The sequence below is a fragment of the Mytilus trossulus genome, chromosome 2 (assembly GCF_036588685.1).
Source record: "Mytilus trossulus isolate FHL-02 chromosome 2, PNRI_Mtr1.1.1.hap1, whole genome shotgun sequence".
NCBI classification, from domain to species: domain Eukaryota; kingdom Metazoa; phylum Mollusca; class Bivalvia; order Mytilida; family Mytilidae; genus Mytilus; species Mytilus trossulus.
The window spans coordinates 4,188,772-4,303,328 of record NC_086374.1 but is presented as its reverse complement, the minus strand read 5'-3'; the positions used below and the strand labels follow the sequence as shown (position 1 = coordinate 4,303,328).

The 114,557-nt window shown below is 32.7% G+C and overlaps 4 protein-coding genes across 11 annotated transcripts; 2 read left to right on the top strand and 2 right to left on the bottom strand.

Moving 5' to 3' along the window:
• Positions 1–14,518: 14,518 nt before the first annotated feature.
• Positions 14,519–53,874, bottom strand: LOC134706311 (melanopsin-B-like). Of its 8 annotated transcripts, XM_063565138.1 has the most exons (7): positions 53,637–53,874; positions 46,518–46,577; positions 37,799–39,091; positions 32,310–32,433; positions 17,941–17,976; positions 17,369–17,386; positions 14,519–15,573 (listed from the first exon to the last, which is right to left on the bottom strand). In XM_063565138.1, the coding sequence occupies exons 3-7, from the start codon at positions 38,687–38,689 to the stop codon at positions 14,576–14,578; spliced, it is 2,067 nt and encodes a 688-aa protein (XP_063421208.1). In that variant the 5' UTR covers positions 38,690–39,091; positions 46,518–46,577; positions 53,637–53,874; the 3' UTR covers positions 14,519–14,575. The 8 variants fall into 8 exon arrangements, with proteins under 8 accessions (XP_063421208.1, XP_063421212.1, XP_063421207.1 ...); XM_063565142.1 differs by lacking the exon at positions 17,369–17,386; XM_063565137.1 differs by lacking the exons at positions 17,369–17,386; positions 17,941–17,976 and adding an exon at positions 16,442–16,495 and having other exon boundaries at positions 53,637–53,873.
• Positions 53,875–74,776: 20,902 nt separating this feature from the next.
• Positions 74,777–78,074, bottom strand: LOC134706310 (E3 ubiquitin-protein ligase TRIM32-like). Its single transcript, XM_063565136.1, has 2 exons — positions 78,054–78,074; positions 74,777–77,103 (listed from the first exon to the last, which is right to left on the bottom strand). The coding sequence occupies exon 2, from the start codon at positions 77,087–77,089 to the stop codon at positions 75,227–75,229; it is 1,863 nt and encodes a 620-aa protein (XP_063421206.1). The 5' UTR covers positions 77,090–77,103; positions 78,054–78,074; the 3' UTR covers positions 74,777–75,226.
• A 7,032-nt stretch (positions 78,075–85,106) lies between these two features.
• Positions 85,107–89,068, top strand: LOC134706309 (beta,beta-carotene 15,15'-dioxygenase-like). The gene is made up of 2 exons (XM_063565135.1): positions 85,107–85,362; positions 87,333–89,068. Exons 1-2 carry the CDS (start codon positions 85,186–85,188, stop codon positions 88,725–88,727), a joined length of 1,572 nt encoding a protein of 523 aa, XP_063421205.1. The 5' UTR covers positions 85,107–85,185; the 3' UTR covers positions 88,728–89,068.
• Positions 89,069–94,804: 5,736 nt separating this feature from the next.
• LOC134704860 (uncharacterized) lies at positions 94,805–96,742 on the top strand. The gene is made up of 3 exons (XM_063563647.1): positions 94,805–94,889; positions 95,474–95,656; positions 96,546–96,742. Exons 1-3 carry the CDS (start codon positions 94,835–94,837, stop codon positions 96,713–96,715), a joined length of 408 nt encoding a protein of 135 aa, XP_063419717.1. The 5' UTR covers positions 94,805–94,834; the 3' UTR covers positions 96,716–96,742.
• Positions 96,743–114,557: the final 17,815 nt, after the last annotated feature.

Here is a 114,557-nt window from a genome sequence, read left to right as displayed (position 1 = left end):
CTAAAGAGAACTATTATTTTACTATTTCACTATCATTAATGAATAAACAAACAAAAAAACAAACATACTGTATAAATTATATATCTCGTAGCTAGTGTTACTTTCACAATTCATCGTCATATTTATGTCAACCAGAAAAAAAAAATAAAAAAATTCTTTAACCATCAATTGTACACTATTTATTGTCAACGAATGTTTAAGACACTTAAAATCTTTGTACCTGTTAAAACTGAGAAGCAATTTCTGAAAGATCTGTATTGCCAATTCGTTTAAAAGCTGAAGTAAAAAATAGGTTTTCTTAGATAAAAGTAAAAAAGAGTGACGAAAACTATTATACAGGAGTGCTTAAAATACTAATAATTGGCCACCAGATATATAGATAATTAACATTTGTAAATATCTTGAAAAAAAACAGGAGCATAAAGGACGCTTTAAAAACTATGTTAGCAGGTATGTAAAATGCAGCTGTTGTATGAATCAGCAGAAATTATGTCAAGTACAGTTCTATTTAACTTGGTGAAAATTCTTGGGGTAATATTTCAAAATTGAAATGTACGAATGCCTTCATCATTAAATTAATCATGTTAAAATATTTTTTTCGTCAAATTTAATAAACTGCAAATAACGAAAATCTTTAACAATTTGGGAAATGTATTTAAAAATTTATAAAATGCTTAGTTGCAGTTCTTTTGGATGGTGTGAAACAGAATGATTTTAAACATTTACGATTTTATGTTGTACCTTGGTAAATGTTCTACCTTTTAATGAAAACCTTAAGCATACGTCATTAAACATGTTATACCAACACATAAACCTCTGCAAACAGTTCGAAATATAAAGGCAAGTTCGATGTAAAATATTTTCGAATTCCATTATCAATAAAGCATCTCGATTTCTTCATCGTGGACACGACTAAGACATCAGCTTCTGGATAGTCGGTTTAATTTCAAACAAACAGAAAGCAAGTAATGATTGTATTTCTTGATGAACATTATAACCTTTCAGTTTTCACATTATACTGGTTATATTGTGTATTATTGTAATCAGATATATGAAGAATCTAACAATCGTGCCTTCTCACGATTAATGAATCATTTTATAATCACAACAACACCTTAATAAAAGTTCATCACGCAAAACCATAATCATATCTTCATCAAATAACCATTTTAGAAGTATATTTTTGGTATAAATACATTGTAAATTAAGGATTGAAAAAGAAAACTTGGGAAACCGAAGAAAAATATAACTGTTATATACTGTTATACAAAGAATTTTGTAATTTGATGCGACTGTCGTACAAATGAGAGGTTTAGCGCTATAAAACCAGGTTCAAGCCACCAATTTCGACAAATGAACATGCCTGTACCAAGGCAGCTATATGACCCTTGCCAGTCGTTGTCCATTAGTTTGATGTGTTTGAGCTTTTTATTTTGCCATTTGATTTGACTTTCCGTTTTGAATTTTTCTTTGAGTTCAGTATTTTTGTGATTTTACTTTTTACTACAAGCAGACTGCGCCATACCGATAGTAATTTAAATCCTGTCTTCTACAATTTGAACATGTTCAAGATCATCTGTCACACAGATATGTCATACTGACCAACCAAATTACGATGTTCGTAAATTTTCCCTTTTCAAAAAATAATCCTCATTTTGCAGCACTTCTCTGGAGACAAACACAAGATAACTGTATTCGACAATTGGAAACTACGATACCATATAGTTGCAATGACAAATTTGGTGGTATAGGTATTCTATCTATCTTCCTATAGGTTGCACTTTGTAAATACAACTGTATCTCAAACCACGCCTCTTTTGGGGAGATTAAGAATATTCATAGAAAATTAATTTGGTTTACATACTGGTTCCCAGTTATGCTCTCTCTGTTCCATCTCATAGAGACATAACTTGGGAATGATACCAGTAAATATACATGTGCATATTGTTTACATTGAAATCTGTGATAATCTTTCATTCAGGGTAGGGGTAGTTAAAAAAAATTGTGTTAGTTCAAACCTTTAAAAGTTCAGGGCATATAAACGTTGAAAATATGTCGTACATCCCTATATTTTGACCTTTGAAAAAAAATGTAGTACATTTGAACTTTCAATTCTAGAATAAGATCTTTTTCAAAACGTCATAGTCAAAGTGGTACAGTTTTAGCCATGAAAGGAGTACCTATGGGAAATTGCATTGTCAATATTCACATACATTCTCAACTGTACTTTTTGACATAGACGCATGCATGGCCATCATCATTATACATCAACTATTCTCGTTTAATGAATGTGATGGAACATTTTCAACTTTATCTCGACATAGACGGTCATCCATAACATGTTAATGACCTGTTTCAATTTATACAAAAGGCATTACTAGTAATCATCACATTCGCACAAAGCTTTATTCGTTTTTCCTTTCAAAAATTCATTCTCTGTACAACGTATGTTTGGAAACCACTATTACAAACCCTCATTCAAACAAAACAAACTTATAGCTATCGTTACGGATATTGCAGGTCACAGACTTTTCAAACTAGTTCGCAATGAAAGAGATAGAAAGGAGAAAAGATCGTTTCTTAATCCTAATTCTGTCTTATTTATTCTAATGTGACGTCATTTTTCATTTTTTGATGATCTTGTTTTACAAATTGAAATGACGTAATTTTTTCGTCATTTTTCACAGTTTCAAATATGACGTCACTTGGCGTTGAGGTTTAAACTTATTCTGATGTGTCTACTTTTGTGTTTCAAATGTCTAGTTATATAAATGTATTTTAGTTGTTTCCTGTAATAAGTTAGTACTTCAGTTTTATCATGTACATCTTGTGAGTAGTCATTTTATAAAATTTACTGTTTGCAAAAGTATAAATTATTTTAAATAATAGGGATGTTCTGGTAACTAACAGAAAACCCTTGCCGATTTTGGCACAACTTTTTTGATCTTTTGGTCCTCGATGCTGATCAACTTTGTTCTTGTTCGGCTTTCAAACTTTTGTATCTGGGCGTCACTAGTAGGTCTTGTGTGGACAAAATGCACTTCTGGCGTATTAAAATTTTGAACTTGTTGCCTTGTGTTGGCTGTTGTTCGTGTGATTCTTTGTCAATTGTGTTCTCCAAATAATTTATATTGTAGTCCTGTGGTGTTGTGTTGTCATTTTGATGTTATATTTCACATGGCCATAAAAGTTCGAGGTTTGGCATGCCACAAAACCAGGTTGAACCCACCATTTTTTCCTTTAAAAATGCACTGTACCAAGTCAGGAATATGGTCATTGTTATATTATAGTTCGTTTCTATGTGTATTACATTTTAACGTTGTGTCGTTTGTTTTCTCTTATTTTTGAGTGTAAATTCACATTGAGATAAAACGTGTCATGGTACTTGTCTATCCCAAATTCATGTATTGGTTTTGATGTTATATATATGTTATATTTGTTATTCTCGTGGGATTTTGTCTGATGCTCGGTCCGTTTCTATGTGTGTTACATTTTAGTGTTATGTCGTTGTTCTCCTCTTATATTTAATGCGTTTCCCTCGGTTTTAGTTTGTTATCCCGTTTTTTTTAAGAGTTTTGAACAGCGGTATACTACTGTTGCCTTTACTTTAACTTTCCTAAGTCATCATATTTGGTAAAACCCATTTTCAGTGTTGACATGAATATCAATTATGTGGTCATTTTTATAAATTTCCTGTTTACAAAACTTTGAATTTTTCGAAAAACTAAGGATTTTCTTATCCCAGGCATAGATTACCTTAGCCGTATTTGGCACAACTTTTTGGAATTTTGGATCCTCAATGCTCTTCATCTTTGTTTTTGTTTGGTTTATAACTATTTCGATATGAGCGTCACTGATGAGTCTTATGTAGACTAAACGCGCGTCTGGCGTACTTAATTATAATCCTGGTACCTTTGATAACTATTTCAAAGATTAGTCTTTACCCTCCTTTTTAACCCTAGAATATAGATTTATTGCACTAAAGAAAGCGTTTAACGATTACCTTATAGTTACAGCTGCACCTATCATTCTTATACCTATACCAAAACCAAATTCAGCTAAATTTTCAATTACAAACACGTGTTTTAGGATCTCAATATTTACGACTTCAAGTCTGAAGCTCCTGATTGCACCTTTTCATATACAGTACGACTGTTCACGTTATTACTGTCCATGGTGACCTGAACATGTTTGATAATACTTCTCTGCGAAATGTGTTATCCAAAGGTCCGAAATGTCATGATGCTTAATCCATCAATATGAAACACAACTTCATATACTGATGGATTTCGTTGAGGATTATGACAGGCAATGGGTTAAATGCGAAAAAGAAGACGGAGCTAATATTTCCGAATCGATTAAGGTTATGAGGTCGTTGATACAAATCAGAATTAAGAATATTTAAAGACTTAAATTTTGCAAAACACCTGTCCTACCTCCATGACACATATGTTATTGTCCCCGCAGATTAACTGTTTGATAAATGAGTTTGATATTGACAATTTACTTGGAAGGTCAACATATAACCCTAAGACACTTACCAAAGAGGAAATCATAAATAATCATCAGCCTGTTAAATGTTCATTTGGAATTTAAATCAAAGATAAATAAATGGATTCTCCATTGTATTGGATACATAAGTGTCATTATAACGTTATGATGGTGGGTCTCCCAAGTTCTCCACGAAAGCTCTTTCTAAAATATCAACAGCATTTTTTTTTAAGCAATTAAGGTCGGGTTTCAAAGTTACTGTGAAACTACCTAGTCTAGAGTCTAGAGGTGGCGTAAATCGGGTGAACATTCTATAAAAATTCCAAAGATCTTTTAGAGTTTATACAATATATGACTCTTAACAGTATTAAACATTTGACTTTTCTAAACTTTACACAAGTGTTCCCCATCCTAACTTAAAGACATATTGAAAAAGTTGGTCCAGCTTTGTTTAATACGAAGATACAAACATCTTGCCTTAGTGAGGGATACATCTTTCTGTGTAAAATATCACTCTAATTCAAACTAAACATTGTCTGAAACTGACATTATCAAGATAGTTGCTTTCTTCATTGACAAAACCAATCGGCCATCTTTTAGAACCATCATTGCCCAACTTATTGCCGACTTGGTGCTTTATTCATATGAGGCTAAATACTAAAGAAGAAATAAAATTTAGCAGCATAATTTAACTTTACGTTCAGCTATAAAAATGATACTCTCACCAATTAATTCAATGTTGAACGCATCTATACCATGCAACTTGAGATAAAGGATACAGTTAAGTCTCCCTTATATTTTGACTTACATACAGAAATTGACGAAGAAATTCGGTTGAAAACAAAACAAAATTTGACACAAAGATGATGTCAACTCTGGATTGTAAACTTTCCATTTCTATGTAGCAACATTCATACGACGCCTGCATACGGGGTATATATCTCCCAGTTAATATGATATTCCAAGGCTTGTATTTCCTATCATGATTTCCTTGATAAAGGGTTGATGCTCAAAATGAAGCTAGAATGAAATTCAAAACAGTGTGGCTGTGGCCATTGATTGACCAATTAAATTCTTTCATTGACTAAAACAATTTAGGTAAACGTTTGTATGTAACGACCACTGCTCACTTTGCACTTTTAAAAGACTCTTAAACTATGGGGTCACGAAAGGTTTTCAACATGTAAATAAAGTAATTCGAAAAATTAATCAGAAATAACACGATGTTTTGATTTATATCAATTATATAAATCAAAACATAAAGATTATTCCTGATTAATTTTTCGAATTATTTTATAATTAGGGGCGTTTAGAAACCTTTAGTGACCCCAGAGTTTAAATGTCTATCGTAGGTACGTCGTGAACAGTGGTCGTTACAGACAAACGTTCACATAAATTGTCCAAGTCAATGGGTGAATTTAATCTGTCAATCAATAGCCACAGCCACACTGTTTTGAATTTCATTCTATTAAACCAACGGTTCAAAGTAGTGAGGTTAGATATTTGTTTGTCTAACGAAGTATGATTTATCCCTTCCTTAACATTTGGAAAGAAGAATAGTATTGTAAAATGTAGAGAGTTGTAATGATTGTATACGAGGGGAAAAGTCTTAGATTGCATTTACTCTAACCTTTTAGATTCGCGTCGTCCCTAGACGAGGTTGTTTTGCAGTAGCTATTAAGACCGGTAATGATTGGTGAGAAAATAGATTTTAATTGTTTTGAAAGTGTTTTTGTAGAGCATTTGATAGACAAGGCATGCAATGTAATGTAGCTTGTAAGGACATTTACGTAATTTAGGGTATCCACTACATGGAAGGAAAATCCACTTATTCATATTTGGTTGAAACTCCAATGCAGGCGGGAATTCAAATGAGTTTGTTATATGTCACGACTAGAGGGGCTTAACAATAGGTTCTCTGACAAAGATATTCAAATCGCCTGAGAAATTTCTGTAAAACGAAAGAGCGATTTTAATAGCTGTTTGGGTAAAGGTTAGTGAATCTTTACACTTTATTAAGAGAATATCTAAACATTTTGCAGATCAAAAAAAATAAACGATGATTGGAAGGACTCGTGTGTAAATCATTTTTCTGGTCGTGAAATAAAGATTTGCTTGTGGTGGAAATGTCAGAGGAAAATACCATACGATTGTCGAAAATGTCATCATTAGTCATTGTTATTTTGAATACTTTGGATTTTAAAATGAATTATTTTAACACACTTTTTTTTTAGGAAAACAGATGTTGTACCTTGTTTAAGAAGATGGCAGAATATCTTTCAAAAACTTCGAAGTATTCCCGACATTTGGGTCGCAATGTTATTAATATGTTTTTCTGTATACTTTTTTTTCAACAAAGAATAAAATGTCTATAAACTTATATTATAATATCTTCGCTGAAAAAGCACATCTTAATTATGTACTATCTCTAGATTCGCATTCCGTGTCAAGTAACACTTCGACTATTGAAGTAATTTTTTTATATAGCGGATGTGGTCAAGTGGTCAGAGCGCTGGACATGAGTCTTAGTGATTGGTGATGTAGTGTATCAAAGTTGTGAGTTCGAATCCCGCTGATGAACGGACAAACATTTGTCAGCATAAAAATCTTATTGTAGTTAGTCACCACTTCAGTTTTATCATGTATATCTATTATATAGATATAGGAAGATGTGGTGTGAGTGCCAATGAGACAACTCTCCATCCAAATAACAATTTAAAAATTAAACCATAATAGGTTAAAGTACGTTTTATATAATTTACTGTTTGCAAAAGTATGAATTAATCTAAATAATAAGGATGTTCTAACCTAAACAGAAAACCCTAGCAATATTTGTCGAAACGTTTAGAAACTTTTTGTCCTCTGTGCTCTTCAACTTTGTACTTTTTCGAACTTTTTTCATCTGAGCGTCACTGGTTAATTTGTGTGGACGAAACGCACGTCTGGCGTATTAAATTTTAAATCTGGTACCTTTTGTTAGCTATTATTCGTGTGTTTCTCTGTCCTATATGTTCGCCCATTAATTTTTATTGTAGTCCTGTAATGTTGTAATGCTAATGTTATAATTAACATTGCCATAAAAGCGGGAGGTTTGGCATGTCACACAAACAAGTTCAACCCACCATGTTTTTTTCTTGAAATGTCCTGTACCAATAGTTATCAAAGGTACCATGATTATAATTTAGTACGCCAGACGTGTGTTTCGTCTACATAAGACTCATCAGTGACGCTCATATCAAAATAGTTATAAACCAAACAAATACCAAGTTGAAGAGCATTGAGGATCCAAAATTCCAGGAAGTTGTGCCAAATACGGCTAAGGTAATCTATGCCAAGTCAGGAAAATGGCCATTGTTATATTATAGTACGTTTTTGTTTGTGTTACAATTTAATGTTGTGTTTCTATTGTGTCGTAATTTTTGTATTTGCTACGTTTCCCTCAGTTTTAGTCTGCAACCCTGATTTGAGTTTTCTCTCAATCTTTTTATCAATAGCGAACATAATAATAATGTACAAAGCCATGTATCACCATCATTGCTGGTGATCCGATGGATAAATCTGTTGTAGAGTTGTCACTGACTCAGACGTACTTATAAATATAATTATTTTATGTGACTGTATCTTGCATTAATTAGTAGGATCCTTTACTATAGATAATTTAGCTGATCTTCAACAATAACATCTACATGCCTTATAAATCATGTACTGTATTACAACGTTAGATTAAAACTGAAGAGGAAAGGTAACACCCGGCCACCGAAGCTTTATTTTTGAATCCAATGTGGTCGTGTGGTCTAGTGCATCGGATACAGTGTAGGCGATTTGGTGTCACGATATCTCAGTCGCATGGGTTCGAATCCTGGCAAGGGAAGAACTAAAAATTTGCGAAAGAAAATTTACAGATCTAACATTGTAGGCTTGATGTTTAGACGAAGTGTATATACATAGTGTTCACAGCCATGTATCACCAGCATTGCTTGTTATCCGATGGATAAATCTGTTGTGTAGAGTTGTCACTGACTCAGACGTACTTATAAATATAATTATTTTCTGTTACTGGATCTTGCATTAATTTGTAGGATCCTTAATTATAGATAATTGAGCTGATCTGTAAGAATAACATCTCCATGCCTTATATATCATGTACTGTATTACGACGCTAGATTAAAACTGACGAGGAAAGGTAACACCCGGCTACCATAAGCTTTATTTTTGAAGTCAAGGTGGTCGTGTTGTCTAGCGCACCGGATACAGTGCAGCCGATTTGGTGTCACGATATCTCAGTCGCATGGGTTCGAATCCCGGCGAGGGAAGAACAAAAAATGTGCGAAAGAAAATTTACTGATCTAACATTGTTGGCTTGATGTTTAGACGAGTTGTAAATATGTGGTCATATTTTATAAATTTCCTGTTAACAAAAGTTTAAATTTTTCGAAAAACTAAGGATTTTCTTATTCCAGGCATAGATTTCTTTAGCCGTATTTGGCACAACTTTTTGGAATTTTGGATCTTCAATGCTCTTCAATTTTGTAAGTGTTTGGCTTTATAAATATTTTGATATGAGCGTCACTGATGAGTCTTATGTAGACGAAACGCGCGTCTGGTACTACTTAATTATAATCCTGGTACCTATGATATATTAGCAACATCCTTTAACTCTACTTTCCGCTATATAGATGACGTTCTTTCATTAAACAATTCAAAATTTGGTGACTATGTGGATCGCATCTATCCCATCGAATTGGAGATAAAGGATACTACAGATACAGTTAAGTCGGCTTCATATCTTGACTTACATCTAGAAATTGACAATGAGGGTCGGTTGAAGACAAAACTTTAAGACAAAAGAGATGATTTCAGCTTTCCAATTGTGAACTTTCCATTTCTAAGTAGCAACATTCCAGCAGCACCTGCATTCGGGGTATATATCTCCCAATTGATACGATATTCCCGTGCTTGCATTTCCTATCATGATTTTCTTGATAGAGGATTACTGCTCACAAAGAAGCTATTAAACCAAGAGTTTCAAATGGTGAAGTTGAAATCATCCCTTCGTAAATTTTACGGACGCCATCACCAGTTGGTTGACCGTTATGGAATAACCGTTTCAAAAATGATATCGGATATGTTCCTTACGTCGTAACTACAATCCCCTTCCCTTAATGAATTTGACCTACCGAATTAGACTATTTACCGGATTTGTAATCACATAAGCAACACGACGGGTGCCGCATGTGGAGCAGGATCTGCTTACCCTTCCGGAGCACCTGAGATCACCCCTGGTTTTTTGTGGGGTTCGTGTTGTTTATTCTTTAGTTTTCTATGTTGTGTCGTGTGTACTATTGTTTTTCTGTTTGTCTTTTTCATTTTTAACCATGGCGTTGTCAGTTTGTTTTAGAGTTTGACTGTCCCTTTGGTATTTTTCGTTCCTCTTTTGATAACTATATATATATTAAAAAAAATTAACATCTTCATGCCTTATATATCATGTACTGTAGTACGACGCTAGATTAAAACTGACGTGGAAAGGTAAAACTCTTCATTTTAAAGCCCAGGTGATCGTTTGTTCTAGCACACCGGATACAGTGCAGGCGATTTGGTGTCACGATATCTCAATAGCATGGTGAGGGAAGAACAAAAGGATTTTGCGAAAGCAAATTTACAGATCTTACATTGTTGGGTTTATGTTAAACGAGTTATATATATATATATATATATGATATTTTCAATTAAACCTGAACAAGAATGAGTTCAGAAATAGTATACAAAATGTATCTTATAATCTATTTATAAAAAAAGAAGATGTGGACAGATGAAGAATGAGACCAAAATGACACAGACGTTAACAGCTAAAGTTCACCCACGTATTTGTATTGATAAACTTCATGTGTAATACTTAAATTCAAAGATATGAAAAATGGGGAAATGTCAAAGATATTGTATCTAAAAAAAAATGATTAAAATAATCATTAGTCATGCTTATGATATAAAACAGTGATGTCTGTAACAATATTTTTAGTAAAGTAAATCATTGCAACCTTGACTATATCTATCCTGTTATTGGCATCTAATGTTTATTTATTCCTGAAATATTCCGGACTTTTAAATATTCATTGATTGTGACGTCTGATAATCAATATAGATGTGCTTTATCATATTCTCGTAGTTATACATATAACAGTGGATAAATAACTCTGGAATCTAACGACACATTAATGTCATTTTGACGTAAATCATTCGACGGTCTTCAAAAATGACATTTTATTTTTTAGAAATAATAAGTTTCCGATTAAGTCAATATGGAGCATGAAAAATTATGAACTTTCATTACACCAGTTTGAAAGATATAAAACAACAAACATTGACAAGAAAGCTAACTCTAATTACCACAGAGGGTTTTCAGCTTTCAGATAGTGAATTCTTCGTTTATTTCTATATAGCATCATTCCATCAGCGTCTGTATATGGATACATATCTTCCATTTAAGGGGGCTCGCGGGTCTAAATCATTTTTTTTTATTTATTATAAGATTTCGCTATATTTTTCTATAAATTAACTTTATCTTATACCTAATAGAAAAATGAAATAAAAAGATGGGGTCACCGTTCATTTACGCTCACAATCTGCCTTCGAAAAAAGCATACATTTTAGCTAATGTCCTTTTTTTCTGTTGAACTAAGAGGAGAAAAAGCGGTAATATAGAAATTAAAAAAGAACTAAATTACAGAAATGGCTAAAATTTTACAATTATTTAATTTATGTACAGCTTTTTCGAAAATAACAATAAAAAATATAGGTCACCGATGAGTTAAAAAAGATATTTAAATTTTAATGCCAAAATATGGCATTTTTGCACCCAAGGGAGATAATTTGGAGCTTTTTCAATGATATTATATACATTTAAAAAGTCACCTGGGGCCAACACGTATTGATTTTTTGGAATATTTTTTGTACCATATGATAAAGTAACAACTTCTTAAGGTAATTAATAAAATTTGAAATGAAAAATAAACGTTTGATTTTTTCCGGAAAATTTTTATACCCGCGAGCCTCCTTAAACTATATTTTATAGCTTCTATTTCATATCATTACTTACTTGATAGAAGGTTAATGTTAATAAGAAAGTTATTGAACCAACAGTTTCATGTGTAGAATTGCAGTAATCCCTTCGAAATTCTGATTAACGCCATCACGCGTTTTGTTTTCTGTTTGGGAATATCTGTGTTTCAGATTCACATATGTATGTCCAATTTGTAACTACGAACCAGTCCTTTTTACTCTCAATTTTGATATCACCGAATGAGACTAATTACAAAATTTAAACTTATCAAAAGCAACACGACGGGTGCCATATCACTAGAGGAGCAGGATCTGCATAATCTTACGGATCACCTGACTTTTTTTATGGGTTTAGCCTTGCTCAGTCCTTTTCCAGGTATTGCTTTATGAACTTGTATGTCTTTTTGTCGTCTTTCGTTATCTGTCATGATATTATAATTTTCTCTCGACTAGGAGTCTTTATTGTTCCATTCGTATCTTCTGCTTTTTTTGTTTTTTTTTAACCCAATCAATTAAAAAAATCAACCTTTGTAATGACTGTATTATAGATTTTTTTAATTTATCTTGAACGATTATACAGAAATTTCTCAAAGTATATAGAAATATCAAAATCATTCTAAATCATCCTATTAAAATAACAAGCCTAAAGTGGTGAAGTTGTATTGATCCCTTCGTTAATTTTACGGACGCCATCACGAGTTAATTAACCTTTATGTAATATCTGTTTTTATCCGTTTTACAGATGACAGCAGATGTGTACCAATTGTCGTAACTATAATCCCGCCCTTTTTTCTCCGAATGTGAATTAGACTTATGACCAGGTATTTACAAACATGAGCAAATGTGATAGATGCAACTTGTGGAACAGGATCTGCTTAACCTCCCGGCGCACCCGGGACCACCTCTAGTTATTGATGGGGTTCGCATTGCTCAGTCTTTTCTGTGTTGTGTTTTGTTTACTGCTGTTCGTCTGTTTTTCTGTTCTTCTGTTTTAGCTACGATGTTGTCAATTTATTTTTGCCGTATTATTCAGAATTTGAATGTCAATTTGGTATATTTCGCCACTTTGTCTTGAACGTACATGAAAGTGGAATTCTGACAAACATTTTTTTTATTTTCTGTTGAGAAATTTGCATTGCTGAGATGGGAAAGAGAAAAAAAATATATTAGTATAAAGATTTTGGATTTAATCATTTGTCCCTTTCTACGTTTGTTATTCCTTCTTTTACAAAAAATGTATAAAAAGAGACCCAATAGTGGACAAGTCTTGGTTTCGTTTATTTATTATAAATTTGTTTAAATTAAAGTTATAAATTATTGGAAAACATGGATATCGTCATTCATATTGCTTATTCAATTTAATTCTATTTTGAAGTTCTAAATAGACCCAGGTTAGTTTTTATCTATGATAGTTTTTAGGGTCATTCGTGGATTGAAAGGAAACTGCTAACCGTTTCCGAGCATCTTAATTGGTATGTCCTCGAATGATTATGTTTGTGATGTTCAATGTATAGTTATACTTTAAAAAACGTATACTTATTTGTTTCTTAATTTTCTATCACATTATTGCTCAACTTTTTACTGTTATATGCCTTTGTTTTACTACCAATGGACCATTACCTTTTTATTGCTCAGGTTAACAGATATGCTTGAAACTTATTTTCATTTGTTATATAACCTGTGTTTCTAAACAAAAACTTAGAGAGCTCCACATGAGGCACCCGTCGTGTTGCTCATGTTATTACACACCCGGGGAAAGTCTTATTCGGTAGGTCACATTCGTGAAAAGGAAGGAAGATACTAATGGAACAATAAATCCCCAACCTTTTTCCCGAATGTGACCTATCGAATCTGACGTATAACCGATTGTGTGAGCAAAACAGGAGTGCCACATACAGAAGGGAAATCCTTAACCTGGGCACCTGAGATCATCCCAAGTTGGTGGAGGGGTCGTGTTGCTCAGTCTTTGGTTTGTCATGTTGTGTTTTGTGTAACGCTATATGTCTGTTGGTCTTTTTCTGTTTTAGCAATGACGCTGTCAATTTGTTTTTTACTTATTAGTTTGACTGTACCTTTGGTATCTTTTGACTCTCTTTCATGAAAGTCGATTTTTGGCAAATTTAGTTTTTATTTTCTATTTGACATTTGCGTTGCGAGGGAAGAAGAAAATGATACTAGTTTAAAGATTGGTGATTAATAATGGGGTTTTTTTTTCGTTTTTTTTTTAAAGAATCATTTTTCCATTTCTAAAACAAGATATTGTATTTATCTTATTCCATCCTTTACAAGAAATGTTATGGCAGGACACAAGTAGTTGTTGTTTTTATAAATTGTTGTTGTTTGTGGAAAAACACGGAAATCGGTTTTCGTATTGCGTCTTTAGCTGCTTGATTTTACTGTCAGTTATTGTTTCGAAAGCCTTCCATTTTATGTTGTGTCTTGTGTACTTTTATTTGTATTGTTTGTCTGTTTGTCTTTTTCTTTTTTAGCCATTACGTTGTCAGTCTGTTTTCGATCTGTGAGTTTGACTGTCCTTTTGGTATCTTTTGTCCAGTTTACGTTTTATCTTCGATACTCTTTATGAGTTACTCGTTTATTGACTAAGCATCTCAATTGTATATTTGGTTGGAGGGGTACGTGCTATAAAATATCTAGTAATATTTTTAAAACGTCTATTTTCCCCTCATATTATTGTCTGTCTTTCAGCAACTTTTTACTGGTATATGCTTTTGTTTGACTTTCAATGTACCGATGACTTTTTAATTGATTTTACTCAACTGACTGTCATTGAAATTACTCTGTGATCATGACTGTCATATTTATTGTTTAATCCTTAAATATTACTTGACTTGCATATACAATATCACTCAGTTTTTATATTTGCTAACGTTTTTCTAATGCATTAAATTTGTGTTAATTTCATTTCTTAAAATGAAACTTAGACAGATCAATGATACATACCCTCTCATACATTTTATGCCATTTAATAATAAAAATTCACATATAATACTATAAAATCCTGTCGTTATTTCTTTGGACTACATCTGATATTCTCTTTACTTACAGTATACCTATGACGATACTGAGGTATAGCCTGTTTTGTCACATTTGGGTCACTAGAACTTGATTGTTCGTTAAGGTCACTAGAGCTTCTAAGAGATGATTCTAAATATGGAACATTATATATAATATTTGAGCTTTTAGACGTAGTGTTAAAAGTTGACATCGCTGCTGCATTGTGAAGTTTCATATTTGTTTCACTGCTTGCCCTTTTCATGTTATTTGTATATATTCTGTCATGGATTTTATTTATATAGTCTTGATGACTAGAAGGAAATGTGAAGCCATTTGTATTTTCCGGACTGGAATCATGATCAAAAATAGAAATTTGAATCCCACAATCTGATGTGTCTACAGTAATGTTATCGTCTGAATTAGATGTCACTCGCGCCATTCTTGTCAGTCGCTTCCGTGGAGAATTAGCTTTGTTACATTCTGGAATACTCGAATTGTTTTTCAAGTTATGATTTTTGTCAGGTGATGTTTCAATATGACTGACATGTCCATTCCCAGTAGTAATTTGTTGACTAGATTTGTCGTCGTTTAATAGAGGTTCAGTTTCAAAGCTCTCCTCTTTAACTTTGTTCAGAGCAGAATGATTGGAATGCGACATTTCCATTGAATGAAGAGTCGTTTCAGAAGGCGAAGGAAGAAATACATCGTCTGACATTCTAGAAAAAGAGGGATCTCGTCTCATTGATATAATTTTTCCATTTTTAATCATGATGATAGAACCGTCTCTTCTAATGAGAGAACTACCTTTTGCTGTTTTTGAAGTAAGTTGACGAATTAATTTATGAGAAGAAAGAGTTGTTGGTGATGCTACACTATTTCTGCCTAACCGTAACGAATGAATAGACTCGTCTGAGTTTCGTCTGGAACCATGACGCGACCCCCGGAATGAGGCATGGATCATCGTAGACAATCTTCTGAGGGGCCCCGGGGAGCTGTCATGAAGTGTATCTGAAATAGAAATAGTTAGTTGTGAGTTGTGAGAGATAAATGTAGATCAGACGCACAAATTGAATACAATAGTGTTTTATTGATCAAGCAAATGAAATTGCTACCACCTTTTAAAATTTATAAATAATGCAGTATTAACGATAAAGCATATATAGAGTACAGTTTTATTTTCAAGCAAAATCGTAAAATAAAATTATTGAATATTTTAGAAATTCAGAAAGTTTAACATGTAGGAAAAGTTAGTTATTAAAAAATCTACCAAGATTTCACTACAATCAAAAACAGAAAATGCATAATACAATAATCATAACAACAAAGACGTGCATTGAATAGCTGGTTAATTGAATTAATCAGTTTGAAAATTAATGCGTTACAAAACAACAAAGCAAATAATTCAGAAATAAAAAGGTATTAGTTAAACATGGAAAACATGCAAAAGTTATAAAAATCACATTTTATAATCAATTTTATTACAACTTCTTATTCAATACATTTATGAAATATCTATAAATATTTGACTAATATTTAGACGTTTACATGATATACATTATATATATATATATAGATATAGATACATGAGTCGGCTAAGAATAAAACGAAGCAAACCAACTGTCATTGTGAGAATCGGTATGTTCCAGACAATACAATATAATATGTGAAATTGCATGCTGATAATCCTAGAAGAAGAGACTACCTAACATGCATGCAACTGCCTATACTGTAGTCAAACAAGTCACTGACAGAAATTAAACCAGTTTGAGAATAAGTTTCCATAGTTTGAGCAATAATATATATATAGTTAATATATAGCTAGCCTAACATTGTATCGAGGAGAAGAATGAGGAGGTAGAGGATGTTACTGGTATACCTTTGAACATAAAACGGTATCCGTTTATTTCGTCATATAATACTTCAATGTTATCTGCATTGGAAATAATTTAATTTAAAAATAGTGTCAAGTTTTTAAAATATATACTAAATAATTCAAGATATAAACGAAATTAATACACAACTATTGTCGATATAAAATATTTTCAAGGAGTTTGTGGTCGACTATAAAAAAAAAGGTTAAGTATTTTGGACACAACTGCAAAACAGCAAATGACGAAACAACAACCAATCACCAAATATTCAATAAATATTCAATAAATAGGATTCTCCAGAATGGAGCAACATATACCAAACACAAAATCTGTGGTAACTTTGCACCCCTTCACTGTAAAAGTACAAACAAATACAGCTGACCAATTTTAATGTACCTGCATTGGTGTTAATAGGCATGAAATAATTCTCACTCGAATATATGTATGTACATGGCGCATTATGATTATGGCAGAATTTCATTGAATACAAGTCAATACACATTAAAACATATCAGACATCGCTATTGAAGGCAGATCTTTTGGTTTAATACATAATATGAAATGTGTATGTAGAACTCAAATACATCATAAAGCATTCAGTAATGAAAACAACCCGTCAGGTGTATTACAGGTAGGTCTTATATCATGTTAAAATGTCCCAAGTATAAACTCAAACAATGTTGATACAGTGCAAAATGTTTCTTTTTACCAATCTAAACGATGTGTTAATTGTAAGAGTTCATATATTCTTATCAAATAATTGGTACTGCATTAGCACCGTGTAACTACAGCAACCACCATGATGTGAATGTAAACACCAAGATATTATGAAATTTAATTGAATCAGGAACAAACTGTTAACTATTAAAGCATGCACACAAATATTACTGGCAACTTTCCTACCCACTTTTATTTAAAAACAAAAAACTTACTATCCCAAAAGACACGATCTAAAAGTGATTATAAATGATATACTTTGGTTATTGACAATATACAAGTTAATATAAATAACATATTTGTGTGAGTAACAGTAACTGGTAATGATTTGATTTGGGTTTTTTTAAAATTTTAATTGCAATAAAGCAATAATCACACGGGGTCCATTGCACAACTTACTTACAAACATCCATTGTAATCGAAAGGGATGAGGGAAACTAAATCATGCAAGTTTTATATACCAAAAAAGAAGGTTTGAATGTAGGTAGTATTCGACAGATGACATTATATTTCAGGTTTTAGTCATATACGTTTAGGTTTGGGAGAGGTTAAAGGTATATGTTGTGTTCACTATACAATCTTATTTTAAAATAAAATACACCCAAGGAGTTATGGTAAGGTTTGCCCTTTCGTATGTATTGTAAATAGAATAGTCGACGGGACGAAACGTCTGAATATACAATTTGTACTTCCCGACATTAATTTTAAAGCTTACAGATTCATATAGCGAACACATTCTTTGTACACCATCAATTTTGGAGAATAAACTCATGCGACTTATACATACACACAAGCATTTTAGGTAATTTCTCTTGTGGGTCATCTGAAGGAAAAACATCAAGTTCAAAGTAAATTATTCAAACTCAATAAAAACTAACATACTAACACAAAACGTTTTATTTGTTTCCTTACTAGTATAAATATTTAATAAAATAGTAGTGTGAATTCTGTCACCATGACAGTGGTATTAAAACATCTCAGAATTTCATCTCTTCTCTTTTAAAATTTAGGTCCAAAACCCAAACTTTTAATATCGTAACAAAAAAAAGACCTTTATTCTATTACCATTTTAGATGTTATAACTTTCTCTACATACACACGCTAATCTATTATTATGAAATACTGTAAACTTGAAATATTATTGTATAAAGATACACGAATCGATATCTATAACAAAATGAATTCATTTGAAAAAAAAGTCGCGTTTCTTCCAAGAAGTTTGAGTTTTGGTTAAGATTTTTTCGTTCTTGCTAATTTTTTGAAGAAAAAAAAACTGGACATTTGAAACAAAAAATTGAAAATCGTTTAAATAAACTTATTTAAAAACTTAACTCAGTAGAAAATGAGCAATGACGTGTGTTTGTATGTATAAATTTACTCCCTTAAGGTGTTGAGATAGAAAATGTGTGTTACATTTGTATCTGTGTTTATATAGGTTATTGAGATTGAAATTGTTTCAAAATGGTTTTAAAAAATACACAAATGGAAGTTGCTAATTATTTTCGTAAAAATGATAACTTTATTGAATCATTTTTAATGACTTGGCAAGCATATTTCTTGGATAATTGATTTTGAAACTTACATCCAATATGAGCAGACTGTGGAACAGTCTTTACATAGGGGCTAATGGGATAAAAATTAAGCTATTTTCTTCTTCAAAAAACTTCTCAAGGGTGTCTTGTTTCTTATAATAGACGATGATCGTTTCCCCGCTAAACTAACATTGTATGACAAAGTGAGCGTAAAAATATGAATAAATGTCCTGCATAGGAGCTCGATGTAAGATACACTTCATAATCAATTAAGTTAATTTAAAATAATTCAATTTTCGATTCTGGTAAAGTTTTGCATACAATCCTTTGAACTAATCATCTATCGTCTAACATTTAACAACGCTGTACTTCTAGTCGGGTAAAATCATTTTACTGTCATTTACGCCTTCAGTATGTGCAATAGTTGTTTTTATTGTAAAATGTTGCCAGCAAAATCTTTTCAAGATGGAGAAAAGCTTTGATCTACTTTCTTCTTTAATCATTTCTACATCAAGTCCCGTGTTACAGTAATGATATAATGTAGGCTAGATATAAATAAGTTAGTAATGCGCCTGTGTTTAAGCAGTACATGTATTGAAGAGTGCAGTTAACTTGCATTTAAAAGTTGGATTCAATTATAAATTGTTGTCGAACGGATATAGGATAAATGTTCAAGTGCATTCCAAACTTATGAAAAACAAGTCGCCCATCAAAATGCACGAAATATGCCTAGATGTTTTACTCGTAATGTAATTGGTGAATAAAACAATTTTATAAAATAGCCATAATTTTATCATCATAAGGATTTATTAATAAACAATAAATGTCTATAATTCCATGTGTCGTATTAATTTATTTACAACTATTAATATTGTAGTGCTTCATGTCCTCTTTATATTGTCCTATATTCACACAATTTAGAAATAACTACCCATGCAACCGTTTAGGTTGATGAAGATACATAAAGATTTTTTCTTATAATATAAAAGATTGAATTGCATTGTCCAATGTAATAATTTTTTCCCTGTGTATAGAATATAGGGCTACTAGGATTTTGGAATGATAACCTATCAAAGCCTTCTAAGGGAAGGTTTGAAGGCAGATGTACAATTTCACACCAAAATGGCCTTATGTAAACTCTTAAATTAAATAGTATTATGAAAATGTTCAAAACTAAGAGTTTAATTATAGACTAGACTTTTGGTTTTCCTTAAAAAGCTTTCAGTCTTCGGAATCGGAAGTGCAATACTAGCTAAAGAATCCGTCGGATGCCAATGCAGTATTTATGTATAATGACTTGTTGTGTTGGTTGTAAAAATCTTAATGGAGTGATAAATCAGACAGCAATTAATTTAGACAATAAAGACGGACTGACATGTATTCATATTTCAATAAAACATGTTTATTACAGTCCACAACGCATTACATGTATTATTTATATTGATTTCTTTATTCTCTTATAATTCTTTATAGAATGGCACTATTATTTTAATTTATAAAATTATCGTTTTATTCAATGTATATATTATGATGATTGAAATTTGTATTATATGTCTTACAAGTGGTGAGACTCAAATAAAATGTTGAATCTGAATCTGTATTATACAACGTATAAATCTGTGTTTTATTACTGTTGCAAATTATCAATAACATTACAGGAGTATCTTTTAAAGAGTCAAACAAGATTTACTTATAATATACCTTTAACCTTTATATGGATATCTCGCTATTCTTTCAAAACAGATCATGTTTATTCTTTTTTGTTCAATGTGTCTTTCAATGAAAATTAGAGGAAGTTCCCCGTTATTTGATAACATTTTATATATTATTTTTTTAAGAACTAATATTTTTCATCATACTAACATTTTCTTGGTTATAGTTTTCCTAATTGTATCATAAGTTTTCTTGATGAAAATTTGATGCATTATTTAGTTCATCAATAAGGTAGATGATCATGAAACTATTTGAATGCGAGGACACAATCTGACAACAGTGCCATCTCCAACAGCAATAATGGTAGATGGCAGTGTGAATTCATCCATACCGTACAGTAAACTACTTGAAAAACAGGAACAAATTCAAACTACAAAACGACGGATTAATTCAAAACAACACAACTTACGAAAAACAAATATAAAAGACATGAATCAACGAGAACCACTTAATAACGAGTTGTTAACTTGGAACAGGCACATACAACTTGTGGGGGCTAAACAGGTTCGTAAACGCCCAACCCTCACATTACCTGGGGCAGTTGTTTAACTGAGCAGAACAAAAGAACAAACTGATTAAAATCCGTTGAAAATGGTATATTTAAACGATAGATACGAAGCAACATCATTGTTGGCTTCAAATCTTGGTATATGATGAACAGATTGCAGGCACACATAGATACACAACAACCTTCTCTTTATATGAACACAATTATTGATGTTATAAAGAAAATATGTTTTGAATTAATGTGATATCTTGTCATCAGTCTCGTATATACTTTACACCTTGTGACCTTTAGGAGGTTTTACGCTTTCAATATTCTTGTAAATGTCTAATCCAGGAAACTCAATTCGAATCAACCAAATGTGTGCAGAACTTATAATTATATATAATTTAATGAGGGACACTGTTTGAATATTTCATACATTAATGTATGTAAAGTTTACTGAAACAAACAAATGTGTTCGGCCATATTCGAATACGTAAGTCTTGAATTTTATACTTAGTAATGTAGTGGAAATTATACTATCAAACGAGGCCTATTTCCCGAGGTGGCAATGTTCTGCTGTATCGTTCATATCTGTCGATTTCGAAGTGATTTCTTTTTATAGAAATACTTTCATTTCAATCATATGAAAAATCCTATGAAAGCAATCAACTACAGAATGATGAAAGAAAACGACAAATAAAAGAAATATAACCACAATTGGTTTACTTTCAAACTGATGGGTATTCGATCTAATGAGGGTTTTTTATTATCATATTATTTAATAAGTGTCATATTAATTTACAATATAAAACAAGGAGATATGGCATGATTGCTAATGTGATATTTATCCAACAGAGCAGATTGTAGCACCAATAGGTCACCATACGGCCTAACACCATATATTCAGCTATCAAAGGCACCGATCTGACAAAACGGCATTATACGTTTTGTTTTTCTTGCGTTGTTTTGATAAGAAAGCAGCAAATCTTAGCTATAAAATGTGTATTGTAAAATATTCTTATTGGTTTTCACTTACTTTCAATCTGTTTAAAAATAACACTTCCAGTTTATCCTTCAAAAAGGTCAATTCAGACTGAACTTATTTCATACTAACGCCATGTTAAAAAGCTCAATCTTCACAGTATAACTATTTTATGGGTAGACTTTGGGGTTCTCTAAAAGAGGGACGAAAGATACCAGAGGGACAGTCAAACTCATAAATGGAAAATAAACTGACAAACAAAATTATAAATGACACAACATAGAAAACTAAAAAATAAGCAACACAAACCCCACCAAAAACTAGGGGTATTCTCAGGTGCTTCGGAAGGGTAAGCAGATCCTGCTCCACATGTGGCACATCGTGGTGTATTTTTGGTTGGTTATTGATGATATAATTTGACTAGTTCCGAATAACTATCGCAAACATTAATGAGAAAAACTTTCTAAACTTAGCATAAAATTGTATTCGAAGTATTTTGAAGCTATGTGTTGTTTTTCTGAAGGTTTGGACAACTTTCATCTTATAACCTTGTGAGTTACACATTGGCCCTACCCGTATGACTGTTTGTTTATCTTTAAAAATATCCTCAATTACTATAAACACAACGTCAGCTCAAACGTATGTTATACTTCTATTTTAATACAGTAAGGCCATCTTTGTAATTATATATCGTCAGAAAAGGTGTATATTTATTATCAGTAGAAATATATATCCTTAGTACAAATAAAACTTTGTTTATTATTTTAAGAAAGGCAACGAAAGATTAATTACAGCTTACGCAACTTCAAAAAGCATTTGCAAGAAAAAAAGGTTCTTTGTTACATAATCATCAAAGCCAGTGTAAAATTATTAGAATGTCGATCTAGTATAATGTTATGTCTGTATCCCTGCATTTATATCTGAATCTGAATCTGACATTCCGACATACATTATACCTATTTATCCTGCCTTATTTATCACTGTATAAAGTTGATATTTAGTGCATATTTGTCTCATTTGCAATAACACGTTTATAATTCATTTAGTATCATTCATCAAAAATAATCCAGAAATTATATGTTTTAGCTTTAGCCCAACCTCCAAAAATAGTCAAAACTGAAAAAAAAAGATTCAGAAATCAAATTTCATTTAGATTTAATAAACTTAACATCTCTTGCGTAATGGCGCGTTTTCAAGTTTTATCGGAATGGTCACAAAAAACTTCGAAACTAACTTGACTATTATAATATAGTTAGCTTTATCTAAAATTAGATACATTAATGATTCACACAGCTAATACTCATTCATTATAAAGCACTTGATATAATTGGTGCTATCACTATCATAAAATTTCAATAATCCACTTTTTAGTTGCTTATTATGTCTGATAATCGCAAAATTATGCAATATTGTTGAAAGATTATATAAAATAATTTCATTATAATGATAACGTGTGAGCAACTGGTAAAACATTTTACCAGTTAAGATTTGGCAAAGCAAATATCTCAACATAACCTAAAATACATGACATACATCATGATTATTAAAAAATAATTTAATGTTTTTAGCTACTGAGAATGGTTTGCAGTAAGTCACTTAACTAACGGGAATGATCTCAATAAGGATAATTTTACTTAGAAAAAAACCCCTTAAAATCATAAGAATTCTTTTTAAAATGTTAGTCATAAGTCAGTCTTGGAGAACATGAGTTATTGTTTAGTTGTTGTTGGCTTTGAAATAACTTCTAGTAACGTCTAGTAAGCTAGTTCCAACGGAGTTTTACATTGTGCTGTTATACCACTGTACTAGGTAAGGGTAAAGTTCAGCATTCAAACATATTTTCCCCCATATTTTATACGATGCGATGCTAAGTTATGAGCCTGTAATTAAGTAGTTGTCGTTATTTGCTCCCTATCGTTTATTGCTTCAACATAAATAAGGCCGCTGCTATTTTTTATTGAATTATATCGCACTTTGTCATGTCTTGTCATTTTATCGTTATATGAAATTTTCGAAAGACATATTACCTCTGTATGATACTAAGAGCTTAACCGATGTGTTTTTCATATTCTGATAAACCATAGATATCTATTATAGTAACCACAGGACGTTAAGCAAACAACATACAATCAATCAATCTGGGTTTTTATAGATAAAACATGTGTGTTGCAATCGATTTTGACATGCATTTTAATGTAAATTGAGCTTTTGCCAAATGACAAAGATATGATTGACACAAGCTTATGAAACATTGGCATCACCAGGTAGACCGACAGATGGCTCGACTTAAAACACCAGCGACTGTCTCATGACTCTTCTGATTTTAGTGGAATATTACAAGTTCACATAGGTTCCTCTCATTTGTAACAAATTGGATTCAACAAACAATAAACGAGCCTCAGTGAAATAATATTACATAACTGAATTACTAATTTTAGTAGGTTGGGTTGGGGTCGGGTAATGAATTCATCGAGATGTTTTAGTTATAATGCCTGTAACATGACGGAGTATTGCCATCACATTGGTTACACTATATGTTTTAGTTATAATGCCTTTAACCTGACGATATACTGCATTGCTAAATAAAACATAAGTGTAAGACTTACTTATTTTTACTTTGCATGCAAAATCTATATGTACTAGAACACACCCGTGATATCGCGGGTCCGTGACTGAATTAAAGTATATAACTATGCGCAAGACTTACTTTTGTATTGTATTTGTATTAGTATTGTCATCTGATAAAGGCTTTCCGCCGGTTATAAGATAGTTATCACAGTTTTCTCTGCTTTCAAATCTTTCTGTTTGAACCCGTCTAACTTGAACTTATCAATTATTGGTAATGTTAATTATTTGGAAAACAAAAGGTCCTGGGATGGAGTATTTTTTTAATCAACAGCATTGTCCTATATTAGTTATAAATAAAGTTGAATTCTTTGATTCGCTGTTTTCATGACGTCATGCCCGCAAACAAATTAAAAACTGTACATATACGCCTTATTTTTAGTATTCGTATTGTTATCTTATAAAGTCTTACTGATTAAAATACTACAATAGGTAACAATTTGACAATTTAGTAGTGTCAACCCTGTGATTATGACCCGTGTATATAGCTTATCCTGCATACACCGTTTGGTGGTGCGCCTGCCAAATTCGGAACGTACAGATAAGGTAATAGGTAACAGATGAATATACTATTGGTATCGGTATCGGACTCGACCCGGAACTTCTTAATTATTGGCAATATTAATTACGTGGAAAACAAAAGGGCCTGGAGTGGTGTAATTTTTAATCTACACCTTTGTACTATATTAGTTATCTATAAAGTTGAATTCTTTGATTCGTGGTTTTTACGTGATGACGGCTGACAAATTAGACCTCGTAATTTTAGTATTATAGATATGCGTTAAGGACTTTCAGAACAGTAATGGTCAGAAAGAAAAAACAAATGTGTCAAAGTGACACGAATGGCCCGGTCCCAAAAATCTGTAATTTCAATATAAACACATGTGGACGAAAACATGATGGTAGCCTCGCATATCAAAAATCAGCCCAATATCTGAAGGCGTTTAGAAAACAGTCCGTATAACTCAGTGTGATTTTCAACAATTTATCAAAGTCTAAAGCCCGTAATTTCGGCAAAAACTAGTGGAGCGAAACAAAACTTAATCTTGATCTGTAACTCATCATGGTTAACTCACTTACCAAAAATCAGCCCAATATCTGAAGGTGTTTAGAAAAAAACTCCGTATAATGGTTTGTTGCGGAATGAAGAAATGACGGATTTACGGAAAGACGGAATTACGGAAAGCCGGAATTACGGACAAGGGTAAAACTATATGGCACCTACAACTTCGTTGCAAGGCCATAAAAAGATTGACTTTCGACTTTTTTGTTGTGATTGTTTAGAATGAAGATTAAATCATACCACGCCTTCTATCTTTAAACTGAACCCCCAAAAAATGCAGTGACACATTAGCTTGTTTTATTACTGAGGACATAACCACACTCCTGTTGCCCCAACTGAACTGGCTTGTTTCTACCTTTATGTTAGCTATTTAAATATATACTTAGATGGTGGAAAAGTAGTTAATACTAACGTTAATCAATTTTCGTTCTTTCCTCTTTCCGCCATTTATTTACAATACTGATGGATTAATGAAATTAACAATATTCAATTGCAATTCTACGCAAATCTACAATTACGTAAATTGTTTTATTTAATTGACATCAAAGTAAATAATGACAGATCTGCAATACCAATTATCCTGAATTATTGACTTTAATTCTCTAATTATTAATGTTTGTTTCCTTTAACAGGTAGCATGCATACCATACGTCAATTTAGTTTGAATTTGCAGAAAACTTATCAAAGAAGAATGAACTTATTAGTCACGATTCCTATGCCATATATAACAAACGTTTCTCTAATGATCTTCATAATGCAAAATATGTCATAACCAGATATATGAATGATTGGATATTTGAAGTATATGTTAACTAGGCTTGAAAACAGTCCAATGCAATAAAAAAACAAACAAAGAATATCTAGAGGTCAATATATAGTCCTAACTGGTGTCTTGTAGTTTATGTCCAAATACTGCATTTTTGCCAGTTCTGTTACCTAATCGAATTCAATGACTATAAGAAATATTGTAACTCTCATATGAGATAAAACACTATTTTAGTGTGCAAGATAGTTCTATTTGAGCATGCCATTATTTTGTAACGTCGTATGCAGAGTATACAGAAATCGTCATAGAAAAAAACAAAATGACTCTCAAAGGAACAAGGTGTAACATTTAAATAATATACTTACTACCACTATGAAAACAAGTAATATATTCTTGATCAATGGATTGTCAAGTTATATTTCTTATATCAATTCAGTGATTTATGTGTAAAAGATAACGTGTTTGCCAAACTCGAAACTAAAAGATAGTTGTAATAGATTTTATACACTCTAAAATTTATTTACTGCAACTATCTTGCAGACTATTTTAATCACACACAATGTATCGTGTAGAATCTATTTTTGATGCTATACATGCTTCCTATTCATTTTCCCGTACCACTAGATTTCTACACATCTCACTTATTATTAACACTCACTGGTTTCCACACGTTCAATGGGTAACCCTTTGATTTAAACATGCTTCTACTTAGCTATGATTGTTAAATATTATCCTAGGACAAGTCAAAAGATCCAAAGATTGTCATGCCAGTATTTACCCTAGTCAAGGTCCAGAACAATTTCGATTCCGTATTTCTTTACTTATCTCTGGTGTTGGTCTTCTTGTTCTGATATTAATTGTACCTAATGGACCTTCAAAAGATACACAGCTTTATTGTTCAACCTTTTAATGACACCCCATTCAGCCATAATATGAAAAATCGCTAGCTTATGCGAAGTCCAATATTCAGAGCTGTTGTGTAATAAAATGCATTTGTCATCAGCATGTATGCTCAGTGACTATATTAATCAATAACAAACCCATCTCTAGAACATATTTCTAGAGGTTTTACTTGTATTGTTCAAATGGCAAAACTGCAATGTACATATAATATAACTAGAATACGGACAATTGGGACTATTATATACTTCTTTCTATGCATCAACGCAAAATTTCCAATATACGAGCATGGCTTTGTTGAAAACTAATTAAAAACTGCAAAGTCGCACGATGGATAACAAAACATGTATAAAATAGAATTCCCTGTAGCATAGCTACATAGAACTTTCGAAGAATGATGTTGGAGATAATTTAATCTACCAGACAATTTATAAGAAACTACATAATTTATAAGTCTTTTTCCAAAGCAGATATTCTACTGAGATAAAATTACAATCCATCTTTATCAGTCTGAATGTGTTGTGTAAACGATGGAACCCCTGTTTTATGTTGGTTGTCATTTCGTATCTCTTTAACCGACTCATAGTTCGCAATTAGGGAACAATCGTTTAATTCTTACTGAAGGCAACGCATGAATTTTTAGTAAATTCACCTTGCGATTATCGATAAAAAATGAAGATTTTTTGTATAAAAAGATAAAATTGAAGATTAATTCTATTATGCCTGTAAGTCTTTCCGGATCTACTCTGAGTTCGTCTCATTTACAAATTTACATATAATTCAATAAATCTTCGATTAATTTTGTCAGTTTTTACACTTTTCCAAGACTTTTTACTACCCATAAAATATGTATAACATAATATGAAGCTCAAAGTTAACCTTTCTGGAAATAAGCATCAAACATCAATGATATTTTTTTTAATGGTGATCCCTGGACCTCCCGCCCGACAGTTAAATACTTGCTTAAGTAGGGCGTTCATTTGACTTTGAGGTGTGTATATACACGGAGTCTCGTACGGGATAATAATGCGGGATATTCATTTCGAATGCAATGTTGAGGGCGTTGGAATTGCGCGCGTAAACATGTATAGATGGAATGCTTCTGTCCTATAAAACATACACTTATTTTCAAATTGCATTCCACATTTCCCGCCCTTTTGAAGATATTTGGCAAATAAAATATGTTAAAATTAAGTTTCCCTCATTTCCTTCGTCCCAGTCGACCTACCTTGCAGGCCCTACCTATATTAATCATTTATTTGTTCTGTTCCTGTATATGAATGAAATAATTGCCACTGAGCGGTAAGCAAGTAACAATCAATCAATCAATGCTATTATCTAATAGTTATAGTTCTTTGTTAGGGATTTATCTTAATTATTTCATCGTTTCATTCCTGTTGTGATTTATTGCATTAATTGTTGAGGCCATGTCTCTAAATATAATTTCCATTATATCAGAAAATTGATTGCAAATTCATCAGGCCATAGTAATTGTTGTCAGATTTCCGATATGGTTAGCAATGGGTTGATTATGAAATGGAATATTACAATCCACCACCGTTCTTTATCTATTCCATAAAGGACTTTCGTGATTCCAAGCACGATTTCTCCGTTCCAAGCTTCATCAACGTGAACGGAATAATGTTATACAAATTAGACGAAGAAATTCCTAATTACAACCAAATGATATCTTGATCTTTGTTTCTCTATGAATAACTTAAAGAAATTGTACTTGATTTATTTTGGAACTCCTGACCAGTAATTGTATATATCATTTACTTGAAGCAGATAGCACACACATCTATTCAAATTTTAACGATTGGCTATTGTTGTTTAACGCCACTTTCAGCATACATGGCTATACCATGACGGTCAAATTTAATCGGTGGAGGAAACCAGAGAAGGAAAGAATCGCCTACCTACGACATTAAAACTGGAAAATGCAGTCAATAAATATTGTAGTGGATCTCACAACTAGCATTATGTAGGCAAAGATATTCCTTCTTATATTAACTTTAAGAGACCGGGAAACACGATTTTTTTAAAAAGAGTTATCATTTAAGATATAATACATGTTTTTGTTTCTCTCTGCATACATTAACAAAAATTTCAAGACAAGAAAGGAAATAACATAAAGATGCATAATGTGGGTCACAAAACATTTTTACACTCAATAAAATCATAAAAATACTACACACATATCTATTGAAGCATAACTTAAACCAATTCTATCACAATTCCGGCAAACTAAAATGGTAACAAGACTAAGAGCATATGACACATACTCTGAACATACAACGTAAATACCTCATACTCTCCATTAATATGAGATTTATCTGGTCTTCTGATGTAATGTCTGGTTACAGGGGCTTGGGACAGATTGGCTGAACAGAAAGCAATTGTAAGTTAACAATCATAGACATTTTTAGTTCATGTTTTTGTCGTGGGTAACATACAAGGAAGTGTTGTATATCTTTGCCCTAATATGTACATATTTGTTTTTTACTGATCAGGTCATAGGAAATATATACTTAATGTTTTATTGTTCGCATGTATGGTTCATTATCACACTTTTTTTCGTATCCGATTATCTTAACCAATGGTTTGTTTCTGTTAACTGGGATTTACAAATTATACAATGGTTATGTTCGTATTTTGAAGAGGGGTCGTTGTAAATAATCATGACTATGTGCATTATTTTCTCAAAACCATATAAAATAATTACTCTAGTTTAATATTTCTTAAAATAATGAATTCAAAGCACTTCTAAATATGACGAGGATGAAACAAGAAAAAGCAGAGCGTACGCATAAAACAAGAGTACAAACGGTACATTCGAATTTTCATTTGTTTTAGACTTGCCTAATTGGCCTGTACTTTAAAATAAAAGCAGGAAAACCATTAACCTCGAATATGACAATTTTCTATTTTTGTTCATACAGACAATTGAAAGTACACTTTTTGTATGCCTGCAAACCATATTACAGTTTTCGAAAGCTGCGTGTATTTGTTCTCTGCATAGTCAATTTAATTTTCTATTACTTTTCCAAACACATCAAATATTTGAACAAGAATGTAGGAGAAAGTGTAAATATTACTGAATGACCGAGTCATTCCTGGTTCTTATAATTATCATTCAAACATGGTGTAGTGAGAACGATAGCGACAAAGCAGTAATAGGGCAATGTGGACGTGATGCATTTTTTTTTATCTGACAATTAAAATTCATTAATTCGTTATTAGAATTTTAAGATCTAATACATCTTCAAATTCTATTGTGTGTTTTATTTACTATCTTGCTTTTCGTGTAACATGCAAACTTCCTTCATGACCTACTACTTGTATATAGTAATACACAAGCAATGGTCATAGTCATTTAAGGCAACCGAATGCTTTCAAAATATGAAAATAGGCTATTGACATTTGGCTTCAGGCTAATCTTTATATTATTTTATATAAGAATAGGAACGTTCTACGAAACAATGAATGTATGGGGTTCAGGTGAGATATGACCAAGCAAGATACTTCATTTAATGAATCAAAATATTATTGTATAAAGAAGGTGTTGAAAAGAACTTAATAATTTGCTTAAATCTACTTAGGTTAAGGACTACTCGGGAAGTAACTGCTTACACAATGATAACCTTACACTTTGATGAAGTATGTCAATAAACAGCAGCTAAAATATCTTATCTTTTATAGAAAAATAAAGCATATAAAACAACTATAAAAAGGAACCTAATGTATACACATCAGTGTTTCCCTTGCAATAATTTGAGTCTCTACGAATTCATGAAAACCCCTTTTAAGAGTTCTTTAAAATTAACCTGCATATAATAGGAACCTTCGTACACATAAGCTTTATGAACCGCTAAAAATCATTTATTATAAAACATGACGTTTTTCCTGTTATAATTATAATATTTGCTGAAATATTTGAATGCAAACTATGCAATAATGCTATAAATTTTAGAATCCATACAGACAGATTTAAAAGTACTCAGCCTTACCATACTAGTACAAGTATGGCAATCCTCATCTACGTATATACAGTGAAACATTAAAAGATATGTTAACTGCATTTTCTGCAAAGCAAAATGAAAACAATTCAAAAATCGAAAAGGTGTCAAGCAGGTTAAAACTATGTGTGTCCGTAGGAGAGCATACCCCACTCGCGCTAGAGCTATCCCATTTCTATGCCTAGAAATAGCGAAATATTTGTCAAAACTCTCAATGGCATATATTTTCAAATATTTACATAAATAAGGAATGTACTAAGTTTCAATTGGATTTTGTATCCCCTTCTTCATGATATGACACCCAAACCACAAACATAAAATAAACTGATACGTGACTGACGGATGCACGAACAGACAGACGAAAAGATAAAAAATAAATTAAGTACCCTATAAATATCGTTGGCAGGGCGTACGTGTAACGAATGGCATTAAAAGTTTACTATACGCATTTCACATTTTCAATGTTCTCGTTCAGAAACGTAAATAAAGCAAAGTACGACTCCAACATAGGATTGTTTTGCCACTACCATCTTTTCGGATTTTGAACTATTTTGCAGAATAATAATTACGGAGAATATATATTTTACAAATATTGTAGACGACGCACTTCAAGTGATGTCAAAAACTCACTGATGCTCTCTGTAATGGATGTTTTTGTGTTTTTTGACTTGATGATACAAGTTCTTGATTTGTATAAAAGTTAATACTTAAAGCCACTAAATAAAAAAAGAAAGTTTAAGAGATGAATATATATATGATAAAAGCAACAGATAATTGGAAGCAATCTGAATTGAGTAGACGAAATCAAAAGTTTTTTTCTAATAAAGTTTATTTACATTTGTCTAAATTGATCTTTACAATCTGTAACTTTGTTTCTTGATATAATACAGGAAAAGAAATCAACGAGTCATGTTTACATGATTATACAATAAAGTATTGACGAATTGCAATACATCTGTTACAAATAAACAATTAACTCAAGATCGCTGTAAGTGTATTCCCGTGTTTTTTTTTAATTGAGATACTTAACCAATGTAAAGTGATCACCAATATATGAGTGACTTACCGTCAGACACGACATAGGATGGTTCCTGGCATAAGATCTCCTTGTAACCCTCTCGAAAGGACGGACTACGCCAAGCATATATAATAGGATTACAGGCGGAATTCATATAACCAAAACAGTACGCCTGTTGAAAAAGATAAGAAAACAAATTCATTACAATATATAGCATTTATATACATAATTATATGTACAGAAAATCTTTCAAAACCAAAGGACCATGATTTAAACAACTACTAGTATAATAATAGGTCGTTGTATATGTGGCTTTCAACTATGAGCAAAATCCATACCAATTTGGTAATCTTTTGTTAAAAGGCCGTAAAAATCCGCGATGTTTAATATAACCTTTTATCGTTTTTTTGTGAATTTTTCCTTTAATCTTTTTTTTGTGATAATTTTTCATATAATGCTACTCGCTTGAAATGGAAAATTATCGATAGAAACTAAGCAGGCACGTGGCGTCGCAAACGAAATTGACATGAAATTGACAACGTCGTCATAGGTAAAATTGCGATAAATTGGTCATCTCAACTCGATTGCCTCTCTCGCTTTCGACATCCCGGCTCAAGCGAGAAAACCAATCTCGTTGAGATGATCTACGATAATCTATAAATATCGATAAATTCAAGCCAAACTGACTACTTCTAAAGAAATATTTCAAAATTCCGATCTGTTATACTTGACACAAGAATCATGTTTTGATCTTTTGTCTAAATCGTAGCTAATGTCCCTTTAAATAAATATAGTACCACGACCCGCTACTGCCACACAGACAATACTCGGATTCAAAGGTATCACTTCTCAGTCCGAAATATGAAACAAAGTAAAATTTACTTGACAAATATCCTTTTCGTATCCCACAAGAACATTCGACAGTAAGAGCACACACCCCTCCCCCCTTTCCCACCAACTTAAACAAAAATAATATGGAAACCCAAAACAATACAAACAATATAATAACAAAAAAACATTTTACACACAAATAGAGATTTCTTTAGTTTATGTTGTGTCATGTGTATTATTATTGGTCTGATTTATAAGTTTGATTGTGCCTATGGTATCTTTCGTCCCACTTCTTCAGAAAAGAATGAACAAATAAACAAATGAATCCAATAATTGTGTACCACAGCCAGTTGATTTTAAACCAATCTATTATGTAAACCATTAAATGCAACATAAATATTTAGTGGTGTCTAGAACATTTAAATTGTTTTACAATGTTATATTTATAAATGGAATTACATGTAATACTGTACAAACAACAGCAAATGAAACCAATTAAAGTAAACTAGCACCTAAGTTATGTTTAATAGACTTGAAATTATCCTTTCACAAATTACTGTAACTAAATTTGATCTGTAACAAGTACACCACTAGAATTATGTAATGTCTCCATCTGGGAGGGTTTTTGATGATTCAGCAAACTTTATGTTACTAAAGCGTATAATAAGACAGAATTTAGAAGACACTAACAGTACAATCAATAACAACAGGCAAAGAAACACAAACACCATTGCTAAAAATCAATAACAACAAGAGTAAAAACACAAACACTATTGCTTAAATCAAAAACAACAAGAGAAAAAACACAAACAAAGAGTGAAGGCACACAGAAACAATTGCTAAAATTAATAACAAGTGAAGGCAAAAACACACCATTGCTTAAATTAATGACAAAAAGTAAAGAAACACAGACAACACCATTGCCCAAATTAAAAACAATAAGTTCAGAAGAAACACAGACATCACCATTGCTCAAATCAAAAACAACAAGTGTAGAAACTCCGACCACACCATTTCTAAAATTAGTAACAACAAGTGAAGAAGAAACACATACACCACCATTGCTAAAATCAATTACAAAAAGTGTACAAGAAACACAGACACCACCATTGCTAAAATCAATAACAACAAGTGAGGAAGAAACACAGACACCACCAGTGCGAAAAATCAATTACAAAAAGTGTACAAGAAACACAGACACCACCATTGCGAAAATCAATTACAAAAAGTGTACAAGAAACACAGACACCACCATTGCGAAAATCAATAACAAAAAGTGTACAAGAAACACAGACACCACCATTGCTAAAATCAATAACAACAAGTGAGGAAGAAACACAGACACCACCATTGCTAAAATCAATAACAACAAGTGAGGAAGAAACACAGACACCACCAGTGCGAAAAATCAATTACAAAAAGTGTACAAGAAACACAGACACCACCATTGCGAAAATCAATTACAAAAAGTGTACAAGAAACACAGACACCACCATTGCGAAAATCAATAACAAAAAGTGTACAAGAAACACAGACACCACCATTGCTAAAATCAATAACAACAAGTGAGGAAGAAACACAGACAAACACCGTTGATATAATAATTAGCAACAAGTGAAGAAAATACACAGACAACACCTTTTTAACGTCCTTCCAATTATGAATGGTGACAAACAGTGGAGAGAATAGAACTATCGAATTAGTATATCAATTTTAGTGACAAAATCTTTTGAATTTATACGTATTCACATTTGTTTGATGTAATTTGAAGGGTACAACTCGTTGCAGTCTGGTATATGTGAATGTTTCCGTCAGAGAATGGTAATTGCAAATAATCTTGAAAAGAGATATGTTGGAACATTTGCGAAATCTAAATACCATTGCTTGTGGAATTAAAGTGTTGTTGTTCAATTGGTAAATGGCGGATATTTCCTAACTGTCGACCATTATATCATGAATTGACGAACTTCAAGGGATGACATCAACTTAAGCTGTAAACACCCTCGGTTACATAGATTTTATCTTAAAGGGCAACCCACTTGACACTATCACTATTTACTTGATCAGGTAAATTCCAAAAGAAAACCAAGCACTGGATTATCGTATTAACGTGGAGAAATATATACACCATATACATGTGATGCTGGAATGTTATTACACGACGTACATAAACAAGAGGCTCTCAAGAGCCTGAATCGCTCACCTAAATTTGTTTGGTTAAATCTCTCATCAATGATTATTTTGTCTTTTCAATTTATTTATATGTTCTTTGAATCGTCCTATTTTCTTCAAAAGCAAAAAAAAAAATCATTTTCTCCTATGTTCTATTTTAGCCATAGGAGCTATGTTTCTGACATACAAGGAAATGATATATAAAATTTATACTAGATACTCTGAAACTCATTTAGCCTAAGTTTGGCTGAAATTGATACAGCAGTTTCAAAGGAGAAGATTTTTTAAAGTAAGTCAACATGATGAACAAATTGTGAAAAAAAAGTCTTTAAAGGGAAATAACTCCTTATGGGGTCAATTGACGATTTTGGTCAAATTGACTTATTTGTAGATCTTACTTTGCTTAACATTTTTGCTATTAACAGTTTATCTGTATCTATAATAATATTCAAGATAATAACCAAAAACTGCAAAATTTCTTTAAAATCATCAATTTAGGGGCATTATACTTGAAAAAAACAGTTACCCAATTCGGCTGAAAATTTCAGGACAGGTAGACCTTGACCTAATAAATACTTTAACTTCTTGTCTTATTTGCTCTAAATGCTGGAGTTTTTGAGATATAAGCCAAAAACTGCATTTTACCCTGTGTTCTATTTTTAGCCATGACGGCCATGTTTTTTGACGAAATAAAAAATAAAGCATAAACTTTATTTTATACACCCTACTGATCATTCAGTTGAAGTTTGGTTGAATTTGGTTGAGTAGTTTTAGAGGAGAAGATTTTTTAAAGTTAGCAAATATGATGAACAAATTGTGAAATATTGTCATTAAAGGACAATAACCCCTTAAGGGGTCAATTGACAATTTTGGTCATATTAACTTATTTGTAGATCTTACTTTGCTGATCATTTTTGCTGTTTACAGTTTATCTTTATCTATAATAATATTCAAGTTAATGACCAAAAACTGCAAAATTTCCTTAAAATTACCAATTAAATGGCAGCAACCCAACAATGGGTTGTTTGATTCATCTGAAAATTTCAGGGCTGATAGATATTAACCTAATAAACATTATTACCCACTCAGATTTGCTCTAAATGCTTTCGTTTTTGAGATATAAGCCAAAAACTGCATTTGACCCCTATGTTCTATTTTAAGTAACGGCGGCCATGTTTTTTGACGGATCAAAAATCGAAGCACACACTTTGTGCAGGATAATCCAAGGAACAATCATGCTAAGTTTCATTCAAATCCATACAGTAGTTTCAGAGGAGAAGATGTTTGAAAAATTGTTAACGACGACAGACGACGACAACGACGACGACGACGACGGACGCCAAGTGATGAGAACAGCTCACATGGCCTTTTAGGCCAGGTGAGAAAATTAACTATTGGAAACTTTTAACCGTGGTATGTTTAGAATTATACACCCAGTGTAGTGTTTTATCCCAATTTGAGATGTCTACTCCTATACGGGCGTATAATACTAAATTTCTTTGCTTTTGTTCTTTGTTATATAATTAAATGTTTTTCTTGTACTGATTTTCTAGTAAGTTCTTGTATGAACCGTCGGTTCTTCGTGTTTATTGCAGATATTTGTTATTTATAACTTTTGATATATTGGTGAGTAAACAGTCTACTGTTGAAGACTGTATGATGACCTCCGGACGTATTCGTCTTTTTTATGTGATGCAGTAGTAATATCTGTTTTCAATGGTGTTTTTTTTTGTTGAAAGACATAAACACCGGTATTGTGTTATTTTGTTTTTCTTGCTGTTTCGCGAGTGATTGACGCAAATATGCTTAAAATATAATATCATGACATAATGTGTGTTGTTAAAAAATAAATTTCAAACAACAAAGAATTGAAAAAAAGCCAGTTTATTATCAGTTGAATGCCTTGAGACATTTTGACGAAAAAAGTTATCAATCAACTGAGTTCTGTGTCTTTAGAAATGATTCATGTATTGCTGGTTTTGAATTCTACATTGTTATATTCTAAAACTGCTGACGATATATTTTTTTTAATTTGAAAAATCTTAAAACGTGGCACTTTTCCAATATGTTTTTTTTCTGGCTGTGTTCGAAAATTAAGAAGAATTTGATTGCGTTTGTGGCTGATTATATATCTGTCTGTGATTTCACAAGCCAGGCTGTTGTCATATTTCAGTCAATCACTTACGACAGTTCGATTCTAGAAATAGCATTATATATGGAAAGATACGGTGCACAACCAAACCAATTCGAAATACAAATGTCCTAAAAGAACACACACACAAAAAAAAAGAAAATGCTTACGGTGCAAGAAAAATCTAATCACAGCAAGTTGGGGTACTGACAAGACAATCATTAGAATTAAAAGGGGACAACATTACAAACAAATGCCACTAACTGTTTTCTATCATGACTAAGATAATGCATATTAAAACAATACAAACATAAAAATTAAGAGTAAATATAGATAATTTCATTTTACAAGTATTAAGATAGTTTCATTTAAAGATGTGAATATAGAATAACTTTATACTTACAATAGCATTAGCATATCTTGGTATTGTTGACTTGTCTCGTACAAATGCTGCGTAGTTAGAGTAAACACAGTACGGTATCCAACATAATACAAAGCAAGATAGGACAATTAATAATGTGATGGTTACTCTCCTCTGTTGACTAAAAATCATATTACGGTCTAGTGCTGTATTCTCATCTAACCTCTGCATGTGCTGCTTTATCTCAGCAAACATGCGGACATAACACCCAATCATCAGAAAAAGCGGAAGAAATATGTTAGAGGCTTGAATAATGAAATGGAAAGTAAGCGATTTTGTAGAATATGTCGGGTATTTAGGTCCACATTGCATCGTTCCTTCTTTATATTTTGATGTACTCAGAATGAATGTTGTGAGTGATGCACATACAATAGCCCATCCCCATGCAGCACCAATCATAATTAAGATTTTACATTTTGTTATTTGAGTAAGCGGGCGAGTGATAGATAAATACTTGTGTATACTTATATACATTAAAGTCTGTATGGATGTTATAAGAAATGCTGCGTTGCAAAAACTGTTTATAAAGCATAAAATATCACCAAAAATCCAATCCTTCGCAATTAATGTTGTCAAAGAAAATGGTGCTAATAAAACTCCAACTAAAAAATCTGCAATTGCTAAATTCACTAAAAACATATTAGTTCTAGTCCGCATGCCTCTGTGTCGTATAACAACTGCTATGACCATCAGATTGCCAAAAATAGCAAACACCATTGAAATGGATATCCATGTTCCGAAAATTGCTGTTTCCACAAGGGAAAAATGCTTCCGTGATACATTTCCTAATGCTGTTGAATTTCCGTCGTCTTCGTATGGGAAAATCGGTGCAAGAATTTTACTTGCGGTGGTTTTATTCCACATATTTGCCATTGATAATGTTAAAAGTGTGTATAGGCCGTCGACTTAAAAAATTAAAATTGTTTGATTTTTAAAAACGCTAGTACACTATTCTTTAAAAATTTGTAAAAATAGCAATAAAATGTCTTACGTATTTCAGTAATTATGTTCTCACTCAACCATCCGCTGCTAATCACTCCGTCATGATGAAGTATATTGGCTCCACGTTTACACTTGTATCTATATTTCCAACATTTTGTGTTTGTAAACTTATGCTTAAAATAATCGAATATGTGATAGGATTTACACTCATTAATGAATTCTCATATTTTGTAGAAACAATGATAGCTTCATCGTGTTAGCTATACCGACCTATACTGACTAAACGAACTGTATTAACTGCGTGTTTTAATTATACCGTTCTTTATGTAGTTGCTGAAAGAGAAAAATTAATATTTATAAATCAGAACAAGCAAATAACCCTGAATTTTTCTATTAGATATATTCATTAACTTTATAATTACATAAAAGAAAAGCAAATAAACAACAGACATGAAAGTGGTATCATTTCAATGAAACTTTACAGTTCTAAACGAAAGTTCACAAATAACTATTACTAGATTCAGTGTATCTTTTATCGATATATTCATAATTTTGATTAAACCGAATATGATCTCCAGAGAGTCCCAATTAAATACATGGCATCCATATCAGTATTTACTATATCAATATACGGTTCTACAATTAAAGGGGAATTAATCGATTGCCATCAGGGTTATTAAATTGTTTGCTGAAAAAACAAAGACCTGTCTATTATGCGGCATATGGTCCTTCATATCATATATATATAAGGTCCCTTCCTAACATAACATAGAGACACGAACTATTCATTACATCATGCACACTCTGACTGCAAAGGCTTAAGCTCTAATATTCCCTTATAGGTCCCCAAGGGTATCACGAACTATCCATTACAGCATGCACACTCTGACTGCAAAGGCTTAAGCTCTAATATTCCCTTATAGGTCCCCAAGGGTATCTAATATTCCCTTATAGGTCCCCAAGGGTATCTAATATTCCCTTCTAGGTCCCCAAGGGTATCTAATATTCCCTTATAGGTCCCCAAGGGGTATCTAATATTCCCTTATAGGTCCCGAAGGGTATCTAATATTCCCTTATAGGTCCCCAAGGGTATCTAATATTCCCTTATGTGTCCCCAAGGGTATCTAATATTCCCTTCTAGGTCCCCAAGGGTATCTTATATTCCCTTATAGGTCCCCAAGGATATCTAATATTCCCTTCTAGGTCCCCAAAGGTATCTAATATTTCCTTATAGGTCCCCAAGGGTATCTAATATTCCCTTCTAGGTCCCCAAGGGTATCTAATATTCCCTTATAGGACCCAAAGGGTATCTAATATTTCCTTCTATGTCCCCAAGGGTACCTAATATTCCCTTATAGAGTCCCAAGGGTATCTAATATTCCATTCTAGGTCCCCAAGGGTATCTAATATTCCCTTATAGGTCCCCAAGGGTATCGAATATTTCCTTCTAGGTCCCCAAGGGTATCTAATATTGCCTTATAGGCCCCCAAGGGTATCTAATATTGCCTTATAGGTCCCCAAGGGTATCTAATATTCCCTTATAGGTCCCCAAGGGTATCTAATATTCCCTTATAGGTCCCCAAGGGTATCATCACCGCATTAGCTAGTCAATACTTCGATACTGACAAGATTTATAACAAACCTTTCAGAAACTGCCCGTTAACTTCATAAATTTAAAAATAGTTCCTCTTGAAAAGTCGACCTGAAAGGTTTAAGTCATAATCTAGGTACTTTTTTTTCATAAAGCTCCAACTGTTTCGGGTTTTCTTAAATATTATTGGCTTTTAAATATTCGATTTTGAGTGTTCCTGCTGAAGATCCAGAAATGTAGTGTGCTATCGGACGCATTTGCATTCATGTAGCCGTTAAATAGAACAGAAGGCTCCCATGAACCTGAACAGGTAACCTAGAAAATAGCATTTCCCATGAACCTGGACAGGTAACCTAGAAAATAGCATTATTGTTTACTGGAAATTAATTAATTCAGTTTATTTACAACTTTTTAGTCCATTAAAGCGAAATATGAGGAAAGACTAATAAACTTGATGTTTTCTTCAGTGCAAGGGTCACATTATTTGTTTATATAAAAATACAATACTGTTATCTTCATTATATTGCAACTGAACAAATACACCGCAAAATCATAATTTAAAATCAGTCACATGAAAGCAATTTCGGATAATCAATCATGGCTCGCCATGGTTTTCTTTTTGCGTTATTCAATCAAAATTAATATCACAAATATTGCTGCATTTGAAAAGATGGTGTTGTTGATAATGAATATCTTTTCGGTATTCATTATCAACAACCAATGAACTGATATTTAGATCTCAAATTGCTTGTTCATCAAATTTAAGGTTTAGGTTTTCAGAATATACATGTATACCATTTGCTATTCGCAGGAAGAACTTCAAATTCCAAATTAAATGGCAATAAACTGGATGCCGATTTGGGATACATGATAGGTATTTCTTAAGCTTCTTAAGATCCAAGCGTTTTTACCACTCATATTTCTTTATATTTACTTCAGTTTCCAAGATGTCAAACAATTACCTGTTTTCATTTCAGTGATGGCTGTCATGAAATTGAGAATGGAAATGGGGAGTGTGCCATAGAGCCACTAACCCGGCCAAAGACCAGAAAACAGTCGAAGGTCGCCAATGGGTCTTCAACACAGCGAGAAAGTCCCACACCCTGAATGATTCAGCTGGTTGGTTAAATATTGTCATTTGAGAGTGCAGTCAATTGATAGATTCGGTCATGTGACCACGGTATTGGTATTGTAAAGGACAACAATTCTATCATTATAGCCAGAGGGCATAAGCTCAGTGAATGTTTTGTCTTATAGTTCTAATTATGCCACAGATTTATAAAACTAATTGTTGATACATGTCTACGCTGAGAGATATAATTCCCTGTCTATGTTGAACACTTATTTACATTTTACCCATTTTGAAGATAGCAGCAACTTAAGTTTGTTGACAGAGACTCACACACCTGATACATGTACATGTACTAGATATCTTGGGGATCATTCAGGCTAATCGAAATTGCTAAAGTGGCTGGAGAACAAAGGTTGCATAACAAAAAGGCTGACAACGACAAACACATAGGAATGACAAAAACTCGCCAAGGCCTGTTTTGGTTGGATAAGCTAGTATAAAATTTAGCGTAAAACTCGGGTTTAAGAAAAACCCAATTAATGAGGGTTTTAAAATGACGTTTGAGTAGAGAATGAAATCGAAAGAACCGCATACATACGCACCGATTCACGTCTAAATGCATGAATCCATTTTTATTGATTAAAAAGGGTTTACAAGTATAATGTTCTTCTTTCAAAACACCGTACGATCAAAGAAAGCTCGCACCTAAAATTCCTTTAAAAAAAAAGAATGGTAGTTATCATTGTTTCGCGTTTTATTCCAGTTTCATTTTTGCAGTGCTATTTGAAAGTTTTGCTTGTCTGAATCAAGGTGGGAAACATTTAAAATCTTACCTGAATACATGTACATGTAAGGTGACAACATATCCTATCCAGGTAACTTAAGTATATTAGTATTGTAAATAATAGATAAATATTTACAAAGTGTTTTCCTTTGTACTTAACGTTTATTTAACACACATGAAATCAACATGAGGTATGGTGACCATTCATTCCATTTACTACATGGTCATCTTTACCGACACAGCTTATCTATACAAAAGTTAATCCTAATTTCCAAAAATCGGATGTAAATGTATTTTTGATATATTGAAACAAATGATTGTATATATTAGTAATCAATGAATTTCCTTAATAACTTAAGTGTCCACTTGAATAATCTGTACTATAAAAGCAAAAATGTAAACGGATAGACTGTTTCAATTGATTGATAACAATACAAATACTCCGTCACAAAGAGCACCGCATGCCCTTGCAAGCCCTCATAGTTTAAATTGTGTTTTCCTGCGTTGAAAATGGACATTTTTTTACCCTACAATATACTTCAATATTGAAGGTATGTATGTTAAAAAGGCTCGTGATGTCGATATTATAAATCCTATTGAATTCATCAGGGACCTTGATTATTGAAGTCATAAAAAACTGTATAAATTATTATCCTCTTTTCCTCACAGTGAAATACGGTATATATGAATTAAATGGCCGAAATAATTTTTCATTCGTGTTAAGGTTACTTGAAACCTTGGTATTATCTAGTTTCTTGTTCTTTGAACCTGAAAAGAACCTAAGAGGAATTATTTTTGTAAGTTGAGAACTTCACGACAACGGTAAATATCCACATGATGACTGACTTCTTACTTAGAAAATCTTGATGGGCCATTGGTAAATTATATATATTTTTTAAATATTTGCTGTTATATTAGGCCAGACGGTAGCACTATAAGTCGAATTGGGTTGACAGGAGATTTTCATCGAAATCCGTGACCTCACCTTGACCTTAACAACGAGAAATTCCAGGCGTTGTCGTGCTTAGTTAGCCTGGAATCCTGATCCAAACAAATACTTCCATTCTGTGTTGCTTAAGAAAGTATCTCAAGACAATATGACCTTTCTTTCGTGTTGATTTACAAGACATTCAAAAAGAACAACTGGCTCAAAATTATACAGTAAAAACCTCTTTGCAGGACCAGTTTGTGGTAGTGCTATTTTGTGTAAAATGTGCATTTTCATTTTGAACTGTTTAAAGAGTATTTTTTCTTAAATCAAAGACTTTTGAACTTTCACTGACAAACCGCCCGGTCATAAATGTCAATATTGTTAAACTCATTATTGTTTTATCATCATCATTTGATTTGAAATATTTGTACGTCAAAGTAATTTTATTAACATTTTTCTTCATAAAGCGTTTTGTGTTATAAGTAGCAATTACCTGTCAGTATATCTTCACAAATAAGAAAATGTGTTATAAGATAATACTTTTGATGAATAAAAGATAAAGTCACGGCTTTATATAATTCTTATGTTTCCTTACGTAAAGAATAATTGATCCTTTAGTCATTTCAATAACCGCTTCTTCAGCATAAAACTCAAACGACATATTTGTGGCGTCTTCTTTTGTTAATCCGTTAAGAGCTAATTGTTTTATTAAATTGCCTTTCAATAACCTCGTTCTCTTATGAGATTGTAACTTAGCAAAATTCTTAAACTCAAATATGTTTTTTGAAGTTCTCATGTCAGTGAGAGTCAGACGGTCATACTACTAAAATCCACCAATTTGTAAATTATTTGTGTATTCCATCCTAACTAAATCATTATAGTGGCTTATGTCTTAATCTACCAGTGGAGATAAAGCGAGCATGATCTGGCCCGTGAAAGTCATTTTCTATCATTGGCATCGCCAACCGCTGCAACCAGTCGTGTTGCAGAACGTTATCAAGTGTCAAAGCAGTAACCAGATAATGTTATAAAGACATAACGGCAAACTTTTGCAATTATCATGGAAGACAAAGCTAAATTTATCCTCTGTAAGTTTATAATGGTCCTACATAAAAGTGGGACGAAAGATACCAAAGGGACTGTCAAACTCATAAATCTAAAACAAACTGACAACGCCATGGCTAAAAATGAAAAAGACAAACAGAAAAACAATAGTACACATGACACAACATAGAAAACTAAAGAATAAACAACACGAACCCCACCAAAAACTAGGTGGGGTGATCTCAGGTGCTCCGGAAGGGTAAGCAGATCCTGCTCCACATGCGGTACCCGTCGTGTTGCTTATGTGATTACAAATCCGGTAAATAGTCTTAATTTGGTAGGTCAAATTCATGAAAGGGAAGGGGATTGTAGTTACAACGTAAGGAACATATCCGATATTTGTGAAACGGTTATTCCATAACGGTCAACCAACTCGTGATGGCGTCCGTAAAATTTACGAAGGGATGATTTCAACTTCACCATTTGGAACTCTTGGGTTAATAGCTTCCTTGTGAGCAGTAACCCTCTATCAAGAAAATCATGATAGGAAATGCAAGCACGGGAATATCGTATCAATTGGGAGATATATACCCCGTATGCAGGTGCTGCTGGAATGTTGCTACTTAGAAATGGAAAGTTCACAATTGGAAAGCTGAAATCATTTCTTTTGTCGTAAAGTTTTGTCTTCAACCGACCCTCATTGTCAATTTCTAGATGTAAGTCAAGATATGAAGCCGACTTAACTGTATCTGTAGTATCCTTTATCTCCAATTCGATGGGATAGATGCATTCCACATAGTCACCAAATTTTGAATTGTTTAGTGAAAGAACGTCATCTATATAGCGGAAAGTAGAGTTAAAGGATATTGCTAACTTCTTATCTTTCTTCCTAAGAAGTTCCTGCATGAAGTCAGCCTCATAATAATAAAGAAACAAGTCAGCAAGTAGAGGGGCACAGTTTGTTCCCATTGGGATGCCGACAGTCTGTTGAAAAACACGTCCTCCGAACGTAACAAATATGTTGTCAATCAAGAAATCAAGCATCTTGATAATATCGGTTTCAGAGAATTTTTTGTTTGAATCAGAGTGATTATTTACAAAGTAGGATTTATCCCTCCCTAAGACAAGATACTTGTATCTACGTTGGCCATTCTTTTTAATGGAGCAAAGTAATACCAGCTCTTTTAATTTGTCTTTTAGTTTGGAATGTGGAATACTTGTGTAAAGAGTAGAAAAGTCAAATGTTTTAATACTGTTACAAGATGAAAGCTTCCAATTGAACATTGAAGATATTGTCAAGTACATTCCAGAAGAAAACAGTTCTATGGATACATACATGATTTGTTTTTTTTATTTGTTGCTTTATACTTGTGTAGTTGCGAGTACTCTCAGATCTTTACTTTGTGTTATGTGTTTTACTTTTTGTTCGTTGTCTTTATTTTATGATTTGTATAAACTAATTTTATAGTTTGTACTGACGTTGTGTTGTTACGCCCTTGTTCCATGTTACAATTGGAGGGTGAGGGTCCGGCTAACACGTTTACTGACACCACGTCGTTATGTACATGTGCCTGTCCCTGTAATTGAGTGGTGGTCCTTTTCTGGTCCCAGGTATGCTTGTTTAAATCGTGTGTTGTATATATCTTCTAAGCAGCATCCCTGTTATAAGTTCGGGTTAGGCAAGGAAAAGTAATGTATAGGGCTGGGGTTTTCAGATTGTACGGATGCCGTTCATTTTCTATTTAACCTTTATTTTACATGTTTAAATTTCCTGGAAATCGTTTATACACTGTCATATGAATATTCATCGCGAATTCTGTGATAGTGTGTATAGAGTATCTTTTTTAAGTCTTTGTGTTGACTTCCATGTACTATGTTATAATAGTGCGATAGTCATTTTAGTTTATGAGATAGCCCCCACATACCCTGCATTTATCATGGTTTTCAATAACATTGGACAAATTGTTGAAAGAACCCTTCCTAAATGATTGGAAACACAGATCACATTAAGGGTCGTACATGTTTGCCCTATGAATCTCTTTGTTTTCTCTCAAATTCATTTTCTCATATTTCAATGAACTTGTATCCATAGGTTGGTGTGAATAGCCTCTTTGTTATAAATTAACCAAATTGCATCGATTTTTATTTTGCGTCTTTATACGATTTTTCTAACTTTAAAATTAAGTTAACTTGCTATTAGCATTTTCGTTACTCTTTTAATATATGTACTGTTCGTGTTTAAAGTTAATTCAGACGTTTAGTGTCAACATACCCTCTGAATTCAATACAGGACATCCCAACAAAGATTTAATTCTAAGTAGTGAAAATATCTCTTACCTTTTTCTTTAAGTCCTAAATTCCAAATAGTTATGCAGCCGTAGAATACAGGCCATGCACCTGTAACAAAATATTTCAGAAATTAACCTTCAAAGCCTCAATGTGAAAATCCCAAGAAAGAAAGTTTTTTTGGCAAGAATTTCTAAAGATAACAACTTGTTCTATATAACAAACTGAAACATATCCTTGGGGAATTTAGAGGATTTTGTATTTAATTGGCGTGAATATAAATAAATACTGAGATGAAATTTTAAATATGATTTACACAGCATCACGGTTCCTGCCTCATTTACTATTATATGATAAACAATTACATAAAATGTTCTAACATCTGCAGTGAGAAATGAGACAGCGTGAAATCTATGAGGCCATCTGCAGGTTTATAGCAGACAATACAAACATTGTGAGAAGAAAGACATGTTTTCACCTAATTTACACAAAACATATCTTCTATGTTCAAATCATGATTAATTTGTTAATTTGTAAGGTGCTAACGTGCCAAAAACTTACATGTAATAAGCACGAATACTTTGAAATGAAGAACAAATACTGAAAACAATATTTTAATTAACAAACGAACTATTACGACAAATCAAAAGCAACGAAGAAATTGTATTGATGAATGAGTATGCAAAGTCAGCGGTTACCCTGTTTTGAACTATACCAACACACTGAGCCGGATTTTCAAAAAGGTAGTGCACAGAGTAACAGTCCGTAAGAAGATGTTTCTTTCTATCCGGACACATTTTTCTGACGACTCCGAGGCAACAATTCTTTGTTCTTTTTCCTTCATGCAGCATGCACAAAGAAGAAGCAGCCCTAATGTAGCGCGCTTAAAGTAGAAGCAGACTTAATACAGCGCGCATATAGTAAAAGTAGCCAATGCCAATTTTAAAAGTCTTTGTATTAGCCGTGCTGCAAAACAATGAACTCTTGCACTCAAGACGATGCCACTTGGAATTAGAATTTGACTAACATCACTCAGTGTATGTATGTCTTATTTCGTTTATTTCTTCGATTTTAAATTTCATCTATAAAAAGTTTACTTCATACAACTGTCAAATGAATTTTTTAAAAGATTTTGAATTAAAAAAAAAAGCTTATCTCACTCTATAAAGCAATAATCTATTGTCATAATTACAAACCAAGATCACACAGTCTACACTCAACGGTTGTTATGACCTGAACAAGAGTTATCAAATTTGATGTAAGAAGGGCAACTGATCTCGAGTGATTGCGCTCATGTAAAGCAACAAAACAGACACGGCTCTTTTTAACTGGAAGAGACAAGAAAAAAAACATCAGGCCATGTACCACATCTATATCATGTATGAAATCATAGCTTTTACATATTCAGAAATTTTCAACTTGAATAATGGAGCTTCTGTTCTAACGAAATATTGTAACCACACTATATTATTGGTGAGGTGCCAAAACAAATAATACAGATGGGTTGTAATATTTTTTACCTAACGTAATGTTAACATTCTTTATATTATATTCTAAGTATTTTGATTAACCTAAGACCATCACAATCTCTTTAAAAATAAAAATTTCAAGGAAAATTTAAACGTATTGCATGTTTGCTATTTATGTAATAACATTGTTAATCGTTTGATTATCTCGTATTACACAAAGGAAAGGAGATTGTATACCATGTTGATAACTTTATATTTCGCCTGATGATAAACTTAACATTGAACAATGCAGTTACATATTTCATATTCATTGGATATGGCCCAGTGTGATATGACCACAAACCTAATTTTTCAAAGTCATCTTTAAATATAAAAGTTATTCAAATATAAGTTTCATACATCTCTCTAATATCAGTTTTCTAACAAACTTGATTCTTCATTCGGGATAAGGTCTATCCTATTATTTCGTGGGAATTGTTATTTTTTTGTATGCAGTCCCTGATGTTCCCCAACATGCAAGTTGATCCAGTTTCTCTGTATAACTTTGACTGAGTGGGCTGTACAAATACTCAGCCTCGTCCAGTCGGATTATTGACTAACGTCCTGTGGCATATATTTTATTCATATTCATATTTTTTTAAATAAAGCAATAATCAGATAGTTTCTTAATGGTTCGTCGACCGTGAATAAGAGCGGGAAATTCTTACTTAAACTGGAAATGAGGGCATGTTTGATGTACCGACCGTACAAGTGCTGTATAGGAATACAAGGTCGTTAAAAACTTATATTTGTTGTTTGATGGTGACAGACATTTTGTATTGAAACATGCTATACTGTCAGACAGAATGGGTCGTGAAAGAAGTCACCATGATATGATTACAAAAGTACTTCAACATCACTCCCATTAGCATCTACACTTTTCAAATGCCTTCTAAGAGAACTAAATTATCAACAAAGAAGCACGAGCATGCAGGGGATGTTTGTATGATGGTGTACAACGAAAGATATGTATGGGAGCTCTTCGTCTATTTTCTTAGACATTGCTAATTGGAAATGTTGGACACTTGAATCAGTGGTGTCATTAAACAAAATTATGAATATCAACAATTACTTTATCATTATACATGAAGCGTCAGAAAAACGTCCTTTTTATATAAAATATTGACGAGATTTTCGTATATTACCAGTACTGGAGAACAAATAGCGTAGGTTTATTCATTTATCGGTCTGGTTTCATCTAAAACTTGTATTAACTCAAGACGATGTAGAACTGGCCATCAAGACATTCTTTTGGTAAACGTGGACGTCTCATTTGATGTTTCCCTCTTCCTTTCTTTAATCATGTTAATAGAAAATTATGGTCTAGTCAGGAAGCTTAGTATTGTCTTAAATTTGAAACGTCCATAAAGTAGTTGGAATCAGCATTTTATAGTATGGAAATACATTATAGTAGCGACTGATGATTTGCTTTTGAACAACAACCTAATTATCAATCTGGACCGTATACGGATGTTAAGAACTTGATTATAACAGTAGCAGGTGCTTTATTTCATTTGATCAACACAGAACCATTTGTAAAGCATACAGAAAATAACCCGATTGAATTCTCGGCTATATGATTTGTTTATTTTCGCCTATATTATCCATCATAAATAACAGTTTTAGACAGTAAACAGAAATGTGTTTATTTTGGAAAATAAACCTGATTTATTTTATCATTTATCAACATTGATAAATAAAGTATTTTTTTCGAAAAAGGTAACCGTTTTATAGATTCATACGCTAGAGTGCAAGGGTAAAAACAACAACACCAGGTTTTTAGTATATAGTTGATATTGGGAAGGGTTAGTTGCGTGTTTCATTAACGTATGCAAACAACAAAAATGTAGGTCACAAACTTACTTCACATCAATGAGGTGTAAATAAACGTCACACAGTTATCTACTTTTTTTTTTATAGGAAGCTGATATACGTCATCCTTAAATAAAGTTATATAATTGAAACTTTACGTCACAATATCTGACCTTTATTGTTCATCTAGTATCATGATTTAATAACTTGAAATGAAAAAATATAAACCAATTACACCATTTTGACTCAGAAATGTTTAGGTTATTAGAAAATATTAAGAATATTGCAAAGAAGATTAAGATACCGGTGCCAAAGTATAAAAAGTAAAATCACTAAAATACATAACAAAGAAGCACAAATTGGCACATATATCAAGCATATTAGCAATAACTAAGGACAAGAATGCACAAAATGATCATAGTACAATAACACAATGACGGGATGTATGAGTGCAGAGCCACGTAATATATGTATCTAAGAAACATAAAAAGGCATTTAGACAAAGTATACATTAGCAAAAATGAAAGACAAGAATACGAGTATTTCATAGAACAATGCATGACGGGATGTACAAGTACCGAGCCACGGTAAATGTATCAAAGAAACACCAAAAGTCATTTAGACAAAACACGTCAGCAAATAAAAGACAAGACAAGAGAATTTCATAGAATAGGAATACTAAAATGTTTTGCAATAGCACAGTAACGGGATGTATAAGTACAGAGCCATGTCAGTTGTATTAAAGAAACACCAACAGGCATTTAGAAAAAGCACAGTAGCAAATGAAAGACAAGAATACGAGAATTTTATTTAACAAGGAATGACGGGATGTACAAGTACCGAGCCACGGAAAATTAATATCAATAAAACAGGCTAAACAGTAAAAGTAATATTCATAAAGACATATAACAGAATAGTATAACACGTTAATAAGATGATAAACAACGTCAGTGCCCAGAATCTATACTTCAAGACCATCGTGCATTATTTTTGAAGTTGATACTGAATATTTATCAACAAGGTACCTTTTGATAAACTTTTTGTTTTTGGAAAAAAGACAACACGTTCTTTCTCATACCCTGGTTCCTCAACTTTCTACTCAGACACTTGTGACGTTTTACAAAGTCTGAGTAGGATCTGCAAGCTCTTACATATCGAATAATTTGGGAAATGTATATTCCATATATATGCAGTGGAAGTTGGTATATTGCTACTAAGGTGGGGGAAATTAATAATTTCAAAATTAAAATCGTCTCGTTTGTCATAGATTCTGGTACTGAGATGACCGTGCAAGTCAAACTCGAGGTATAGGTCTAGATATGCAGTTTCATCAGTTACTGTTAATTCTTAACGTACCTGCAGTTTTCATGTCGAACATGTCGAAACTATGACAATGGAAGACATTTTTATTGACATGAACGATGAGTTTGATACTAAAAAGAACGAATGTATAGTAAAATTTATCGTTTCAATAAAAAGGAAACACGGTTGTTCGTGTTGCCTATTATTGCTATATCAACATCATTTGAACTATGGTGGATAGTGGACTCATTGGTAATGATATCCCATCTCCTTATTTTTTTATATGTGAAAAGTTATTCTAAAATTGTATTTTGATCTATTTTTATAGTCGGTTATAAGTTAGTCTTAGTGTTTGCTATGTGTACCCATATTCCGTGCTTAAAACTTTAATGTGTTCTTGTATGTGTGTTACTGACTTGTTTGTCTATGTCTTTTGATTGAAAAGGTTACCTATTCAAACACTGTAATAAGATCATTAAATATTGTTTTATTGTCATAAATATCTTTTCTATCTTTTCTTTTTTTACAACTAATTTTGATTTTGTTATCAGTAAATTAAAAGCTAACTAAATATTACTAGTATGTTATATACATATACATATTCATGGATCTACAATCTGTCGATACCTGAAACTTGGCATTGCACAAGGTCATGTTTTTCTCTGACTGTTTATGACGTCTTTACACTAAATCCATTGGATGTTGGATGTGTACGGATTGATGGTTTAGTCTTAGATGCATGATTTTTTTATTAGTTGTTAGTGGCTTTGAACTAGCTGTCAGATAACTGCAAATACTCTCAGATCTGTTCATTGTGTCTTTTTGTGTCGGGATGTATAAGTACCCGGCCACGTCCACTGGTATTATTTGTCCATCTGATGAGTTAAGCCTTTTTCAACTGATTGTTATAGTTTGTTCTTATGTTGTACTGTTATACCACTGTCACAGGTTAGGGGAAGGGTTGGGATCCCGCTAACATGTTTAACCCCGCCACATTATTTATGTATGTGCCTGTACCAAGTCAGGAGCCTGTAATTCAGTGGTTGTCGTTTGTTTATGTGTTACATATTTGTTTTTCGTTCATATATTTTTTTGCATAAATAAGGCCGTTAGTTTTCTCGTTTGAATTGTTTTACATTGTCTTATCGGGCCCTTTTATAGCTGATTATGCGGTATGGGATTTGCTCATTGTTGAAGGCCGTATGGTGACCTATAGTTGTTTATGTTTGTGTCATTTTGGTCTTTTGTGGATAGTTGTCTCATTGGCAATCATACCACATCTTCTTTTTTTATCATATTAAGCCATTTCAATTGATATTTTATCGTGTGTCTTTCTATGTTGTGATGTTCACTATTGTTTTGATCAGGTAAGGGTGTAGTCCGAGATTACTCTGACGTCCGACAGCTAATTTGCCAGACAAGCTGGGGCCGTGGGACGTCAGAGCTCGTCTCATATCAAAAAGTGGATATTTGCTGGTCAAAATGCTGAAATGGAGGGGTCACTATGAAAACTGTTAAAATATAGAAAAATAAAGGTTGGCAGGTAGGTGAAACTTACATAAATGAAAAGATAAATGAAAAATGAAGAGATTAATGCCCAATTTATAAAATTCCAAGGCCCCCAGTCCGCTCCAGAAGCGAGGAAGTAGCGCATCTATTTTGGGTGGGCAAATATCCGGTTTTTGATATCGGACGAGCCCTGACGACCCACGGCCCCAGCTTGTCTGGCAAATTAGCCGTCGAACGTCAGAGTAATCTCGGACTAGTAAGGGTGAAGGTTAGTACCTATTAAAACGTTTAAAACCGCTGTATTTGTTTGCACCTATCCAAAGTTCTGATGTTCAGTTGTTGTCGTTTGTTTGCTGTGGTTCACAACTATATCTCATTTCTCTCGTTTTATATAGATAGGTGTTCGGTGTAAGACAAGGCTCCGTGTTGAAGACAGTATTTTCACCTATATATCATGGTTTTCTTTTTCAAATTGCGACTTGGATAAAGAGTTGTCTCATTGACACTTATACCACATCTTCTCATACATTGTATCTATGTATTTGTATTTTATATGGCAGGAGAGGATATAAGTTACAATACCTACCACATGATTAATTGCAATAATACCTTAGTATAATACTAAACTAGCCAACACGTCATGTTGACAACTGTTCATCAAATGAGCAATATAAACAATACAAAATAGGGGAAATCTGTAATGAAATTTCCACTTCATTACCGTTATGATTCATACTACTTTTACTACGAATGTATTTGTTTATTTTATTATGTTTTGTGGATGGGAAGAGGGGTTGGTTGTAGAAAATGTATCCATCAGTTACCATTTTTAATTGTAATATTCACACTTGAGTTTCAAATCAGTCTACTGTGCTAAGCTTTGTACATCAAATTTCTGTTAATCAAAAACATAAATATTAAACGCGTGACCAGAATCTGGGTTTTAATTTTGTATTAAAATTATTAAATCTAAAAACATAGACATTTAAACGAGCTAATGACATGTGTGCTTCGTAACCACAAAAGTAAAACTACATACCTTACTTAATATATGTTCTTCCAAACTTTGCCCATGTTTACACATGATAGTATTTGTTAGTGCTAACTTCCGTTATTTTGTGTAGCTGGTACACTATTTAAAATGAATATTCACACGTTTCTACCTTTGTAAACAATTTTATGTAATATCACTCAGGTGAGGGTTCATTTAAAACATATGTCTGACGGAGTGGGGTGTAAGACGTTTATCTCTTCGTTTCTTTAGTAATTCTCCGCGTGTTATCATGTCTGTTTAACATTTAACCAAACAAACATAGATTCTTTTTATTTACTGACATGAAAATCATGATTAACAAATCAAACCATTCCAACAACATAGTTCATCAGAAACATTTAACTGCACTCTTCTTCTTCTGACTATCAACATGATCAAGATCAACTTCACCTAATACTTTTTATAATTTAACGTATTTTTGACATAATTGAAGTGAACTCATAGCACAAGATCCTTTTTTTTCTAAAAATTACATTTTGACACTAAATTCATTATTGATGTTTTCTGATTGATATTTTTGTCATCATATAAAAAAGAAGATGTGGTATGATTGCCAATGAGACAACTATCCACAAAAGACCAAAATGACACAAACATCATGATCGAGGTTTTTTTAATAGTGAATATTGGTTTTTAACTACCTTTTCTTTACTACAGAATTCTCCGACCATAATTTTGTTTTCTAAAAACTTTTTGTGAGGTTTGAAAGAGTGCTTTTGTGTCGATCTGACAAGGCAAACCTTTTCATCTAACTTTTATTTTCTGATCTTATTTTATGCTACTATTCCACAGTCCTATGCTGGATTAGGTGGGCACCAACAAAGCACCAACAAACATACATTCGTTATATAAAAAAATGTTCTTATTTTATATTTGTTTATCTTTTATTGCTTTGTACATTGTCATGTCGTTTACTTTCTAGTTTGAATTGTGTTACATTTGGGACTTTTATAGCTTACTATGCGGCAATTGTTTGTGCCATTGCTGAAGGTCGGATGGTGGTCTATTGTAGTTTTATGTCATTAGTTTTATTGTCAGTACTGTATACTAAAACAATCACATACAGTTTGTACTTTTTAAGACACGTTACTTTTGCTATTTGTTTCGGCCAGTGTGAAATAATCTTATTCAGGCCTGATATAGCTTATTAGATAGTGAAATAAAATACATGGAACAAAGAGATCAGCAATCCCGGAAGGCCTTTTTCGATTTTTTTTTATAGTTGTTGACATATAATTATTTTATGCAGTAAAGTAAAGTATATGATGTTTTTGGATATTTAAGTCAGAGATGACCACGGATATGTCTAAAAAAGTAAAATAACTAAAATACTGAAGTTGACTCCAAGGGAAATTCAAAACGGGGATTACCTTAACAAATGGCAAAACCAAACGCACAAACATATTATATATCAAATGAATGGAGGACAACTTTTAAGTTCCTGATTTGGTACAAACATTTACTTACATAGAAAATGCTAAATTTATATATAGCTAGCTAAACCTTTCACTTGAATGACAGTCGCGTTAAATTTCATTGCATTGATAACAATGTGTGAGTAAGACATTTGTTTGCAGATTTTAAAACTGTAAAAATAAGTATGGGATAAAGCTGTCAACAGATTTTATAGGCAAAACTGTAAAAATAAGTATGGGATAAAGCTGGCAACTTTCTTAGAGGATACTTGTGACGTTAGTCAAAATCCTGTCCACTTTTCTTTCAACATCGCTGAATGCGACGAATCAACAATTGTGTACTTGTTGTATTGCCACGAACTACACGATGGCTGTCAACAGTGGAACAGGGTCTGTTCACTCCTCCGTAGATTCTGAGATCACTCTGCTTTTTGAGCGGTTCGTGTTGCGCAGTCTAAGTTTTCTGTGAAGTGTTTTGTTGATTGTCTTTTTGTCATTTTCATTAGTCACCATGGTATTGTTGTCTGTTTTGTTTAATTCCCTCCCTGGTATCTACTGTCTCTAGCTTTGTCTTACACATGAATAAAATATGAAATTTATTTTGAATGATGTTGCAATACAAATTTAACAAAATACGTTTGATGTATGATTCAAAATTTGACTACATTACATTTAAACTACATTGAAAGCTACCGAGCTGTATAAATACATATAAATCACTTCGTATCAAATAACGTTAAATTATATAAGAGTAGAAACATGCTTATTGAATTGTGTGTAAATACCGATGATACGAAATAAAGAAAGAATATATATATAAAGAAAGTAACCACTCTCGAAACGAAAGCAACTTTTGATTGGATAGAGTAGGGGTAGAGCAAGTGTGCAATGCTATAAGGTATTGTCGAAGAAGTGAGAATCGAAAGACACAGGTTCGAGTCCTGGTCTGGGAGGAAGCATACTTATTTTCATTGTTAGGTAGTTTTTTTAAAGCACTACATATATGATAAATGTATCACCGGAGATTCTCTACGTAAAATATAAGTATTCATATACACAAGCGTTATTAGTTCAGGAACCTACATTACACCCAGGCCAAACCTTTTATATGCAAGGCGGTACAAACATTGTGAAATTCTGTTTGAAAATATATTTTATGAATGTAGATTACTATTTTTGAGATATCTACATGATCCATCAATCAGGAAGGCATGTTCCAAGTACAGTGAACCTTTTACACAAATTATAAAGAAGCACTTTATGACATAGGTTAACCAATGCATGGTACAGACTGACTTATTGTCTATAATTAAGGTTAATTATCAGTACGTTCCTCATTGATTTTATTGATTGGTAGATACGGTCATTTCTATTGTTTAAAGAAATTTATATAAAGAGGTATTGCGATTAAAATCAGCAATCTATATTTTGGAATACAATGTATCGTAAGAGCACTTTTATGCATGTATCCAACTAATGTTTATTTTCATATTTGATACTTTAATTGTTGTTTGCTTGGGACACAATGGACAATATTAGACTGAGGCTATTGAACGATTTACAATAAATAGCACATTTCTTTAGGGAAAGGCTTAATCAATATAACATTGTCGGCAAAATTAACGTCGGTAGTAAAAACTGTGTAAAACAAAAGTTACTCAATTTAAGAACTTGCATATTTTCGTCATTCACGGCGAATATTTTTCATGTGTCTTCGACAAAAATGAACTGAATGCTTTTCATTTCTGGTAAAATGAACATTAGAACTAAATACTCATTACAAACCATAGGTACCAATTTTTGTTTGTTTTACAGTTTTAAAGCTTGTATCAGTCAACAATGTATTTCATGTCCATGGCTTTCTAGTTTTACAAATGATGCAGTTATCTATTCGTTTTTGATGCGTTTTGTTATTTGATTTTGATTATGGACTTTCCGAATTGATTTTCCTCTGAGTTCAGTATTTTTGTGATTTTACTTTTTACATATCAATACACTATTAATATCCCAAAGTGCTGTCAGATCAATCCCACTTAAAAAGTGCAACTATTCCTATAAACAACAGGCAGGTTACAATTGTAGATGATAAACCTTGTAGATACAAACATTCATAAATACAGGGAGTGATATCTTTTTAAAACAACCTTAACTTGGAGTGTTATATGATCTGGAAGGAAAAGAACAAGGAATGGATGTTGGCATATATATATACGCATTTATCGCACCTCGAGTACATAAGTACAATGTGATTGTTTTATCGCCATCACGATGGGACCCCCTATTTATACTTATGGGGGCAATGGTAATTTTTTATACAAAACTTTACATGAAAAGTCCTATGTGCGATAAAATCGTTTAACGGTTCACTACTGCCCCCTACTGATCCATAGAAGGTTAGTACAATTCATAGAGGATTCAACCTTCGGATTCACATCTATGGATTTCACAAACCCTCTACGGATCTGCAGGGTTCAGCAGCAAACCATATACCTTACAGCAATTGCATTCTGTAATTCGAACTTGGCTCTAAAGTCTTGATAAAAAATATCTTCTTTGAATTTACCCTGTGATTTAAAACAAAATGACCGCATTGTATGTAACTGTTTTGTGTTTAGATAACACAGAAATATAAGAGTTCAATATAGTTTCCAAACATATATGCCAATAGTTTGTTTCAAAACACGTCCTTATAAGGTAAGAATTATGTTGTATACAAGAAAACAAGCATTTTGATAATGCTAGTTAAAGAGAACTGTTGTATGAATCAAAGTGGTTTTGACTACTTACGATTTATCCCACCCATGGACAATACATTTGTATCTACGATCCCCATTTTTTTTTTTTTAAATTTTTTCAAATTGTCTTTTATTTTGTAGAATACTTGTGGGAAGCGTAGGTAACTAAACTTTTAATACTAGTAATATTGCTAGAGGAAATAATCCAGTTTTTCATCTTTGTTTGAAATTTCAAAAGATCATACAACAGACCTACCATTAGGTCCGAGACCACAATTGTCGTCCCTTGATTTTCGTTGTTCAACGAATATAGTCCCTATTGTTAACAGTGGGTTACTTGCCACTAATTATTATACCCCTTCCAAATTTATTTCTCCATGTTTAATGCCTCAAATTGTAAGTAGGGGGGGGGGGGTGAAATTACACTGTAAAAAAATTTGGGTCCAGAATTTTAAAGGAAAGTAGTGATTTGGTCCAGGTGAAAAAGGTTGAAAAATAGCAATTCGGAAGCTGTCTAAAAGATTTCAAGACGCCCTAATGATAAAATTGTCCATATTTTGAGTTAGAGACGATGAAGTTTTCTATAATTTTGATATAATTTGTCCCAAAAGTAGTACAACACACTGTGAAAATTTAATTGAGAAAGCGCAGGTGGGATTTTTTTAATTTTCATTTATGTTCTAAAAGAAATGCACTACGAATTAAATTTTGTTCTCGGACCATTATTCAAGATATCTTCCTTTTGTTGAGTGTCGTGGGAATGTAGGTTGGGTTTCAAACTAAATTGTCAATGCAAAAGTCTTCAAAGATTGTTTAATCATATGTATTCATAGACTCATTAACTTTTCAAATTCCCTTACCATGAGATTCTGATAAATCATTAAGAACACACATGGAAGAACGGTTCCCCGTGACTTCCTTTAAGTAACGCAAAATTTTAAACAATGAATATTTCGACCAGATAATAGATTAAGAACGAATTCACGATTCACAGTTTTGGAAATTATTGGTATATTACTACTGAAAATTGTAATTTGCAGCATGATTTTAATAAAAACATTAAATAGAAGAAAAATGCGGTCGTATGTGTATGTAAGTTCTGTTATTTATCCATGTTAAATATAATTTTTATTATAAATATCTCTATTAAATTACGAAAAGCCATTAAAGAGAATAAGCTTGTAGTTTTACAGAAACTATGATCAAAATAGTTCATTTGGAATGACAATTAAACAGCCTGAAGAAGAACAATTTGAGGTGTTATTATAGGTTAAACATTTGTATTGCACAGTGACCGTGAATGTCATTTACTATTTATATGCCCTAGTTATACTGACCTTATTAAACACTATAGTGAACATATACGATTTAACTTGGGTGTAATAATTCATATGTGGTTAAATAGTTATAAAGATGTACATGTACATAAAACCAGAGACATATAAACAATATTGTATGAGGATGTGTTTCTGATAAAACCAAGAAACAAATAAGTAAAAAGAAATATGAATAATATCCTTTAAAATTAATATATGAAACTTTATAAATTACATCTATATTCTGGAATATTTTATTCGAGACAGTAAAGATGAAATAATGATTCGAAACGTAATTTTATGAATAGACAGAGCTGTCATAAAGTGTTTCAGAGTCAGAATCGGTTTGAAGGTAGAACGGTTAAAAACTCTCGGTAAGAACAGTAAAAAAAAATCTGTGAAAGAAAACATCCGTGAGAATCTGTTGTAAAGATGAAAGAAGAAATGTATAGTAGGGTCTAAACAGTAAACTGTGACAGTGTTCGAGATTAGAACGGATAGGATCATCCAAACGCTACGGTTACTCACGTACATGGACGTTATGTGGATTGTAGTGGATAGTTTTCTTATTGGCAATCATATATTCATGTATCACCGATCTCCTCATTTTTATATGAATCCCGCGAGTTTCTATGTGCCTGACCCAAGTCACAAACATGTATTCCAGTGGTTTTCGATAATTTTGTCTGTCGCGAATGTCTTTGTTTGTAGTTTTTCAAAAACAGAATTTGACACTTGAGGCTATTATACATGCACACATAATAGGTTTTACTCATTGTTGAAAGCCACACAGTGATGTGTTTATTTTGCATATCTTTGTCCTTTGATTTTTAATGGATACTTTTTTCATGCGTCTCCTGATTTTTACATTAATGCAATTATTCTAAGTGAGGCTTTTTTTGGCATTTGCCATGAATACCTGATGGATAATATTTGCTAGATTTATATTGCCTGAATATTTTCTAAATTCAAAGCGTGAAAAGTGACATTGGCAAACGTATTCTATTGTTGCATGATCTTGACAAATTATTGTTTTCATAAGAAGGTGTTCAGAGTAAATATCAAATTAGCGATTCTATAATAATTCAAGCAGAATGCTTTTTTCTCTGTCAAATAATATCCAACAACCAATGGAATAACCTACGAATAAGTGAAGTATCAGTGTTGTTCTACCACGAGTGGATTATATATATTTTTTATTTCATTGATTTCGTTAAAAAAAAATCTTCTGAAGTGAAAGAATTATCAATCGGTGAAGATAATTGGTATATTTCTTTTTATCGAAGTTTAAAAACTGGTGTAGCGGTAACAGAAGAAAGTTAACCTTGTAATGATATATTTACAAATCAATAGTTTGCTTATAAAAAGTCATTAACCACAAAACTTATCAAATTAAACAATACTTTCATGGTTGGATATGCCGATTATGTATCTAAAGTATAAATATCCTCATGCAGTATCTTTAAACAATGTAGATAATGTACAGTATTAAATCATGTTCCAAAGAAGAAAAAAGAGCCAAGAAGTGGAATTACAGGATAAAAGATACAATGCAGCTATCATAGTACAAGTTAGAGCTTCTAGTCTAAAAAAAATGTTTGCGATAATACTACAAAGATTGTGTAGTTTTAATTAAATAAATCTTCTAACAGAAATTCTAAAATATTGTAACGTGTAACCGGGCGGATATGTTGTGATATGTTTATCCTCGGATTCGTACCAGTTTCCTGCGATTTGAAGTGCAATGCAAAATTTCTAAAGTCACCACCAAACAAATACTACATAAAAGAATTTCAACACCGTAGTTTCAACCTTATCCGATAATTGTAAATTAAACTGTGTAAAACCTTTTCAGTCTGATACTTATTTTAACCAACTGTTTGGAACTATAGGATGAAACCTTTTAGTTTTGATAATCACTGCACTTTACCGAACTTTTTTTGTCTCAATCATATCTTATGAAAAATGAACAGTGAAAATAAAGAAAATCAAATGAAACACATACCAATTTAAAAAAAAAAGACACATATGTATGCACAACCCTTGTCTTGAATCAGAACTTGTATTTAGCAGAAACTTTACAAAAACTATCATATTTTCTAGTGACAGTTACAATTTAACAAACTAGTTGTGATATGCTTGTCAATGAGACATCTATTCGTTAATTAGAGACAAACAGACGAATAAAGTGAAGTGTATGAGAAAGGGCATTTCATTTAAATCAAGCCACAGTTACTTTCAATACACATTTGGATATTTGGCTTATAGCACTCTCAAAGACTTATATCCCCAGTAGTGGTATTTACACGCAATGAGGGGTTTAGCAATAAGAGTCCCAACAACAGAGCGTGTGAATTCAGGTGCGTTAAAAGGCAGGCAATTCTGATATACTTGTGGCACTCGCTGTGTTACTCATGATAAGCAATTATCAATTAAAGCGAAAAAGCTTCATGTTTATTATGATAAAAACAAGAATTGTTGTCTTGAACGACATTAATGGAGTTATTATCTTGAACAGTTCACGCGGAGTTAACCTGGCTGTTCTTCCGCAAATCGTTTACAATGGCAGTTACCTGTCAATTGATGAATCGATAATCGCCTGGACAAAACTTTTATTTCTACATTGAATTCTAGAATGTGTTGCTAATCAGAGCAATTGTTTAGCATCACAATATATCCTACAACAATCCATTATTCCTTGTCCTGTAGCTGAACTGCTGCAGCATTGAACAAAGTTCATACCAATCGACATATAGACTTTATTCTATTAGATAAATCTTAGAATAGAGAAAGGAAAGGAGGAATGTGTCAAACAATCAACAACCGAGCAAAGAGCAGACCTCAGCATAAGACTACTAAAGATTTTCAAAGAAGCAAGAAAAAATCACATACCAAGAATCAGATTTCAGGTGCCTCTAAACAAATTTGCACACATGTCTGACAACAAATGAACACCACACTAAACTCCAAAACATACAAATGAACCAAAATTAAAAAGCACACAAGATAAACAAAGGCTAGAGGTTCTTCACTTACTAGGACTTCTATTTCAAAAATGATTTATAATCGAAGCAAAGTCTTCCTTCATCGGTATCATTTTCCCGTGGTAAAACGGTGACTTATTCATCCGTATATTGGTGGGTTAGTAAATTTATATACATAAAGCCATGTTTGTATCAAAACCTATGATGTATAATTTTGTTCGTTATACTGTCTTTTAAAAAGCCATGTTCATACTACAAATATTTCATTATCCAATGAGCAATTCATAATGCTTACCTAGTACATTTTGTAGCATAGGGCATATTAGAAAAGTTTATAAAGGAAACACTTTGAACAATATCGGTAACGTTTCTATTTTTTTTAAATAAATGAAAATTACACTTTATAATTTTTAAGAGTCAAACGCACTTTCCTTCATGGAAATTCATTCGGAACCCTAACCATTTTTTTTTTAAATCAAAGTATACGACATAGTTGAAGTAGTTGATTGGTCTCTAAATTTGTGCACAGAAATTGAAATATTTATATGATTTAAAGAAAATTTAGGTCCTTTATGCTCCTACCAAATGTATGTGTGGTCCTTGTGCACCTTTGTGGACAAAAGAGGTCCTTTGTGGTGCTTTTAGAGAACGTTAATTCATTACGTGAGGGGCTATATAACCAAAAGGGGAACAAAAGAAGAGCCAAATCCATTTCAGGTCAGGTTTATATGAGGGAATAGCCAAATCCATTGCAGGGCAAGTTTATATGAGGGAATAGCCAAATCCATTGCAGGTCAAGTTTATATGAGGGAATAGCCAAATTCATTGCAGGGCAAGTTTATATGAGGGAATAGCCAAATCCATTTCAGGTCAGGTTTATATGAGGGAATAGTCAAATCCATTGCAGGTCAAGTTTATGTGAGGGAATAGCCAAATTCATTGCAGGTCAAGTTTATATGAGGGAATAGCCAAATTCATTGCAGGGCAAGTTTATATGAGGGAATAGCCAAATTCATTGCAAGGCAAGTTTATATGAGGGAATAGCCAAATCTATTGCAGGTCAAGTTTATTGTTCATTATAATTGTTTTCTGAAAATAATGAAAACAGTTTCCCAAGACACACGAGTCATTTCCTGTGATTGTTTGTCTTAATGAATTTATTGGTCTTTCAACAACACATTGATTTCTGGTTATGGTTTCCATTGTGTTTGATACTGAATTGAGTTATATGTTCAATATATGATTCAAATTATGCTATACTGTTAACACTACTATTTTATTCAACGTACGTCAATGAATTATTGGTTTCCTTTTAAACACGCAATCCGATTAATAACTTTCAATACTCGATGCTCAAGAAAGTATTTAATTTTTAAAACATTCTTTTCAACTAGCCATCTACATCAAACAAGTCATCTTCGCTAGGTATAAAAAATGCAAACAAGTTTGTGAACGCCTAACTCTTTTTTTAACCTGGGACAGCGGTTGAACATGTAAACCAAAAAAAAAAAAACAGTTTCAAAGAGGACTCTTCAGATTATCACTCATTACGGAGCACAACAAACAGACTAAAATAAAACAAATACAGATCTAAGAATACTCAATTTCTGTAAGCTAGCTTAAAGCTAATGAGAGAATTGTTCATAACTGCATTCTGTATATATGTTGTGTTTTAATTTATAAAAATCGAAAATAAACGTAAGTATCAATAAAGACAATATTTTTAAACATTAGTGCGATGCTAAATTGATAATCTTTAAAGGACTAATAAGATTACATTGATAGTATGTATATATACATTAACTGGCTCTATAAACACAATCCCGACCATAAAAAGAATACCAGTGTTATCCAGTTTGGAAGAATGATTCTACAGGTACTACAAAAACTTCCAAAATAGAAACAATTTGTATCTATGAAAGAATTATTTAGGGTTAAAGTAATTTCTGGTATCGAAATCCCTGCTTGATGAAGGTAAATTCAGAAAAGCAGTGGTTTGGACGAACAATGAAAGTGTTACTTGAATTAATTCAGTTTTCCCAGTTTTACATATATTACGTTTATTGAAATATAAAACGTCACTACATACAAGGCATGTCAAACGAGTTGGAGATATACACACCGTAACAGGATCAAAGGAACATCATCGTCCAAAATAAATATTTGCTAGGCTCTGTGATCCATAGCAATACAGAATGACAACCTGAAAATCTACTCTATTGCCGAAACGTGCATGGAATGAGAAAGTTTAACCTGTTCAATATCAGGCAATACGAGGTTTGATCACATAATTTAGGTGACCCATACATAAACAAAGGTGACTTATTTTTTTTATTGTAACCAATATAAACAACTATGGAACTGACGAATATAAAAAAAATATTTCTATTAGCTTTGCTGATATATGTAGTAACGACATACATTGAGCGATCATTTGTTACAAACCAAGATCAGATAACAAACAATTCTTGGACTCATGTAGTATTCAGATGACAACTAGGTCTGGAATGATATGCTACCTATCCCACGTAAAACAAAACCCACTATATCTGAGATTCGTTACAATGATGTTTAACAAAATTCAGGCATATGAACACCAAAATACCCTTGTCAAATATGTACAAAGACAGTACGGTTGGAAGAAAAAGGCGTAGATTGGAATGATTGAGCCAAATGGTACCATGCAGACTGCATGTTCCTATATACACTTGTGTATGAAGCCTCAATTTCAAACATTGTGTAGCAATGTGTTTCTAACATAAAAGCACCAGTAGTATACCACTGTTCAAAATTCCCAAATCAATAGAGAGAAAACAAATCCGGATTGAGGAATAAAACAAAGGGAAACACATCAACTAAAAGAGGAAAACGACGAAATAACAGAAACACTGAAGTGTAACAAAGAATAAACAAATTATAAGATGACAGTTGCCATTTTCCTGATTTAGTACAGGACATTTTATGACAAATGATGGGTTGAACATGGTTGTGTGGCTAGCCAAACCTCGCGCTTTTATGGCAATGTTTGATATAACAATAAAATGACAACATTACATACTAGGAAGACCGTACAAATAAATGCAAGAACATTCAGGACAGAGAAAGACACATATAAACAATACAATAGTATACTGAGCCAAAAAAGTTTAGCAACAAAAATTTGAAATTTTATTTTATTACAAAATTGTAACAACATATGATTTTAATAATACAAAAATGAAATTTTTACATGTCAGAAGCAACATGAATGTTTATCACTCACATTCATTATGATTTTTTTTGTATGGAGCGCTTGAGGGTCAAAATGCGAAAATGAGTATAGTGTTATTCAAAATCAATTTCTCGGCCATGCCCTAAATGCATAAATGAAAGTTTGGCAGGCGCACCAGCAGCTTCCCTTAGTCAATGCACTACTCTTGTGGCCGGAAAAAACTTGTCATGTGTTGTTGTAAAGCGAAAGTTGCGCTCCTCCCTTGACGATAGTATTTCTTGGTCTACCGCATATCGACCTATCCCGTGCAGTTGCAATTTGTCGATATCTGTTTGTTAGTCTCTAAACTGTTGACTTATGCACATTTAATCAAGCCTCGACATTAGAAACACTCATTCTGGCATCAACCATTCCAATAGACTTCTGGCAGTCATTTTTGGGAAGGCCAGGTTTACACCACATGCAATTTTTTCAAACTTTTTTTATGTTTTTCTTACCAATTGTGTGTTTCTGAACGTTAGTGGAATTTTTTTTTTTTAATTTTTACTTAAAAGTACAGGTACAGAAGACAAAACATCAGTTACACGTGAAAAGCTAAAATGGCGCGAAATCAATCATCCAGAAAAAAAGTAAGACTGTTAAAAATTACAGGTAAAACTAAGGATTATATCAATGATGTTTAAAAAAAATAATTGCATAAACAACAACAACAAAAATTGAAAAATAAAGTGTTGCTAAACTTTTTTGGCTCAGTATACATTTCGACATGCTAACTTCAACCTCGGACTTCATCACTGTTATCGACTCTACACAAAACGTGTTCCATTCTATATCAAGTGAAGATTCAATTACTATTTCTGCTGCATCCGTATACTCCATATCACCAAAACATAAACAAAGTGCTCAAAACGCTGAAGAGTAAAGATTGATTTAATTGATCAGTGGGAAGTAAAATTAAACATTGCAGTGTATAAAACATTGGTTGTTATGGACAAAGGAAGATAACTCTAATCTTAAAATACTTAACCATTGATATTTCTAGATTCTTGCAAGATGCACAAGTATTTATCATTTTTAGCTATAACATCATTTTTAACTATAAATAGTTATCATAGGTACCAGGATTATAATTTTGTACGCCAGAAGCGCGTTTCGTCTACATAAGACTCATCAGTAACGCTCATATCAAAATATTTATAAATCCAAACAAGTACAAAGTTGAATAGCATTGAGGATCCAAAATTCCAAAAAGTTGTGCCAAATACGGTTAAGGTAACCATTACCTGGGATAAGAAAATCCTTCGTTTTTCGAAAAATTCAAAGTTTTGTAAACAGGAAATTTATAAAATTGAGCACATTAATGAAATTCATGTCAACATAGAAGTGTTGACTACTGGGCTGGTGATACCCTCGGGGACGAAACGTCCACCAGCAGTGGCATCGACCCAGTGGTGTAAATAGTTATCATAAGTACCAGCAACGATATATTTCTGAAAATGACAATGGACAGGATGTTTAGAATGATTTGAGCTATGTAATATTATATGTGTATATCAAAAGTAATGATAAGTACGTTTGTGACAACTCTACAACAGATGTATCCATCGGATCGCCATCAATGATGGTGATACATGGCTGTGTACATAATGTATATACAACTCGTCTAAAGATCAACTCAACAATGTTAGATCTGTAAATTTGCTTTCGCAAATTTTTGGTTCTTCCCTCGCCGGGATTCGCACCCATGCTATTGTGATATTGTGACACCAAATCGCCTGCACTGCAGCCGTCCCGCTAGACCACACGACCACCTGGGCTCTCAAAAAAAGAGCTTTCGGTGGGCATGTGTTACCTTTCCACGTCAGTTTTAATCTAGCGGCGTACTACAGTACATGATATATAAGGCATGAAGATGTAATTGTTACAGATCAGCTAAATTATCTATAGTAAAGGATCCTACAAATTAATGTAATATACAGTCACAGAAAATAATTATATTCATAAGTACGTCTGAGTCAGTGACAACTCTACAACAGATGTATCCATCGGGTCGCCATCAATGATGGTGATACATGGCTGTGTACATAATGTATATACAACTCGTCTAAACATCAACCCAACAATGTTAGATCTGTAAATTTGCTTTCGCAAATTTTTGGTTCTTAATGATATATTTACATCTTGGAAGATTTAGATATCATGTCAGTACTATTGGGTTATGACTGCATTTCATGCAATCTTTACCCAAAACTTTCCAGTACAGAAAAAGAACACTACTACTACATCTTACACAAAAATACAACGAACACATGAAACTGAATCAGTATATGTATAAAATTATTAATGGTAAAAAACATGAAAATCATATTATGGAATGCTTATATCGGCCACCAAATATCAGTAACCTTGACAGCAAATGTACATCAGTAGAGTAGAAAATATTGACAAAATGAAAAAAAACCACATAGTTATTATGGATAGAAGGTGAAAATAATCTACACGATATAGATTGGAATAACGCATCAGACAGCGGCAAACACAACCCAAATTTGGTTAACAATAGGTTTCTTGAAATGGTAAATGATTGTGGACTAGAATTCCCAACAAGACGAAACGCAATTATTGATAAATAGTTATCATTACCCGGAATAAGTTATCACAACTTAGTTTTTATTTATTCGAAGACATAAGCACGAAATTCAAAGCATTTACATAGAAAGTTATGTATCCAAAAAAGAACAGAAACAAATCAAATGAAAGAGAAAAAAAATTCTTGCAAAATAGGGTCGCCATCAATGATGGTGATACATGGCTGTGTACATAATGTATATACAACTCGTCTAAACATCAACCCAACAATGTTAGATCTGTAAATTTGCTTTCGCAAATTTTTGGTTCTTAATGATATATTTACATCTTGGAAGATTTAGATATCATGTCAGTACTATTGGGTTATGACTGCATTTCATGCAATCTTTACCCAAAACTTTCCAGTACAGAAAAAGAACACTACTACTACATCTTACACAAAAATACAACGAACACATGAAACTGAATCAGTATATGTATAAAATTATTAATGGTAAAAAACATGAAAATCATATTATGGAATGCTTATATCGGCCACCAAATATCAGTAACCTTGACAGCAAATGTACATCAGTAGAGTAGAAAATATTGACAAAATGAAAAAAAACCACATAGTTATTATGGATAGAAGGTGAAAATAATCTACACGATATAGATTGGAATAACGCATCAGACAGCGGCAAACACAACCCAAATTTGGTTAACAATAGGTTTCTTGAAATGGTAAATGATTGTGGACTAGAATTCCCAACAAGACGAAACGCAATTATTGATAAATAGTTATCATTACCCGGAATAAGTTATCACAACTTAGTTTTTATTTATTCGAAGACATAAGCACGAAATTCAAAGCATTTACATAGAAAGTTATGTATCCGAAAAAGAACAGAAACAAATCAAATGAAAGAGAAAAAAAATTCTTGCAAAATAGGCACACAAAACACGTCACAATCCGCAAAAACATTCAAGCGTTACAAAGAAATAAAGGCACACAACAGAAACCAATGTAAGATGGTACTCTACCTTAAGTGTATGACACCATTATCACAGAATAAAAATAAAACCCGTAACAATTCTTGAGTTTCATCAACAGCAAGAAACGTGATAATGGAGGAGTCGCACTACTCAAGAAAAAAAGATGTTCTCACCACTTAGAAAACACAGTCAAAGCAAACATATTGAACAATCATATCTTAAACGCAAAGAAGACAACCCATTATTAAACGTACGAAAACACAACAAATTCCATCAATGGAAGACATATTTACAGAAAATGGAATGTCTAAACTATAAAACCTCAACACCCACAAAGCTTCTGGACAAGATAAGTAAATGAATGTTAAGAACAGTTTCTACATTCTACAGATATTTCCAGTATATCTACAACAGTGTCCCAAGCCCGATAAGACCAAGGTACATTACAACCCGACTTGAAAAATCCCAATGTAGTTCCCATTTTTAAAAAGGAAGACAAGACATATCATCAAATTATAGGCCTGTCTCAGTTACTGTCAGTTTCCTGGAACACAGTATACGCAGAAACACCATAAAACACTCAGTACTGAATGATCCCGAACACATATGGACCTTGTACTTCTAGATTTCTTCAAGACCTTTTACAAGGTCTTTTATACATGATACGCCATTAAAATGTACGAGGTACAACTCTAGTGGGAGATATTATGGACATAATTGTGCAAATCGTGATACAAGCATGAAATTTGGTATAAAGATTAACTAAATGATACTTTTAAAAAATCCGCTGCTGGCCAGAAAAAAAAATCATTTTTTCAAGATGGCCACCACATATTTTGAAAATGGCGTCATAACAAATTAGCCATTATTTGTTAATCCTTTAAAAGGTGTGTTATATGTAAAATCCATTGTTAGATTTGATAAAAAGCAAATGACAGTTCATAAATAACGACTAGACAATACATTTATGAAACTTAAGGTGACTTCCGGTTTCAAAATGTTAGCAAAAGAGTAAAAAATTTCGATTTTTTTTTACTTTCAAGCAATTTTACAAGGGATTTCAATCCTTGAAAGATGTGTAATGTATAATCCAATGTAAGTTATGATAAAACGTTAAAAACAGCTCCTTAGTACGACAAAACAACACATAAATGAAGGAAAATAGTGGTTTCCGGTTCCAAATTAGAGGCAAATATGTAGAAAATATTTTAATAATTTTCACCAACTTAACAAGTATTAACACAAGCATGAAATACAAGCATGAAATTTGGTATAAAGGTGGACTTAATGATAATTAACAGAAATCAGGTGCTGGCCATCAAAAATTTCCATTTTTTCAAGATGGCCACCGAACATTTTGCAAATGGCTTCATAGCCAGTTGCAAATTCTTGAAAGTTGTGGTCTAGGTATAGTCCAATGTAAGTTTTTATTAAGCGTAAATTACAGTTCCTAAAGTACGGAAAAGCAACCCGTAAATGAAAAAAAGAGTGATTTCCGGTTTCAAAATGGCGGCAAAATGTTTGAAAATGTATGTTGTTTATAATTTTCATCAACTTAACAAGTGATATCACATTCTTTGTTAAGATTAAATGCCTAGTTTTGTTAGAAAGACAGGTTCGTTATCTTATAATTATCTGACAGTAGCCAATAACAAAACTCGTACAAGGAAGGACAGAACGGTAGCATTTACAGTCACCAACACAACTGCATGGATTTTTCGCCTCCTCATTTCAAAAGTTACCGACAAGAAAGTCCTTTGAGGTTCCCAACTGTCATCGATTTTTTTCTTTTATCCAACCCCAGTGTTTGTGAATTGGTACATAATTCAGACTGAGCCCAAACTTATCCACCTTGATACGCTGCTCTTTAGATGTGCTCCGGAAAGATTATCTTGTAGGCGGAATTACATCACAATGCCGCTGCTTCCTGGATGAAAATTGACATTGTGCCTGGTTAACAGCAAGTAGTGATGTTGTTCTGTCATACATACAAATGCTTCTTTTATGTTCATATATGTGTCTTTATACTTCAGCAAAGAAATAAGTACGTCCCTTACATGTTGAAATACTTCCCATGTCATCCAAACTGACCTATTCCCTAAGTGTCACATCAACTGAATGAATAAAAGGAAGAGTAGCTACACGAGGACCAAACGCATTTGATATATCACGTACAGGTAGCCATCAAAAGTCTTAATTCCTGCCAAAACCTTTTCGCAGGTTGTTCCACCATAATTTTGGACTGCTTCGATTCTTAATACTACTACATCTGTGTCGGTGCTACCTTAAATTAACGTCTTACAACAATTTTCATAATCATGCCGAACATGGACAAACATTCGTATATCTGCTTCTCCATGCTTACAAGGGGTAGGTGGAAACTATCCTTATTAGTCTCTACAGGAGCATTTCTGTCGGCAAGACACTTGAAAAATTTCGCGTTTCGTTGTCATCTTCATAGAGAAAACTACTCCAGAACTCAACGTTTGTCTTCTGTCATCTAGCCTTTCAATTATTCATTTAGTAAATCTAACACAATGTCTACTCTTGAATACTTATCGATGCAATATTTTATTCAAGGCCGTATGATACAATTGCAAAACCATCCAATAGTGTTGCCCTACAAGGTGGCCTGGAATTAACCATTGCTGCCCCATCAACGATAAACGCGTCAGAATTTGGATCTGCAAATTGCCAAATGTTTCATGCTTATCCATTAGGACCGATTTAATAACACTGTTTAAAATGACATCCGAAGACCAAAATAGAGGAGCAGTTTGTCTTTATGGATTAAGAAATATTCCAAATCAATTTGTTCACTGCGACAAGAAATAAAAGTCTAGAAAAGATATCTTAGGTTCTCTAGCTTTGTTTTTTTACAAAAACGTTTACCGTTTTATTTTACCGACATAATAGGAAGTTGTTATTTTTATCTGGTTATAAGAAACCGGTTCTCCTACGTTTTGTATTTGCTTTAAACGATCTTTAAACTATTTGCCTTTGATCTTTTTAGAGAAATCCTTCTGTGTTCATTAAGTCGTTCATCTATTATAGAATGCCTCAAACTACTAGATCTTGCAAATTCATCTGAACGTCTACTGACTTCTGGTCCAGCTACCATCAATACGTCTAACTTAGGTCTTCGGTTAAACCTATGACAACACATCGCCCTTTACAATTGTATTATATTTGGTTTTTTGTCTGATCAATTGTGTTATAAGAAAAATATTTTCTGGTCTTACGTACAGTGAAATTGTCATTTTCAAAATCAATTGCCGCCTGTGGGGACGTAAGAGAAGGGAAGCCATATCTCGGAGAAGGTCGGTAGCGATCGAGAATATGTTACACGATCAAGACCTAAATGAATACGGTATCATGCTTTATATGGACTATTTGTACAAAATCTGACTCATGACTCATGGGTCCTCAATGCTCTTCAACTTTGTATTTGTTTGGCTTTTAAACTATTTTGATCTGAGCGTCACTGATGAGTCTTATGTAGACGAAACGCTCGTCTGGCGTATACAATTATAATCCTGGAACATTTGATAACTATCATGAAATGAGCATACTACCAAATTCACCAGAAGTTTTTATCTATTTTATATTTGAACGCCAGGAATTGAACTGTAAAGATGACTATATTTTCTTACACCAGTCTATCAAATCATTGAACGTCGTAGAGTCATATTATGATTATAATTTCTGTGTTTAGCTTTCTTAAGCTGATATATACCATTCAAGCTAAACCACATAGAGTTATCTAATGCGCGTGTCTAGTCCTTTGTATATTTGAACATACATACAAGAATATGTCGTTCTAGGTGTTGCAATAATGGTTTTATTGAGGACATATGTCCATCTATTTGCAGGTAATATATCATCCAGAATTTTATAACAAGTCATTTCAATGTGAAATCCACGTCACATGACGATAAACTTATCTTCTCTGTACAAATCAGGCAATTCCCACTGAATATCCATTACCAAAAATGGCTGATACGCCGTTACTGTTGATGTTTTTCTCGTATTAAAACATTTTCCGTCTTATCCATCAAATTCCTGATGATTGCAACTGAATGAGCTTGTTTTTAAATAATGACATCATAGATTTAACACTAACTTGCTTTTTAGAGTAATGAGATGTACTGCGGTTTGCCCTGGTAGTGCATACAAATCACTCTTTATGTCTATAAATAGTTTGCGCATGCGTAAAATTGTTTAATCATGTGTGTCATAACCTTGAAAAATGTTATCAAACCAAATCATTATATCCTCGAAAATCACAAATCACTTATTTTTTGTGAATAGTTAAAATATTTTGTAATGAATTTTGTTACATTTTCGCGCATGCGCAAACCCTGTATATGTCAAATACTCATGTCTAGTGAATTACTCACATGTAAGGAAGGTAGCTACCAAACCTGACAACTGTTTTTCACTAAAAGAAGGTAAACGAAAAGTTTTCCAAAAAAAATCAATAGTTTCAAACTGAAAAAAACAGCCATTTTTTAAAACGGCGGTGGCCATCTTGAAAAATTATTTTTTTCAATGGCCAGCAGTGGTTTCTTTAAAAGTATATAATAATAGTGCTTTGCGGTAATTTTCATGCTTGTATCATCATTTGCACAATTCCCTCGATTTTGCCTGCTAATATCTTCCACTACTCTGGCCTGTGTACGAGACGTCTTGATAGATAGGCAAAAACGTATCTTTTGAAGGGCATTCATCCGAGTCAGCACCTGTAAAGTCTGGGGTACTGTAATGAACGTTTCGGATCCGCTCTTGTTTGTACTGTTCGTCAATTTTCTATCAGATTTCCAACATCAAAAGCCAGGCATTTTGTAAATGGTTTTGTCTTGTCCATGAGATGAAAAACCAGCTACAAAAGATTTGGACGGATTACAACAATCGGAAGCAGACATGCAGAAAGATAACATCCCAAAAAATGTCAACTGCTTAGGATTACTACTAAATGAAAATAATAAACATGTACCAGGAAATTATAAAATGTATGGACATGTACTCGAAGAAGTCGACGCAGCAAAATACTTGATAGTCACACTACACAAAACCCTCAACTGAAACCAACACATACAATATCACGAAGAAGGCTAACCAAACCAGTGCATTCCCCTAACGAAATATCAGAGGTTGTCCTTGCGCTTTGTTATCAGACACACTTAAGACCATTATTGGATACGCATGAACCATCTAGTACCATACAACTAAGGATACATGTTCAAACTAGAATCAGTGCGAAGGCTACTAGTATTCGCATGATTAGTCCCAAATAATTACAACAAAAGCAGTAACGTATGATCAATGCTACAAACTCTCAACAATTACATGGGAGAACAGCAAAGTGCAACGTTTTCGATACGTATAAAATCGTAAATAATCTTGCAGCTTTTCCATCATCGAATCATCGCATGCCACCGACATCCACCTCTCGGGGACATCAAAGCAGATTCATGGAACTGTTTGCCATTTGTTTACAAGCATCAAGCATTCATTCCTCCGCGAGACCGTATCGGTTTTCCCCAATTGTTAAAGGCCATAATGTACTAGTAACCTATATGTGTTAACTTCTACGACAACTTTTCTCTCGTGAAGAGTTGTCTAATTGGAAATCATACCAGAACCAGATCTTCTTTTTATAAGGGTATACAAAAGGAAAACAACACTATAAAAACCTCATGCGTTTGAATTGTTTCTCGGTACCCAACAGAAACGTTCAACTCCCGCCCACCTCTCCACATCAACAACAATGCAAAGGTTGTATGTACAAACGATCAAACGATAATAGTACAAAAGTAGACTAAATAAAATGATACACAACTCCGGATCATCCTGTAAAAGTACATTCAAAATAGAAACAGATGCGTTTAGCGATAAATTATATTTCATTTAAGAATTTTGACTAAATCAAGATAACCTAAGACTTGGTTTTCAGTCAGTAGATTAATCTTCGGTATCAGCTTTAGATAAACATGCTCTAAAAAGACAAAAACATTAAGAAGTACTGATCAAACAGAGTGGATGACTACAGCTATATATCATTATCGTGTTTAGAGAGATTATTATGATAAATTCAAAATAGAGGATTGTTGCAATCAACAATTACAATCTATCACGTATATTCAAATGTTAGTACAGAATGATAATTTTCTATAGCATAAGTTGATAATAAACATTCAGAAAAACATGCAACACTGAATACAACCCACTTAACACCCTATCCTTCAAGACTTTCCTCTCTTAAGAAAAAACATGAGTAAACATCTCAATTCTTAAAACACTAGTTATGGAATTTAAAATATCAAAGTTTATGTTCATAATCTTTAAAGTTATTCGATCACCAGTGCATCAGATCCCTTCATCGGTAATACAAATATTTTTGTCTGATCGGTATTAATAGTAACACCACTAAATGCTCCACCACCTAAACTGCTACAATCAATCTCTCTTTTTTGTAAGCCAGTGTCCTCTGATAAACACAACACCTTTGCCGATTTGCAATTGACCACATACAGAAACGTCCGACATCTTGCAATACCTCTTGGAGACTGTATAGCTTTTCTCCATTTCTCTGTACCTAATTTAAAGTTAACACAAAAAACGACGTTTGAAATCTGATCTGTGTATACTAAGTGTTGTCCGTCTGAACAAAACGAAAGGTACCAACACTCTGAAATAACTGAAGCAGAGACACAGAACTCAGCAATAATTTCATTTTGACCCGAATATAACACTATAAAAACACCCGAAGCTCGTCTATTACACGTTGCTATTTTGTTACAGTGATAGGAAAGTCCATAACATCTGCCATCCGTCAGTATCTTGTCTTGTTTCGGGATGATATGGCCTTTTCTAAAGGTAAAATACTGGATCAAATTATCGCTTGGAAAACTAACAATAAAGTCGTCTTTTTCTGTTCTGCATACATCCCAAGGTTCAGAAGAGAAGGCTTTTTGACTAACAAACTTATAACCAGCACTAAAATGTTTAATTTTCATGTTCCCGTTGTCAGCAACAATCATGCTGTTGTCTAGCAAGAGAGTAATTCCAGTAATAAAGCATTCTTCCCTGTCCGTATCTGTCTTTAAAGACATCAGTTGTTGGATCCCGTCTTTAAATGTAAACACCTTGTTCATATGTCTTGTGTGCGTTGCCTCTATCTCACTAGAACCAGTATGTTCAGTTGCCAAAGGCTGTTTAAAGACCGGTGCCGTTTTAGCCCCCGTTTCTGTATCTTTTAGTACATTTTTTGTTCTAGACGTCTTTGCATTAACAGTTACTCTCATTTTCGTATTGTATATTTTTCCTATCGCATCATTTTCCTTGAGAACTTTAAACAAGTCCATGTTTGGCTGAAATCTTAGCAAATTTATATCAGATGACGATTTGTCACAGGTCTTGCTTTTTCGCTGATGTGCTGTTTTTAATTTTTGGTCTATTGATGTCAATTTATTGAAATCTGTAATGCCATCGAGGTGGGTTATGTCGAATTCATCTAATATCGTTTTAAGATATGTCATCTCCTTATTGGTTTCTGCAAGATTCTTATCAATTCTCTGAAGCATTTGCTGTGTATTTTTCTCTATGTCGTTCAAAATTTGACTCCCTAATTTTGTGATGAGATTTTTCAACTCATCCACATATAACCTAACACCGTCTTTACATTGTATATGACTTTCCAATATTCTTTTTTTCTCTTCGGTATGGAAATCAATGGAAGTCTCCATATTTTTTTTTCTTACTACGAGTTGATTGTGGACTTGAGTAATACTGTTTCTCTTGCTTTCAGTGGCCTCATGTATTTCTGTAACGGTACATAGCCTATGGTTGTCGATGATGCATTTATAACATACAATTTGATTATGTTCTGTGCATACATATTCAGCCTGCTTAGAATAATGAATGCTACAAAGTTTCCCTTTGGAAATACTAGTTTCCTTCATACTTTGTATTATATGATTATCCTGGAGATATTTCGCTGGATCAGACGGACAGGATTCAAGTTTGACCTCTTTTCTACAGACCGGACAATTAAATACTACGAAGCAATCTGTTAAAGTTGTTGACTTGAGAATATATTCGTTTATGCATGATTTACAGAAAGTATGTAGACATGGCAACGCTTTAGGTTTTATGAACTCTTCTAGACATATAGGACATTGAAACAATGTACACTCCGAATCTGATGACATTTTGTCGAGTTTGTCTGAATATATAAATATGAAAAATATAATTAGATGTAAATAACAATAATTATGGCAAACAATGATAAAACGAGCTGTACAGTATAATATATTTATGTAAAAGCTTTATAAAAAAAAATCAGATATCAAACCAGAAAGTAAGAGACAAGATAGTACAGCGATTCACACAGCCAAATAAAAGCAGTGACAAAGTATCAATGTAAGAAAAGAAGACGCAGTTACATAGTTTTCGTTCTTTTGAAAGTATTGCTGGAGAACTTGAGATAATGATGATTTTTATGTTTTATTAAAACTAATTGCACTTTTTTAAACAAGAGAAAAGAAACATGTATTTATTATTTCTATGTAAATCGTCTCATGTCAAATACTAAACAAATATGTACCGGCTCCTGACTTGATTGCTAAAAAAAATATATAGTTGTAAATATGTGTTTTTGCTGTCTTCCTGGTATCTGTTATGAGTTATTTACATGTGTAAACAGGTAAAATATATTTATATGACACTATTGAAGACATTATTTTGGCATTAAGTTGTTAAATTAAGTTTTGATTCGTTGTTTTGGCGTTCCTGTATCAACATAATATAATCATATAATATATAAAGCAATAACTCGAGTTGACAGAAGAACTTTTGTAAAAAGGTGTCTGTGTGATTTTTGAACAATTTCATAACCTCTTGTAAAACTTTCGCATTTTGATTAAGCTCTTGGTGTAATGTTCTGCAGTGAGGGTGTTGCGTCGTCACCGTGATCACTTGACTATTGTCATTCAGCAATTATTATCATCAAATCTTTGTCATGCTTTTGGAGATACATTAGGTTTTAATAAGGTTTTTTATCGGTGTTCCATTACTAACATGACAATCAGTAAGATATATTTGATGAAAATGCTTCTTCAAAATAGCCGTAACAAAACGATTAAAGTGGAAAACAGCTTAGATATAAAAACTTACCTTTCTTCCATTAAATCTATCGCTATAAATAGAAATATCGTTGTCATATTTATTAATAGAGTGGGAATTTCCATTTGTTTCGCTTCGTAATAAACTTTAAAAGAATTCTATTTTTAAAATTGCCTTATATATGACCATCCTATGTTATGTATCGTTTAAGAAGGCGTATCAATAGTGTTTTCTTGGTCTCTCTTTTAATATGTCACTTGATAGCAGAATATTTCTGTACAAATATCAGGATTAGGCAAAAATCCGGTTAATTGTTAAATAGGCTTTCAACTAGCATACTAAGCTGCTTTAGGCAACAACCATTTTCTTTTCTGGGGGGGGGGGGGGGGGGGGGGCTGGGATTTTTTTGAAAACAATATTTTGATGGCTTAGCTGAAAGAAAAAAAAATTATGTTTTGCACTATAGCTGAAAAAAAAATTTGCACTGCTGAATTTGAGAATGGTGGAAATAACAGTTGAGATGTTTCACAGCAGATTATAGACATCTGTCCAGTCTACAGATAACGCTAAGATTTCTATTATTACTTTTTGTATTCTCCTGTAATAGTGTTTGATCCAGAAATATTTAGAAGCATTCCAAATCTCCCGCATGTATGCTACTACATTAAGACATATTTAAAACTGCAACTATTATAAACATGAAATGGTCCTTTTATAAAAGGGATATATGGTATCATAAGCAGTCTTTTAAAGTAGCCCTGACTGTATATATGACACAGACTTGTATACCGGTATTATTTTCCTTGGTATCATTCAGTATCATTCTTTATACCTCTTTTTTCAATGGAATGTCAATTATCATAGTTGGAAACAGTGGATGTTTATAATTTGGAGCTACTCACTCTTTGCCATTAAATATGGCAATGTTGGCCACTTCAATTGCAGTATTAAAATTCGAGGACTGGTACCTGGCAACTTTAACTTAGCTGTATCCTTACTAATGGAAAAAGCTAGGAAATCATGTTTTAAGATTAAGAAAACAATTGGATTGGATAATCCTTGTAAACTTTTAGAAAAATTATTTGATTCATTAGTAAGCCCCATATTGCTATATTGTAGTGAGATTTGGGGTGTTTTTGATAATTCGGGAGACAATTCAATTTTGGAAAATTCCATATGAAATTCATAAAAGAAATTCTAGGTGTTCATTGTAAAGCACCTAATGCTGCTTGTAGAGCTGAACTTTGCAGGCTACCGTTATGCTCAAAAATATCATTTTCTTGTACTAAGTTTTATGATCATATTTTAAGGTCTGAAAACACGCTTATATCCAAAGTTTTTCTGGCAACTGAAAAAAATAACCCCTGAACAAAGAAACTTTATTCTATTTTTAACAATCTAGGATTTTCAAACCTAGCCGGGGGAAACGTTTCTATTAAACAATATCTACCAAGTATTAAACAACGAGTGATTGATCAGTGTACACAGGATCAATCATCAAAAATTCATGATTCATCAAAACTAAAATTTTACCAACAATTTCATAATTCGAAGTAGCGTAGTTCTTATGTTGATGTTCTAAGTAATAGATTAGAAAGGTCATCTTTTTGTAAAATTAGATTGAGTGCACACAATCTTGCTATTGAAAAGGGGCGATATGTAGGTTTACCCACCGATGAACGAGTTTGTTATGTATGTAAATCAGGTGAGGTAGAAGATGAAAATCACTTTCTACTGAAATGTGAAATTTTTTCCAACTAAAGAATTAACTTTAAAAATAAGATATTGAATATACTTCCTACATGTTGTAGTGAAAATCAGCTAAATATTAATAGTTGTATTAATAGTAATTCTTTAAAAGTCCTGAAAGTGACTAGTTCTTATATATATAAATGTCTGGTGTATAGAAACGAGATTTTAGCTTCTTTATTATAACATATTTAACTACTAGTAACTATATGCTGTATTCATTGCTGTTATGCACTGTAATATGGGCCTTTGCCAATTATTGCACTAGTAATTGTGTTTGTGCCAATAAAATATTTGTATTTGTATATTTGTATTTGTATTTGTAAGGCGGACTCAGAGAATATCATAAAGTAGAAAGTGGGCTTAAAACAACTACAGAGATACAGCAAATGCCAGGATATAGACAGAGCCATACACTTTACATTTGACATCATTCAAAAAAATAAAATTAATTTTATGTAAATTTTAAGGTTTTGAGAAGAAAAAAATGTGTTTCTGTTCCACATTATAGGGGAAAAAAATTTGCTTTCCTTCTCAAAAGAAAATGGTTGTTGCCTTAATTATGGTGAAATACTAATATAGTTTCTTTTGAAGCGACGGTCCATATTTTGTATACGTTGTGGAAATAAACTCATCATAGATACCAGGACTAAATTTTATATATTCGCCAGGCGCGCGTTTCGTCTACAAAATACTAATCAGTAACTCTCGAATCCAAAAAAGTAAAAAAAGCCAAATTAAGTACGAAGTTGAAGAGCATTGAGATCCAAAATTCCTAAAAGTGTTGCCAAATACAGCTAAGGTAATCCATGCCTGAGGTAGAAATGCCAAGTATTTAAAGAAATTCACAATTTTGTAAACAGTTAATTTTTAAATATAACAATATCAATGATAATTTATGTCAGCACAAACAGTGCTGATTACTGGGCTTGTCATACCCTCGGGAAAATAAATCTCCACCAGCAGTGGCATCGACCCAGTGGTTGTAAATACACTCCTCATAGAAACCAGGACTAAATCTTATATATACGCCAAACGCGCGTTTCGTCTTCAAAAGACCTAACAGTGAGGCTCGAATCCAAAAAAGTAATAAAAAAAAAGCCAAATAAAGTACGAAGTTGAAGAGCATTGAGATCCAAAATTCTTAAAAAAAGTGTTTTAGAAATGTTTTCTATATTAAATGATATTCTACTATATTTATATAATGATACATTTTCATTGATGCTTGCTAAACGTCAAAGGGTCATGGTCATGAGTTAGATTCTCCACGGTAGGTCGACCGGGGTAAAGGGTGGGGTATTTGGACTGCTCTTCAAAATAGAGTTGTTTTTGACAGAGACGAAATTTTGCCTTCAAGAGGTCACCTATACGGATTCAATTGTTCTTCTATGTGTAGAGATGCAACATTCACCTTATTTGGAATAACAGATTCATTACGAATTGTATTAGACAACAGATAAAAATATAACAGGCTAAAATTTCTCGTTTGAATTGTTTTACATTGTCTTAACGGGGCCTTTTATAGCTGACTATGCGGTATGGGCTTTGCTCATTGTTGAAGGACGTACGGTGACCTATAGTTGTTAATGTTTGTGTCCTTTTGGTCTTTTGTGGATAGCTGTCTCATTGGCAATCAAACCACATCTTCTTTTTTATAAAATTTATAGAAAGGTGCCACACAACGAGCAAAGGGTTTCTGCTATTTCCGAATGAGTTAAGAATGGTCGGTTGTCAAATTAATAAAAAAAAAAACGTAATGTGTCCATCAGAAGTGTTGCTTATCACGTGTTTGACCTTCATAAACAACAGTAGACAACGATCTTGTTAATAAACCGTATATGCTATATATAAAAATCACTGGCTAAGTTATAAGAGGGATATATACGTCATAAACATTGAAGTTCTGAGAAAATTTTATCCATAGAACTGGATTGGGAAATTCATAATCCTATTAATTGAAATACCTTAATATTACTGATGAATGCAGTTGAGAATTATAACTGATAACCTTTACAAAGATGAACCAAAACTCGACTGCGTATTTGAATTGATAACATCTACTCGGTCAGGTCAGGTACAAAGAAGCGCAAACGAAAACTACGATGTACCTGGAGGATTAAAGTTTATTGCCCTTTCAAGAGTTTATAAGTCGTTGATACTTTATCTGCCTTTTACGTATTTGATGTTGTTCATGTTGTTACAGCAGACAAACCCTTTAAATAACATATTGTTTTTATGCAAAAATCATTTTCTTGGAATTAAAGAACTTTTGTTTTCGAAGCAAATTAGGGAATCGTGCGCATATCCGTGCATTATTTACGAAAATATAAGACTTAATCTCATCACAAAGTTGTCATTTCTTCTTTGGTATTAACATAAAAAAAAGTATATGACGAAAACCCATTTTTTTACACTCGCTACCTTAACTGTAAGGAAAATATATCCATGGGAAGACCCACTATCAACGTATATTTACTTGTTTCTATCCATGGGAAGACCCACTATCAACGTATATTTACTTGTTTCTAATCATGGGAAGACCCACTATCAACGTATATTTACTTGTTTCTATCCATGGGAAGACCCACTATCAACGTATATTTACTTGTTTCTAATCATGGGAAGACCCACTATCAACGTTTATTTACTTGTTTCTATCCATGGGAAGACCCACTATCAACGTATATTTACTTGTTTCTATCCATGGGAAGACCCACTATCAACGTATATTTACTTGTTTCTATCCATGGGAAGACCCACTATCAACGTATATTTACTTGTTTCTATCCATGGGAAGACCCACTATCAACGTATATTTACTTGTTTCTATCCATGGGAAGACCCACTATCAAAGTATATTTACTTGTTTCTATCCATGGGAAGACGCACTATCAACGTATATTTACTTGTTTCTATCCATGGGAAGACCCACTATCAACGTATATTTACTTCTTTCTATCCATGGGAAGACCCACTATCAACGTATATTTCCTTGTTTCTATCCATGGGAAGACCCACTATCAACATATATTTACTTGTTTCTATCCATGGGAAGACCCACTATCAACGTATATTTACTTGTTTTTATCCATGGGAAGACCCACTATCAACGTATATTTACTCGTAAATATACGTTGATAGTTGGTCTTCCCATGGATAGAAACAAGTATAAAAAAGAAGATGTGGTATGATTGCCAATGAGACAAATATCCACAAAAGACCAAAATGACACAGACATTAACAACTATAGGTCATCATACGGCCTTCAACAATGAGCAAAGCCCATAAGTGCCTGTGCCAATCAGATAGGAATTCTTATAATTAAAGATGTCAATCAGATAGGAATTCTTATAAATTAAAAATATTTTCAAAAAGTACAATCGTTACAATTTTGCAGAAAAATAAAACAAGAATGTGTCCAATGTACACGGATGCCCCACTCGCACTATCATTTTCCATGTTCAATGGACCGTGAAATTGGGTAAAAAATATAATTAGGCATTAAAATTAGAAAGATAATATCACAGGGAACATGTGTACTAAGTTTCAAGTTGATTGGACTTCAACTTCATCAAAAACTACCTTGACCAAAAACTCTACTATCGTAGGTGGGGCATAAAAATATATTCCCATGTATGCTCGACTGGAAGATCGACCGATTAAAAAATTAAAGTTCTTACTTTTACATTGCTTGCACCCACACAACAAAAAAGACACTAAGTACAGATTTGAGAGTACGTGTAGTAACTGACATCTATTTCATAGCCAATAACAACTAATAAAAAAATCATGATTTTAATTATAAGACTTTAAATATAAACACGAAAAGAGCTGTGTGATCAAAAATGGCACAAACAATAACCGATCTAACTTAAATGTCATCAACTCTTCGTAATGGAATTGGAATTTTAGTTTTTGAAATGATTCTCCAATCATCTACTGAAAATCTAATTGTAAAAATATGTTACAAATCAAGACGTTACCGAAGCACCGACATCTAAGCTGATGATACACACTTGGACTAACATACCAATCGCAGAGGTATTATCCTTTAAATTAGCGGTTTATCAAGTATCCGGTTCTGTGATCTACATTGCTATTGATTTACATGAGAGAGATACATTTTGTAGATTCCCTTTGGTATAATAAGTAATTGTATGTTGATTGTAATGTATTGCAAACTTGCCATAACTTCTGCTGCCTTTCATAGTTTCATTTTCTTTTATCATATTTGGGTTATTCCCAGGATTTAAAAAAATGGTTTTAACGTTCTTGATTAAAAGGAATCAAGAAAAACAGTTTGGACTCATGAAATGCATAAACAAAATATATCTTCTAATTTTCAGGTTTATGCTTATTGATTGATATTTAACTTTCATAGTCAAACATGAATTGTATTTTGTACTATACTAACACGCTTGCAAGATTTTTAACCAGTACCTGCTTGAAAATAAATATGAATTCGTGTGGGTTTCTGATTGAATATAGGATCATACAACATACAATCAAATACCCGTGTGTGTATGTGTTTCTTTGGAGTATTTGCCACTGGCGTTAAGCAAACAATTATTCAAAATCAATTTTATCGGCGTAGGTTATTCTCAAACTTGACTTTTATATACATTTTTTATAAAGAAATGCTGCTTAGAATTGAGTATACATCCGTTAGAAAAGTTAAGAATAATGACAAAGTGCACGAACTAAAGACTTTAACAGAAGATTTTAATTAGAATAATTATTTCTTATGATAAGATTGTCATTTTTGTTGTTGGCTTGGTCGCACGAATTACAAAGCTTGCTTATAGGCTGAGCAAAATTATGTCAGGCGGTTTGGTGGGCAAAAGACGAACGAAAGGCAGGCAAAGCTTTGCGTTATTAACTCCTTCTACAGTTCAAGCCAAATCCTTTAAAAAAAATATTATTGAAAGGTTGCCCTCATATACAAGTAAAGTATTATTAATTTTTTTAAGGATTTCTATCCCATTTTAGTATCGGATAATTTATTTGTACTATGTGCAGGTGTTTTTATCTTTTCGTACTGTTTTTTAAGCTCGTACACAGGAATATTTTCCGACAATTTACAAGTAACATGATAATAATTGTGCCACATCATTAAAATAATTACATGTTTTGTATAAGAAGTAAAAGTATCGGATTTATCAAAAAGCGATAACTGTTATATTACACGTACAATAGCGTATATCTTAGGTGTTAATATTTCTATATTTCCTGATTTGTTTTTGTTTATCACATACTTATTGCAGATACGGACAGAGTGACCATGACTGTTGGATGTAAAGTTCACGTTATCTGTTATTATTATTTATATAATACCACATCACTGACATATATATAACACTAGTTACACAACCTTCAGACAGTATAAAACGTCTACAATATTAACCCTCATTATACCTACTGACAATCCCTGATAATGGTTCACACAGCTATATTGTTGGTTTCATTGGTTTGTAAAACAGTACAGACATTTCATGTTATGTCGGAACCAGATCCCGGATTTGATACATTTTTCACAACTAACTTGGAAGAGATGCTGGATGTACCTATTCATTTTGATAAACCGCTACCATCATGGCTACGAGGTACTCTGGTAAGATCTTTCATTTTATAAAATGTGAAGAATTTAACAAGTAAATCAAAAGTCCATAAAGACATTGTCAAACAGGGTAGTGGTTTCGTTAGTAGCTGCTTTAAAATTAACAATAAAGAAATGAGTATTTTATGTATTATTTTAATTCAATTAATATTTGTAAATTATCTGTTTTCAAATTGTCTCCCGTTTTTTCTTCTTGAACATAATTATTTATTTCAATGAAGAGAATATTAAATTAAATTTTGTAATCCGAATATATATATACATGTATAGCTATTATGCCTTTGGTAGTGATTCGTGGTGAGAGTCATTATTCCGTTAGAAGGCTTTAAGAGTTTTGAAAAAAGAACAGTTTATTCTGTTACAAAACTTGCACATTCTGGCTTTCAAAACAATTAACAGTGTTACTAAAACATACAAGAATAGATAGAGATTTACCGCATGCCTATTCCTTTTTAAAATCATAATAACACAGAAAATTTACAACTAAGACATGAAATCGACAGTGGAAATAGTGCCTTTATTCTAAATGCTTTTATCAACGAGAACTCGATTTCGAAATCAAACTTGATTTTAAACTCTAAATCGTGACAGCGAAAAATATGAAAAACGCTTGTGTATTGCACATTAAAGTGTCTGGCCCTAACGACGTGAACATCCAGTGACAGATTAATGTTTCGCATATCCCTCCTGACTGTTGCTTGTAATTCGTTCAATTGTATAATCACATGTAGCGGACAAGCTGGAACTCGTCCTTGATATTAGACTTTGAAAGTTTTAAAAAATCAAATCAATTCGGTAACTGCGATTTCTTTTAGGCAAAAGTACTAGATAGAAATAATATAGTTTGCGTGACCATTTATTTACATACAGGAATGAAAGTTTTGTTATTAAACCTTTGGATCATAATTCATAATTAGAAAAAGCTTTTTAAGAATGGAGATTTGTAGTATTGTTAAAACTTCACACAGTTCACTATATTATCGCATTTTTTCTTTAAAATTACAAATGTAGGTTCACTCTTACCAAAAAATGAATCATTTTGAAATATAACCAAATAAGAAATAGAGACAACTGTAATCCAAGGGTTCTCGGTCATTCGAGACTTTATCAAACAATTGTTTATAAAGAGATATTTACAAACGAAAATTGGATTATTTCTCTAACTTTTATAAATAACTTTATTTTTTTTTATTTGTAGTTTTGACAAAAATATTAGATATAGGAAGATGTGGTGTGAGTACCAATGAGACAACTCTCCATCCAAATAACAATTTAAAAAGTAAACCATTATAGGTTATAGTACGGCAGTTCTGTTTTGAAAAAGTTGGCGCACGTGAATTCCGGAAATTGGTGCAATCAATGGCTTTCAAAATAATATTTGGCACAAATGATACATTTTCAAATAAGAAATTTGCCCGAAAGGACTGCTATCCCAATTTCGTTAATATTTGAAAGTTTATCTAGTTTTTCATTTGATTTTAGATCATGTTTTAAGTGACACATTTACTCACTGCCAGTTTTTGTTTAGGATTTACATGTAACAGATATGTATTTCGATTCAAACTTCCAAATAGTAATACAGACTCTCAATTAGAAACTGAACCTGTCAATAAAAATTGGATTGAAATGTTACATATCTTAAGTTATAAAAAAACTCAAGAATCATACGGGTTTCATTCAATTACAAGTATACTGAATATTTCATATTATGTTTACAATGTATTGAACAGGTATAATATAAAAAAGAAGATGTGGTATGATTGCCAATGAGACAACTATCCACAAAAGACCAAAATGACACAAACATTAACAAATATAGGTCACCGTATGGCCTTCAACAATGAGCAAAGCCTATAAGTTGGGATTGAATTTTGACAAAAATACAGATACAAAAACATTTATGCAATACATAAGACTGTGTATTCCCAGGCATGCAAATATATTTGACTTTTATATGCTTGCAGATCAGGAACGGATTAGGGATGTTTGAAGTTGGTCATCGAAACTTTACCCATTCCTTCGACGCCTTTGGTAAACTAGCCAGTTGGAAGTTTTATGGTAATGGGTCAGCATCGTTTAGTACGAACTTTATAAAATCAGATTTTTATAAGGACTCCATTGCCAAAGATGACATTGCTCCGTATTTAATGTTTGAATCAGTCAAACCGTCTTTTAATGAATTTCAGAAAATGGAGGCCCTGGTAAGGGGTATAGACAATATGAATGTTAACGTTTATAGATTTTTCAATCGACAGGGTAATAATTACGAGTATGCTGTTCTCAATGATTTTTGGAAAATTTATCAAATCAACCCGACCAGTCTAGATACAATTTCACCAGTTACTGCAGATCTGCCACATAAAGGTCACTCCGGAAGTTACACTTTCTTAAGTTTTCTGTCTACAGCGCATCCTCTTCCAGAATACGGAACATCGAATCATTTCACTTTTGTAAGCAGCGTCAGCCTAATTCCAGGTATCAAAAGTAGAATTTCATTAATACGTATAAAATCAATGGAAGAAAGAGAGGAAATTGCTTCATGGCCAGTCGATCGAGTCCCATATATGCACTCGTTTTCGGTAACTAAAAACTATGTTATCATATTTGCTGCACCATTTTTTGTTAATGTGATGAATATGGTCCGATATGCAGCTCCAATAAAAGGTTTAGATTGGAAAGCAAATGAACCAACAACCGTATACGTAATTAATTTAAAAACAAAGGCTGTAACATCTCTGGAAACAGACAATGTTTTCACTATGCATCATGTTAATGCTTTTGAAAGTGGCAGTGAAATAATCGTTGACATTTCATCATACCCTAGTCCCAACTTTGTTAAAAACTTAGAAGTTTCTATTCTTAAGGATCCTATTAAACGCAATTTATTTGATGCGCATGCTTATTTAAGACGATATATAATAAACTTGTCTAAAGAGAGTATTATGTTTGAACCAATACAGGGATCGAAAGCAGTACCGTTTTCTCACAATTTAGACCTGCCTACGATAAATGAAAACTACAGGTATAAAGACTACTGTTTTGTATATGGCCTAGTTCTAAAAATAGACAATGTTACTCTGAGTAGAGAGGCGATTGTAAAGAAAGATTTATGCAGGGATAACAATGATAAATATTGGTACGTTGAAAATCATTATGCTTCCGAAGCGGTGTTCATCCCGTCACCGACTAAAAAGACCGAGGACGATGGGTATCTGATAGTGCCAATTCTTGATGGTTACCAGAAGAAAAGTTACATTGCAATCATTGACGCAGTTTCTATGGAAATTATTAACAAAGCCGATTTGCCGACATACGTTCCATTTAATCTTCATGGTAGATACTTTGATGGTGTTCTGTAACAAACAATAATCATTTTGTTAACAAAACAATGCAGTAGAAGATATGACGATCAAAGGCACTCCGAACAGTCTTATGTAAGGTTGAACAGGGCTTCTCTGAAGAATTGCGCATATTCCCATTATCGTGCTTTATCAATAAATCCTAGTATGAGTGACCTGAAATGACCGGTCAACAAGCTGTATCCAATATATAGCTAGGAACAGAAGAACGATAAAGATAACCGACATCAACAATTGGTTTAACAACATTTAATGCGTAATATATCTTTGTAAACATATTTATTTTGTGAGATCTGAATCTGAATGACCTTTAATATTAAAAGCATAATGTATTTCATTGAGGGGAGTCTGTGAATATTGGGGTTGAATGTTGATGTACAATTTACAAGAATACATACACGCCAACTTGATGGAATTTAAAAGGGTTATTGTCTTATTGACGTATATATCCAACATATTCATAAATCGTATACAGATTTTTGTTCGTTAACACGGAAAAAAACCAGAGCTTTTAAAAACGTACATACACGAGAGTAGCTACTTTTAGTAGTTAATCTTTTTTATATTTATAGGAATAATAATTAAAAAAAATCCATAAAACTGCCCCTGTTATAAATAATGACCAGACAACTGCTCTCATTTGTACCATTTCAAGCTCGTCTACCCTAGAACAGATTCCGACAATTTTACCTTAGAGCAGATTTGGACAGTTCTGCCCTAAAATAAATTCCAAAATTCCTTTCGTTCAAAGACAGAACTGTTCTAGAATTGTTGTTAAAGACTGTTCTGTGACAGATTACAGTTTTATGGTTATTACTAAAAGAAGTTAGAACTGACCCAGCTGAAACTGTATTTCTTGCCTTCGTTGTTCTTCTTCAATCTAAAAGGGTTACAGGATTTGTTCTATACTTGTTTCTAAAAGAAAATGACCTGGACGAGTGGTGTTGTAGCATAAATATGCATACTTAAGTTATCGTTGCTTTAAGAATGAACGTATAACATAAACACTGTTATCTCAGTGATAATTCTTTTTACTTGACTGCGTAAATTCAAGAAAACATTTATATACAAACCAATTTACAATTGAGAAAAATAATATGTGAACAAATGAAGGAAATAAAGAAGAAAATCTTACAGGTATTGATAATAACCATCGTATTCCGTATGTAAAATCTTACAGGTATTGATATTAAACATCGTATTTCCTATGTCAAACGAAAGAGGCTTAAGTTTTGAATAAATAAGTGAATTCGTTTTCCTGGTATACAAACAGCTGTTCCAATGTTATGTGTACAAGTGTTTTTGTATAGAATTTAATGCATATTTTGTACCAGGTAAGTCAAATAACTGAAATATTTTTTTCATCTTTTAATTATTCTTGCAAATAGGAAAGAATTATCTGAGAAAAATGACAATTCAAACTTGAATTGTTCAAAGTAATACGTATTCATTCATTATTTGCAGCACATAATCGTAAAATGTTGACTTGTCGGAGTTGATATTGATGTAAATCAGGGGTGGTGTTCTCGAAGCTATCTTAGGATTAGGACGTGTCCTAAGTCTATCTTATGACAAGTCTTTGTCCTAAGATGTGTTCTCGAAGCTCTCTTAACTTATGATATATCTCATTTTTCGTCCTAACTTAAGGACACACAATAAGGTGTCTTAAGAGCATCCTATCTTCATCCTAGTGTAATAAAGTTTGGATTTCGCTTTTTGCTCATTATTGTACGTGAAAATGAAAATGAAATGAAATGCACCATCGGTTATTAACTCGAATATAAAGAAATTGTGCATGATTTTAAACTTTGAACTTCGTGTTTCACGATACGATTACACTACACATTTAATTCTCATTTCAAAACAAATTGTTTTCCAGTTTAAAACAATTTTATTAAATAATTTCGTCATTAATAAATGTTTTATCAAAAAAGAGTGTCCTTATAAGTTGATCCTAAGTCCATCCTAAAATTGGTCTAAGATGTGTCTTAAGACGAATCTTAGGATACTTTCGAGAACACCACCCCAGCTTTTTATGTACAACATATGATTTCGATAGAATTTTTGTCATAACACCATCAACTTTATCCTATTGAACTTCTTTAGTAAGTAAAATTCATACACCCCTGTACTTATAGTCCTTGAAACACTCAACCTAGCATTAGTTTGCATCGCTGCAATACCGTCCCCAATTTATCTATAACAGCAGACATGGCATATTCTGAAATAACAAAATTGTAAAAGCACCATAATAGCTTGCTCTTATATTACTATTTTAGTAAAAAAAAAAAGGATATGTATATGGTTTATGTGTTCTTTAACGATGGCAATAATCTATAACATTATATCGTCCTGAATATATATGCTGAAGTATTTGTCCGTGTACTCTAAGCAAATGATATTAAATTTTTATTTTCTAGAAATGTATATTCGATTTTGTAAAATTACTGTATGTTGTAAGAGATAGAACAAAGTCTTTGAACATTAATTTACATTCAAAGTATCCCTGATCCATCTGTATACATAGTTGTGGCTAAAAAAAATTATATGACATTTTAACGTCTGAATTTACCCCAAAACCACAACATTGACAGGTGTGTCAAATTTCGAGTAATAATCCCCAGACATATATAAGGACATTCTTAACAAGAACCAGAATTCTATTGAATGTAAAGCTATATGTTATCTTTCGGATACAATACCAATAAATTTTAGTTAGAGAAAGAAATATAGAAGGCTAAAATATAAAAAGGCCTGATAGATTTTTAAGACACACAAAAGAGAGTGGTATCAAATAACAGCCTTCGAAAAAAAAACAGAGGGAGGAACGATACCAAAGGGACAGTCAAACTCATAAATCTAAAACAAACTGAAAACGTCATGGCTAAAAATGAAAAAGACAAACAGAAAAAACAATAGTACACATGACACAACATAGAAAACTAAAGAATAAACAACACGAACCCCACCAAAACCTAAGGGTGATCTCAGGTGCTCCGGAAGGGTGAGCAGATCCTGCTCCACATGTGGCATCCGTCGTGTGGCTTATGTGATTACAAATCCGGTAAATAGTCTAATTCGGTAGGTTACATTCATGAAAGGGAAGGTGAATGCAGTTACGACGTAAGGAACATATCTGATACATTTGTGAAACGGTTATTCCAACCAACTCGTGATGGCGTCCATAAAATTTACGAAGGGATGATTTCAACTTCCCCATTTGGAACTCTTGGTTTAATAGCTTCTTTGTGAGCAGCAACCCTCTATCAAGAAAATCATGCTAGGAAATGCAAGCACGGGAATATCGTATCAATTGGGAGATATATACCCCGTATGCAGGTGCTGCTGGTTGTTGCTACTTAGAAATGGAAAGTTCACAATTGGAAAGCTGAAATTATCTCTTTTGTCGTAAAGTTTTGTTTTCAACCGACCCTCATTGTCAATTTCTAGATGTAAGTCAAGATATGAAGCCGACTTAACTGTATCTGTAGTATCCGTTATCTCCAGTTCGATGGCATTTATGCGTTCCACATAGTCACCAAATTTTGAATTGTTTAGTGAAAGAATTAGCAACCTTAGTTATTATGACACAATCATATAATTTTATTAACTAACGAAAAATATTTTTTGAAAATCGAAGCAAAAAAAAAACCAACTCATACATACGTGTTTAATGCTGTCTTACTGAAATGGCAAAATCTTGCGGACGATATTTGTCCACAAATCGTCACCAGGCCAAAATTACAAGTAACGTCAAAATGAGAAAGAAAAAAAACCCATTAGCCTTAGAAATTCAGGGAAACGGACATGTAGCAAAAGCAATCGAAAGGGTTGTAATCTTTGAGCGTATGGTAATCTGAAAGCCAGAACCCAATGCTTTAGAATACATTTGTTTGTTTATTTATTTTTCGCAACAGGCCACCAAAGAACCCTCGTTAGAGCTATAACGGTCTTGCACGTTCGGTAATTGCCAGTTTGTGACCAGACATGGCTATGTATTTATACATCCGATAAAAATCAAACGTTCTTCTCCCTCTTTTAGTATCGGTTATACTACCGAATATTTGAATTCAAAACAACCCATTGTGGCTTGAAATTGAACTGGGATAGCAAAACAGAAAAAAAGGAAATAAAAGTGTTCTTGATGTGAGAAAAGGAAAATCTAAAATTGGATCCACAATCTAAACTACAACACTCAATGTTTTTCCTATCTGAACAGCAACACCCTTAAGTTTCTGGTTTTATACAAATTAATTATTTTATCTCGATGAACATCAAACATTACGTTTGTCGCCGAAAATTGAAATCTGGTTTAGTAAATTTTACCGCGTCTGGCGTAACCATTTACACCACTGGGTCGATGCCACTGCTGGTGGACGTTTCGTCTCCGAGGGTATCACCAGCCCAGTGTTGACATGAATATCAATAATGTGGTCATTTTTATAAATTTCCTGTTAACAAAACTTTGAATTTTCGAAAAACTAAGGATTTTCTTATCCCAGGCATAGATTACTTAGTATTTGGCACAACTTTTGGGTCCTCAATGCTCTTCAACTTTGTACTTGTTTGATTTTATAAATATTTTGATATGAGCGTCACTGATGAGTCTTATGTAGACGAAACGCGCGTCTGGCGTACTATATTATAATCCTGGTACTTTTGATAACTAATTACCAGCGTTTCCTACATGTTTTTTTGTTCATGGAGACAGATATCAATATTCTCGGGCTGATATATACATACATGTACTTCTGGAAAGTAAGTCAGCAAACAAATTGATATGCAGTATACGTCCATGTAAAAACATCCACACAAGTACAAGGAAAAACAAAGGTTAGCGCAAGATCAAATACCAGATCGTATATTGGAGACAAATTAATAGTTTGAAAAAACCCACTGAGAGACTTTGTAATCAACATGAAATCATTTAATAGACATGACAAGAAGTATTAATTGCAACTTAAAAATATATGAGAAAAGCACTAACCGATGAGGATTTTACTGCAAACCAAATACGCATCCAAGTCGGTCAATCAGTATAAAAAATAAGTAGATGGGGTATGAATGCAAATGAAATTACTATCCATCAAAGTTCAAATGAAGTGTAAGAAGTTATGGGCAACCGAAGAGCCATCAAAAAAAATCGTATACTCTTTTCAAGAAATGATTAATATGCGAACTTTAATAGAAATTCATCAAAGATGTCAGATTACGTATTCCAAATCACTATATATTCGACCATTTTTTAAAAGCAATTTACAGCTTTCTATTATATCGAGTTCATGTATCACCTTTCTTTATACCTTAAATTATTGAATGCAGGACAGAAATTTACAATTTAGTTTGTATATGTTACTGACAGTTTATATGATAGAAGGACATTTTACAAAATAACGTTTTGATTTTATAGTATGATTTAGTAACAAAACATGGGAAATTGAAAGTATTAACCAGCAGACCAGTTTCATCTATGATAATTAATGATTTCCAAAGCTTGCAATCTAAAGGTTTTTATTAACGCAAAAAAAAGAGACACATGCACATCTTTTTTTTCATGTGATTTCAACAGATGCAAAGTCTTACCACCTTGAATTGGTGGACAATAAGAGCATTTTTGAAGTCTGTTGTAGCTATAAGCATATCTAGTGATGTGCCAAATGCAAGGAACACTTACCGTGTTGGGACACCTTTATTTGTTTCAACTTTTTCGCTTTTAAAAATAAAAGAACGGTCAACAAATATGTATATGTATAAATTAATGACTCGTTGGTTAACAGATCTAAAATACTGAAATCTAAACAAGAAATGTGTTTTTATTAATATAAAAAAGTATTAAATATATAAAACCAATTTAAAAAAAGATGCGGTATCATGATTGCCAATTAGAAACTATCTCACAAAGACCAAAACCAATACCGCAGAAAAATTAATCTAGTTTCGAATTTTGTCTACCATCTAGTCATTGTAGCTTTGAAGTTTGTTAAAATGGCGTGAAATGTTTACACTGATAGAATAACCTGTAAATTTACCAACAATTCAAGTGACTGTTTGTGATATCTCATTTAAGCTTGTCATTCAGTATTTTATAAATTTCAGGTTTAGACAAAATGGTTTCCCTTCCGATGTTTGTTATTTATCTTGTTGGACTATTTAGTTATTGCAGTAAGTAGTTAAAATTCTAAAAAAAAAATAAGGTGTTAGAAGTGTAGTAATTTTTCACAAAATCTCTTCTTCTGATATATGCTGATTTAATCGAGAAGAACTTAAGTTAGATGTTTCACTCCGTTCTCGTTACTCTATAAATGAGAGGGGTTGGTTATACTAAACGAAAGTTGTACAGCAGTGCTGCACCCCAAACCTCCAATATGCAGTTTAGGTAACAGTTACGCAGATAAACGAGCTTACGGGACTGTACGAACAATTTGCATGTGGAATTGGATACAATTATGATCAAGTGGTTAATGTAAAAGCATTGAGGACCCAAAATTCCAAAAAGTTGTCCCCAATATACGACTGGGAGTTTTTCGAACAATTCTTACTTTTGTAAACAGGAAATTTATGAAAATTACCATATACCTTAAATGGTGAAGTTATATTAGACAGAGATAAAGTACCAATGCAGAAATTGTAGGTAAAATTAGTAATCCATATCAATTGCATATCAAAATATGATTTGTTGTTCACGATGAAAATTTTGGATTTATTATATTAAGTTCTCTAATCATACGTGTTTTGTGTGTCACCAGATTGTTACGAGGTAGTAGGAAGATGTATCAAATTTGGAAAAGATGAGCAAATGTACACACTTATTGGAGGAGATCGTAAATGCATAAAAGAAAATGGTTTCACATACTGCAGAGAATGGGCATGTCATCAGAAATGTTCTAGTTTTAATAATTGGCCTGGAATATGTGAACCGTGCCCAGGAGGTAACGCCTTTACTAATACATAATAGAATAGAGATTACATTGTATCAGAGACATATATACACATGTATATATGTCTCTGATTGTATTTATATGACAGAGAACAAATCTAATGAAGCACATGATAATACAAAAAAGATGTCACTGGTATGATTGTCAATGAGACAACTCTCCACAAGAGACCAAATGACACAGCAATTTAAATAAAAAAATGTATAGACCTGTATGGCATTCAACAATAAGAAAAGCCCATACCGCAAAGTCCGCTATAAAAGGCCCCGAAATGACGAATGATTAAAAAAAAAATTAAAACATGAAAATCAACCGCCTTGTTTTGTACAAAATAATGAACGAAAAAAATATATAAAACAGCTACGAAAGACAACCACTGAATTACAAGCTCCTGGCCTGGGACAGGCACATATACTGTATTATTTATATATATACAGGCACTCATATTAAATTGAAATTAAATGTTTCGCTCATAAGGTTCTCGTGGTGCAATCTCTGATCAAAATACTAGTATCTTATATGTGTAAAAGTTTAAAAACTTAAAACTCATATGGCCTTTTCTTCTACTTGGTGAGCATTGTTTCAGATTTTTTTTTTTAACTTTAAATATTTTGTAACGTTAGCTTTACTTTAATCATCAACCATGTTTACTGGTTTCCTTAGTTGCCTTTGATGTTGTTTTTTTCATTTTGACTATTTAGATTTTTCGAAACCTAAAGAGTAAGGCGTATTTCTTTTGCTTTTTATTTTTACTAAGACTTGATTAAATCTTATTTCGACGCCATTTTTTTTCCGAGTCGCTATATTTCATGTTTTTGTATTCCATAGTTAATACTAAACAGTTTAGTTCATACTATATGTATTATTTTTAACATTTAAGATACATGTGCTGATGTTGGACAGATATTTGACAAAGGTGATTTCTTTAAATGTGCTGACAATGCCAATAACTGTCAATGCAGCAGTAACAACCGAGTCAAATCTACAAGGAAAAACGCCAGTGTTAAAGAGATGTGTCTTGATGATCTTAGAAAGGCTGCTAAGCCATAAAGGTTGCTAAAAACTCATGTGGATTATTCGAATCAATTTATAATACAGTATTAAAAATAAAATATTATTTCTTAGTGTTATTCACGATACACTATTAAATTTAATAAATGGATTGTAGAAATAACCAAACATATCTGACATCGAACAGACCACACCTACCATGAAAAACTTGACATATTGGACCCTTCTCTTATTATTTTTTTTGTGCATTTTTCAATTAGACGAATTTTATATTAATTGTGTAATTACAGAATCTCTCGTGATTCATCTTTTCAAACTAAAGACACTTTCAAAGTTAACCAATTTTTCTTTCATTGTATTCAACCAATTATCACATTCATAATCGCCTGTGCTTATTCTTTGATATCAATTATGCTTATTTTACCACGTCAACATTATTGGCTATTTTGTGGTATTTTTATTGATGGAGGGGTATTGCAAAAAACTAACAATAGATAAAAGTAAATATACAGTTCTTACAGTGAGTAAAACACGACGGATGGAAATAAAGTACACAGTTCGTACAGTAAGCAAATCACGACAGATGAAAGAAAGCACACAGTACGTACAGTAAACAAATCACGAGAGATGAAAGCAAAGTACACAGTTCGTAAAGTAAGCAAATCACGACAGATGAAAGTAAAGTAAACAGTTCGTACAGTAAGCAAATCACGACAGATGAAAGTTAAGTACACAGTTCGTAAAGTAAGCGAATCACGACAGATAAAAGTAAAGTAAACAGTTCGTACAATAAGCAAATCGCGACAGATGAAAGTTAAGTACACAGTTCATACAGTAAGCAAATCACGACAGATGAAAGTAAAGTACACAGTTCGTACAGTGAGCAAATCACGACGGATGAAAGTAAAGTACACAGTTCGTTCAGTAAGCAAATCACGACAGATGAAAGTAAAGTACACAGTTCGTACAGTAAGCAAATCACGACAGATAAAAGTAAAGTACACAGTTCGTACAGTGAGCAAATCACGACGGATGAAAGTAAAGTACACAGTTCGTTCAGTAAGCAAATCACGACAGATGAAAGTAAAGTACACAGTTCGTACAGTAAGCAAATCACGACAGATGAAAGTTAAGTACACAGTTCGTACAGTAAGCAAATCACGACAGATGAAAGTAAAGTACACAGTTCGTACAGTGAGCAAATCACGACAAAAAGATTTTGAAAGATATGAATTCATCATTCATTGCATCTTGCAATAACATTATGATCAATAGTTGATATCATTTATGCTTATTTTACCACGTCAACACTATTGGCTATTTTGTGTTTTCATATTGATGGAGGTGTATTGCCAAAAACTTACAATAGATTAAAGTAAAGTACACAGTATTTACAGTGAGCAAAATATGACGGATGAAAGTAAGGTACACAGTTCGTACAGTGAGCAAATCACGACAGATGAAAGTACAGTACACAGTACGTACAGTAAGCGAATCACGACAGATGAAAGTAAAGTAAACAGTTCGTACAGTAAGCAAATCACGACAATAAAAGTAAAGTACACAGTTGGTAAAGTAAACGAATCACGACAGATGAAAGTAAAGTAAACAGTTCGTACAGTTAGCAAATCGAGACAGATGAAAGTAAAGTACACAGTACGTACAGTAAGCAAATCACGACAGGTGAAAGTAAAGTACACAGTTGGTAAAGTAAGCGAATCACGACAGATGAAAGTAAAGTAAACAGTTCGTACAGTTAGCAAATCGCGACAGATGAAAGTAAAGTACACAGTTCGTACAGTGAGCAAATAACGACGGATGAAAGTAAAGTAAACAGTACGTTCAGTAAGCAAATCACGACAGATGAAAGTAAAGTACACAGTTCGTACAGTTAGCAAATCACGACGAAGGAAAGTAAAGTACACAGTACGTTCAGTAAGCAAATCACGACGGATGAAAGTAAAGTACACAGTTCATACAGTACGCCAATCACGACAGATGAAAGTAAAGTACACAGTTCATACACTTAGCCAATCCGACGAAGGAAAGTAAAGTACACAGTACGTTCAGTAAGCAAATCACGACGGATGAAAGTAAAGTACACAGTTCATACAGTACGCCAATCACGACGGATGAAAGTAAAGTAAACAGTACGTTCAGTTAGCAAATCACGACAGATGAAAGTAAAGTACACAGTTCGTACAGTGAGAAAATAACGACGGATAAAAGTAAAGTACAAAGTACGTTCAGTAAGCAAATCACGACAAATGAAAGTAAAGTACATAATACGTACACTAAGCAAATCACGAAGAATGAAAGTAAAGTACAGAGTTCGTACAGAAAGCAAATCGAGACAGATGAAAGTAAAGTACACACTTCGTACAGTAAGCAAATCGTGGCAGATGAAACTAAAGTACACAGTTCGTACAGTAAGCAAATCACGACAGATGAAAGTTAAGTACACAGTTCGTACAGTAAGCAAATCACGACGGATGAAAGTGAAGTACAGAGTTCGTACAGAAAGCAAATCGAGACAGATGAAAGTAGAGTACACAGTTCGTACAGTAACCAAATCGTGGCAGATGAAACTAAAGTACACAGTTCGTACAGTAAGCAAATCACGACAGATGAAAGTAAAGTACACAGTTCGTACAGTAAGCAAATCGTGACAGATGAAACTAAAGTATACAGTTCGTACAGTAAGCAAATCACGACAGATGAAAGTTAAGTACACAGTTCGTACAGTAAGCAAATCACGAAGAATGAAAGTAAAGTACAGAGTTCGTACAGAAAGCAAATCTAGACAGATGAAAGTAAAGTACACAGTTCGTACAGTAAGCAAATCGTGGCAGATGAAACTAAAGTACACAGTTCGTACAATAAGCAAATCACGACAGATGAAAATTAAGTACACAGTTCGTACAGTAAGCAAATCACGACGGATGAAAGTAAAATACACAGTTCGTACAGTAAGCAAATCATGACGGATGAAAGTAAAATACACAGTTCGTACAGTAAGCAAATCGTGACAGATGAAACTAAAGTATACAGTTCGTACAGTAAGCAAATCATGACGGATGAAAGTTAAGTACACAGTTCGTACAGTAAGCAAATCACGACAGATGAAAGTAAAGTACACAGTTCGTACAGTGTGCAAATAACGACGGATGAAAGTAAAGTACACAGTTCGTACAGTAAGCAAATCATGACGGATGAAAGTTAAGTACACAGTTCGTACAGTAAGCAAATCACGACAGATGAAAGTAAAGTACACAGTTCGTACAGTGAGCAAATAACGACGGATGAAAGTAAAGTAAACAGTACGTTCAGTAAGCAAATCACGACAGATGAAAGTAAAGTACACAGTTCGTACAGTTAGCAAATCACGACGAAGGAAAGTAAAGTACACAGTACGTTCAGTAAACAAATCACGACGGATGAAAGTAAAGTACACAGTTCATACAGTACGCCAATCACGACAGATGAAAATAAAGTACACAGTTTGTACAGTGAGCAAATCACGACAGATGAAAGTAAAGTACATAGTTCGTACAGTGAGAAAATAACGACGGATAAAAGTAAAGTACAAAGTACGTTCAGTAAGTTAATCCCGACAGATGAAAGTAAAGTACACAGTTCGTACAGTGATCAAATCACGACGGATGAAAGTAAAGTACACAGTACGTTCAGTAAGCAAATCACGACGGATGTAAGTAAAAGTGAGCAAATCACGACAGATGAAAGTAAAGTACACAGTACGTACACTAAGCCAATCACGACGAATGAAAGTAAAGTACAGAGTTCGTACAGAAAGCAATAGATACAGATGAAAGTAAAGTACACAGTTCGTACAGTAAGCAAATCACGACAGATTAAAGTAAAGTACACAGTTCGTACAGTAAACAAATCACGATGACTGAAAGTAAAGTACACAATACGTACAGTAAGAAAATCACGGGGAAGTAAGTAAAGTTCACAGTTCGTATAGTAACCAAATCCCTACAGATGAAAGTAAAATACACAGTTCGTACAGTAAGCAAATCACGACGGATGAAAGTAAAGTACACAGTTTGTACAGTAAGCAAATCACGACGGATGAAAGTAAAGTACACAGTTCGTACAGTAAGCAAATCACGACAGATTAAAGTAAAGTACACAGTTCGTACAGTAAACAAATCACGATGACTGAAAGTAAAGTACACAATACGTTCAGTAAGAAAATCACGGCGGATGAAAGTAAAGTACACAGTTCGGACAGTAAGCAAATCACGACGGATGAAAGTAAAGTACACAGTTCGTACAGTAAGCAAATCACGACGGATGAAAGTAAAGTTCACAGTTCGTACAGTAAGCAAATCACGACGAATAAAGTAAAATACAGTTCGTACAATAAGCAAATCACGACAATTGAAAGTAAAGTACACAGTTCGTACCGTTAGCAAATCATGACGGATGAAAGTTAAGTACACAGTTTGTTCAGTGAGAAAATCACGACAAAAAGATTTTGAAAGATATGAATTCATCATTCATTGCATCTTGCAATAACATTATGATCAATAGTTCATATATCGTTTTAATGTTAGTGAAATTATAACACCCTGTACGGTCCAAAACTAATATTGAGCCCTAACAAAACAAAAATTCGAATTGAAAATTAAGATTCTATTACCAACGAACATTTCTAGACATCAGAATTTGGCAGTAATTATTGACTCCAGAGACTTCAAGGTTGACTTCTGGTTGCAGGATATTTTTGCAATGTAACATGTAATTTAATTTTAAGTACTAGTAACTAGTTTTTTTTTCTTGTTTCTGGTCCTGGTCGTTGATGTGTTGTTGATATTGCTTCTCAAGGTCAGTAAATTGACGCATACGGTTTAATCTCTTTTGATTGCGAGTTATATTGGTACTCTCGCGACTGATAAGGATTGCCTGGGGTCCTGGCTAATACGACGCGCAGCTAGATATCGGGCCGGGATACCAGGCTACTGATAAGCCTAAAGGCGTACCTGTCTTCACTACAGGGACTCGGTTAGCTGAAAAAAAATTTGTTCATCGATGATTTTCATTATGTTTTTTCGTATTTCCTGTATATTTGTACATAATTATTAACGTATTTAACATATTAAGCATCATTAATTCTTTGTTTTCTAACAATTTGCATTTTACTCAAAAATTCTAAAGGGATCTTAGTCGAAAAAAATATATGGTTCATTAAGAACGTTAAAAATCTTTCCAAGAAAAAAACTTTCAAACGCTTGCATTCCGGTTTCAAAGAAAACAAAATAAGTAAACAAGTACTTTAACATATGCAATAAAAAAAAACAATAGCATCTCACGATCAAAATCAAAATCACGTATAAGTACTTATATTGTAACAATGCAATGTCGAGAGCAAATCTTTTCACAATTTTACTGAAATAGAAAAAGATAATAAAATTGAGAATGGAAATGGGGAATTTGTCAAAGAGACAAAATCCCGAACAAAGAGCGGAAAACAGCCGAAGGCCTCCTTGGGTTTTCAAAAAGCGAGAAAATAAATCTGTTTCAAGTCAAAATGTGAATTGACTATAATATCAAACTCAAGGATTACACGTAAATATCGCAAACAAGTTTAGCTTTACATCTGAATTTCTCGAAACACTATACATGTATACATTTTTTTTTAAAGATAGGTCACTGTACAGTAGTGTAAATTTATTTTATAAAAAAAGATTTGACGAATTGGTAACTTAAAAAACCTAACTTATTGTATTATATCAAATAGTAATGTAACCTATAATAATGTATCAATAGAACAGAACTAATAATAAGTCATAGTTGTTTGACCGATGATATAAATATGCTAATATTGTTGAATAATTTATAAAATGTAAAATCACAAAAATACTGAACTTAGAGGGAAATCAATTCGGAAAGTCCATAATCACATGGCAAAATCAAATAACAAAACGCATCAAAAATGAATGGACAAGAACTGTCATATTCCTGACTTGGGACAGGCATTTTCAGATGTAGAAATGGTGGATTAAAACATATCTTGGTGTATTATTTTCTAGAACAGGAAGTTTTACAAAAGCAAAAAAGGCACAAGCTGATAAAGCAACAATGGATATGTACGATATGTGAACTGATTTACTTATATCCTCGTCTCGAGTATTGTGAATTCCGTTATCTGATACGTATACAATTATTTATCACGAAGGTTATAATAAAGAATTTTTTAAACATAAAAAAAGCATCGTAAAATCAGTAATAATTAAGTTTGTGTAGGCGTAAGGTTTTCCCCAGTTTTAAAGATATTTTAATAATCCCATAAAAAAAGTAGGTGGAAAGAATGACTTCGATTTCCACAAGGTCAATGACATCCTTGTAAAAAAATGGGTTTAAAAATATGATTGTATCTGAAGATTTCGGATATCGTTTTTTAAGATAATACTGGTTTGCCTTCGGGTAATGGAGTTGCCCGGCGTTCTTTGAATGTATTGTTCCTATTTGATTGACCGATTAATGCTGTTAAAACCCACTTCTAGCACTCTTGGTTATATCGTGGAGGTCAGTTTTTATATTTGGAGGAATATGGAGTCCCCATAAAAAATCACTGACCTAAACCAGAAAACTAGATTATGTGTAAATGAGAGTCGAAAGGTATCAGATGGACATTCAAACTCATAGATAAAAAATAAACTGAAAACTCCATGGCTAAAAAGAAAACAACTAACAGACAAATAATAGTACACAAGACACAACATAGAAAACTAAAGATTAGTCAACACGAACCCAACCAAAACACAGGGGTTATCGCAGGTGCTCCGTAAGGGTACTCGGATCCTGCTCAACATTTGGCACTCGTCATGTTGCTCATTTTATAATAAACCCGGTAAACAGTCTATAGTTCGGTTGGTCACATTCGTGAAAAGGGAACGGGATTGTAAATACGACATAAGAAAAATATCCGATATCATCTGTGAAACGGATCTTCCATAACGGTCAACAAACTTGTGATGTCGTCCGTTAAACTTACGTAGGGATGATTTCGACTTCACCATTTGGAACTCTTGGTTTAATAGCTTCGTCATGAGCAGCAACCCTCTGTTAAGGAAATCATTATAGGAAGTACAAGCCCGGGAATATCGTATCAAATTGGAGAAATATACTCCGTATGAATGCACTGCTGGAAGGTTGCTACTTAGAAATGGAAAGTTCACAATTAGGAAGATGAAATTATCTCTTTTGTTTTATGATTCAACCGATCAAGAGATAATCCACATCCCACTGGCAGCCTCAGACAGATGATGTCTTTGCATAAAATCATTGTTATTCATAGCTGATGAAAAATAAGTTAAAGGAAAATTATTCGATATTTAACAAAATACAGGTTATGTAATATTATCAATGATTTTTTTCCAATCAAACAATAACAGGAATGTTTGAAACAAGAATAAAACTATTTACAAGGAAACATTTAAAAGGAGAAATAATTGACCAGGAAATATATATCACCACACTTGTACTTTCAATATAGAGGAAGTAAATATACCCATAACTCTTTAACTGCACTAAAAAGGAAATAACGATCGCATACAATATTATTCATCACATTTTCTGTTGCATGATAACATGCTTAAATAAGTTCCAGCATAGATTAGATAAACTAAACAAGTAAGTACATAATATTAACATTTTTAGATTATTTCTGTTTTTATGAGTAAGTGTCTGAGATAAAAAAAAAAAAAAAAAAAAAAAAACACAATACGATTATATATACTTACTCCGAAAATTCACATAACACTTAACTCTCGATTTAGATTTATCAGGTTTTTAAAAATGATTTTTAAATTCTAAAATAATCATTTCTGGTACAATGTATTTCTCATTTTCAATTATTCAACTGGTATGGTTGTATATGAGTGGCCGTTCGTGTCATTTGCGCGATTATATACGCGTATATAATTTTCAACGCGTATATATACGCGTATATTGTGGTTTTCAACGCGTATATTGTGGTTTTCAACGCGTAAATTGTGGTTTTCAACGCGTAAATTGTGGTTTTCAACGCGTATATTATCGTTTTATACGCGTATATTGTTAAAATAAACACGTTTATACTTTATTCCAATTTATTTATCATATACGCGTTAATATACGCGTTATTTGCATAAATATACGCGTTAATATACGCGTTATTTGTGTTAATATACGCGTATGAAATCATTATATACGCGTTAATAAACATTCGTTTGTCTTATTGTTTTAACCAATGAAAGCTGCGTTCTTAAACTGGTTTGCATGTGACAATTGGGTTACACTAATGACTGGACCGAATGACAGGACCGAATGACAGGACCAAATGAAAAATGCTAATAACTTTTTCATTTCTTTAAGGATTGATCTCAAATTTGAAATACAATAAGATTTTATCATTTGATAAATAAATTTAAGAAAAAAAATTAAAAAAATTTTGGTAAGAAACTTTAGAAAACGTGACATGACCAATTCTGATAATGACAGGACCAACATCGAGAATGACAGGACCAAATAAAAATGCTAATAACTTTTTTATTTTTCAAAGAAATTATCTCAGATTTGAAATATAAAATGGTATGCCATATTTTGACACCAAAATGTTATAAAAAATATAGATTTATTTTCAAAAACTTTCGAAAACGTGGCATGATCATTGCTGACTGACAGGACCAACCTCGACAATGACCGGACCAGATGAAAGTTGCTAATTTCTCTTTTATTTCTTAAAATATTTTTCTGAGATTGAAATATAATAAGATTTCATCATTTGATAAATAGATTTAAGAAAAAAATTAACAAAAATTGTAAGAAACTTTAGAAAACGTGACATGACCAACTCTGATAATGACAGGACCAACATCGACAATGACAGGACCAAATAAAAATGCTAATAACTTTTTTATTTTTCAAAGGAATTCTCCCAGATTTGAAAAATAAAATCATATGTCATATTTTGAAACATAAATGTTATAAAAAATATTGAAAGTTTAAACGTGGCATGACTATCGCTGACTGACATGACCAACCTCGACAATGACAGGACCAGATGAAATTGCTAATTACTTTTAATTTTCTAAAAAAAAAAATTCTGAAATTTAAGATATAATCAGATTCAAGCATTTTATACATAAAGATAGGAATAATATAGAAATTTTTTATTTAAAGCTTGCAGTAATATGACCTCGACAAGGACAGGACCAAATAAAAATGCTATTCACTTTTTAATTTTGAAAAGGAATAATGTCAGATTTAAAATATAATAAGATCTCATCTTTAATACATCAATTTTGCGAAAATAGAAATGACCAAAGTTCTTCTTTAGAAATCCTGGCTGAAATTTATAAGAATTATGAAAAAAAGCATAATTAAGATTGAATGAAAAGTTTTTAGAAAATAAGGGAATAAAGATAACTTGGGGAAAACGTTAGGTCTGCGAACGCCCACCGCGTTATTTGAACTTTTTATTGGTATATTGTAATCCGAGTTGTAGAAATATTGTTGAGCTTGAGAAACTTTGTAGATTTATTAAATTAATTTCTGTGAAAGTTTATCCTCCTCGCTAGTACAACTATATCGGTACGTCTAAACACCGCTCAGGACCTCCTGAGTGCACTTAGGACATACAAAGAGCACTCAGGACCCTTTATAGTCATCGTATCTGCACACAGGATGGATGTTTATATTCGTTATACGCTTCTCACTTTAAAGTTTAATTTTGGTAGAATTTGAAATCGAACTTAGATAGATATGTTTATTCTTATAAAATAATGAGGGCACGTGTGACTGATAACACAACTACTGAGCCGTGAATTATCCGATTAACAAAATTGATTGGATTATCTTTATTGCTGTTTATGGATTTTATTCCTAGTTAAAAAAATAAGATGAATAATTCTTTCGTATTTTCATATCTCTCTATATATTACAATAGACTTTAATTGCATTGTTCCATACTAAAAAAAAGAATCGGTGAAACGCCATTTATATAAAAAAAAAAAAAGATGTGGTATGATTGCCAATGTGACAACTCTTCACAAGAGACCAAAATGACACAGAAAATTCACTATAGGTCACCGTACGGTCTTCAACAAATGAGCAAAGCCCATACGCATAGTCAGCTATAAAAGGCTTTGAAATGACAATGTTAAACAATTCAAACGAGAAACCGAACGGCCTTATTCATATAAAAAAATGAACGAAAAACAAATATGTAACACAGGAACAAACGACAACCACTGAATTACAGGCTCCTGACTTGGACTTAAAATTTACTTTCAAGCTAACAGTTAATCTGATCACTCACTAAACATAGCGTTGATTTTTGCGTTTTAATTCTTATTTATATTAATGTGTATATATGTACGTGTGTGTTTGATCTATTTTCTATATGTTTTAAGAAATCCGCATTAGGTAATGGGTTTTCTCTCATTAAAGTCGTTCTTGTCCAGTGATACAAGCCTTGAACGAATTTCAATGTGAAAATAAATTCTGAAAAATGAATTTGTCTCCGTTAACCTCTCCGTTTTCTGATATTTTGGGTATTATTTCTAAACAATTTGTAAGTTAGATTGTAGTAATATTCTAAACTAAATTATAAAAAAAAAATTGTTGGTACAGCGAGAAAGATTATTTCGAAGACTATTTATTGACACGAAATCCGTTCAAACCACGACTGAGTCTCCGTGCACAGATTCTGAAGTGCCCCCCCCCCCAAAAAAAAATAAATAAAAAAAAATAATAATAACAACCTTGACTGGCTATACAGCCCTTGCACGATTTGGACCCCCACCTTTCCGAAACATGCTCGTAAGCCAAACCATAGGAATAGACCAAGGACAGCACGTACGCAGCCAAGATATTAGACTTTACAAAACCATATCAATAAAAACTGACCTGTGTTGTTAAGGTTAAATTATAAATATTGTACATCATTGTATTCTCTATACCTATGTACATGGTTTGTTGAGAATAAAGATCTACAAATTCAATAAAATTTTATGTTCAGTAAACATTGCTTTTGTATATTTATACCTTTATTTGGAGAGAAAGAAAAGAATCATTTTGAAATAAAAAATCGAATTTGTTACAGGAAAAGGCAACTATAAAATAATATGAATTTTTATTTTCTTTATTCATGAACTGCAAAACACAACTAAATTTATTTAGCCGTCATCATGAAAAATAAACTGAAAAAGTACATTGAATGAGTTTTTTTTTAATTTTTTTCTCTATGCATATCCATTTTAAAGGTAACACTGTACTAACAACACAATCCATAACCAGCAATAAAGATAATCGGGCGTATGACATTTGCGCCGATTTTGAAAATTTTCATTCTTTCATTTGCGCCGATTTCATTTTTTCATTTGCGCCGATTTTTTATTTGCTCCTAATTAGATTTACAGGTAAATTAATACTTGTACATGTACTCTACCACTGATAAAATTTGGTTCTAAATGTTTTTCATTTATGTTTAAGATAATTTTGATTCATATTTTTCTGCAACTTCATTATAACATGATGGGCTTATTCAAACTGAAACGAGTCGAGGAGAAAATTCTTTAATCATCAAGGGCCATACAAATCGGAAGGTCAGTGTCCTGAAATATAACAACATATCTTACAAATGTACCATTAAACTGTGTAAAGGCAGAGTCACCACGGATTTTATTGTCAAAACATAGATCGAGCATAAATATGTGGCAGATGTCCGAAAGACAGAGGCTAAAGAACTACGGTTACGGTCAGGGAAAATGCCTGGAGATGTATCTTGTAGGCCTTCTTCCACCTCCCCACTGTGAGCAGGGGACAACAGTTATATACATGTTATGATTGACAATTCATAAATGTGTACGTGTTAGTGGCTAATGGAAGAGGTCTATCATGGTAAATGAAAAATAACATGACTTGGATGGAGAGTTCTCTCATTGACACTCACATCTTATATCTATTCACCTGTAATTTACCTGTAAAAAACATCGGCGCAAATGAAAGAAAATATCGGCGCAAATGAAAGAAAAAATCGGCGCAAATGAAGTGCAGATCGGTGCAAATGCAAAACGCCGAGATAATCCAATCAATTTTGTTGATTGGATAATTCACGGCTCAGTAGTTGTGTAATGAGTGACACGTGTCCCTCATTATTTCATTAAAATTAACATATCCATCTAAGTTCGATTTTAAATTCTACCAAAATTTAACTCTAAAATTAGAAGGTTATAACGAATATAAACATCCATCCTGTGTGCAGATACGATGACTATAAAGGGTCCTGAGTGCACTTTGTATATCCTGAGTGCACTCAGGAGGTCCTGAGCGGTGTTTAGACGTACCCCAACTATATTGGTTTTTTTTTTATAAACTATGTAAAGATCATTCATTCATTCATTCATTCAGAATACTTTGTACATGTATATTAATTACCGGTCATAATCTGACACGTCTGAAAACAATTATAAGGTAACAAACAAAAGGTTTGACATAAGCCATAAATAAGTTGATAAATCCAATAAAGATTGTGATGACAGTAATGAAAATCACATAATAGTTCATGTCGTTGTTTTATTAAAATTTTCAGTACAGTAAATAATTATTTCCATGTATGTTTGAGTATATGCAGGGTATATCTTGATCGTTTTTTCACGGACTACTTTAAAAAGTTTGATACCTTTCCAAAGTGGCTTAAATTGGGCTTCATGATGTCAAGAAATATTATGATGATTATTCAATAAATCTTAATTAATCTATAGTTAAATGAACTATCTCTTAAACTTTAAAATGATTATATGTTATAACATATAAATATTTCAAGATCTCTTTCTTAAATATAGTGATCATTCGTGTCTTTTTGTCCTGTTGCTCTCCGCCAACATATGTTTAGTAGCTAGATCAAGATTTTTAACCACCATAGAATATTTTTTCCTGAATAAGATATATCTTATCAATTATGGATCAGAATTGAACAAATTCAGTAAAATAAGAAAGACATTATGATTTATCATCGGCCAGATCATAGCTGATGTTGGTCAGGTCACACAAACGCAAGCTTTCAATACGTTGTATTCTATATTTTTCTTATATGATGTGCGAAATGGTATAAATTGTCATTTATTTCAATTTTGAGAGAAATATTCTGACAAATATATAATAAACATTTTTATTTGGTCCTGTCATTAATTGTAGATGATTGTCCGGTCATTGGCAACGTTATTTTGGTCACAGTTCCGCAATTAAGCTTTCTATACCTTTTTCTTATATTTATGTATAAAATGGTGTAATCTTCTCATATTTTAAATTTTCATAGAAATATTCTGAGAAATAAAAGAGTAATTAGCAATGCCATCTGGTCCGGTCATTGTCGAGGTTTGTCCTGTCAGTCAGCGATGGTCATGTTACGTTTTTGAAAATTTTTGACAATAAATCTATACTTTTTATAACATAGATATTTCAAACTGTGACATATCATTTTATTTTTAAATCTGAGATAATTCTTTTGAAAAATGAAAAAGTTATTAGCATTTTTATTTGGTCCTGTCATTGTCAAAGTTGGTCCTGTCATTATCAGTGTTGGTCATGTCACGTTTTCTAAAAAAATTATATATCTATTTTATTTTGTTTTCTTAAATCTATTCATCAAATGATGAAATCTTGTTACATTTCAAATTTCAGAAAAATATTTTCAGAAATAAAAGAGAAATTAGCAACTTTCATCTGGTCCGGTCATTGTCGAGGTTGGTCCTGTCAGTCAGCGATGGTCATGTTACGTTTTTGACAATAAATCTATACTTTTTATAACATAGATATTTCAAACTGTGACATACCATTTTATATTTCAAATCTGAGATAATTTCTTTGAAAAATAAAAAAGTTATCAGCATTTTTATTTGGTCCTGTCATTCTCGATGTTGGTCCTGTCATTATCAGAATTGGTCATGTCACGTTTTCTAAAGTTTCTTACCAAAATTTTTTTAATTTTTTTTCTTAAATTTATTTATCAAATGATAAAATCTTATTATATTTCAAATTTGAGATCAATCCTTAAAGAAATGAAAAAGTTATTAGCATTTTTCATTTGTCCTGTCATTCGGTCCTGTCATTCGGTCCAGTCATTAGGGTAACCCAATTGTCACATGCAAACCAGTTTAAGAACTCAGCTTTCATTGGTTAAAACAATAAGACAAACGAATGTGTATTAACGCGTATATAATGATTTCATACGCGTATATTAACACAAATAACGATGATAAATAAATTGGAATAAAGTATAAACGTGTTTATTTTAACAATATACGCGTATAAAACGATAATATACGCGTTGAAAACCACAATATACGCGTTGAAAACCACAATATACGCGTATATATACGCGTTGAAAATTATATACGCGTACATAATCGCGCAAATGACATGAACGGCCACTCATACATTATATACGCGTTAATAAACATTCGTTTGTCTTATTGTTTATTAACGCGTATATAATTGAAAACCACAAATAACGCGTTGAAAACCACAATATACGCGTATATATACGCGTTGAAAATTATATACGCGTACATAATCGCGCAAATGACATGAACGGCCACTCATACATTATATACGCGTTAATAAACATTCGTTTGTCTTATTGTTTATTAACGCGTATATAATGATTTCATACGCGTATATTAACACAAATAACGCGTATATTAACGCGTATATTAACGCGTATATTTATGCAAATAACGCGTATATTAACGCGTATATGATAAATAAATTGGAATAAAGTATAAACGTGTTTATTTTAACAATATACGCGTATAAAACGATAATATACGCGTTGAAAACCACAATATACGCGTTGAAAACCACAATATACGCGTATATATACGCGTTGAAAATTATATACGCGTATATAATCGCGCAAATGACATGAACGGCCACTCATAGTTGTATAAAACTGTTAGAGTGCATCGAAATTATGAACTTCATCAGTGCGTTTCGATGATTCTGTATTTTGTATTCTAGTGAAACATTTTTTTCAAAAAATGAAATCATTTAAAAAATGTTGTAACTTTTTGTAGTAGCAATTTACTCTTATTAGATATTCTCCCTGGTTACATATAACTAACATATACGGTTTAATAAGTACAATGTTGCACACAAAGTAAAATTGTGAACAGCAATAGTGCATGTGCAATAAAATATAGTTAAGTTAGTCATGTTAAGAAATGCTTTTTGTCCCTTTTAAAATTTTCATCGCTCATTCAGACATTGCGTATATTGATTTGACAGTTGAAATGGTTTATTTCAATTTCTGCTTGGAATTCGAAGTTTCAAGTCAGGAATATGACAGATGTTGTCCATTCGTTTGATATGATTGGGCTTTTGATTTTGCCATTTGATTACAGACTTTCCGTTTTGAATTTTCCTCGATGTTCGGAATTTTTGTGACCTTAATTTTTCATATTTTCTTGTTGTATGTGAACAAACCATCTTTTAAAAAGTCCTAAAAGAAATGTTTATACTTTTAACAGGAAATTTTGAAATCTCTGAACATGACAAGAATTGGTGTCCAGTATACGGCGAGGAAGTCTTTAGCACAGGGCATGCTCGACATGGCTCTGTTACTGTCAAATGTGTCTAAGATGAAGAACTTGCTTACTGCCGATTGTGCTGACAGCGCCAAGTGTGTAGCAGGAATGGTCTTTCTTTCCCTATCAGTGATTTTACAAGTTGCAGTTGGTGTGATGCTGATTATTCTAGCACGTCGTGAACAATATGCTGCAAAAGAACAAGAACAAAAACTCAGAGAAAAGTCAATAAGAGACAAATTGCTGGAAAGTGGAGAATTAGTCGAACCATCGGAACCAAACTCCATTGACAACAATAATCATCGTGATCGTCCTAAAATGAAAAGACAACTTTCTCTTGCAGCGGAATCAATCACGTTAAGCAAAGAAAAGCAAACGATGAGATTGAATACAGCCGTACTTATTCTTGTTTTTATCATCGTTGTTATAAATGTAATAATAGATGGTATGGACTTAAGTGAACCTCCGTCAGGAGTGGAAATGCCAGTTAAAATTATATAATGTTTTCCTGATCTATATGTATATTCAAGTGTATGTACTTTTACTGTGAAAACGTTGATCTTGTATCCGCTAACATACCCAAAAGGCGTACATCATTTAAGTTAGTTGATTCTAACCATCAATTCTTAAAAGTAAAAAGTAAACTTTTGAATAGCGTACCTTCACTGTTAAACATATACCACGATTTTTTTTAAATTTTAATGTATGTCTATGAAGAGGAGACGGTAATGCCTACATTTAGAAAAACCCAAAAGTTATGTTTGACATTCCGTGCGTGTTTTTGTAATAATCTTCAGTAAAAGTTGAGTTTGAGTACCCAAATATAAAAGGTTCGAGAACAATTACCAAAAGGCCTAAGTAAAACAGAAGGTAACCATAACTATCAGTCTCTTATCTACATAAATAGACAATAATATTGTATTGACTTGACATATCAACGATACAAGGATGAGGCTTAGAAACGGGGAAATGCGAGGCTGTGCCGAGTTATTTCCCCGTTTCGGGCCGAATCCTTATATCGTTGATATGTCAAGTCAATGCATTATTATTATCTTTATACTGAAATCTAAAAAAAAACGTTTTCAATTCTTGTTTAATGCGTTATTTATTTGATTTAAATATTTGGGGAAATCCCTTTTAAAAAGGCCTCATATCATGCTGGCGGAGAAATATATACAACACAATGAAATGTACATTTACCTGTTGAAACCTACACTCGATGGTGAACGAAATCGTTTGAGTATAAACTAAAATATCAACCATAAGCATAAAACATAATGATTTATAGGTTGCAAACAAAAAATATTAACAAATGAAATGTGTTTTCCAACAATTGCAAAAAAAAAACAAGATTGAGTCGTTCCACGCGTCGTTGTATATGCATTGGAAACAAGAACAAGTTGAAGAGGTCGTACGATATGAATAATTAAATATTATTTCGGCAACTTCTATCTAAATATTCATGAGGAAAAGTGATATCGGGTCAGTGACTGTAGTCAACGCATTTTGACTGCTCAAATAGAACGAGTGCAGTATAAATATACTTATGTCGTCTGACTGTAAATAGTTGAAGATTGTCAGTATTCTTTCAAAATTTGCTATTAAACGACTGACTGTACATGACTTCATTCGCCAATATACAACACTGTTGGTGCTGAGTGTTTATAAATGTGGCGAAGGGTGTCATTGTTGTAATTAAAATCAGTTTCTTATATAAAAAATGCTACTATTTGCGTTTATGGTACTTGAAATTTTGAAGTTGAGTGGTGCAAAAGTTGCATTTTCTTGCAATCCTGCACCATAAAGTAATCATAAGTAAATCCTAAGACAATATTAGGATCTTTAAAAAAATAGGCGCATTTAACACTAATCGCTGTCTTGAATTAGATCGATGTATATTCCTTTAGTATATGGTTGTAGCTTATTATTTTGCTTGAACATTATGCTTTATATAATAGTTGTATTTTGTTTATTGCTTTGTACATAAATAAGGTCGTTAATTTCTTGTTTTATTGTCAATAGTGTGTTATATCACTGTCACATGACTGAGCTCTTACGAGCATGTTTTAATGATTTTATGGTTCGACATTATTTCCCTTAAAGAAGCCTGATATTTCGAGTCATAAAATACATACCAGTACAGACTGATCCTCAGCACTGTTTTACGATATATGAGTTATATGGAATTTCTCGCTGCATTGAAGATCGATTGGTGAAGTGCTGCTGTTGTCTGTTCTATGGTCGGGTTGTTGTCTCTAGTCCCAATTTCCATTCTCAATTTT

Bases quoted from the DNA above. Each gene is read 5' to 3' on its own strand.
- LOC134706311 (XM_063565138.1), bottom strand. From the start codon at position 38,689: ATGGCAAATATGTGGAATAAAACCACCGCAAGTAAAATTCTTGCACCG. The intron at 32,434-37,798 runs GTAAGTATAAAG...CTTTTTCAACAG, and splicing joins CAAGATATGCTAATGCTATT to GCGTACTGTTTTGGTTATAT. The intron at 17,977-32,309 runs GTAAGTCACTCA...TTTTTCCTTCAG, and splicing joins ATCCTATGTCGTGTCTGACG to ATGACCCACAAGAGAAATTA.
- LOC134706310 (XM_063565136.1), bottom strand. From the start codon at position 77,089: ATGTCATCAGATTCGGAGTGTACATTGTTTCAATGTCCTATATGTCTA.
- LOC134706309 (XM_063565135.1), top strand. From the start codon at position 85,186: ATGGTTCACACAGCTATATTGTTGGTTTCATTGGTTTGTAAAACAGTA. The intron at 85,363-87,332 runs GTAAGATCTTTC...ATATGCTTGCAG, and splicing joins CATGGCTACGAGGTACTCTG to ATCAGGAACGGATTAGGGAT.
- LOC134704860 (XM_063563647.1), top strand. From the start codon at position 94,835: ATGGTTTCCCTTCCGATGTTTGTTATTTATCTTGTTGGACTATTTAGT. The intron at 94,890-95,473 runs GTAAGTAGTTAA...GTGTGTCACCAG, and splicing joins TGGACTATTTAGTTATTGCA to ATTGTTACGAGGTAGTAGGA. The intron at 95,657-96,545 runs GTAACGCCTTTA...TTAACATTTAAG, and splicing joins ATGTGAACCGTGCCCAGGAG to ATACATGTGCTGATGTTGGA.